At 54.3% G+C, this 131393-nt stretch overlaps 7 protein-coding genes, 1 long non-coding RNA gene and 1 other non-coding gene across 36 annotated transcripts in view; 2 read left to right on the top strand and 7 right to left on the bottom strand.

Annotated features, from left to right (window-relative positions):
* Positions 1-10247: 10247 nt before the first annotated feature.
* TRNAG-UCC (transfer RNA glycine (anticodon UCC)) lies at positions 10248-10320 on the top strand. The gene has a single exon. It is a non-coding gene; the product is annotated as a tRNA-Gly (tRNA).
* A 3663-nt stretch (positions 10321-13983) lies between these two features.
* Positions 13984-55554, bottom strand: LOC145545463 (TRIO and F-actin-binding protein-like). Of its 4 annotated transcripts, XM_081590004.1 has the most exons (18): positions 55050-55553; positions 50552-50666; positions 48729-49838; positions 45628-45696; positions 43134-43271; positions 33672-33728; positions 30947-31015; positions 30733-30822; positions 30232-30341; positions 27906-28431; positions 27146-27256; positions 21392-21539; positions 19560-19662; positions 18603-18762; positions 18406-18519; positions 17321-17407; positions 16318-16481; positions 13984-14672 (listed from the first exon to the last, which is right to left on the bottom strand). In XM_081590004.1, exons 1-17 carry the CDS (start codon positions 55538-55540, stop codon positions 16320-16322), a joined length of 3660 nt encoding a protein of 1219 aa, XP_081446130.1. In that variant the 5' UTR covers positions 55541-55553; the 3' UTR covers positions 13984-14672; positions 16318-16319. The 4 variants fall into 4 exon arrangements, with proteins under 4 accessions (XP_081446130.1, XP_081446133.1, XP_081446132.1 ...); XM_081590007.1 differs by lacking the exons at positions 43134-43271; positions 45628-45696; positions 48729-49838; positions 50552-50666; positions 55050-55553 and adding an exon at positions 38677-38844; XM_081590006.1 differs by lacking the exons at positions 43134-43271; positions 45628-45696; positions 48729-49838; positions 50552-50666; positions 55050-55553 and adding an exon at positions 34327-36995.
* On the top strand, positions 39015-42159 carry LOC145545467 (uncharacterized). Its single transcript, XR_014082100.1, has 4 exons — positions 39015-39111; positions 39359-39472; positions 40207-40568; positions 41449-42159. It is a non-coding gene; the product is annotated as an uncharacterized LOC145545467 (long non-coding RNA).
* Positions 55555-56777: 1223 nt separating the features above from the next.
* On the bottom strand, positions 56778-72832 carry LOC145545732 (TRIO and F-actin-binding protein-like). The gene is made up of 7 exons (XM_081590530.1): positions 72783-72832; positions 71069-71229; positions 65745-65884; positions 64271-64460; positions 63015-63186; positions 57187-57321; positions 56778-57040 (listed from the first exon to the last, which is right to left on the bottom strand). The coding sequence occupies exons 2-7, from the start codon at positions 71180-71182 to the stop codon at positions 56778-56780; spliced, it is 1014 nt and encodes a 337-aa protein (XP_081446656.1). The 5' UTR covers positions 71183-71229; positions 72783-72832.
* Positions 72833-80921: 8089 nt separating this feature from the next.
* Positions 80922-85601, bottom strand: NOL12 (nucleolar protein 12). Of its 5 annotated transcripts, none has more exons than XM_081590002.1 (7): positions 85336-85367; positions 84239-84503; positions 84039-84144; positions 83717-83765; positions 83062-83204; positions 81669-81766; positions 80922-81351 (listed from the first exon to the last, which is right to left on the bottom strand). In XM_081590002.1, the coding sequence occupies exons 2-7, from the start codon at positions 84253-84255 to the stop codon at positions 81186-81188; spliced, it is 579 nt and encodes a 192-aa protein (XP_081446128.1). In that variant the 5' UTR covers positions 84256-84503; positions 85336-85367; the 3' UTR covers positions 80922-81185. The 5 variants fall into 5 exon arrangements, with proteins under 5 accessions (XP_081446128.1, XP_081446126.1, XP_081446125.1 ...); XM_081590000.1 differs by having other exon boundaries at positions 84284-84503; XM_081589999.1 differs by having other exon boundaries at positions 84284-85601.
* A 3469-nt stretch (positions 85602-89070) lies between these two features.
* Positions 89071-92882, bottom strand: LGALS1 (galectin 1). Its single transcript, XM_081589996.1, has 4 exons — positions 92351-92882; positions 90930-91009; positions 89618-89789; positions 89071-89275 (listed from the first exon to the last, which is right to left on the bottom strand). The coding sequence occupies exons 1-4, from the start codon at positions 92357-92359 to the stop codon at positions 89129-89131; spliced, it is 408 nt and encodes a 135-aa protein (XP_081446122.1). The 5' UTR covers positions 92360-92882; the 3' UTR covers positions 89071-89128.
* A 7566-nt stretch (positions 92883-100448) lies between these two features.
* PDXP (pyridoxal phosphatase) lies at positions 100449-106200 on the bottom strand. The gene is made up of 2 exons (XM_081589995.1): positions 105563-106200; positions 100449-101773 (listed from the first exon to the last, which is right to left on the bottom strand). The coding sequence occupies exons 1-2, from the start codon at positions 106134-106136 to the stop codon at positions 101457-101459; spliced, it is 891 nt and encodes a 296-aa protein (XP_081446121.1). The 5' UTR covers positions 106137-106200; the 3' UTR covers positions 100449-101456.
* Positions 106201-108126: 1926 nt separating this feature from the next.
* On the bottom strand, positions 108127-121074 carry SH3BP1 (SH3 domain binding protein 1). Of its 2 annotated transcripts, none has more exons than XM_081589994.1 (18): positions 120664-121074; positions 119545-119587; positions 119208-119312; positions 117969-118045; positions 117416-117527; positions 117244-117320; positions 116618-116756; positions 116018-116086; positions 115770-115860; positions 115243-115388; positions 114327-114438; positions 113612-113693; positions 113445-113525; positions 112774-112890; positions 112136-112233; positions 111659-111824; positions 110365-110467; positions 108127-108322 (listed from the first exon to the last, which is right to left on the bottom strand). In XM_081589994.1, the coding sequence occupies exons 1-18, from the start codon at positions 120720-120722 to the stop codon at positions 108233-108235; spliced, it is 1767 nt and encodes a 588-aa protein (XP_081446120.1). In that variant the 5' UTR covers positions 120723-121074; the 3' UTR covers positions 108127-108232. The 2 variants fall into 2 exon arrangements, with proteins under 2 accessions (XP_081446120.1, XP_081446119.1); XM_081589993.1 differs by having other exon boundaries at positions 108127-108978; positions 110373-110467.
* Positions 121075-126688: 5614 nt separating this feature from the next.
* Positions 126689-131393, bottom strand: part of GGA1 (golgi associated, gamma adaptin ear containing, ARF binding protein 1) — a 19274-nt gene continuing 14569 nt past the window's right edge. For 19 of the 20 annotated variants that reach the window (XM_081589975.1, XM_081589971.1, XM_081589973.1 and 16 more), the window contains 6 exons: positions 130618-130676; positions 129982-130148; positions 129346-129539; positions 128121-128290; positions 127770-127880; positions 126689-127677 (listed from right to left, as the gene is read on the bottom strand). In XM_081589975.1, the coding sequence (XP_081446101.1) occupies positions 127567-127677; positions 127770-127880; positions 128121-128290; positions 129346-129539; positions 129982-130148; positions 130618-130676 (812 nt within the window). In that variant the 3' untranslated portion in view covers positions 126689-127566. The remainder of the gene's footprint in view (positions 127678-127769; positions 127881-128120; positions 128291-129345; positions 129540-129981; positions 130149-130617; positions 130677-131393) is intronic. The other variant, XM_081589981.1, reaches the window with a different exon arrangement.

Raw genomic sequence — 131393 nt, 5'->3', positions numbered from 1 at the left:
GAGATCCCTTATTTCTGAATGTAGGTTGTTTGAGAGACCAGAATTTTTAAAACATGAAAGAGAGCCACTTAGAGGAATCCAACCTAATGAAATGACCCTTAAATTCACACAAATATTTCTGCATGAGAATGTTCACTGAAGCATTATTTTTAACCCTAGAAAAATGGAAAGCACTCCTATGTGAAACAGAATAATTATGGAGTAAATCTTGGTCTTATCTTATGCCAGTAAGAATGATGGTGGAGCTCTCCAGCTTGTTGTCATGAAAAGATGCTGACGTCAAGAGGTTAAAAGATTTCAACAGAGCATTTTTAGCATTTTGTGGTTTTCGAGTAGCCTATGTGTGGTGTGATTCCATGAAAAGCATATACATTTTATGTTAAAAGAAGTATATAAATGTGCGTGGTCATGTGTATATATAGGGTTACAAAACAGTCTGACAGGATATTCAACAACTTCATAAAGTTTTGCTTCTAAGTGGTAGGTTTACTGCTAATTCTTCTTTTAGCTCATCTGCTTTTGCTCACTTTCAAAAATTAACATACTTCACTTGTATAGTAAATGTTTTACACTTATAGGGGACAAAATAAAAGTGACAAAAAATCTGGTTCCTGCTGTACCTGAAGAACTCCAGGTCCCTTGGTGGCTGAGCCCCAGTCCAATCCCAATTCCCCTAGACCTTTGCCGGATCAGGTGATCTCATTCCTTTCCTCTCAGGGGTGGTTTTCTGAGGATCTCCTCAGGGTACTGTGCTGAGCGTCTTGTGTTCATGATACCTTTGTATCTTCAAGATCTTCCTTTGAGGCAGGAATGATTTTTCCCACTTTATAGATGAGGAAGCTGAGATTCAGAGAAGTTAAGGAACGTGCCCATGGTCACACAGCTGAAAGGCACTGGAGCCCAAACCAAACGTGCTGGACTCTAAAGCGCTTGCCTGTGACCATCGCGTGGTCCTCTCTCCCTCCTCTGAGCTCTGGCTGGAAGTCACTGCCAGCCCTTCTCTGCACAGGCAGTACCGGCTGGGGAACACCTAGAGTCCTTTTTTTTTTAGAGTCTTTTTTTTTTAACTACAGTTTATGTGCTCCCAGCCTGGCAAAAAATTCCCAACATACTGTCTGAATTTTAAGCAGTTAAGTTGTAAATACTGATGATGGTGGAGTCAATATCCATGTCCCCCTTGGAGCACAGTGACATAGTCTCCAATGTTTGGCTTGGGCATGTGACCACCCAAAGTAGAGGCTGCTTTTTCCACCCTCTTTTACAATTAAAAATGGCTATGTGACCAAGTTCTGGCCAAAGGAATATAAATAGAAGTGTTGTGCTAGGGCTTCCTTAAGAGAAAGCTGGCGTAGGCCCTTTGCCCCTTCTTCTTCACTTCACTTCTCCTACCTCCTGGCTGGGATACAGATGTGTTGATTGGAACTAGTGCAGCCATATTGGACCATGAGGTGCATTTGCAAATGGACCCGCTGTTTAAGATGGGATGTAGGTCCTAGATATAAGTATATAAGGAAACTGGATCCCAGACACTGTGACTCAGCTCAGCTTGGGATCCCTTCCTTCAGACTTTTCCAGATAAGGCAAATAAATATCTTTCTTGTTTAAGCTACTGTTTGGTCACTCACAGCTGAATATATCTTAACTAATTCACTCACTGATGACTCTCTTTACCAGAATTTGGGCTGGGTTTTGGGAACAAAGACAAATCAGACATGAGCTTTATCTTCTTGACACAGTCTGGGGGGGAGACGAAGATGAAATAGATAATCCCAGGACAACTCTAGTCTCAGTTTCATACAATAGGCAGCCATTTGTTCATACAGTCAACTCTCGCCAAGGGATGGGCCTTCTGCTCAACACCAGGCACTGTACTGGGTACAAGAACATAGATGCAGCCAGCCCTCAAGGGGGCCCAGGCTGAGAACACACACCACGACCCTGGAGCCTTCTTTGCATTCAGAGTAGTAGCCTCTGACTCAGTGCCTCTGGAATGTGGTTCCTGGCCTCCTATCAGTCTGGGTCTGCTATTGGTGAGTCTGAGAAGGAGGCTGGGGCCTCCGGAACTGGCCTGGTTCAGGCTGGGGCAGCCTCTCAGACCACCTGGCTCACTGCCCTGTGTGCATATTTTGTTTTGGAAGAGAGGACAGAGGTGAAGTGGGTACCTATAGAGGATCCTTGTGTGCAGACACGTGTGTGTTTGAGGGTGTGTGTATACACACATATGCACGTTTGTAGGCGTACATGAGTTGTGCAGTGTGTCCTTACAGGCTTTTGTGTATGTATACATAAAATACATATTAATATAAATCCTCTAGGCATGCATTTAGTAAAACATTAACAGAATCTATGAAATATGAACACGTAATGTAATGATATTAATGTATCATTGAGTGTGTTAGGATTCATATTAACATGCCTATTAGAAATCATAACAGTGAATATCTGTTGAACAGTGTTCTCATTACTCTACAGGAACTACCTCATTTAATCCTTACCACAATCCTACAAGGTCAGCACTGTTATTATCCCCAGGTGAGAGGTGAGGAAAACAGGCCCAGAGAGGTTAAGTGATTTGCCTGCAGTCACACAGGTATTCAGCAGTCTGTCCCCAGCCTGCACCCCAAGCTGCCTACCTGCAAGCCCCTGGAGCACATGCGGACACCTGTGCAGGCTGGATGTTTGAGTGGGGGAGCATGTGTGTGAATGAAGAGGATGGGGTGACCGTGGGCACAGGTGTTCTCGACAGTATGCGTCTACAGCTCTGTTTACTCGGTGTGGCTCCAGGTGTTCCCGCCCACTCCCTCAGCCTGGAGCGCCCTTCTTCGCCTTGGTCTCCTGATGACGCCCAAGTCTCTGGAGACTCAGGGTGGGCGTCACCTCTCCCTACAGGCGGCCCTGACTCCTCTGGCTGGGGCAATTGCAACCTCCACCCTCCCTGGTGTTGTCTTCATTGGGAGTGAGGGTGTGTCCTTCACCTCTGGGCCACCCAAGTGCCTGGGACAGGCCTGACCAGGACATTAATGGCAGTGATAACAGCTGCCACTTGGTGGGCACGGGCCCTGTGGCCAGCGTGCTCGGGGCCGGTGCCCCCATGACCTCACTGAATCCCGTTTATCAATCCATTCCAGGTGAGAAGGAAGTAAGTACTTGGCTGGACCAGAAATTGAACCCCAGGCTTGGCTTCAGCTCTGTGGTTCCTGTAGGGTGCTCCTTTGGGGCTCTTTTATTATTTTTTTTAAATATATACCAGGTCTTAGTTGCGACACATGGGATCTTTAGTTGTGGCATGTGGGATCTAGTTCCCTGACCAGGGATCAAACCCAGGCCCCCTGCTTTGGAAGTGCAGAGTCTTAGCCGCTGGACCACCACAGAAGTCCCCTATTTTATTACTTAAGCTTTTATTTATTTGGGAATAGCTATCATATGCACCTGGGAAAACTCAAGAAAGCCTACAACTTCAAAATAAGAATCCCTTCCCCTTGTCACCCACCCTTCCAGACCCCTCCCAAGGCAACTGCAGTTCCAGGCTTTTGCCAGGGCCAGGGCCATATTCCCCCTGGGTTTTCTCTCTCCACGTGCGGGCACACGAGTGTGCATGAGCAGGTGCACGTGTGTGACTCCTTCCAGAGAGGTTCTAAGCATTTCTAAGCACATATGCCAACCACACCTGTTGTATTTTCCTTCTTTTACATAAACAGTGGCACACCCCACACCTGGATTTGCCTGTTGCTTTCTTTACTTCACATCTTGGAGATCTCGCCACATCAGCATATAAGAACTTCCTCACCACTTTTAAAAAATTAATTAATTAATTTGGGGACTTGCCTGGTGCTCCAGACTTCCTACTCTAAATGCCAGGGGCCTGAGTTCAATCCCTGGTGGGGGAACTAAGATCCCACATGCTGCACAGTGCCACCAAATAAATAAAAAAATTTTTTTAAATTAATTAATTAATTTGGCTGCACTAGATCTTTGTTGCTGTGTGGGCTTTCTCTAGTTGCAGCAAGTGGGGGCTACTCTCTAGTTGTGGTGCTTGAGCTTCTCATCGAGGTGGCTGCTCTTTTTGCAGAGCAGAGGTTCAAGAGCACGTGGGCTTCAGCAGTTTCGGCTCGCGGGTTCCAGAGCCCAGGCTCAGTAGTTGTGGCTCATGGGCTTAGGTGACCCACAGCATGTGGAATCTTCCCAGACTGGGGATTGAACCTGTGTCCCCTGCATTTGCAAGCTGATTCTTTACCACTGGATCACCAAGGAAGTCCCCTCACTGCTTTTTATAACTGCTTGACACACGTGGTGGGGAATTTATTAACCACTTCCTATTCCCAGCGTGGCAATGAATGTCTTTGTACAGGCACAGACTTTGACTTAATAAATGGATCAGTGAAGGGGTGAGAGGATGCCTGAGGTTGGGGCTTGGGTTATGAGGGGGACCCTGAGTGTGGAGTCAGAGGTACCTCCAATCTGTCTTCCTAAGGAAATGGGAGAACATGAGCATCTCCTGGAGTTCTGAGGGTCCCGGCCAGCTGGGTCCCAGGTGAAGGTCTCCCAGCAGGATCCCCTTGGCTCCTCCTCAACAATGCAGCAACGTCACACTGCCGGTGAGGTGTGTCCACCATGAGTCATTTTCACGCCCGCTTGGCCAGTTGGCCCCATCTTTTGAAGCTAGAGATGCCTCCCTGAGGTGGCAGGACCCATGGGTGGCCACACCACGTGAGCATCTCTGGGACGCAGGCTCCATGCCTTGCCCTGATGGCGGAGATGGAGACACAGAGATGGCCACTGACCTCGGTGAACCATGATCTCAAGGGAATGCAAGGGCGCTTGGAGAGAGCGGCCAGCTGGGTCCAGGGTGGCCAGAGCCAGGAAGGGTCTGGTGTGGGGGTTCAGAGTGGGATTGGAGGTCCAGGCAGGGAGCCACACTGCAAGAACTCAGGAGCTTTGAGAAGAACGTGTGTTTGGCAGCCCCTCACCCAGACCTCTTTCCTGGGGTCTCAGATGGTAAAGAATCTGCCTGCAAGGCAGGAGACTCAGGTTCAATCCCTGGGTTGAGAAGATCCCCTGGAGAAGGGAATGGCTATCCACTCCAGTATTCTTGCCTGGAGAATCCCATGGACAGAGGAGCCTGGCGGGCTACAGTCCATGGGGTCACAAAGAGTCGGACACGACTGAGCAGCTAACACTTTCACTTTCACTAGCATGGGGTGAGGCTGGAGCTTCGGGATGGTGAAGGGGCAACAATGCAGGCCCCTTCCTGTCCTTTCCAGGGGCCCTAGCCTTCCTAGCCCGCTTGGGAGGAAGCTGTCTTGATCTGCTTAACTAGGGAAACTGAGGCAGGAGTGTGGAGGTGGCTCATCAAGTCAGCCCAACAGAGGTGAACCCCGATCTTCCTGCAAACCTATGTCCCATGCAAGAGACCCAAGGCACGTGGTCTATGGGTAGTTTCCAGTAAGAAGAGCTGGGTCAGCCTGGGAAGCCCCCTGTGCTATGAGACCCACTGACCTGGACTCAAGCTCTCTGATTCCTGCGCTGCTGGGTCCCTGCCCCTGCCTCACCTATAAAATGGAGGTAACAACAACAAAAAAAAAAAAGAAAGAAAAAAAATTTTGAAAAGAAACAAAAAAACCCAAAACAAACAAAAACATAGAATGGAGGTGACTATGCACCTCCCTCACTGGCTGTTCTGGGGATTAAAGGAGACGATGAATGCAAATGCTTATTCTAGGACCTGGCACATGGTTAGCGCTCCACAGAAGGTAGATATTTTTCTCTTCGGCAGGTAGCCTGAGTAAGAAGATTTGGGCTCTAGAACCAGACGCGCTGTGACGTGACACACTAAGTTATTGGCCTTGGTGAGTCCTGTCCCCTCTCTGAGCCTCAGTTTCCTGCTCTGCAAACGAGGACAACACCTCTTTGATGTGCTCCCTCAATGTGAGCTCCTCCTTCCCTGGGCCTCAGAGCCCAGGGGGCCCTCATAAAATCCAGAAGGGGAAGCTGGGATGACAGGATGACTCACGGTTAGAGCCTGGGCCCTTTCATGTAAAGGAAACTGCCATTAGCTCCCAGCGCCTCTGGCTGGTTGCTGAGCTTCCCAGCTGGTTTATGGGGAGACCTCACCCTTTGCCGTCTGGCGTGGGAGTGAGGCTGAGACTGTGGCTGTGCCCTGTCTGGAGGGTGCCTGACTGGGTAGTCATTCATTTCCAGTCAGTCAGTCAGGGTGTCAATCAACAAACAAGAATCCAGCTGAGATTCCAAGTGTTCTATGCTGGGCACTGGGGGAAACAGAAGTGAGCGAGAGCTAGTCCCTGGCTTCAGGGGGCTCCCAGACTGAGTGAGCCAGGTGGGGAGAACATGTCTTGTGGAAGGGCTGTGGAAGCCAGAGCAGGCATCTAGCCCCATCTGGGGGAATCTGGGTGGGCTTCTTGGAGGTGGCAAGTGATGACTAATCTGCGTCCTGACTCTGCTGAGGGCCTACCAAGGGAGGGGCAGGGAGTGGCAGGTGCAAATGGAGGAGCAGAGTGAGGACAGACAAGTGCCTGGGTGGGCACATTTGAGAACTGCAGATGCCTTTGTGGAGTAGAAACCCAGAGCCCAGGGGTCCTGAAGGGGCGAGGAGAGGAGGCCGAGGTAGGGGCTCATGTGCCAAGACTCAATCCTAAGGACAGCAGGGGCTCAGGGCAGGGTTTCACAAAGGGAGAACTCTGTTTTAGAAAACCCATGCTGGTGGTGTGTGTTGGATGGGAAGGGAAAAACCAGAGGCTGGGGACCAGGGAAGAGGGTGACTCAGGTCCCAGTCGCTGGGATGGGGGAGGACGCAGAATGAACCATGGGCTTGGAGACAAAGATAAGCAGCAGCATTCAAGGGCGGTAACAAGGTTGTCAGCTACCCCAGGGCTTCGCAAGGAAGAAGGAGCAGGCCAGGAGCAGCCCACGGCCGGGCGGGCTCCTCCCAGACTGCCAGGTGCACCTACTTGTTAGGATCAAGAGGGCGCAGGAACGAGATGGTGAGAGCTCACTAACAGGACTCTTTTCCAGAGGATTTATCATAGAGCCCCTGAAGGGCATGGCTGACACGGCAACAGATCCTCGCCACCTCCACCAAGAGAAGTCTCAAGATGCCCTGAAAAGTGATAAGTGGGAATCTGCCAGATGTGATAAAGAGGCTTGGATTCTCACAGGCCATGGAATTGGGGTTTGGGCCAAGTTCAACCAGATCTCCTGGAAATGGCAGGGGGCAGGGGCAGTTAGCTGACCTCTGACTAAAAACAAAAAAATAATAGCTCCTGTTTTTGAAATACTGTATTGTGGGCCCCATGCCATGCATTTTACTTCCATCATTTCATTTAATCCTTATAACCACCCCATAACAACAACAATGATGGCAATGATAACATTTTTTATTGCATTTTGCTAGATCCCAGGCACTTTTCTCACCATTTTACATGTATTGGCTCATTTTTTGAGCTTCACGACATTCCTGAGAGGGATGTACTACTATTCCCATTTTACATATGAGGAAACTGAGGCACGGAAAATTTATATAACTTGCCCAAGGTTGCCTAGGAGCTAGGATATGGTTGAAGGACTCTCTGGGCCCCTTACTCCCCTGCCCCCGCCACTGACCTGAGCTCTTTCTCCTTCCTCATCCTGCCTCCCACAGACACCATAGGAGGGGGAAGGGAGGGGCTGCGTCACTGGTGCGTCTGAGGTGACATTGCCCCCCTCTTCCCAGAGGAGCTTTGGGTCCCTGGAGCTGAGGGTGGGTGGGTGGTCCTAGAGCCTCTGGATGGGGTGGGCCAGGGTTGACTGAAGCTCTAGCCTTAGGAAAAGGGGGGAGAATAAAGTCTGACAAGGTGTAAAGAGTGAAGGTGGTAAGGAAGTGACAAAACTTTGTCCTCTCCCCATAGCCCCCGTCCCCCACACAGCTCCCCACCCTCCGTGGCCTGAGGAACTCCAACGGGCCCTTGATGGGCCTTTTCTCCCAGCCCGTCAGCTGGCCCCTTCTCAAAGCATGTGCTCCCTACGGCTGTTGGGAACCTACCTACTGCCCTTCCTTACAGTCCTGTCCTCCTCTCCAACCTCCACTACATGCCACCCCTAAGGCCAACTCAGAGCCTTCACCAACCCCATGTGCTGAAGGGGTTGTGCACACTCCCATCTTTGCCCAGACCTTCATCCTGAACGAGGGCAGTGCCCACCTAAAACTCCCCGACAGCTCCCCACTGGGTTAGGAGTGAAGCTAGAGCTTGGACCCATGGAACCCATCCATGGTACCCACCCTCCTTGCAGTTTGAATTCCAGGTCTGGCTTGTTCCTCCAGCCTCATTTTGGATCCCTCTGTATATGCCAACCTCAATCCAAATACAGCTGCTCTGTCCCTGAATGGACTTTTCTTTCCACCTAGTATCTTTTTTTTTTTGACCATGCCATGCAGCATATCGGATCTTAGTTCCCCAACCAGAGATTGAAACCATGTTCCCTGCACTGGAAGGTAGACTCTCAACTACTGGACCACCAGGGAAGTCCCATCAAGTGCCTTTAGAATTTTTATTTATTTATTTTTACTGAAGTATAGTTGATTTACAATGTTGTGCCAATCTCTGTTGTATAGCAAAGTGACCCATATATATATATATATAGACCTTCTTCTCCCATCTAGTGCCTTTGAACATGATGTTCATTCGACCTGGAATACTTTCTCTTAACTAGTTCTGGCTCAGCTCCAGGGCCGCCGCCTCCAGGAAGCCTCCCTTGACCTCCCAGGCTAGATTTGCTGCATCTTCTGTGGCTTCCCTGGTGGCTCAGAGGTTAAAGCATCTGCCTGCAATGCAGTAGACCCGGGTTCGATCCCTGGGTTGGGAAGATGCCCTGGAGAAGGAAATGGCAACCCACTCCAGTATTCTTGCCTGGAGAATCCCATGGACAGAGGGGCCTGGTAGGATGACGGAGGAGCCTGGTAGGCTACTGTCCACGGGGTCGCAAAGAGTCAGACACGACTTAGTGACTTCAGTTTACTTCTGTGCTGACTGCACGTTCTTGTAATTAACTGAAGAGGAGTGGGTTGGAGGGAAGACAGGACTTTGATAGCAGCTCTGAGATTGAGGCTGCCCAGGTCTGGAGTTTGTGAGAAAGGTCTGGACTGGAGACAGACAAAAGCCAAGGACTAGAGATCAAAGACAGAGAGCAAGCTTGTCACAGGAGAGCATGTAGAAGATAGGAGAGCTGAGGTCAGACACTGGGGAACCCCAGCATTAGAGGGCTGATAGCAGAAGAGAGGGCAATGGCACCCTACTCCAGTACTCTTGCCTGGAAAATCCCATGGACGGAGGAGCCTGGTAGGCTGCAGTCCATGGGGTCGCTAAGAATTGGACACACTGAGCGACTTCACTTTCACTTTTCCCTTTCATGCACTGGAGAAGGAAATGGCAACCCACTCCAGTATTCTTGCCTGGAGAATCCTGGGGATGGCGGAGCCTGGTGGGCTGCTGTCTATGGGGTCGCACAGAGTCAGACACGACTGAAGCGACTTAGCAGCAGCAGCAGCAGAAGAGAATTCCACAAAGGAGACTGAGAAAGAGGAGCTGGAGGGTTTGGTAGAGAAGCAGGAATACAGAGGAGAAAGCTGGCTCCCCGTGAACCACCCCCCAGCACTCATGCCCTTGTGTTGTCCCCTTCCCTTGAATCTGGACTGGTCCTCTGACTTGTTTTTGACTAATGTGATGGAGGCAGTGTCACAGCACTTCCAAGCCCAAGTCCTAAGAGGCATGTAGATGCTTCCAGCATCATTTGAAACTCTCTAGGGATGTGAACCACCATGTAAGAAGTCAGACTACAGGCTGCCTGGAGACTGCTGTGTTGTGAGGAAGCCCAAGCTAGCCATATGAAGTGACCACACAGAGAAAGAAAGAGAGATGTCCAGTGGCCCCTGCTGTCACCACCATCCCAGCTGAAGCCCAGATATGAGTGAACAAGCCATCTACGATGGCCAACCCAGGTGACCCTTCAGGTAACTCCAGCCCTGCCACACCGCAGCAACTGCAAAACAGACAGCAAGAGAACTCCCCAGCTGAGCCCAGTCTATCCACAGGACCAAGTGTGGTAATAATGAAAAAAAAAAACTTTCTAAACCATTAAGTTTATAGTAGTTGATTACATAGCAATAGATCATTGAAACAGTTGGTAATTCAATACCTGAATAACTCTCTGTGGCAGGCATTATCATCTACGCTTAAGAGGATGGGGAAATAGGGACTTCCCTGGTGGTCCAGTGGTTAGGACTCCTCGCTTCCACTGCTGGGGGCCCAGGTTCGATCCCTGGTCAGGGAACTAGGATCCCACATGCTGCGAGGCTCTGCCTAAGTAAATAGATAAAAACACTGGGCTTGCATGCCCTAGGGCAGGGGTCCTCAAGTTTTTTGGCAACAGGGATCAGTTTTGTAGGAAGACAATTTTTCCAAGGACGTGGGAGTTGATTCAAGTGCATTCCACTGACTGAGTTTGTTGAGCAGGAGGAGGAGTTCAGGTGGTAATGCAAGCGATGGTGAGTGGCTGTAAACACAGATGGAAGCTTCGATGGCTTTCCTGCCGCTCACCTCCTGGTGTACAGCCACGTTCCTAAAACGTCCACGGCCTAGGAGGTGGGGACCCCTGTTCTAAGGGGAAAAAGAGAGAGATGGGGAAATAAACGCAGAAAGGGACGTGACTTCATGAGGTTCATGTAGCCTGCTGGAGGCAGCAGCTGGGGTTTGAACCCAGGCAGGTGTGTCTGATACCCTGCCCTGTGCTCTTTCCACAGCACATGCTTGGCTGCCTGAGGAGACCAGACCTAGCAGCCAAACCATGTGGCTTTGGCCAAATTCCTGGTGTGACAGGTTATTGCAGTTTTCCTAGGAGCTTCACCTGGGCACCTGCTAGAAACTTGGATTTCTTAAAAAATTAGATACGATTCATGTAGTCAGATGCACAAATCATTGTGTGCAATGTGGTAGGTTTTTACATGTGACCTCCCTGGTCAAGATACAGAACATTTTTGGCACCCCAGAAATTTCCCTTGTGTCTACCACTAGTCCATGTGCTCTACCATACCCGGAATCCAGAGGTACCCACTGTTCTGATGACTATCTCCATAGTGACAGTTTTGTCAGTTCTTGAACTTCTATAAATGGACTTGTACAACATGGACCTTCTTTGAAAAAACGTATTTGCATCAAGTCTTAGTGTAGCACGCAGGATCTTCTATCTTCATTGCAGCATGTGAGATCTTTTTTTTTTTTTTAGTTGTAGTTGCAATATGTGGGATCTAGTTCCCTCATCAGGGGTCAAACCTGGGCCCCCTGCATTGGGAGCTTGAAGTCTTAGCCCCTGGACCACCAGGGAAGTTCCAACGTGGGCCTTTTTATGGCTGGTTTCTTTCACTTAACATTATGTCTGGAAGACTCATTGGGCAGTTCCATGTAGCAGTAATTCTTTCTTATTTCCCTATTGTATTCTAATGTATGAATATGCCACCATTTATTCATTCTACTGTTGACAGATATGAGTACTGTTTTCAGATTTGGGCTACTATGAGTAAGGTTGACATGAATATTATTGTACTAGTTATTTTATAGACCTCAGCACTCATTTCTCTTGGGTGTACATGCAGAGGTGGAAATGCGAGGTCACAGGTAGGTGTGTGTTTAACTTTATGAGAAACTGCCAACCGTTCCTCATAGTGCTGGTACCTAGAATACTCCTACCAGCCCTGCGTGAGAATTCCGGTTTTTCAGATCCTCAGACACTTGGTATCATTAGTTCTGTTGATTTGAGCTATTCTAGTGGCGTGGGGTGGGGAGGGATAGCTCATTGTTTTTCAACGGCTGAGGTGGGGCACCTGTTCACAGGTTGGCCTGAGTTTTTAGTTTGCCCTGCCTGCAGAGAGGGTGGGGTGGGAGGGAGCTGGTGGGGAGGGTGTTGCCACAGCCCAGGCGCCACATGGGCAGCCCGAGTTGGGCTGAGAGAGTCACGGAGGCAGGGGATGGACTAGAATGATGTCCAGGAGGGGCTGGTCTGGGGCAACAGGGTCTGGTGAGGATGGGCAGGGCCCTGGACTCAACTGTCTGGTTACTGGGGCTGCCCATGGCATGCTCCTTACCCCATGAGCCAGGAAGTCCTGAATTAGGGCAGCACCAAGCCTGGGTGATTTGATGGCTCAGGGATCCTGGTTCTTCTTTCTGCTCCACCATCTTTAGCATATTAATGAGGCAAAATGGTGGCAACATGGGGACTTCACCCAGCACTGTCCAAAGGTCAGGAGAGAGAGGCCTCCCTTCCTTGTGTCCCTTTCTAAGAGTAAGGAAGATCTCTGATGATGACCTGCTCTAGCCCTCCACCCCAATCAAGACTTTCCTGGGCCATCTCATTGGCTGGAGCTGTATCCCATGCCCATTCCTAAATCCATCACTGCAAGGGAATGGGCACATTTCCCCCACTCCCCACAAGCTTGCTCCCCTGCGGTTCCCTGCACACACTGGGGAGATTCACAGGGCATTTGCTCATGCTTTTCCCTTGGAATTGGAAAGCCTTCCTGATTTTTTCATCTTGTTGTTTTTCAGTCGCTCTGTTGAGTCCAACTCTTGTGACTCCATGGACCCCTTTTTCCATCTAGAAAAGTCATATTCCAAAGCCACCCCCCAAAACCCTCTTCCACCTGTGGGCTGGGAGTCTCCCCTGGGTTCCCACAGCCTTCTGGGACCCAACCCTATGTGACCTGTTTTTGTGGCCTCAGTTGGGGGCAGGGCCAGTTCTTGTTCAACTCTACAAACCTGGTGCTCAGCACAGAGGTGCCCCAAGGGTTGATGGGAACAGCTGTGGGGGGTGAGGCCGGCTTGTCTTCATCACCTTCGCCACAGCCCTGCAAATCGGACAGCCCAGGCTGGACTGGTGGCATCTCAGAAAGGGGGCCTCTTCCCAGCCCCATGTGGGGCCATCCATGACAACACAACAGCCAACAGAGATGAGGCCCTTGACGTGGTGGCCTGGGGTGACTGCTTCTACTTCCCCGCCCCTAACCCTGCCAGGCTGGACAAAACCTCTGGGCACAGCGTCAACATGGGACTGGGGTTGAAAGATACCCATTTGATGGAGAAGCAAATTAAGGGTCTTAGAGAGGGGCGTGGCTTGACCAAGGTCAGTCATGGGCAAAGCCTCAGGTCTGGTCCTTCCTCCAAGGCTGGCCCATCGCCCACTCAGGGCTTAAACTGAGATGCCCCTGATCCCTTTCAGAGGGGGGGCATGTTAAAGTGCAGATTCTGACTCAGGAGGTCAGGGTGGGGCCTGGACTTGGGGTTTCTCACAATCTCCCAGGTATCACAGCTGCTCCTGCTGGCCTGCAAACCCCACGTGGAGCTGCAAAGCCTGGTGGAGAAACCAGATTCTCAACCTCACCCTCAGAAGCCCATATGCTGCTCCTTCAGGAAGAGTGGAGTGCTGGACGGTGTGGGTGGTGAAGCCACTTTAAGAAACCCCGACCATAGACAGTCTTCTGTATGAGGCAGGGAACCCAAAGCTGGTGCTCTGGGACAACCTAGAGGGGTGGGATGGGGAGGAAGGTGGGAGGGGGGTTCAAGAGGGAGGGGATATATGGGATGCCTATATATATATATACACCTACATGGGCTTCCCAGGTAGTGCTAGTAGTAAAGAACCCGCCTGCCAACGCAGGAGATGTAAGAGACAAGGGATCAATCTCTGGATCAAGAAGATCCCCCGGAGGAGGGCATGACAACCCACTCCAGTATTCTTGCCTAGAGAATCCCATGGACGGAGGAGTCTGGAAACTACATATAGGATAGATATATCTATATATCCCCATGTACCTATGGCTGATTCATGATGATATATGGCAGAAACCATCACAATATTGTAAAGTAATTATCCTCTAATTAAAAAAGAAAAGAACCCCCCAACCTCCACCACCCACCCTGCGTAGGCCATCCAGGACACCAGAGCTGCCAGAACATTTTATTAAGTTAAGAAGGCTCATGGAGCAGGAGAGAAATGCCTGCACGGGGCGGCTCCCACAGATCCATGCCCAGCGCCCCCTCAGAGGAGGGGGCGGGGCTGTGGGGACAGCTGCCGGCTCCCTCTGTCCATCTGTCCCTCTGTCCAGAGTCCCAGGGAGTGGGTCCCCCCAGGGCAGGAAGTAGTTAGTGGGAGGTAGGGTAGGAAGAGGGTGGCCGGCTCCCTGCCTCTCCCACTGAGTCCACCCTGCCACAGCTACTGCCGGGCCTCCGCTAGACCCCGGGGACAGGGAGACGGGCCCAGAAGCCCAAGCGGGTGGCTGGAGACAGAGTGAGGGCTGGTGCTGGAGGCATGTGCCACCAGGAATTGCTTTTTAAAAAGTATAAAGTGTTTTTTGGGAAAAAAAAAATCTATATAAAAATCTCTTCACATATAAAATCCTGAAGAAGGTGCAAGGTAAGACCCAGTGCTAGGGGCGCGCTCAGATACGCAGAGAGTGTACATGTGTATGTGTGTGTGTTGCTCTGTGTGTGTATGTGTGTGTGTGCATGTGTGTGGTGGGTGTGAGCCCACAGAGGGTGGGGAGAAAGCTTGGCTTCTGACGTCCGTCCAGCAGGGAAGGAAGGCGATTGGTCCCCTTGGACTGGGGGGTCTGCAGCGGGCTGGACCACGAGGACCTAGAAGACAAGAGTGGGGGGAGTCGGCTAATTAGAAAAAAAACATGCACCCCAATGTTCTCAGCAGCACTATTTACAATAGCCAAGACATGGAAGCAACCTAAGTGTCCAACGACAGGTGAATGGATAAAGTATGCATATATTAATACAATGAAGTATTACTCAGCCATAAAAAAGAATGAAATAATACCATTTGCAGCAACATGGATGTGCCTAGAGATTATCATACTAAGTGGAATAAGTCAGATAGAGAAAGACAAATATCATATGATATCACTTGTATGTGGAATCTAAAACAGATACAAATGAATTTATTTACAAAACAGAAACAGACTCAGACACAGAAAACAAACTTATGGTTACCAAAGTGGAAAGTAGGGGTGAGAGAGGAATAAATTAGGAGTTTGGGATTAGCAAATATAAACTACTATATGTAAAATAGATAAATATAAAGTCCTACTGTATAGCACAGGAAACTATATTCAATATCTTATAATAAAATATAATGAAAAAAATTCTGAAAAAGAACATATCTGTATTTCTATTGGGTTAGCCAAAAAGTTCATTCCATAACACCTTATGGAAAAATGCAAACTTTTTGGCCAACCCAGTATATATAACTGCATCACTCTGCTATACACCAGAAACTAAAACAACATAAATTGTAACACTGTAAACACTGTAAATCAACTACAGTTCAATTTAAAAAATAGAGCAAGGGAGTCTGGCTAAGGCCAGGGAAGTGTGACCAGCAGGTTCTTCTAAAGCCTCTCAACCCCAAAGGCTGGGCCAGACCTGCTCTTCTGGGCTTCTCCCCATGCCTGGCCCGCAGGGTGGCCTCTCCCGAGTGCCTTAGGAAGTCCCCAAGGACGTGTTAGAAAGAAGCTCCAGGTAGATAGGGCAGGAGGAAAGGCATCATAAAAATATCTCAGAGGGATTTCCCAGGTGGTCCAGTGGCTAAGACTCTGTGCTCCCAATGGAGGGAGCCTACGTTCAATCCCTGCTCAGGGAACTAGATCCAACATGCTGTAACTAAGACCCAATGCAACCAAATAAAATAAATAAAATATTTTTTAAAAAAGTCTCAGACCCTGCTAAGTCAGGGATGACTGTGAGACTGAGTGGGACAGAACACGGCCTCCAGTGATGTCTGGGGTGTGAAGCTCAGAGGAAGGAATATGTGGGCGATTAGCACACACACTAGCAAGCTGTGCTGCTGGGTCTGATGAGGAGGTAGGCACACCCACACTGGATCTGCCACCCAAGCCCAGGCCAATCAGTTAGGGCACTGCCAGCCCTGAGGAGGGGTGTGGACAGTGCAGGGCTGCAGCTGCGGCTCTGTGTTAAGAAGCTCCCACTGTCATGTGGCGGGGACAAGGCCAATAATCAGACTTGAACTGGCTGGCCCACCTCTGAAGGAAACACGCTCCAGCTCACAGAGCAGCCTCTGGGCGAGTCTGATGGATCCCTGGGACGGCCCTGAGTTGCCGGTGTCACTGTGCCCAGACAGGGAAACGGAGGCTGGGAGGAGGAAGTGCCCTGGCCCAGGGGGCGGTGCGGGTTTTCAGGTGCAGGTGAGCCTTGACTTCACACCACCAGGCCCGGCGCCGTGATGGCCTTCCCCCCCGGACCCTGTGGCGCCCACCTCTACTCGGCCAGGCTGTTGCGCACGGCTTCCTTCTCCTGCAGGGCAGCCATGGCGAGGCGCAGGTGCTCTTTCAGCTGCTCAATCTCCCGCTCTGACCGCGTCTTGATGTGGTTCAGCTCCACATACACGTCCTGGTACTTTCCCGAGGTGAAGCGCTTGTCCTGGGGGCCAGGGAGGGGCTGTGAGGCCCTCCCTCCTGGCCCCGCCCACCTGCTGGCACAAACAGCCAGACCCCTCCAAGCCCCCCGGTTGGTTTTCTCCTGGTTGGTGGCCTCCCCAAACGGCTCCCCATCCCCACCCGGTGACACAGGTTTCGACATCATTTCCATCCCATTCAAGATGAGAGCAGAGGCTCAGGGCAGTGAAGCTTCTATCTGAGGCCACACACACAAGTGAGTGGCTGGGAGGGCAGGTCAGCCTGGCCCAGGGCTTGGGCCCCTTCCAGGAGTCTCCCAGAACCACCAACACACAGAGGGTTGTCAAAGACACACAGATGCAGCACCAAGGGTGGGTCAGACTGGGCCCCAAATCTCAGCCCCCCAGCTCCCAGAAACACAGGTTTCTGGGAACACATAGTCCACACTGGAATGCATACTCCACAAGGACAGGGATTTTGGTCTTGTCCACAGTGAGTCACCCAGCACCCAGTATAGTGCTGAGTACACAGTAGGTACTCAATAAATATTTTCTGATTAAATACTGGGTTGATCAAAAAGTTCATTTGGGTCCCTTCCATAAGATGCTATAGAAAAACCCATAAGAACTTTCAGGCCAACCCAATAAAAACAAGGGTGGCCTGGAGCAAATCACTTACCCTTTCTTAGCCTCAGTTTCTTTGTCTGTAAATGGGAATACTGACACCTACATGGGGGAGGCACGGGGAGGGCCTGATGAGGCCACAAGTGGCTGGCACAGAACAGGTGCTCACAGGATGGGAGCACAGCTGGATCCAGGGGCTCCCCACCCCTCTGGCACCCCACCTCAGCTGGCTGGGACTCACCTTCTGCATCATCTGGAGCTCATCTCGGAGGCACTGCACCTCCTTCTTCAGATACTGCAGCTCGTTCTCCTTCACTCGCAGCAGCACCTGAGGTCACAAGTTCCAGACTGACCTGGGGCCAGAGTCCAGAGCTACCCTGGCCCACCGCACCCCAAAGCCTGGCTTCTCTCTGCTTTGGGCCCCTAGAAGGCAGCTCCTAACCTGCACCAGGGTCCCTGGGGGAAGACTCCTCCAGGAAGCCCTCTCTGATTTCTCCTTGCTCTCAACCCGTCTGTACCATGTGAGTGGATATCTTATGGTCAACCCTGCTGTGGTCACAACACAGCACCAGGCCCTCAACTTGAGAGCATAGATCATGAAAAGAAGCCCTACTGTGTGTGGCCCTACTGTCAGCCAGAGAGGGCTGGGCTTCCTCATTAACCCCTCCCCAAACCCTGATGAGCAGGTACTGCTATTTTGACCTGACCAAGAAGTAGACAGGTTCAGCCAGGGTGAGGAAGACTTAAAAGCTTAAGACTCTGGAGCCAGGCTGCCTGGTTCAAATCCCAGCTCCCACACTGACAAGCCATGTGACGCTGGGCAAGATACTTGACCTTCCTGTGTCTCAGTTTCCTCAACTGTAAAATGGGGACAGCAACAGCATCTTTCTCATAAAACTGCTAGAAGTTTCAATGATTTAGCAGATATAAGGGCTTATAGAAATCCCAGACAAAGAGTAAAGCTGTGTACAAATTTTTGTTAAATACAACCAAAGACGAGAGTGATCCTGGGATCACATATAAATTTTCTCATTCCAGCTTCTCTCAGTAAGGGAGGGGCTAGCTCCCATTTTACAGATGAGCCACTAGGGCTCAGAAAGGTGAGGTGACTTGCCACAGTCACACAGCAGGTATGTGGTAGGACTCAGGTGGAGAGCTTTCACCCAGCTGGCCCAGGAGTGCTGGGTGCACAACAGGCCTCCTTCTGAGCTGCCCTGTCCTCTCCCCACTGCAGGGCAGACCCAGCCTGTCTGGGTACCCTCCCCAGGCCCAGGCCCCACTCCCCAGCTAGGAGGCCTGGCACGGGGTGGAGGGGTGTGGGCGCACCTCCAGCTCACAGGAGCTCCGCTCACTGCTGCGACCGCAGCCGTTGCCTGTCCCCTGAGAGGCGATGAAACTGCGCAGCCGGTCAATCTCCTCGGACAGGCGGGTGTGTAGCTCCTGGGAGGGGTGAGGGATGATCAGCGCGGGGGTGCCGGGATGCCCACACCCCGCCCCCACCCCCGGGGGGGGCCGAGGCCCACCTGGTTGTGGCGCAGCAGCTCCTGGCCCTCCTGCTGGCAGCGCCGCAGCGTGTGCTCGCGCTCCTCGGCCTGCCGCGTCAGGGCCCCAATCTCCAGGCACTTCTGCGAGTACTGCTCTGATAGCACCTGCAGCTCCCGCTTCAGCGCCTCCACGTCTGACCTGCCAGGGTACAGTCGGGGAGGATGGCCCAGGTTCTCTGGCCCTCGGCCAAGGCGGGTCAGGTCATGCAGACTTGAAGCAGCTCAGGACTCCTGATTCTTGCCCTAGTTTTGTCTTCGGCCCACTGTGGGGCTGTGAACTGGTGTCAGCCTCTTTGGGTTGCAAGTGCCTCCTCTGGGAGGGGGGTGGGTTGGAGGAGCCCATCTCTTAACGTCTCCACAGCCCCAGCATTCCAGAGCTGTGTCCTGACAGGGAGGGATGCCTACCGGCTGCTACTGTAGCCCCGCTCTTTGTGTGTCTGCTAGTCGCTCAGGTGTGTGCGACTCTTGGTGATCCCATAGACTGTAGCTTGCCAGGCTCCTCTGTCCATGGGATTCTCCAGGCAAGAATACTGGAGTGGGTTGCCATGCCCTCCCCCAGGGGATCTTCCTGACCCAAGAACTGAACATGGGTCTCCAGCATTGCAGGCAGATTCTTTACTATCTGAGCCACCAGGGAAGACCCTAAGCCCAGCTCTAGGGGACACTAAAGAGGGGAAGAGAGGGTGGACACTGAGACTGGATAGACAAGAAGGGGCCTGAGAACAGTTGTGTGCACTGGTGTGGGGGTCCTACCGCTTCTGTTCCCTTTGCCACATGACTGGAACAGGAATCTCAGCTGGGGGCAAACTGACATGGTCCCCTGCCCAGGGGTCTCAGCACAGGTCCCTCACTCATAACCAGCAGAGTAGACAGCTGGGCCCCCTGGCTCGGAGGGAGGCCCTGCCCCCAGACTGCAGGGCCCCATCGCCCTCTTACTGGTGCTGCTTCCGGAAGCCGTCTGGACCCTGCTGGAGAGTCCGTGTCTTGTTCAGCTCCCGGCTCAGCTCCTCCTGGTAGGCTTTCTTCATGGCTTCGATGGCTGGAAGCAGGGCAGAGAGGTAGAAGGGAGATTGTGGAGAGGTCAGGAGCAACGAGTTCCACTTCCTCTGGGACTCCACATGGAGACAGGAGCAGAGAGTGGTAAGCAAAGAGCGCTGGGCTGGGCTGTGTCATGGACTGAGTGGCTTTGGGTAAGCTGCTTAACCTCTCTGAGCCTGTCTACCATGGGAGGATGACAGAACCTGCCTGAAGGACTCTGCTGGGGAAACATCTCAGTGTCTGACCATCAGTACCTCTTGTTATTCATGATTTCTGGAAAAGACTACACACAGTCCTCCCTGCAGAGCCTGGAAGGTTCTTTAACAAGGTCTATCTGCCTGGCCCAGCCAAGTAGTCAAGAACACTGGCTCTGTGGCCGGTATAAATCTGTATGACTTTGTGCAAGGGACCTAACCCCTCTGTGCCTTGAATCCTTATCTGGAAAACAAGGATAACAAAAAACGCCTTTCCTCATGGGTTACTGGGAGATGTGCATAGAGCATGCAGAACAGAACAATGCCTGGCTCAGAGGCAGTACTCAGACACTGGCCCTCACTGGTTTATTTTCAATCTGCAAGCCTCCAAGGACTGAGTCTCTTTCCACACTCACACAGTATTGTTGTAAGGATTAAACAATTCCTCATTCATAGTTTTATCCATAATTCCAAAATCCAAAAGCTCTGAACACTAAAAGTGTTTCATAACTCTTTTGGTACAATCCCCAACCTGAACAGACCCAAGGGTATTTCTGGTCATTATTATCCCACTTAAGAGCAACACAGAAACTTCACTGCAAAATCTTAGTGCTAGATTTCAAGGTGAAACCCAGACCCTGCTGGGGGAGGATATCCTGCATTATCTTCCCAAAATGCAAAACACACTGACCCCAAGGTCTGGGAAGAGGGGCCCTCAGTTTGAGTGCTTGAGCACTGGCAGGTGCAAAGTTCCAAATCACGTGACCTCTTTCATCATTTCTATTATTCTGCAAACCCCATGGAAGTGTCTAGGATGTGCCACACACACACAGCAGGTCTGCAGGGGACAGAGAGGGAGAGCTGGCCAGAATCTTGGATATACCTGTTCCTGACTTGGAAGAGCAGAGGGAAGGGTTTAGAGCATGGCTTTGTAGTCAGAGTGCTCTGTGCTCCAGCTCCATCTTCTGATACCTCCAAGCTATGTCACCTGGGATAAGTTGCTAACTTCTGAGCCCCAGTTTCCTCAGCTGTGAAATGGGTTCACTCCCTGGGATACTGCAAGGACTAAGGTTGCTCATGTGTGTAACAGGGTTTGGTTAAATGCCGACACCTTTTGTTGCTCTCCCCTGGGTCCAGCCCACTGGCCCAGTGAGACGGTACTCATACGAGAGCAGGGTCTGCAGCTGACCAGTCTCTCCCCGGCACATGGTATGGATTTTTGGCTGTGGAACTGCAGCTCAGTGCGTGTGTGTGTATGTGGCTTGAGGTGGGCCTCCTAGTAGCCACAGGCCCCTATGGGAGAAGACTCTAACCCTAACCCATGGTCTGTGTGTAGGGGGAAATCAATTATTGCCTTGGTTTCCCCTTTGCAAGTAGGGTTAGAGGCCATATATAGGGGGTCCTGACTCCTCACCCCAAGTTTGGCACCAGACCCTTATTTCTTATTTATTTAAAGACCTCCAGTCAGGAGGAGCCGCAGCTTGGGAGGCTCATGGGGCCAGGCCCTGCTGTGCCGTTCTTGCCCGGGGTCCTCACCCGAGGCCGTGGCTGCAGTCTCCTCAGCCAGGAGCCACTCCTTCTCCTGCTGCAGCCGCTGCAGCTCCCGCTCATGGTGCCGCTGTAGCTCCTGCATCACCTGCTGGTGCGAAGACTCCATCTCTGCCAGGCTGCGCTCACATGCCTCCTGCAGGTGGGAGGCCAGGCCGTCACAGGGCTGCCCTCATGGCCTGGGTGGTGCCTCTTTCCCAGCCTGAGGCAAGAAGCCTTGGGGGCAGGCCTGCCCTGGTCCAGGCTTCATCGCCTCCCCCCAAGATCCTGGCATCATCAGCCTGTATCTGCCCCTGCTCCCCGCCACCCACAACCCCCAGCCTGTCATTCTGCTTCAAACTCTTCTAGGCCTCCCATCCCGCAAAGCAAGTCCCTGCTCCAGTGTCTGCCTACCCGTACGGTCTCAACCTAGGTCCTCCCCAACCAAGGAATATATCATAGTTATTTAAAAAAGAAACAAAACAAAACAGCTCATGGCATGTTCACACCTCTGAACTTTAGCTCATGCTATTCCCACTGCCTGGAACATTCTTTTACAACTTTGTCTTCCTGGGTAATCCACTTGGCCTGCAGCTGGGCTTAAATATCCTCCAAGCTCTGACTGGTCAGCTTCTCCCATGCTTTTGAAGGCTCTGCTTCTGCCAGATTATAAATTTCCCCCCCAAACAAGGAAGATCTGATACAGCTCAGAGTCCCTGGGGTCTAGGCCAGGCCTGACTTGTGGAGGTGCTGAGTAAGCAAACTGAAATCGATGACTTAGCACAAAATGGGGCTGTGTAGACAAGACCGGCAAGTTTTTAAATGACTGATAATACCCACTGCTGGGAGAGTCAGCTGCAACCGGGTGTATGGAGGGCAGTTTGGTGGCATCATCAAATTTTAATGACCCTTTAACCTGACAGGTCCACTCCTAGGAATGACCCCACAGAAAGTCACGCATGTACAAAGACTCTTAGACAAGGGTACTGCCTGCGGCCAGGTTGGTAACAGATGAAGACTGGAAACAAGCTAAGTACCTAACAGGGAAGCCCTTAAATAAGTTATGGGATCGCACTTGACAAAGGATCCGGGCAGCTGTTAAAAGACAGAGCTGCCCACGCAGACTGCTGTGGAAACATGTCTCGAAAGTTAGGTCATGAAAGCTGGTATCTGATGATACACGTGGTGTGACCCCATTCGCAGACCAAAAACACTTAAGAGATGCAGGTCTGAGTACGTGTGCATAACGACACAGAAGAAGGTGTAGAAGGCTACCCTGGAAAGTAGAGTGGATGACCCTCCAAAGATGTCCATGCCCTACTCCGAGAACCAGCGAATGTGTTACCTTACACGGCCCAGGGGACTAGAGATTGCTAATCAGCTGACCTTAAAATAGGGAGATTATCCTAGATTATCCTCTGGGCCCAAAGTAATCACAGGGTCCTTGGATGTGGAAGAGGAGGCAGGAGAGCAGGGAGAGGAAGAGGGGACTAAGGCAGGAGCCCAGTGGGAGTGAGAAGGACCGGACTCTCCTGCATGAGTTCTGAAAATGATGGAAGGGGCCATGAGCCAAGGAATGCAGGCGACTGCTGGACACTAGAAAAGGTGAAGAGATGGAGCCTCCTCAGAGCCTACGGAAAGGAATGAGATCCCGTGGATACCTGGATTTTATTAATAGCCTGGTGAGACCCACGTTAGACTTCTACTCTACAGAACTGTGAAATGATCAACGTGTGTTACTTATGTTTCTGGCAACTCCTTACAGCTGCAACAGGAAACTATACAGATATGCTTAGAAGGTAACCAAGGTGACCCCTGGGGCTAGAAGCAGGCAGGGGAAGGAGAGTTCACACATTTGTTTCTAACCTTTTGATTTGTTTGAAATTATTTTTGAAAATGTAAACAAATTTCTGACATGATTAAAATATGTTTAAGATCATTCAAAAGGGAAGGGGAAGAGCCAAGGGAGAAATGGAGGCACGGATAAGAGACCCAATGCAGATAAGAGGCCGAGTCCTCCCCCAAGGCTTAGGGCACCTCGTGGCTGGGGAGAGAGGATGACCCCCACCTCACCAGCAGCCACATCTGGGGGGCTGCACGGGCCAGTCTGGGGAAAGGACAAGGGCCAGGTCCCCTGGATCTAGGTGTTCTAAGCAGTGGGCAGGGGACACCTGTCTCACTGAGCCTCTGTGCCTGCCCCTCAGGTGGGGCAATAGAACATGGCCTTGGGAGTTCCACAGCCTGGGTCCTAGTCCTGGCTATACCGCGGAGTGAACCTGAACAAGCCCGTTCCCCTCTCTCAGCCTCAATCTCCTCATCTGTAATACAGACCCCATAAGACCAACTCGCAAGGCTCCCTGAGCTAAGTCAGCGTCCACTCTAGAGATCACCCACCTGTAGAGACAGGAGCCTACAGGAGATGGGACTGCTGTTCTTAAAGAGCCCCATCAGGCCGGCAGACCCGGCAGCCAATAGGGCGTCCAGAGGCTGATGTCAGGAGGTGGGCACTAGCCCACGAGGAGGGGCTCATTAAAGGCCAGGCGCTGCTCCCTCTGACCTGCCTTTCTGAGGGCCCAGTGTGTCGGCTGCCACCACTGACACGGATCAAAGTAGGTAAAGAAGTGCCTGTGGCCCCTACTGCAGTAGGCACTGAAGCCCCGGGCCCCCTGGCTGCTGTCCTGTGGTGGCAAACCCCACAAGCTGGAAGGGGGGCACCCCCAGGCCTGAGATATCAGGCTTGGGGATCCCTGCCCCGCTGTCACCTCACCAGGGTCCACTGACTCTCCAGCTGCCTCCCCCGGGGCCTGAGGGGACACAGACGGTTCAGCTCCTATACTCGGGTACCCTCCCCCACCCCGTCTTGGGCTGTTTCCCCATTATGCCCTTCTCACTCCCCATTCCACCTGCTACCCCTGCCCATCCCGATCTAACAGGATGAAACGCTGACAGCCTTGGGGAGCCCAGCGGGCGCCTGGGGACCAGGGAGCCAGGACTGCAGACACAGCTTGGAGGACTGGCCTCCTCTCTGGGTCTCCGTTTCCCCATCTGTACACTGAGAAGTCAGAGCAGTGCTTTTCCAACTTCATTTTAGAGATAGAAACCTTCCTGCAAAGGGAACCTAATGCAAGTTCTAAGAGTAAAATGGTCAAAGACAGTGCTGCTTTAAGACCGACGACTGTGGATGGACCCACCCAAAAAAGGCAGCTCTGGGGTGTCCAAGGGCTCCACCAAGCTCAGTTTGAAGCCCTCTGGGGTGGCTAGGGGGGGCATCTCTGAGGTCCCTGGAGGCCTCAGGTGGTGGTGCTGGCCCCCACCCTGTCTAGAGATGCCCTACCTTCCCCTGGCCTCAAGGGAGCCCTGACAATAACTGGGCCCTCCCTTTCCCCTTCCCCATGTCAGGTGATCCCAAGCTCACCCTCCACAATACACCCCCAACTCCTCCCAGCCCTGGTCTCCCTTCAGCTGAGTGTTCCAGAACCACTCAGCCCCAGATGGCCCCTGGCCTTGCAGGGTGGCCCCAGCTCCTGGCCGGCTCCCCTCTGCCTTCCTCGGGGCAGTGGGCCAGCCCGAAGCTCCCCTGCCCCCGACACACCCTCTTCCCTCCCCCCTCCCTCCCTGGTGCTAGTGCTGGCTTCGCCCCCTCCCAGACTCCCTGCAGGCCAACCCCACTTCCTGATGTCGCGTCCCAGACCCCAAACCTCCTCAGGTGTGTGGGTCGCGATCCCAGCTCCTCAGCTTGGCAGTGGGAGTCTCCTTGATAAACACCCAGCGGCCCTCCCCCTCCTGCCTCAGCCCCCGCTCCCACCCCCAGCTCCAGGAACACTTCCTAAGAGCCCCACGCTCCCTTGGAACTTCTAGAAGGCCTCCTTGCCCAGAGCCTGGGACCCCAGCCTTCTTTTTTTTGCTTCAGGCAAGGGCGTGCTAGCTGGGGAACAGCAACTGTCAAATTTTTAGGAATTCTGTGGTGCAGTTATTTAGCATAGCCATTATTCGAAATTACATAAACTTATAACTAATCACATTAAAAACAAGGCTGAGGGACTTCCCTGGCAGTCCAGGGAATCTGCCTTCCAATGTAGGGAACACGAGTTTGATCCCTGGTAGGCGAACTAAGATCCTACATGCTGAGGGACAGCTAAGCTGTGCGTTGCAACAAGAGAGAAGCTGGCACACAGCAATGAGGAGACTGAAAGCAGCAACTGACACCCAACGCAGCCAGAAACAAATAAGTGTTAAAAAAACAAAGCTGATACTCAAGATTCATGACCTCCTAATTATTTCACTGTATTTTATTATTAGCTATGCTCTGAGGTTATTTACATGTCCTGTATCTGCAGGGTGGAAATGCCACATGATGGTCGGTGCATAGCTTCCCAACTCTGTTCAGGGACATCAGCCATAGCAGGAATATTTACACCATGGAAACTGGTAAACATTACAAATCAGAGCTTGATTTACTGTTTTGTTAACTGTCCAGACTTAACCAAATGATGAGAAAAAGCTATTAACGCTCACAGTACAGATTAGACTTCAAAGTGTGTGCTAGCTCTGACTGTCACATTGTACACAGAACAAAAACCCAAGAAATGTCCTTAAAAGAATATTTTCAAATAGTCTCAACAGTAAAGTATCCTCCAGTTCAGCAAAGAAGTTGTTCATGACATTGACCAAGTAAAGTTTCTGCGTATCTCTGGCTGTCTTACTCATTCACACAAAGAAAAATGCCAACCAACATTCATGTTAGAACGACACTCGTTTGTCAGTTTGCTGTGGATATGAGCATTTGGAGAAATCAAAGTACTCTGAGAAAAATCAATTTGCAATATGGAATTCACAATAGAAGCATGATGTATTTTTTTATTTGTAAGTTTCACACTAAACATGCTCTATATCAGTAAAATTTACAATAAACATATATAAGTGTGTCAGTGTGTACATGCACACGTATTTTTTCTGGAGAACTAATTGTCCCAGCCACGACAATCAAAAGTGTCTCTGGACACGGCCAAAATGTCCCCAGGGGAACAAAATCAACCCTTGTTGAGACTCGCTGTCCTAGGCAGGCTGTGCGTCCCCCGAGGGCCACTGGAGGCACCCATGTCCTGCAGACCACCTTGCGCAGGGCCTCTGCCTGGCAGGATTTCCCAGTGTTTAGGGAGCGACTCCCAGGGGCCTAGGCTTCCCTGGTGGCTCAGCTGGTAAAGAATCCGCCTGCAATGTGGAAGACCTGGGTTTGATCCCTGGGTTGGGAAGATCCCCTGGAGAAGGGATTCTCCACTCCAGTATTCTGGCCTGGAGAATTCCATGGACTGTATAGTCCATGGGGTCGCAAAAAGTCGGCCACAACTGAGCGACTTTCACTTTCCCAGGGGCCTGCCCACTGGGTGTCCCATGCTTCATGAGGCCCCTCTCCCCCAGAGCAGTACAGGGGAAGGGGGTCTAAGTACAGAAGGTCACATGAGGGCTCACGCATGGGCTCTGCAGTCAGCTGGACCCGAGTTCAAATCCCACCTCTGACATCTGCAGGCCAGTTGACCTCAGGCAAGTCACATATCCTCTCACAGCTCAGTGGCCTTATCTGCAAAATGGGCACAGTCCTCACGTCCACCCTCTGGGGAGATTAAGTGAGATGGTGCACATCAAAGGCCTCACCCAGATTCCGCTCCAGTACAGGAAGGGCTCCCAGAATATCAGCTGTTTTCTCAAAACACGGCAACCAGAAACCTGTCCCCACCCCCCAACACAACAGCTCCACGGCCTTACCTGTGAGATGTAGCCAGGGGGTATGTGGCCGTCCTCCTGGGACTTGGGTGCACCCTGAGGAGCCTCCCCTTGGAGACGCCATGCCTCCAGCTGGGCACGAAGGGACTGGACCTACGGGGATGGGGAGAGGCAAGGTCAGTGAGGGTCTTGAAGGGGGAATGGAGCTGGCGGGATGAAATGTCCCTGGTGTGGAGACGCGGGCAAGGGGGACATTCCAGATGCTTCCTGGATGGCCAGGTCAGGGAACCAGGAGAGTGCTGGCCCAGAGAAGAAGGCTCAACAGGGTTGGGAGCAGGACACCACGGTCACAGATATTTACCTATTATATAGGTGGGAGGAAACTTCTTGGAGCCTCAGATTCCCATGAGAAAAACAGTGAGGCGGTCTACCCCATGGGACCATGAAACTGCCATGTGACCAGGTGAGGACTGCGTGAGCCTGCATATAAGTAAGGAGGGCCTAGCACAAGGCTTGGTATGCAGCAGGTGCTCAATAAATGGTCTCTCCCTTCTCTTCCCCCTTCCCTTCTCTGGGACTGCTGAGGACAGAACAAAGATGGGGAAAAACAAACAATAATAAAAGATCCCCAAGGCCCAGGAAAGCAGTCTCCAGTTCACAAGGCATCTGAAGTGTCAGTGGCTCAGGGGTGAGTTCCCCATCACTGTAGGTATGCAAGAACTAATGCTATAGCATGAGTGCAGGGATGTTAAGGGCGCTGGTGGGGTGAGGAGGCTCCCAGAGGCCAGCCGTGCCCACCTACCTCCTTCTCCAGTGCCTCGTGGCTGTCGCTTGGGGCCCCCCGGCGCTCTCCACGGCCTTGATTGAGCAGGGCGGTGAGAGGCACCCGCTTGTTCTCCCGAAGGGGCAGCTTCTCTAGCTCCTGCCACTTCTTCTCTATCTCCTCGCTGAGCCTGCTCTGCTGGTCCTCGGTCAGGGGGGCGCCCAGGACCCGGCGCGGACCCTCGCCTGTCGGTGTCTCTGCGGCCCGGCTGTCTGTGGCCTCGAACCACTTGCGTCGCTCCTCAGAGCGTTGGGCCAGGTCCCGCTCCAGCTCCTCCTGCTTGGCCGGGCGGTCAAGGGTGCGGGCGGGGGTGCGGGCCCGCTGTGGGGAGCCCTGCGTCAGCGGGGAGAGCTCCACGTAGTCCAGCGACTGCCGCTGCCCGTCTGCCTTCCGGGGGCCACCCCGGCTGATGACCTCAGAGCCCACCCGCTGCTCCCCCGCCTTCAGGGAGCCCTTCGGGGTGCCATAGCCGTGCAGTGTGTTCTCCTTGTTGCAGTCAGAGAGCCTAGGGGAACAGCAGAGCCACGTCAGGTGGGACCTGGCCTGCTCGGTCCCCAAACAAGCACTTCTGGAGTGTGACCCGTGTGCTGGGGCCTGGGGACACACCCCAGTGGAGGAAGCAGGTTAGAACTACAGCTCCATCATTAACAGATCCTGGGAACCATCCCTGCTCCACCGCTTCCAGGGAACCTGGCCACCCTCTCTAAGCCTCAGTTGTCTCATCTGTAATATGGGACAACAATGCCTCTTACAGGAGGGACATGAGGACTAGATGAGTGGATGTGTGCAAAGCAACCAGGAAGGACTTTGCGAATGGTGATGGCAGCATTAGTGTCAAGGGTGTGGTGGGAGACAAGGCCCTGGGTTCAAGAGGCTCATAGTGGAATAGGGGAGATGCCCAGGGTCACTGTAGGTGAGGTGAACAGTGGCTTCTGGCTGCACAGGCTTCTGGTTGTGGAGACTCATAACAACTGTCAGCTCCCCTCTTCTTCCACAGCAACACTGGGTATGTGGTCACCTGGCCAGAGACTAAAGTGTCTCTTGCCTCTACAAGTGGCCATGTGACTCCTCTGCCCCATCCAAGTGAGAGGTGGCACCCTTCAAAGGACCAGGTGTGCCCTGGCCTGGCTCCTGGCTTGGACCCGTGAGAATGTGAGCAGTGCTCTGGCCCAGAGGCAAAGCTGGGGGCTAGGAGCCACACAGTGGCCCCACCAGGTCTGGGCTGGAGTGAGAAATAAACCTCTGCCTTGTATGAACCCATGTTTGGGGTTTCTTTGCTATAGCAGCAAAGCCTATACAGTAAATCATAGTCCAGCTGCACAGTAGGCAAGAGGTTATAAAGTGCCTCTGTGCATATCCTCACACGACACCTGGCGTGACAGGTGAGGAATCTGAAACTCAGTCCAGACAGCAACTGGCCTAAGGTTGACCAGCCAGGGTGTGGCCGGGCAGGCGGACACACACTCCGTGCCCCTTAATACCACGCTTCAGTTTCTGCTGCTCAACAGCCAGAGTTCCGGCTCTCACGGGCATCTGGATTTTTTTTTTTTTTAATAAATTTATTTATTTTAGTTGGGGGCTAATTACTTTACAATATTGTAGTAGTTTTTGCCATACATTGACATGAATCAGCCATGGGTTTACATGTGTTCCCCTTCCTGGACCCCCCTCCCACCTCCTTCCCCATCCCATCCCTCCTGATTTTTTTTTTGCTTGTTTTTTTATAAAGAAGCTTACTTAATTTTTATTTATTTTTTGGCCATGTTGCGTGGCATGGGAGATTTTAGCTCCCTCACCAGGGATCAAACCTGTGCCCCCCCGGCAGTGGAAGCACAGAGTCCTGACCACTGGACTGCCAGGCAAGTCCCACATCTGGGGTTTATACTGTGTGGGGGCTCTACCACCAGGTCACTCGACCCTCCTGCCCCTCTCCCCACAGCGACCTCCACAGGGAGTGAGTCCCCCACCCAGACTAAGTAACCATCCCCTCTCCCTGTGTCTCCCAGGCTCAGACACAGCCCCCTTGGCACATAGTCAATCAGCCACCTCATGGGCCCTTCGATTCAGCGTCACTTCTCCAAAGAGCCGAGGCCTCTCCCTGCCCTTTCAGGATGGGACGAGAGTCAACCTCCAAACCTCAAGGTATTCTGGGTGAGTGACACAGATACCCACGTCCCCCTCCCTCTCCCTGTTTTGTTGGTAGAGAAACTGAGGGCCAGGGCCCTCAGGCGAGCACGAGAAACCCATTCAGTATGCAGGGGGGGTAAGCGCCTCCCCGAAGGCCCCGGTCCAGCCCAGCACATACTTGGTGACATCTGGGGCTGAGGTGGGACGCACGGTCTTCCTCAGAGCCTCAATCCAGTTCCTCCGGATGCCCGAGGTCATGGCCGACAAGGTATAGACAGCGTCTTTGGTCTGCAAGTCCACCCCACAGTTAGATTGCCACCTGGCCAGCTCCCTTGCTCCCTCCCCACTCTGGGCCCCAGGGAGGTGCCCTTCCCTCCCAGGGGGTGGTATCTCAGGTCCTGAGCCTGGAGGCGAACAGAGGATGCACACCCTCCCCTCCAGTAGCCTTGGAAGAGCCCCGTTGCCTCCACAGTTTCTCTAACATTCGAATCAGCTTGCCAGTGATACCCGGGATCGCCCCAGACAAGCTCAGTGTTGGCACCAGAGCTTCTCACTGGCTCTGAGGACAAGGTCTCTGGGGAAATGAGTGATGGGAGCCAGTCTGGTGAGCCACGCTCCACCCCTACACCTCCTCTGGGGGGCCCTCCAGGGACACCGCCCCAGCTGCCCGCAGGCTCACGTGGATCTGGAAGCCATAGTTGCGCTGCACCGCATACTCAGTGACGTCCGTGCAGGAGCGCAGGTCGATCTCGCCGTCTAGCTCATCCGCCTGCAGCAGGAGGGCTCATGATGGTCCATGGACTCAAGTGATCCCTCCCTGAACCCCTTGACCCCCTACCAGGAGTCCCCTGGAACCTGATGGGGGAAGGAGCCCTCCCACTTCATCGTCTCACCTCCTCAGCGGTGGAATCCCGGTAGTACTTGAGGCTTGAGTCAGTCAGTACAAACCAGTGCTTCTTCCACTGCGAAGGAGAGAAGGCGGTGAGTAGGGGTCAAGAGCATGGAATGAGAGTGTGTGTGTGTGTGTGTGTGCATCATTCCACAGGCATCCTGGGTACTGCCAGGTCAACTGTTCTGCTTGCAGCAGGCGCCTGGCACCCTCATCAGCTTTGCTGAGGGGCGGGGGGCAGGGGACAGTGCAGAGTCACAAAATCCACATTTGCAGTTAGCCCCTCCATTACCTCTCCGAGCCTCAGGAGCAGCATCTGTGAAATGAGTCGGCTTCTCCTCACTAACCACACCCTCCCTTTCTTTCTGAGAGCCCTTCCCTGATTTGTTGACAATTCCATAGGCCTCCTGATCTTTTCCACCAAGATCATCGAGGCTCCTGTATGCAAATCCTGCCCAGTGCAGTCCAGGAAGGGGTTGTGACCTGTGTAAGGGCATTTGCCTAGCAAGCCAGGGCCAAGACTTCAAAAGTCTTCTTCCATATGCTACTCCCGGATTGATCACCCCAATAGCCGAGGACAAGTCTCCCAGAGAGCAAGACCGGAAGAGGGTGCAGGGAAAAGTGTCTGAGAGCTGATTGTATTCTGTTTCTTGATCTGGGTGCTGGTTACATACGTGTGCAGCTATGAGAATGCATTATCTGTACATTTACGATGTGGGCACCTTTCTGCAATGCTTCTCTCTGCTGCAGATGGGGTTAGGTTGGCAGGACACATAGGAGAGGGATGGGGGCATCAGAACAGCCTGATATGAAAGTGCCAAGCTCAGCTCACGTCCGGGCTTCTGGCCACTCACTGGAATGCCAGTCAAGATCCATCCACTGCCAGGGTCAGCCCATGTCCTCCGCAGCTCCCCCGCATCACCAAGCTCTGGTTGTTAATACTTCAAGTACTTGGTTTTCTTTCCTCAAGAAAATAGTAAGTTTTCAAGGATATGCCAGGATGATACTATTTCTTTCCACACTGCCTCCCATGAGAAATAGGACTTTAGCATCCAAGAGACCAGGGTAACAACTATTTAATCCTTTGCTAGCTGTGTGTCTTTAGTCATGTGTCTCAACCTCTCTGAGCTTCAGTTTTCTGACTTGTAAAGTAGGGCTAAGTAGTCCCTAAGCCTCCTAGTGAGGTCAGAAATTCCTAACTCTCCCCAGGATGTCTCTCATGGCACTTGGCGCACAGTCAGGTACCAGGACATTGGGGACTGTCCTGAGTGACTGGCCCTCTTAGAACCACGCTGCTCTTCTGAGTGACCCGAGCTGCTGGACAGGACAACTGTCCCTCTGTAAAGTAGGGCAGAGGTTCAGGGCCAAAAGATCTCTTAGGCCTTTCCAGGCCTGGTCTACGACTGCCTGCAATGGCAGCTGGCTGGAACTCTGTGGGCCTCAGGTGCCCCAAGTTCTAGGCCTGGGTTTGCCCAAGGTGCTTCTGGGCCTGGAAGAGATCAAAGCCCTTGTGGGCCTGTCTCCTGTCTGTGCACCAAGGGGTTGGGCTGGCTGAACTCCCAGGGCCCTTCCAGCTCGGACATTCCAAAACCCTGTGAAAGAGAATGAGTAATGGCCAGTTCTGGGTGGGGCTCATAATCTCTGCCCTCCAGAGACCCTGGGTGGGGAGGCTGGGAAGGGTCACTGGCGGGATGCCCGGCCTTGTGTGAGCCTGGAGCCCAGCCACCAGGGGGCTGGCAAGCAGGCAGTGGGTTCAGAAGGTTGTGGGCTAGAGGGAATAAAGCATGTGGGTAGGGAACACAATGAGATTCCCTTTGGCTCCAAGCCCTCCGTGGCATGAGGGCTGCACGCAGACCCAAGCTGCAGGCGTATGCAGGACCCGGGCAGGGAGACGTCCCCTCCCAGGCTGGGTGGGCAGGAGGCCAGCTCCACCTCCAGCCTGGCAGCCAGAAGGGTAGAATGGTGAAAAGCTACTGTCCCTTCTGGCTCTAAAGATGCACACAGTAGAGAAAGGGAAGGGTTATTAGTTGAGGCCCAAGCAGGCACTGAGGGTTCTGTGAGACCTTTTATGTGCTTGACCACTGTGACTCTGTTATCCAGCCTGGAAAGAATTCTCACTACCCAGCATGCCCATTTCACAGATGAGGCCACTGAGGCCAAAGGAAGCTGTGACTCGCTCAATGGGGCCCCAGGTTGGTGAGACTTCAAGGAATGCGCTCTGAGCCTCCACCCCAAGGTTGGGGGGAGCTGCTGCATGGCTGAGCCTTTGGGAATCTGTATACATCTCAGGCCGGATGATCTCTGTGAACCCCTCCATCCCAGACCCTCAGATACCCAGCCAGGGTCGTCAAGAGGTGGGATGGCTGAGGGGCTCTTGGTGAGAAGAGAGGACGGGGTGCAGGGCGTGAAGGGTCAGGAGGCCGCCATCCTAGTGACCTTTACATAATGCAGGCTGCTTCACAAAGCTGAGATGACTAGCAGCCTCTGCCCTCCCATCCCGCAGCCCAAGGCCTTCTTTCCAACAGGACAAGAAGCATCCTGCCCTCAGGGTTCCCACTCTGGCCCTCACCCTCTAACCCCTCCACCCAGAAACCAGGGTCTCTAGATAGCTGGACAGGCCAGGGAAGCTGCTCAGCCACCTGGGCGGCCCCCCAGGAGCCTACAGGGCCCTGCAACAACCCCACTTCCCACCCCCTACCCCTCACCTCACCCCACCACAGCCCTCCTACCTCTCCAGGCTCGTCCAAGATAGACATCCATCCCTTCTTGAAGTTTAGCAGATCGGGCTATGGGGAGAGGGGGTGGCAGATGAGTCAGATCCAGCGAGAACCAAAGGGGCTCATCCTACCTGCTCTAAGTCCTGTAAGAATCCTGGGAAGCCAGGAGGGAGGGTTGAGGACCCAGATAACCCCCCAAATCCAGGCAGCCTCCCAGCCACTGAAGCAGCTTTGGTCCCTTTTCCTGAACATCCGGCAACCTCTGAGAGGTGGGCCAAGTGACTGGCCGTCCACCACAGACCACCGAGCTCCCCTCCCGCCAGCCTACTTCCTCACCTGAGTGTGGAGGAGAGGGAGAGAGAGAGGGGAGAGAACTCTGCCTGGAACAAGGAACCCTTATAGAGCTCAGAGGACAGGCAAAGCCAGCAGGGCTGAGCGAACTGTCCAGCTCCTCTCACTGATGTGGCCCAGGCAGATAATGCTCCAATGATCTTACCCACCCCTAATCCACTAACCCTCCTGTGGTCCAACCAGCCCTGCCCTTCCTCGTCTCCTGGAGACCCTGAAAGATGGAGCCAGGCCCAGAGTGTGGTCTCAGAACCCCTGGGGCCCCCCCTAGCTCTTTGGAAGGGCCAGGAGATGGTACCTCAGTTCTGGCAAGTCCTACCTGCCGAGTGCTGCCCAGGGGGGCACGGCCCTGGGGTCTGGGGGCTCCCAGCTGTAGCATGTTCCACAGGGACCTGGAGCTAGGTTCCCCCCGCCTAGCCCCTAGAGGACAAAACTGCTCATCTAGGCATTTTCTCTGGCCAGGCCGATCCACAGACCCTCCCAGCCTGCTGGGGAGACCTCTCTCTCTCGTCTAAGTCCCGGTCCCCCTGCAGAGTCTCAGCTCCAGCTCGCTGGTGGGCCAAACTGGCTGGCAGGGAGGAGGCTGCCACCTGTTGCCATGGCTCTGAGCCCACCTATCAGCACCTGCATCACAGCTCCACCAGGCCAAGGTGTCTGGTTGCGTGGAGGGAGCGGGTGGCATGGCTCAGTGGGGTGGGCGGCGACAATGGTTGGAAACCTGGAAACTGGAGCTATCTGACCTGGCCACCTGCCTTGACCTGCCTTCTTCCAAGGAAGCCCCATTCTCCTCTTCCGGAGGAAGAGGCCTAAGAGGGGCTTGGGCCAGCAGCCTGGACATCCTGAGCCATCCCCAGCCATGGCCTTGGGACCAGGGCCTCTGGATCTCGGCATGCCGGTGGCCCAACCCCTACATCAAGCCCCTCCCCGCAGACCTGTCCGACGGAAGGGACACAGGCTCTGCTCAGACCCGGGAAACCCCAGGCTGTGTAAGCCCTGTCTACTTTCTCTTCTTCCCCGCTCTGTTCCCCACGTGGGCCGGAAGTTGCCCAGGGTGGTTCCAAGCTCAGACTGAAGACCAATAGCCATGCTCAAGCCACCAAGTCACCTGGGTCCACATGCAGACAGGGGCCTCCCGTGGCCTCAGGGCCTGGGATGCTGTGACCCCAGGGGAAACCTGCTGATTAAATATCCACCCTCCTCTACCTCCCTGATCTAAATTCCTGTGCTTTGGGGGCCATTCCCACCCCACCTCCTGGCAGCTGAGGAGCCAGGCTTTCTGGGATGGACCACAGAGCTGGCATCACTGTGCAGACCTGGGGAGAGTCCCCCGGGAAGGACCAGCTGACCACCCAGCCAATCAAGACTGAGCCAAGCCGGGGCTGGGAGAGCCATGGGCTTCCAGAGGCTGAGGAAGGGCAAGAATGACAGGCTGGGACCCCAAGGGCTGCCTGGGAAGTGGAGTGACCTTCCTAAGTCACATCTCCTCCCTGAACCCAGATGTTTGATGCGGCAAATGATGGGGGGGGGGGGTCCTGCCCTCCCCCAAGTTCCATGAGAGAACTGAATGGGCTACACACAGAGACACCAGTACCCACATACCACACACACGCCATCAGGCATGAGATGGCATGGTGACCTTGGGGAGAGAAGGCCACCAGTGTGAGTTTTTAAACCTGCTGGCAGGCGAGGTCCTGCAGTTACCTGGGAAGCCCCCAAGGGTCAAAAGGTCAGAGAACCTAACTCTCAGCCCCCTGCACCTTCACACGTGGCTCCTCAGCCCCAGATCCTTCCCTCCACCTACAGGAAACTCCCTTTCTCCTTTTTTTCCTTCCAGAGCACTGATAGGACCTCACAGCAGCCCTCCCTCCCTTGACCACAGGTCAACTCTGCCTCATGCCAGCCTGGACCATGGACACCACCCCCTGTATGCACGCTCTGGCAGGCGACCCGCTCCAAAAGGCCTAGTGTCACAGACCCACTTTAAACCCTCAGGGATGGCTTCAGAACAAGGTCCGGCTGCCTCAGGACAGCACGGAAGCCTCAGCCTGGCCTCACCTCTGCTTAGGGGGCCCCATGTTTTATGTCATCACACTTCCTCCCTGATCCCCAACACACCAGGACTGGGGCCCTCCACAAACACCTATGTCCTCTGCTTGAAACACAAGGCCTCCTCCACCTCCTTCAACCAGGCAAATCCCTTCTCATGCCTTGAGACCTGCAATTGTCACCTCAGAGGTGCCTTTCCCAGTACACACCACACCAGATGACTTCCCAGGGTCTCTGTGGCATCTGTGATTGTCCTGAAGCCACTCACTTATCCCTCACAGGCTAGACCAGAAGCAACTCGGTCAGGGACACACGTTGTTCACTCCCCCGAGATCTTAGGACTCAGGGGACATTCATACAAATTTCTTTCTTCCCTTCTTTCTTTTCATCTCTCTCTCTTATTTTTTTTGAACCAGGCCCTGTTCTATACCAGGAAATCAGCGGCAAACAAGAGATGCGGCCCCTGCCCTGGTGGAACTCTGGAGAGAGACAGACAATAAACAAGTGAGCAGGTATATAATTTGATGCCAGGCAGCGGCTGGGGATGAAGCTCCAGGGGCAAGGCTGCACCCGGCTAAGGCAAAAGGAGGTGGAGCAGAGCCTGACTCCAGGCCCAGCTTCCTGAAGCCTCTAAGCATTTACATGTTCATAGCACCTTTGCCACTGGCTCGTTCAGATTTCTGAGATCGAAGTCAGGGAGATGGGGCCAGGAGAGAAGAAGAAGATGTGAAGAAGCAATGGACAGGACACCAGCCTGGAGTGGGCTCAGGTCTGAGAGCAGCCAGGATGAATCCGGTAAACACTGTCAAAGGTCATAACGAACCTCCTCTCTGCTCCTCTCTGTTCACGGCTCCCCAGTGTCCCTGAACAAGCCCAAGCTGCTCTTCCTGGCCTCTGAGGCCCTCCTTCCCAAGTCCTTTTTCTATGTTTTCACCATTTCATTCCCCAGATATGGCCACCAGCCTTGGTCCACACTGTACCTGACATTTGACAAAGTCCCATCCCTCTCCATTTGACAAAGTCCTACAGTCCCAGGAGGTCATTTCCCTCTGGGAGCCTCCTTCCACCAGCAGGGATGAGCCCCCACATGCTGCTTCTAGCAGCCTTACCCGAGTTCAGCATGTGCTTCCCCAAGAAAGGCAACTATGTACATTTATCTGATCCTGAGAGAAAACTGGGACAGACCGGGTTACAAATTCTGGCTCAGCCAGGGCCGGGCCGTGTCACCCAGGGCACATAAGTTCACCACCTACGGTGTGAACTCATCGGTGTCCTCATCGGTTAGACGAGGAGTTACCATCAACCTGCAGGGATCCAAGCTGGTAATGTGACAGCACCCAGTTTCAAGGCCTGGCAGGCACCCTGTAGGCAATGCAACCACCCTCCACTAGCCTAAGGCGGGGATGGGGGGGTGGGGTGGAAGACACTGACTCAGCTCCTCCCCCCACATCCCTCTCTACTCCCTGACAGGGGCGGGGAGGCTGCTGACAACAGGAAGGGCCAGCAGAGAGGTGGCAGGATGTGCAGAGGCTGAGGAAGTCCAGGCAGTGAGCAGGTCATCGCACTTAGGAGGCAGGGGCCCTGCACACACCCACGCTGCTCAACTCCCCCCAACCCTCCTCACCAGGCTGTCAGATCCTCCCTGAGGCGCCGGCCAGAAACCAAAAGCAGTCCTGCCCCTCCCTTCCAGAACATCACAGTCAAGGGGCCAGAGTGACCTGGAAAAGGGCTACTCCTTCCCTTAGACTCAGGGTAACCTCTGGCAACTCACCGACGCCCCTCCCCAAGCCTCAGTTTATTACACTGTGTAACGGGGCTATTGGTGAATTCAGCTATGAGAGGTAATATGATAATTAAGGCCCAAGTACTGATAGAGGTTGGATATGGCTCATCCTCAAGAGAAAGACAAATCCCTGCCACCGTGTTCCTCACTCCCAATCGCTGGCCTGCCCCACCCAAGGTCCCAGAGTCACTGCGAAGTGGCAAGCCCGGGAGAACACGGTATCCTGCTACTTCAGAAGTCCCAGGATGGGCTCCAGACAGGATGAGACGGGGCGGCCCCTTTTCACCCCAGCCAACCTGCGGCCAGCGCCCACACGGGCGGACTGCCTTCCCAGACCCGCACCAGAGAGACCCATTCCAACCAAGGGAGCGCCTCTCTCCAGCCCCTGGCGAGACCCAGACCCGGGCCAGGCCCATCTCCGCTCCTCCCGCGACCCAGAACCCTGGGAGACACTTACGGATCTGGCGCAACTTAGGTGAATCAGATCAGGTTTTCACTAAGGGGAGCTGCAGAAGAGAAGGGGAAAGGGCCACCCCTAATCTGTCCATGATTGGACCAGCAAAAGTTAGGGGGTGGTGCCTGAGAGCGAGAGTTCCCATCTTCTCGGGGTGGGGGTTGCCCGGGCTCCTGGCCCGGAAAGGTGAGGCCGGCGGAAGGTGAGGGCAAGACAGCCGGCCCGTGCCGCCAGGGTCGCCCTTCTTCCGGCCGAGACCTCTTCAAGCCTCCGGGAAGTGAGGAGGGGGTTGCCCAGAGGGGAGCGGCGCGGCTCTGGCTCCGGCTGTCGCTCTCATCCCGGCCTGGGGGTGCAGAGGGGCTACACCCCCGGGGGGGGGCACTCACCGTCATGTCGGCACCCCGGGGCGGAGAGAGCGAGAGGCAGAAAGGTGGAAAGGGCTCTCGGGCCGGGCTCAGCGGAGCGGGAATCCCGCCGCCGCCGCCGCCCCTCTCGGCCGCCAGCCGCAGCTCCTCCCGGCCCTTCCCTTCCCCGGCGCTGCCCCGGCCCCTTCCATCCGCCCATAAAACTTTTTTTTTTTTCAAACTTCCTGGGAGGATCCGGGGTGGCCAATGGGCGGCGGGGTAGCCGGGACAAACAGCGGCGGGGACCGCGGGCGGGCCAATGGGAGCGCGGGAGAGGCCCGGAGGCGGGGCCTCTTGCGACGGGACGGGTGAGCGGGGGCGGTCCCCGGCGCGGCGGATAGGGGCGGAGGGAGAGGAGGGCGGGCCGGGCTCTGGCCCCGGGGGCGCGCTGGGAGGAAGGAAGGGCCCAGCGTGCAGGTGACTCCGTCGGGCCGCTGCGCGGGAGTGCGGGGTGGGGGCAGCGGGGTGTGGCACCCTCGTCTCCCAGCAACGGTTCCCCCCGACCCAATCGCCAGCCGCCAGACGGGAGCGATGGGTCCATTAGGGCTCTGCCCCTCGATTTGATGACGACGCGGGCAAAGCACCCAATAGTACCAATTCTGCGTGTCCCACTCGCCCAGCCCGGCTTATTACTTGTGTAATGGGATTTCGTCCTTAACCACAGACCCGACAAGGGGGTGTCCTTGCCTCCATTTTACTAATGAGAAAATGAAGGCTCAGAGTGGTGAGCCAACTTGCCCAAGATCACACAGGAAGAAGAGACGGGGATTCGTAACAAGTAAGAGTGGGCGCTAGTGGTAAAGAACCCGCTTGCCAATGCAGGAGACACAAGAGACACGGGTTCCATCCCTGGGTCGGGAAGATCCCCTGGAGAAGGGCATGGCAACCCACTCCAGTATTCTTGCCTGGAGAATTCCATGAACAGAGGAGCCTGAAAGGTTACAGTCCATAGCGTCACAGAGTCAAGCAACTTAGCACAATCTAAGCGCAAAGTGAGTTCTGGAATGATAGGGCCTTCCCATTTAAATGCCCCCTCCTCACAGGGAGTCTTTCTCTGCTTAAGAACCTCATTTTGTGTTCTTGGGTGTGGGCTATACTGTTTCTCTTTACCAAAGCACTTGGTGGTTTTTAAGAGGTTCTTTGCCTGCAGGAGCTCCTCTAAGTCCACAGCTGAGGAGGGACTGTGATGGAATTTGTTGCTAAGTGCATGGAATGGCTTATGGAGCATTGTGACTCAAGCCCTGTGTTACCTTAAGCAAAGTACTTAACCTCTCTGTGCCTCAACTTCACCTTCTATAAAATGAGATGATGCTATGATCTCACAGGCTGCTGTAAGGATTAAGTGTTTACTTAAGTAAAGCACCTAGAGCACTCCCTTTATCCCTAGTTAGTTCTCCTTAGGTAGAGGCACAGGGGGATTAGAATGACTATCATCTCAGTGATTCTGCCATCTCACTTTGGGGTTCAGAAATTATTTCTGTCATGATTATAATTACTATCCCCATTTCACAGGTAGAGAAGCGGAGGCCCAGGGAGCTGAAGTTTTCCCAGCATTTCCCACTGGAATTCTCTCCACCTTGAGAAATGAGACCACGGATAAGTCCTCCTAGACACTGGCCTTCTGGCATTGCTGAGCAGTGTTCTCACCCTACCCCTGTACCTCACTCAGGCATTTATTTGGTCCTTGGGAGAGTGAATGAACAAACAGAAGATCTCAGCTACCACCCTATCACAGTGACATGGGCACTGGGCACCTGACAGTACCAGCCTCCTTGCTGGTTTCCTGGCCTCCTGGGACTCTTCCAGTACCCTCCACACAGGGATTAGAACACTCCCCTGCCCAAAGTTCTTCAACACTTCTCCACTGCTGAGAGGTACATTCTTGTGCCAGTAGTCGATGTTCATTATCATATGGCCCCTGCCTGCTGTCCTTCATCATTAGACACACACACATTTCACGTGCTAGGGCTGCACAAACACCAGGACGTCCCAGAATAAGCCAGGTCCCCTGTACCTCCCTAATGGCACATGTTGTTCTGTGCTGTGTCTGGAACACTTCCCTTCCTGTCCTCTTATGCCCCAACACACACACTCACTCTCTCCCTCCCCTCCCTCCAAATGTTTGTTTGCCTGGAAAATTCGTCCTCACCCTTCAAGTCTCAGTCCAAAGGAAGCCAGAGTGCCCCCAGCACAGACTTAGAATCTCCTTGTCCAGAGCTCCTTGCATCTGTACACTCTACAACTCAAGTGATCACCACACTGTGTCCTGACCAGTTCTATGTCAGTGTCCTTACAAACTGTGAGCTCCTTGTGGGCAGGAAGAGTGGTTTTTGTCTATATCATGTAAAGCCCAGGGCGTCAGCCCATATCAGGTTTTTCACAAATGTTGGTCCAGTGAGTGAATGCACGAGTGAAGCGATGACTCCCTTACTGTAACTTGCCTTGTAAGAGGGATGGTTCAGCCTTAGGGACCCAGGAGTGACTTCTTAAACAGAGCCACCAAACTTTGGGGTTATCCAGTTTCAGACCGTTCCTCTATTGAGGATAACAATGTGAGGCTCAGAGAAGGGAGACAGTGGCCCAAAGCCACACCAGTTAGGGGCAGACAGAGCTCAAGACTTAGGCTTCCTGGGTCTTGACATGGGACTAATTTCACTTTCCAGCCTGAGAAATGTTTAAAGCTGCTGTAAGTAACTGTCTGGGTGGTTCCACTAGCAGCTCTGTCTCTCAGCTCCTGATTTTCCTCATCCCCAGGTCAAGAAGAGGTGCCAGTTCGTTGAGCCTCTGTTGCCATATCTGTCCAATGGGGAAAATCTGTGGAGACTCTCGGGGCTGCAAGGAGGACTCCGCAAGGAGACACGGATGCACGGAGATGGTGGGGACAGGGTGGGTTCTGAGGTCAGCTAGAGCAGGCTTCAAATCCTAGCTCTCCCCCTTGTGTGACCTAGAACAAGTGAGTTTCATTCCTTCATCTATGAAATGGACAATGTGAACCATACCTGTTACACTCAATGGCGAGGATTCAATGCAATCAGGTGTGCCACTCACTGAACACAGCTGAGCACATAGTAGGTGCACAATAAATGCTGGTTTATCATCACCAGCAGCAGCATCCCAGAGTCCATTTCCCCATTTCTCTTCCCCTTCTCTCCCACCAAGGACTTACCTGCTCCCTCCTGCCAGAACTGCTGTGTGTTAGTGACCTTTAGTTAGGCTGATAAGGTAATTCCCGCCCCTGGCTTAAAGATGCCACCCTGCCTAGATAACCATGTTTGCTTGGTTATCCTTGTGCCTTAGCCCCCATAGAGCAGCAGAGAGGAAATTAAGAAGTGGATGGGGGACTTCCCCAGCGGTCCAGTAGTTATGACTCCACACTTCCCCTGCAGGGGCGGGGGTTTGATCCCTGGTTGGGGAACTAAGATCCCACATGCCACGTGGCCAAAAAATAAACAAAAATAAATAAACTGAGCCAAGATTTTTTTTTTTAAATACTAAAAAGAAGAAGCAGATGGGAAAGTTAGTGTTTGGATGCTGCCCCCCACCCCACCCTCTCACACCTCTGTACATCCTGATCTCTCTGAGCCAGTCCTCCCCACCGCCCTGATCATCGGCATATATATATATATTTTTCCCATTAGACAGATGTAGCAACTGAGGCTTGGTGAGTTTGACTGCAACCATGCTCTCATCAAATGAGGAAAATCAGCCAGTGGCTGGTTCCTCTAAACCCTAGCCATACACCCCTGGGCAAGTCCACCTCACCTCCCTGAGTGTACACTGTGTCTAGTTACAGTATCTAACGTGCCCAGCTTAGAGCTAGACCCCTAGCTTATCAGAGTATAAGAACCAGCCTGTCATGAGAAAAGAGAGCCCACGAGCCAGCCTGTGGCCCCTGGAGGTGGCCAAGCCTGCTCCCTCCACCGTGAAGTGGGGGCCAGAGACAGCAAGACTCAGCTGCCTCCCCTCCTCTCTCCCCGCTCTTGAGGAAACCCCGAACCAGAGGCCTGAGTGTTTACAGCCCTCTCTGGGTAGAGGATGGGTTACGTAATGCCAGATGTTTGTGCAACTGGCTCAGGCCCAGGTCTGAGACACACTTTGCAATCCCAGAGCCCCTCGCAGGCCCTCTCTCCCTCTCCCCCCACCCCACCCCCCAGCCTGGCTCCCTTCAGCCTATATGCTGATTGGGAGCTTTCAGCTGTGTGGATTATTCCATCACCCTTCAGCCTGCAGGCTGAAAGCAGCCCCAGCCCGGTCCTGCAGGTGGGACAGGCCCCTCACCGCAGAGACCAAGGGAGCTCAGCCCTCCTTTCTCATGTGCGGGTCCCACATCTCTCCCTCTCAACCCCTACTGGTTTTCCTCTGCCTAACACCAGCCTCCTCCCTCCCCTCCCCCTCTCTCTCCCATCCCCGCCCCTCCCACCCCACTGGAACCAGCCTACCCTTTGCCACCTGAGGACCCCCAGAGACAGCAGGAACGGATTGAACAGCGTGGGACGGTCCCCGGGCATCCGCCATGAGGTCACCAGTCGGCCCTTGAGTGGGCTCCCAGCCTTGCCCTCCGCTGGCCTCTTGTCTGCCTGTCAAACAGGGTCCAGTGTTGGCCCCCAGGTCCCTTTGGTGGGATGGGGGAGTCCCTGATGACAGCCTCCCCTGCCCATGCTGCCCACCTCAAAGGCCCATCTTCCTCCATCCCAGAACTGCTGAGAAAAGAGCTTGTGAACTCGCTCACACATGTGATGTTGGTTGGCAGGGCTCTAGGGGCTCAGTGCCTTTGGGAATGTGCACTTCTCCACCCTCAAGTCAGACCCCAGGGAGCCAGCGGGAGGGGAATGCAGACCACAGATGTGTGTTCAGCCCGCATAGGGTTTTCAGATTATTTTGCATTAGGTTCCAATGTTAAATAATCAAGAGGTTAACACATAACTACATATTTCCAGCTTCTCTTGAATTATCTAAAGATGGAGAAACTCTGGGTCCCTCTTCCCCATGGCAACAATCCTCTGGAGCCAAGGGGTCACCCAAGTGTCCCCTAATCCCAAGTCCCCCATCTGCCTACTCTCCTCACCTTTGTGAAAGGAATGAGTCCCAGACATCTACAGTCATACCAGACAGAGCCCCCAAGTGCACCCCCTTTGGAGTCATCCTTGTTTGGGGATTCCCTGGTGGCTCAGCTGATAAAGAATCCACTGGCAATGCAGGAGACCTGGGTTCGATCCCTGGGTTGGGAAGATCCCCTGGAGAAGGGAATGGCTACCCACTCCAGTATTCTGGCCTGGAGAATTCCATGGACTGTATAGTCCATGAGGATCTCAAAGAGTTGAACATGACTGAGTGAATTTCACCTTCACTTGTTGGGGAAACTGAGGCCCCCGTGATGCAGAGGCATTTGCCCAAAGTCACAGAGGAGGTTACTGGCACAGGCAAGACAGAACCCAGGTGTCTCAAGTCCCCAGAACCCAGAGATTCTCTGGATGTGGGACATGAAGCATCAAAGCACAGGTCCAAAGGACTCTGAGGGGGAAGGATGGCCCCGACCCTGCACCACATCCCCATCACAGCCCTGACCACTAGACCATGGGCTCCGTGATGGCACTTCAGTTAGCCTCTGGCCCACACCCAGACATATAGAAGGCGCTCACTAAGGGAATGCAAGTGAATGAATGAATGACGCAGTTGTCATTCTGTCCAGTCTACGCTGCCTGGGGGTGGACTGAGGCTTTCTGGGTTGCTGGGGCAGGCCTATTTCATGGAGACTAGCGGGGGACCCCTGTATTGCTATTTCCTCTTTGTTCGCAAAACTCCGGCCCCAGGAAGTGTGAAGAAATAACACAGAAAGAGGAAGAGCAAAGCTGCCGGAGTCCCTGTAAGAACTGGAAGCACCTTTAGTGACCGGTCCCTGTCACCTCCCATTTCACAGATGGCCCACTCAGCAGTTAGTTATTCTGCTTCTACTCTGTGAGGCCATGAAGGCAATCAGGGCAAAGCCGAGAAGCTGTGTTGGGGGGAGCAGAGAGAGGGCTGGGTGGGGAGTTCTGAGTCCCGGATCCTAATTTGAGCCCCGGATCCTAATTTGAGCCCCGCCACTGACGGGCTATATGATCCAGGATGACTGCCCTGCCCCTCGTTTCCTCCTCTGCCCAACAGTCAGGGGTCGGGCAGAATCCCCCCAGCTCAGACTAGGGGCAAGGCCAGACAGACACCCCCTCACCCCGTCACACCTGGCTTTTCAGGAGCCAGCATGAGGAACTGCAGAACAACAGGATTAGAGAAGCACTGGCCTCAAGCAGCCTGGTCTCCCTCTTCCGCCTCCCGCTGCCCCAGGCCCTCGGCTCTGACCTCACCTCTCTGGAGGCTGAGGGTGATGAGAACAGTCTGTTTGGCAGGTCGTGGGGAGGGGCGGGGCAGAGCATGTGCTCCAGCTGCAGCCAGGCTTCCCAGCAGCCTTGGCGGGTCTCACCCCTTGCACACTCTCTCCCGCCCGGGACCCTGGAGATCCTCCAGGCCCAGCTGACTTCTGTACCTCCCTGGCCCTCTTCAGCGCCTCTCTGGCTCCAGCTCCTGGAAGCCTACCCTTTCTCCCAGCGTGGCCAGCCCTTCAGACCCATGAGGACCTTGCCTTCCAAGACTATCAAACTGCCATTTGCCCAGGGAAGGGCAGTGACCTTTTCAGGGAATCTTAGCAAGTTGAAAGCGGAGCCCTGGGCTTCTGAACCCAGGACTGTCCACCCACCCAGGTCTCCAAGCCAGAAGGTGGCCCTGCTGCCCAGATCCTCTAGAGCCCCTCTTCTCAGTGACCCCATGGCAGAGCCAGCCTTGGTCTGGATGACTCCAGAGCTCATCTCAGGACCTCAGCCCACCTCCTACCTAATTTCCCTTCCCTTCTCCTCCCTATGACCCACACCCATGACCCAATGACCCAACTACCGAGTCAACCTGCTTCTGGTCAGTCAGTGAGTCTTGGCCTCTGCTTTGTTCTGGTTCCTCAGGCTCCTTTGATTGGAACTGGAGATAAGAAAGAACACAGCTTAGATTAGGGTATTTCCCTTCCCAGGTTTTATCCATCTATCCAACTTCTTATCCATCCATTCATCATCCATCCATCTAATGTCCATCTAGAATCTAGCATCAATTGGTCCATATATCCATCCACCATCCAAAATCTATCCTACATCATCTACCTACTCATCTATCCAACATTATCCCAATATATCCATCCTCAATTAACTCATCATCTATCCATCCATCCTATATCCATGTATCCTTCCTTAATCCATCCAACATCCATCTACCCATCCTGCCAACATTCATTCACCATCATGCATATTCTACAACGTTTACCCATCTATGCAATATCTATCCAGCACCCATCATCTGTTCCATTTATCACCCGTCCATCCATCCATCCACCCATCTGTCATCCATCTGACATCTCTTTCTCATTTGTCCAATATATGTCATTTATCCATCACCCGTTCACACATCTGTCATCTATCACTCATTCATCATCTACCCACTGACCTACCCACCCTCCATCTGTTTCTTGTAGGCCCTCAAGCATCCATATTTTCACTGGTCAACCAGCCACTGAGCTGAGCTCCTCCTTTGTGTCAGGCCCTGGGCTAGGGGCTGGGGGGATGGAGATAAAGTAGGTGCAGCTCCTGCCCGCATGGAGCTCATGTTTTTTAAGGGAAAATGGCAACAACTGAGCATGACCCAGTGAAGAGAAGCAGAACTACCAAGCTCAGAAAGGAAACATCACCAACCCAGGGGTGGGGTGAGTATTCAGGGAAGGCGTCTCAGACAGAGCACCTGATCTGAGACTTGAACAAGGAACATACACATACATACACACAATGGAATATTACTCAGCCATTAAAAAAGAATGAAATAATGCCGCTTACAGCAACATGGATAGAACTAGTCGTTATCATACTAGGCAAAGTAGATCAGAAATAGAAGACAGATAATACATTATATCATTTATATGTGGAATCTAAAATATGACACAAATGAACATATCTGCAAAACAGAAACAGACTCACAGGCATGATTTGTGGTTGCCAAGGGGAGAGGGAGGTGGGGAGGGAAGGATTGGGAGTTTGGAATTAGCAGATGCAAATTATTATATATAGAATAGACAACCAACAAGGTCCTACTGTATAGCACAAAAAACTGTATTGAATATCTTTTGATAAGCCAGAATGGAAAAGAATATGAAAATATATATACAGGAAGGGCTTCCCTGGTGGCTCAATGTTAAAGAATCTGCTGCTGATACAGGAGACATGGATTCGATCCCTGATCTGGGAAGATCCCACATGTCGCAGAGCAACTAAGCCCGTGCACCACAACTATTGGGCTTGTGCTCTAGAGCCGGGGAGCCACAACTTCTGAACCCACTTGCTGAAACTACTGAAGCTCACGTGCCCTGGAGCCCATGTTCCACAACAAGAGCCACCACCGCGATGAGAAGCCTGCACACTGCAACTAGAGACTAGCCCCCACTCTCTGCCACTAGAGAAAAGTCCATGCAGCAACAAAGCCTCAGCACAGCCTAAATAAAAATTATTTTTTAAGGGAGTTGTTTGTTTTTTAAAAAGAGTATAACTATGTCACTTTGTTGTACGGTAGAAATTAACACAACACTATAAAACAACTATAAAAAAACAAACAAACAACCTCAGGCTTTGGAGTCAATACTTTGGTCTCATTTCTCTTGACTTATGCATGAGCTTCCCTGGTGGCTCAGGTGATAAAGAATCTGCCTGCAGTGCGAGAGACCTGGGTTCAATCCCTGAGTTGGGAAGATCCCCTGGAGGAGGGCATGGCAACCCGCTCCAGTATTCTTGCCTGGAGAATCCACATGGACAGAGGAGCCTGGCAGGCTACAGTCCATGGGCTCATAAAGAGTCAAACACAACTGAGCAACTAAGCACACATATGTGTGACCCACGGCAAACGCTGAATGTGTCTGGGCACTGTATCTAGCTGAGGTACATATGACAAAGTATGTAAAGCTCTCAGCCCAGGGCCCAACACACCCTCCCCTGTCATCTAAGGGGGAGGCAGCATGGGGCTGCGAGTCATGGAGACAAGGAGTGTTTGGATGAAGGAGCAGGAACCTCCACATAGCCCCAGTGGTGCCTGTCGGGGAAGCAGTTGGTCCCACTCTACAGAAGACCAGGACCAAGAGAAGCTGGGTGTCAAAATATGCTGTGTCCCTGGTGAGCTGAGGCCAGCTTGCAGGGTTCTGGTCTCTAGGACCCTTCCCATCTTCAGATAAATGCTCTGGGCAGCACTGACTCTGTGACCCTGCCCCTGGGCCAAAGAGACAGGGCAGGGACTTGGTGGGCACCTACTATGTGCCAGGCACTGGGCCTACTTTCCATTCAGACCCCCATTGAAGCAGCTGTCTCAGCAGTGAGCTCAGACCAATAAGCATTTATACAACTCCTTCCCTGTGCCTGAGAGGTGCTGCAGGGGCCAGAGAGGGGTAAGTGAAGCCGTCCTGGACTTTAAGGAACTTGGAATACTGCCATGGGGAGGGGACGTGACCACGTTGGCTGCAGTCCCAGACAGGGCCAGGTAGAGGCCACCAGAAAGCAACACAAACCAAGTACTGTAGGGCCAGAAGGGGAGAAGGCCCTGGTCAGTGCAGCTTGTGGGAGGCCTCAGGGTGATCTGCACAGAGCAGACCTGGGGTCCACCCCTACCCTAGCGCTTACTAGCTGTGTGATCTTGGGTGAGTGGCTTAACCTCTCTGTGTGTCAGACTCCCTATCTGTAAATATTGCCTTTCTCATCAGATTGCCGTGGAGAGTAAATGAGGAAAATACCATAAAACATCCAGATCAAGATTTAGCACGTAGTAAATGCTCAAAGAAAGGGCTGGGTATTATCACTGCAGTTTGGTGGTAGGGAAAGGTTTCGGTCAGGAGGGAGACGGTGTGCAGGAGCCGAGGGGCAGCCTTTCGGGATACTTGTGTGGGGTGAGGCTGACTTTCAGGCTGTCCCTTGGAAATGAGACTGACTTACCTCCTGCTGTGGCAAGCTGGGGCCCTCTGCAGGGCTCCTGCTACCCAACTGGCCTGTCTCCTCCAGACCAGTCGTAGTTGAGGACTCTGGTCCGCTTGTCACTTTGGTCTTTGGCCACTGGGTGGAGGTGCTGGCAGGGCTGGACGGCTGGGCGGAGCTCTGGGGCCACTGCCCGGGGTGGTATCCATTGTCTAGGGCAGCCCCTGCCCCTCCTTCAGGCTGGCTGTGCGGGTCTTGCTCCAGCTCCAGGGTACCGTTGGTGCCTGGGGAAGCATGGCCAGGGCCAGCCCAGTGTCCCGCTGGGTCCTTGTGGAGCAACTGGGCCTGCAGGAGCTCCAGGAGGCCCTCCCAATCCAGTCTCGGAAGACGGGAGGCCAGAGCCGGTTCCTCTGAGCGGGTCCACGGCCCCTCCCTTGGTACCCCGAGAAGGCTCATCAGGTCCCCCCAGTCAAGCTCGGGTCGCCTCTCGGGGCCGTGCAAGTGTGGGCAGGCTCCCTCAGTGCCCCTGCCCATGGCTGGCGGTGTCTCAGGCCTCTGGGATTTTGAGAACTCCCCTGTGCCTGCCCTGGAGTTCTCTGGGGGGCCCACAGGCTGGTGAGGACTGGACAGCTCCTGTAGGCTGCCCCAGCCCCGCTGAGCTGACCTGTCGAGGGGCCTCTCCCAGGTCTCTGACTGCCACCTGTGGCCAGAGAGGCCACCCAGCAGGCTCCAGCTTTTCTCAGACTCCCTGGGAGGGCCCCTCCACATTCCCTCTGGGGCTCTGGCAGCCCCCCGGCTGGACTCCCAGAGTCCTTGCCAGCCTCCCAGGCCTGGGCCCTCCTCCTGGCTGCGCCAGCCTCTCTCCAGGCATCTGTGTGGGGCCCGAGATCCTGGTGGCTCCTCCTGACTCCGCCACCCTCCGAGGGGCTGTCTTGGGCCCGCCCGGCCGCGTTCCAGAGGTCTCTGTATCCGCTGTTCCCTCTCAGGAGTTCTGGCTGACGTTCTCGGGGGCGGTGAGGACCCCTGGAGCCACCGGTCCCCCTCAGGCCGCCTCTCGGGGCTCCTGGGATGAGGGGCTTCTGTGCGGCTACGTCGAGCTGGTTCCACCTGCTTCGCGGGGGGCTTGGTTACCTGAGGATGAGGTGAGGGGCTGGATGAGGGTCCAGGCCCTGGCTGGACAGGGTCTGTCTAGGAGGACAGGCAGCTGGGGTCCTAGCCAGGCCTCAGGGGAGTTGCAGCAGGCAACTCTCTCCTCACAGCAGGCTGGATTAAAGCAAGTCAGAGAGTACCTAGGGCCCCTGAATTCCCTTCCTGGGAGTGTCAGCCCTTCCCTCTCACCCACCTTCCTCAGTTCCACAAAGAAGAGCTGCTCACTTTCCAGTTTCCCCCGCCACCACCACCCCCCAACCCCCTCCACCCAAGATACTGATTCCAAACTGGGCTCTCAGGGGCCAGAATTTCCACCACCAACACCTCATCCCCTGGGTGGGCCTTGCCGTCTAAGAGCTACTTTAAACGCACAAATCCCCACCCTGGAAGAGACAGTCTGTAGAGCTGGACTGACCCATGGGTGGTTTCCCTGAAAAGTTCCCAAGATGGTAGATGCCTAATGAAGGAAGAAGGCAGCGTGGAACGGCCATCTTCAAGATGGATGAACTGGGGTCTGCCTCATTTTTGCCGACTCTTTGGGAGAGAGAGGAGCTGGACACCTATGATTGGGACTTTGACCTTTTCATAAAGAACCTCCCTCCCAGGACCCCTGCCCAGCATCTGGGGGAGGGGAGAAGCAATGGCCCACCCCTTGCAGATAGAGGGGCCCCCCCCAGCAGGCTGGCCATGCTCACCTCCCTGCTGAGGGCAGGGCTGGACTGTCTTTGGAGAGGTTGGCTCTGACGTTGGCTGGGCCGCTGTGACCGCCCCTCGTCCCGGGCGTGGAAAGCCCCTGGTGCCTCGGACTTCCTATGAGCAAATGCAGCCACCCCTCTGAGGGCCCTTGGGTCTGTCCCACTCCCGGTACCCCAGCTCCTCTACTCCCACCCCCAGTGGCAGATCCAGGAACCCACCGCAAGCTAGATAAAGGACCCCAAGTGAGGGAGGAGTCTCTCAGGGCCTCAGTTTCCCCTTCTGCAAAATGGGGATAGTAGCTGACACCACCCTATTCTACCTGCCTCATGGAGCTGTTGTGAAAATGAAGTGAGAAAAGGGGTGAGCAAAAGTGGGGGGCTACACCTTGGCCTTGACCGCCTCCTGTCTCACTCGGTGCTTCCTTTCTGGCCACTACCCCATGAGTGGCCCACAACTCATCCACAGACAGTCTCAACTGGTCCTTGTGGGAATTGAGATTTATTCAGCACCTACTGTGTACCAGGCACTGGGCACACATGATCTTAATGCCAAACATTTACAGAGCACTTCCTGGGTCTCAGGCACTTGTACTATCTCACCTCATCTCCTACAAGCCATAAGGTGGCGATCAGAGATGCATAATGTCATATGCTGCCATATCCCATCCTTTTTTGCCCTCTTTCTGCCCATATGGTAAATTTTGGACTTCCAAGGCCCACCTGTTTTCCCCCTCACTACTAACAGGATTGCAGCCATCCTAGCTGTCAGTAAAAGTGCTCTTAGCAAGATCAGAAGAAAGAAATATCCGCTCTTCCCCACAACTCCAGAAAGGCCAACATAAAACCACTCATGCAAATGTCATTTCTAAGACATCCAAACTTTAGGCATTGTCGCCACATCTAACAAAGATAACCCCTAAGTCCCTAGTTTCAGCTAGTTGTCTTGCTTAATAATTGGTAGCCATGGCTATTAATATTTAACATGACATCTCTGTCGAAATGTAGGAACACTGAACAAATCTGGGCACATCTCTCCCCTCCCATATGTAAGACCTAACCACTCCACTGGACATTTAGGATATTTATTGCAAGAGGGTTTGAGAGTCAGACTTCATTTAAATTGACAAATGAAACTGTGTCTCTGGTAGCTAAACCACACCAGGAGGAGCCTTGGAAAGATGACCAGGTGCTGACCTTAACCAAGCCAGCAAAACAGGAAGAGGAATCTCTGCTCAGGTCTGAGCAAGGAGCTGTGCTCTGCAGTCTGCCTCTAGCTTGGAGACTAGGCTGAAACTCTATAGAGGTTTGGAGAATAAAACAATTATGGGCTTGGGCTTTGTTCTGTCTTATGGCTTTTGTCAATGTCGTTAGAATCAGATCCATAAACTAATTTGCTGTTTTAGCACTTCTTAGCATGTGACTCACAGGGAACTGAAGTTCCCTACTCTGGAGTGTTTCTGAGTTTGAAGGCTGCCTAATCAGGTTTGATTTTTAATCCGGTTTGAAGCAAGAAAGGTTCCTTTCTCTATGAGATCTGAACCTTTCTTAGAACTAGGAAGTAAAAACCCCAATGCTGACTAGTGGGGAGAATGGCAGAAAACACCTTGTGCGGCTGGCGAGGCAAATGTGTGTTCTCTCCCGAGTGAGGGCATTTTCCATATAAACTTCAGCGTGTTAAATAAGCATTCCTTCTGAGATGTTCCCCCATATGGGATGGAGAGAGGAGTGAAGGATCAAGGAGATTCTGAACCTTCGACTGAGACCCAGGCTTTCTGACGCTGAAGCAAGTGTCTCCACGGGCCACCTGTTCCTGAGGGTGGGTGTGGCTGCACCAAGGGCTACAAAGGAAATGCGTTTCCTTTGAAAGCTTGGATGTGCTCTTCCACTTGCAGAGTGTATTAAAGGACAAGAGCCATCAAGTCTAGCAAATTCTGTGAAGGCTCTGTTTTGAATTCAAGAGACTAGGAAATGCTTATATGATTCTAAGACAAGAGACCCCACATTGTAAAGTAACTATACTTCAATTAAAAAAAAAAATTCCAAAGGCATTAAAAGGGTAGAAAATGAAGATGTCAAGTCAAAATTCCTAATGCTTTAATGTAATAGCCCTTTAAGGAAAATTTTCCAGGCTCAGTGAGAAGGATACTTAGAGTAGAAGCTCAATAAATACGTTGAATGAATAAATGGGAGAAAAGAAAAGTACCACTTTATAGCCACCCATTCATGAATTTCAGCCTGTCCCTTACAGATACTTAAATAGGTTTTCAAATTTTATCTTCAGAGGACAAATGGTTTCCTACTTGGAAAAAATACCATACAAGAGGGAAAATGTTAATTACTCGGTAGAGTTGTAAAAGCTTGGTTAAAAGGTAAATAATCTACTTCACCAAAACATACATGTTAAGTATACAACTTTTATATATCAATCACACCTCAATAAAGCTTTTAAAAAAGATAAATAATCTACATCAAAGGGAGCAAAATAAAATGAAGTATCTGTGTAAAAACAATTAAGTGGTTAATCAAAGAATAAACATATTTCAGACTTCTACAATAAATCCTTTATCTCTCTAAAAGTTACCATAGTAAGAAAAAAAAAAGGAAAGAAAATTTAACTTTGGTTTAAAGATCCTGCCCAGTTACCAGATAAAGTCAAAAGTATGCAAATTGACATTAGACTGAAAAGAGTTATGGAACTTTGCTGGTGGTCCAGTGGTTAGGACTCTACCCTTCCAATGCAGGGAGCTGGGTTCGATCCCTGGTGGGAGAACTAAGATCCCATACGTCATAAGGCATGGCCAAATGATTAAAAAAATAAATAATCTTAAAAAAAAAAGGGTCATAATAAAAGGTCAAAGACAAAGGGGGTTTGCAGGGCAGTGAGACTACTCTGTGATACTCTGATGGTAGACACATATTATTAAACGTTTGTCTGAACTCAGAATGTGCATCGCCAGAGTAAACCCTGCTGTGAACTATGGACTCTGGGTGATAATGTGTCAGTGTAAGCCTATGGATGGTAACAAGTGGACCACGCTGGTGGGGGATGTTAGGAGTGGAGGCAGCTGTGCACCTGTGGGAACAGGGTCTACACAGGAAATCTCTGTACTTTCCCCTCAGTTTTGTTGTGACCCTTAAAACTTCCCTAGAAAAAAACTAACAAAAAGTGTATTTTACACTGATGCTGGAGCCCACAAAGGTTGTCACCTGGGTAGTAAATGGATAAAACTTTTTGGGAAAGGAAATCTGAAGAATAAGAGATAAGATTTTTCATGCAGATTCAAATCTAAGAGAAAATGTTGTCTAAGGGACAACAAAGAGAGGAATTGTGGATGCAAAATATTACCAGCTCCTTACAGTGGTAGAAATGTTCTAAAATTAGGTTGTGCTGATGGTTGTACAACTTGGTCTCAGTAAATATGCTGTAATTTACTGACTTCTACACAGAAAGTTTCGAGAGTTTCAGACCTATATATTTTTGGTTCTCTTGACCCTAACTGGGGTTGGGTCCCTAACTAATTAATTCCAGCCCTGACCCTTAAAGACTGAGGCTGGAACTGCTAATGAAAATCTCAGCTGGATCTGGAGGAAATGTTTCTCCTCCCTGAGGTCGTGGAAAAGCAGATGCTCTGCTGGGTCTTAAACGCCCGTGTGAATGGAGCTGATGACCAAGGAGATTCGTGTGATGCCTGGACTTCAGATACTGTCACCGTGTCCCAGAAAAGGGACATTGAACTTCCAGAAAGTCTGCCATCCTGTGGGTTCTCTTATTTAAGATATATGGCTATGGCTATATTTTTTTAATAAATTTATTTTTACTTATTTCTTTGGCCATGCCAAGTCTCGGTTGTGGCATGTGAACTCTTAGTTGCAGCATGTGGAATCTAGTTCCCTGACCAGGGATCGAACCCAGGCCCCCTGCATTGGGAGCACAGAGTCTTAGCCACTGGACCACTAAGGAAGTCCCCTGGCCATACTTTTAAATTGACATCTCCGTTTTCTGAAATGTGTGGGACCCGTGAGTTTTGTTTGTCAAGGCGGAAAGAAAAACATGGACTCTTTCTTCTTCCCTCACATAAGGTGGGAAAAACAAAATAAACCTGTGACTCTCCAACGAAGAATTTGACCTCATTTAAATTAATGTATTAAAGTTCCAGTTTTACAGATGAGGAAACTGAGGCTCAAGTAGGTTAAATCACTTTGCCGCATCACATAGGTTGGGGAATGGCTTTGACCCAGGATTTGAACCCAGCCTGCCTGACCCTGGTCTTTGCTCTTAACTACTAGGCTATGCGCATTATCATTTAATTGTTAAAAACAACTCTAACATGTGGAAACTAAGAAGTGGTGTGACTTGCCCAAGGTCACACAGCCAGTAAGTGGCAAGAGGAGGGTCTAAACCCTTTCCTCATCTGGAACCTAAGCCTGTGGACTTTCCACCTGGCCTGCTGCTGAGCCTCCTCTCCAGCCCACCTGGCCACCCCCGCCCTAGGCTCACCTGCGCTCTTGCCCGAAGAGGCGCTCCACCTCTGTGCGGCCAGGGCTGCGGGTGCGGCCCCCGTTGCTGCCCCCGGGCCCCGGCTCCCTCTGCGCCAGCCTCCTCGTCGGGGGCAGATCGGCCAGCACGGTGTACTCCTCCCTCTCCAAGTTGTGCCTGATCTCCCCTGGGGGTGCCGAGCCCCAGGAGCCCCCCGAGCTGCCCGGCGGAGGTGAGGGTGCCAGGAGTGCTAGGTCACTGGGCGGGTGGCGGGGTGGGGAGGAGGCTCGAGGGGCATCCCGGTGCCCGATGCACACCTGAGGGGGCAGCATTGGGGAACCACGCAGAGAGTCGGTGGAGGGGGCCAGGCTCTCCATACTCGTCCCAGGGGGATCCTGGAAGAAGAGGGAGGGCTCGGGGGGCTGGCGTGGAGGGGACGAGAAGGAAGGTGCGTCGCGGTGCCCAATGCATACCGGTGTGGGGATGGGAGGAGGCTCGTGCAAAGAGTCCATGGAAGGGACCAGGCTCTCTGTGCTGGCTCTGGGGACATCTGGGAACAAGAGGGAGGGCTCGGGAGCTTGGCGGGGTGGGGAGGAGGCCCGGGGTGCATCGCGGTACCCAATGCACACAGATGGGGGGAACTGAGGAGGGTTGTGCTGGGGGGACTGGTTCTCATCATCTGATGTGCCGGGGAGGAAGGGGAAGGGGTCAACATGGGTGTGGCGGGGGGGTGAGGAAGCCCGGGGGGCATCCCGGTGTCCAATGCATACGGCTGGTGGCATATAAGGGGGGTCATGGTGGGGCAATTCACTCTCAGATGCGTGGGGGTCTGGGAAGAAGGGGAAGGGGTCATGCTGTAAATAGCGAGGAGGCGAGGAGGCTCTAGGGGCGTCCCGGTGCCCAATGCACACAGCACAAGGAGGCTGGGGGGGCTCAGAAGAGGTCTGGGGCGCACCATGGGGAGCTGGGTGCAGAGGTGAGGAGGTCCTGGATGCACCGTGGTGGCCTGGGTTATGGGAGGTGGCAGTGGCCCAGAATGGTGAGTTGCGCTGGGTGGGTCCAGAGGAGGACTGGGGTGAGTCCCGCTGAGCTGGTCTAGCAGGAGATGAGGTCTGAGGCCGGTCGCTCTGGGTTGGCCGGAGGGCAATGGATGCCCAGGGAACCTCACTTTGCTTGGAGCGAGATGGGGAAGAGGTTCGGGGGCCATCGCTCTGCGTTGGCCTGAGGGGAAAGGAAGCCCAGGGGATGTCTTTGTTAGTACGGTGGGGAGAGGCATTCCGGGGATTGTTCTGCTGAGAGGAGCGATGGGGAGAGGATACTCTAGGATTGTCTTGTCGGGTGCAGCCCTGACAGGAGGTGCTTCCAGGGTTTTCCTGCCGTGAGGAAGAGGATTTGGGATTGTCCCGTTGGGTACTAGAGGTTTTAGAGTTGTCCCTTTGGGCAGAAGAGCTTCTAGGTGTGTTCTGTTGAATACAAGGTCTGGGGTTGCCCCGCTGGGGAGTACAAGTCGGAACAGAAACTTGAGGGTTATCCTGTTGGGTGTAAGAGGCTCTGGAGGTGTCTTGTTGGGTGGCTCTCGGGGGAGAGGAAACCCGAGGATTATTTCGTTGGGTGGATGAGGTTGTGGGGCTGTCTCGTGAGACAACTCTTGGAGGAGAGGTTGCTCTGGGGGTGTCCCGCTGTGTGGAAGAGGTTTTGGGGGCGTCCTGTTGAGCAGACGAGGTTCTGAGGTTGTCTCGTGGGACAGCTCTAGAGGGGGAGGTTGCTCTGGGGGTGTCCCGCTGTGTGGAAGAGGTCTTGGGGGTGTTCTGTTGGGTGGATGAGATTCTGAGGTTGTCTTGTGCAGCAGCTCTTGAGGGGGAGGTTGCTCTGGGGGTGTTCCTCTGTGTGGAAGAGGTCTTGGGGGCATCCTGTTGGGCGGACGCGGTTCTGAGATTGTCTCGTGGGGCAGCTCTTGAGGGGGAGGTTGCTCTGGGGGTGTCCCGCTGTGTGGAAGAGGTCTTGGGGGTGTCCTGTTGAGTAGGTGAGGTTCCAGCGTTGTCCCGTTGGGTGATTTGGTGGGGAGAGGTGGCTCGGGAGGTCCTGCGTTGTGGGGAAGCAGCCTGGACAGCGTTCCTTGGGGCAGAGCGATGGAGAGAGGAAGCCTGGGAGGTGGCACTTCGAGGACCGCTCTGTGGCGTCGTGGGGGAGGCCAAGGTCGGTGCCAACCGGGGCCGCTCCAAGGAGAAGTATCCGCTTTCTCCCCGGAGCTTGGTCCAGTGCTGTCTGGCGCTTCGGTTCCCACCTCCAGAGCCTAGAGAGAGGAGGCAGGTTCAAGGCAAGGGGAGAGGTCCAGGTGGCTCCCACAGCCTACCTTTCCTGGTCCCCTGGGACAGATGACTGGGGCAGACCCCACACCATCTCCTTGGAGGTCCTCACACACCTCTGTCCCTCGGAGCAAGTCAGACTGCAGGAGGGCTTAGGTGCCCCTCTCAGGCTGAAGTCAGGAATTTGAAATTGAAAACAAGGCGAACTCGGTCAAAGTGGGGTGGGTGCTAGAGCCAAAGGTCACATAGTGACCTTCAGAAAAGAAGCAAACTCTTCAAGACCAGTTTTGAAAACCGCCTCTGTGAGACTAGAGAGGAAGAGCTGGGTCTCATAGCAGCTACCAATAACTTTCCATTTCTGTTCTACTTCCTGCAACTGGATTCCCAGAACTCCCTCCCTCCCTTCCAGTGAGACTCCTGTGTGATAGGTCCAGAAATTTCCTTTTGTAAACTGGCAGCAACAGCCTCACCTGTGGGGGTTGTTAGAGATGCAACTCTCAGCTCCTCCCCCCACCCCGACCAGGCACACTGCATCAGAATTCACATTTTAATAAGATTCCCAGGCCATCTGCACCCACGCCACAGCTGAAGAAGCTTTGATCTAAGGGATTCTCATAACTTCCCTATTCAGTGAGGGATGCCCTCACAAACCCCATCCCAAGGAAGGGGCAGCATGATAGTGGTGTCACCCTCCACCCCCTCAGTCCCTAGGTCCCCAAAATGTGGTAGCCGCCAGCCCTGTGCACGTACGTCCCTGGGTTGGTGCTTCAGAAGAGAAGTAAAGGCTATTGGGGCCTCATCTTGACGGGGCCATGACTGCCTTCATTAAAGGCCATGCTTAAGAGTCCCTCTTTTCTGGGAAGTTCCCTGGTGGCCCAGTGGTTGGGATTTACTGCCTTGGCTCAGGGTTCAGTCTCTGGTGGGGGAACTGAGATCCCACAAGCTGCATGGCTTGGCCAAAAAGAAAAAGGAGTCCCTCTTCTCCTACTTTGAAACTTCTACCTCCTCCACACTCTCTGAGCTGGTATCATTGAACCCTGAGTCTCTAGTACCCTTCAGGGGACTGGAACCATGCACAGAGCGGCACTTGAAGTTTTCATCGTTGGGAATTCCCTGGGGGCTCAGCACTTTCACTGCCAGGGCCCAGGTTCCACCCCTGATGGGGGAACTAGGATCCCAGAAACCAGCAGAGCACTGCCTCCGGGGAGAAAATTTTTTTGCCTGCTGTTGCCTGATGGACTGATGTCCCATGACAGTCCAAATCTGTCAGCTTCTCTCATCTACCTCTTCCCACCTCCCCGCTCTCAGCCTCCCTCCTTTCTCACCTGGATGGTTACAATAGCCCTCCAACATGTACACTCTGGGCACAAGGTCATCATCTACCCAGGGAGATCTTTTCGAAAAGCAAACCTAGCTAGACCACCCTGGCTTACAAGGAGACTGAGAGCTATCTCAGATGGGAGAAAGTTCACATGACATGATGATTAAATGCAATGTGGGATTCTGGATTGGGTCCTGCAACAGAAAAGAGACATTTGTGGGGAAAAAGGTGAATCCAAAGAAAGTCTGTAGTGGGAATTCCCTGGCAGTCCAGTGGCTAAGACGCTACACTCCCAATGCAGAAGGCCCGGGTTCGATCCCTGGTCAGGGAACTAGAGCCACGTGCTGTAGCTAAGAGTTCACATGCCTCAACTAAAAGATTTCGCATGCGGCAACTAAGACCCAGCACAGCCAAATAAACACATAAACATTAAAAACAACAAAGACAGTCTGTAGTTTAGTTAACAGTATTGTTACCAGAGTTAATTTCTTAATTTTGATAATTGGGCTATAATTATGTAAGATGTCAACATTGCAGGAACCCAAGTGAAGGGTATAATCGAAACTCTCTGTACAATCTTTGCAACTATTCTAAAAGTTTTAAAAACAAGCACACAAACCACTTTCAGGGCTCCCAACTGCACTTGGAATAAAACCCAGGCATTTCCCATGGCCTGCAAGGCTCTGCCCACCCCTGCTGGCCTCCGAGGTCCCTGTGGGCAGGGGCCACGCCTTCTCACTTACAGCTATGTCTCCGGTGCCTAGCACACCGTAAGTGAGCAGTAATGTTGCACCACCACCTTCCAGCTCTGAGCTCTGTCTCGTCCTGGAGTCTTCCCGCCCGGTGAGCCTGGGTGCTAGCTGAGATGGCATCTCCCGCCCCTCCCAGAGGCTCACAGGTGATTCAGCACCCCAGCCCCGGTTCCTTCCTTTTCCCCTAATCAGCACATCCTTTGAGCCTGGCCCAACCAAGATCTGACTTCATTCTTGCAGCCCCTTTATTGAGCACACACGGCAGACTATGCAGATGTTCAGGGCATCTGTGTTTTGTCCCTCAGCCAGCCGGGACTTGGCACAGCCTGCTCCATCCAGTGTGTTTGCAAACTGGGAGGAGCCCTAGAGGGATGTCAAAGTGTTCCCAGCATCTCGCACCTGGCTTATTCCTCCCAGGCTGTGGCCTCCTGCTGCAGTTTGGGAGCTTGCCACCAGGTGGACGGTGGTGACTGCCTTTGATCAAGCGGGTCGCATAGTGAGGGTTTCCCCCCACCCCACTACCCTGTGTTTAAGAGCAAGAAAGCAGATGTCTAGTAGAAAATCCCACCACAATCAGGCCGTTCACACTGGGGAGGCACTTCTTCCCACACGCCCTCTCCCCAGGGCCTGAGAGGGCAGGGCAGTGGGGGTGGGGTGCTGACAAGATCTGATGAATGTTTTTAAAAGATGGCTCAGCTGCTGGAGGGAGAATGGACTGTAGGGGCCTGGCAAAACCCGAGACTGAAGGAGGCTCTGGCAACAACCACTAGTTTGATCGGGGAGCAGTGGCAGAGATGGCAAAAAGGAAACATATTTTGGGGTGTATTTTGGAGGTGCTGACCAGAACTGCTGCTGATTGGATATAAAGGGTAAGGAGGGACTTCCGTGGTGGTCCAGTGGCTCAGACTCTGAGCTCCCAATGCAGGGGGCCCGGGTTTAATCCCTGGTCAGGGAACTAAATCCCACATGCCGCAGCTGAAGGATCCTGCATGCTGCAGTGAAGACTGAAGATCCTCTGTGCCGCAAGACCCATGTAGCCAAATAAATAAATAATTTTTTAAAAGAGACCTCATGACAATTCACCTCTAAGCCTTCCATTAAAAGTGTTAGTCACTCAGTCACGTCCAACTCTTTGTGACCCCATGGATTTTTAGCCCACCAGGCTTCTCTGTTCATGGAATTCTCCAGGCAAGAATACTGGAGTGGGTAGCCATTCCCTTCTCCAGGGGATCTTCCCGACCCAGGGATCGAATCTGGGTCCCCTGCATTGCAGGCAAGTTCTTTACTGTCTGAGCCACCAAGGAACCCCTCCATGTGCACCTCCTAAGAGTGAGGATGGTCTGCTTCTGTCATCACACTCAGGAAGTACAGCAAGGATACAATACATACAGTCCACATTCCAACTGCCCTGCTATCCCAATAATGTCTTTCATGCCTCTTTATTTTCCTATCCTGGACCCAAGCCCGGACACACATGGCATTTCGCTTCCCTGACTCTGTAGCCTCTTTTATTCAAGAACAGCTCCCCAGTCCTTTTTGGTCTTTCATGAAGAGTCCTGTCAGTTAGTTTGCAGAATATCCCTCAGTTTGGGTTTGTCTGATATTCTGTCGGGATTAGAGGCAGGCAATGGATTTTTTTTTTTAGCAGCCAAACTGGGAAAAGATGCTGTGTCCTCCCTAGTGCACCATGCGGGGGCACCCAGCCAGTTTGCCCCATGCCAGGATGCTGAGTGGCCACTTGGTTAAGCTGGTGTCTGCCAGATCTCCTCATCCTAAGGGTGCCTTTTCCTTCCGTAATTGATGTGTAATCTGAGGGGTGACACTTTGAGGCCCTGTGAATATCCTGTTCCCCGACAACCCTTCATGCAGGAATTTAGCATCAGCTGGTGATTTGTGCCTGAACCAGTTATTACTACCGTGGCTGCGATAGTCTCTTTAACTGGTTTCTCATCCTGCAGCCTCACCCTGCATTCTTTGCATCCTTGCCCTAGTGAAACTCTTTCGAGGCTCAGGATCAATGACATCACTCCCCTTCTCAAAAACCTTCCGTGGCTCCCTACTACTTAAAGGAGAAAGTCCAGGGACTTTTCTGGTGGTCCAGTGATTAAGAATCTGCCTTGCAACGCAGGGGATATGGGATCAATCCCTGGTCCAGCAACTGATATCCCACATGCCTTGGAGTAACTAAGCTTGCATGCCGCAACTCCTGAAGCTGCTTGCCACAACTAGAGAGTCCGTGCACCACAACGAAAGATCCTGCATGACAACGCAATGAAGAACCCACGTGCTGCAACTAAGACCCAACACAATCAGATAAATAAAAAAGAAAGAAAAAATAAAGAAAGACATAGAGACACTTTAAAAAAAAGAGAGAAGAGAAAGTCCAAACCCCTTGGCTCGACTCGAGGCCCTGCATGGTTTGGCCCAACTATACACCCCCCTCTTTGCTGAAGCTGTACATACCAGGATACTCCCTCGTCACACTCCTAGCCTGTACTCAGCAGTTTTCTCAACTAGACCATCACGTCCAGAACGCGTTCCTCTGAGTCCTTCCCTGGCTGGAATGAAGCTCTTTCTGCTCTGCCTCTGTCCCTGTAGCTGTTTCTGCTCTTCCTGTGTCCTGGGTTTCTGTTCGTCATCTCCTGTCTGTTTGCTTTACTGAATGATGAGCTTTCTGGGACAGAGACCATGTCTATTTCCCCTTGAACACCCAAGGTGTCTAGCATAAGGTCTTACACACAGTTAGTGCTCACGTGTTTGATGTCTGACTGCTACAGGAGCCGTGGGAAGCCCAGACTGCCCCGTGGGGTTAGAACATGGATGCCCCATCTCACTTTTCCAAATCCTCGTGATGCTGAAGACACAGGCCCGGAGGCAACACAGTGCAGTAATGATGGAGGGCCCAGCATCTTGGGTTCACATACCAGTGAGATGCTGACCAATGTCACAGGCATCAGTGGGCTTGGCCTGACCAGCGTCTTTTGTTTTTCTATGGAAATATCACCTTAACTGCCTCCAGGCCATCTCCTCTCCCTGACTCTCAGACCATGAGGTTTGCACAGGGGGCTGATCCCATCCCTGGTCACCAGTTTGGGCACAAGAACCATGCTGGGTCCCAGGGAGAACCCTTCCTGGGACCGCAGCTACATCTATAGGGAAGATTGTACCTTTTTACTGTAGGAGCTGAAAATGAGGTAGGATACAACCTGCCACTGCTGCTGCTCAGCATGTCATCATCAGGGGAGGATCTGGCTGAAAATGAAGCCAACACAGAAGAAAACAGAGCAGAGACCAGATTTCTGATGCTGTCTGAACACCTGGATCCAGCCAAACCTGAAGTCATTCCCTTAGACTTTCACTCAGTCAGTTTCTGTCACTTGCAACCTGACCCACCAGTTGTGAGATGATGTATTTAAAGCAAGTTGCATGGCACATTATGTTTGCTTCATAATTATACGGGAACTGTTACTGTTATTGACAAGCTGTCAAAATAAGGTGTATCCAGGGGCCCATGTGGCCAGAGACCTGGCCATCTGATTCCCAGTTCCTAGGCCATCACCACACCTGCGGTCACAGGGACCAACCTGGCTTGGAAGAAGGTACTTACCCTCCTTTTTCTGGCCTGCAGTGTCTCCTCCTCCCACACGGGACCGGGTGAGAAGAGGAGGAGCCTTGCGGGCACTGTCAGCCCTTGGCCCCTCCTGCAACTTCCGTGGGATCATCACGGTGAAGTTGTCCCCACTGGGGGCCTCCTCCCGTCTCTCAACAGTGTCCCAGTCCTGCCAGAGAAGGGGAGGAGAAAGTCTGTTTGGAGAGCAAAAAGAGAGAGAGCCCAGGGCCTGCACTCACCATGTGAGATGGGTAGATGGAAGGGAAAGGAACTGACATTGAAAGAGCGGCTGCTGTATACTCAGGACTGTGCTAGGATCTTCAATCAACCCGGTGTGGTAGGTACGTCTGTTGAGGCTAAGACCTTGCCCAAAGTCACACAGCTGGGAAATGGTTTATATGGGGGGAGACTTGTACCCAGGGGAGTCAGACCCCATGTGGTAGGAGGGCCTTGGTATAGGGGCCCCACCTCAGAGACATTCCAGAGTCCCCAGAGAAGTAGGTGTGTTCAAACTCTAGCCCCACCACTTCCCAGATGTGTGGCCTCAAGTAATGAGATCTCTTCTCTGAAACTCAGATTTCCTGCCCCAAGTTAGGGCCATGAAAGTCTCTACCCCAGAGTGGGATGGTAAGACTTCCCAAGACACTGCCCATGGGCTGGGATGTTTTATTCTGAATCTTATCACTTTCCCTTAGGTTCTCATGGATAGCTTGCCTCTTGTGGCCCAGGACAGACCTTTGAGGGTTGAATGTCCCAGGAAGTTCCCCTGAGTCTCCTCTTTTCCTGGCTAAATGGCCCCCCACCCTGCCCTTGCCAGGCCCCCCAGCCTGCTCCCTTTCCTCTGATCCCCGGAGATCTATGCCAGGGCTGGTTATGGGGTTGAGCAGTGTGTGACCAGGGCAGGGCCCAGGGCCAGTCTCACTCTTGCTCTGGGTACCACACCCAACATCCCAGCCTCTGTGAACTGAGAGATTTTGGCAGCCGGAGCCCATTGGTGATTCACCGGGAGCTCCCCCCGTCAGCTGAAATGCCTGCTTCCATCTTGTCATAGCCAGACCTTCGGCCCCCTGGGCTGGCCCTGCAGAGTCCCCGCCTCTCCATGGTCAGCCCAATATGCTGCCTAAGTCTGCAGAGGACCTGGGCTCTCTTCCCTGGTGTGAGAGGCTCAGCCCTGTCTGGAGGTTTGGGTGGGGTCCCAGGGCTGGTCCAGGGATGACACCTGCTCTTGCCCTGGCCTCCCGCCCCCATCTCACCACCAACGACGAGTCGCTGGTATCATCAGGGGCTTCACAGTCAGGACTGGCGCTGGTGCCAGAGTCGGGGCTCTCGTTGAAGCTGCCACACGGGGAGGAGGCCAGGCCCTCCAGGTAGGGAGCTGCCTCAGGTTCCCGGCTCCTGGAGGCAGCTGTGAAGCCCTCTGCCAGGAGCCCTGTTGGTGGGCCTCTGGGAGAGGAGACAGACTCATGACTTTTTCCCTCAAAGTAATAGGAATTAAGGAGTAACACCCCACCACCGCTCAGGTACACACACAGCCCATGTTTGGGTGGAGGAGGGAGCTAACACCAAGGGCTGTCTATGCTCCGCCCTTCACAGGGCCTATCTTGTTTAGCTCCAAAAGCCTCCATTTTAAGTGAATGCAATGATTCCCATTTTACAGATGAAGAAACTGAGGCTCACAGAAGTCAAGGGACTGGACAAGGTCACAGAGCTAGGAAAAGGCAGAAAAGCATTGTGACTCAGGGCTGTGGCCCCAGCCCCAACCATGTCCCTGGAGCAGAAGAGAGAACCCCAAGCTTGGTAAGACTAAGAAGAGAGAATAGTGCTGAGCTAATGGGGGACTCTGAGGGGCAGTGACAGGGCCACCAGTCTGGATACCAGGGAGGGGGCTGTAGTAAAGAAGCCAGTAGGTTAGAGCTGGCTTTATCCCCAAAGAGTGACCCACAGATGGGCCTGTGAGATAGAAAAGGGTGATGACCCTTAAAAGAAGCCTGTGATCAAATAAGTTTGAAATATATTATATACTTCTCCTACCTTCCCCACCCAAAAGCACAACGCATGCTAGCATACTAAAACCTCTAAATCCTGCAAAAAAAAAGATATTCAAATTCGTTTATCCCAGACTTTCTGAAACATTTGAATTCAGAGCTGCTTGTTTTTAAATAATGCCTACCCAAGAGGAACACATGGTCCCAAAACAATGCTTATGTGATTCAATAACTCTTTAAAAAAAAACAAAAACAGGGAAACTGAGGTACAAAAAGAGGCCAAAACTTGCTTTTAAGTTCCCACAGCCCATCGGGGAGGGAACTGAAGCTAGAACTCAGGTTTCTAGACTCTCAGCCATGCCCTCCAAGGCACCATGGCCCCAAAGAGGGACTTCAGTCCAACTGAGGCCCCGGAGTGGAGACAGCCTGGAGCAGTGCATGGTCAGGTAGGTGCGTGATAACAAGTGCCCCTGGGTGCGAGACTGTTTAATCTTTTAAAGCAAAAGGAACCAGGAAATGTGAGCAGGCTCTGGGCCATGCCCACACAGGGCGGGTACACAGCTGCTCCATCCCCCAAAGGAATGTGCCCACTGCTCCTGTGCCCAGGCCAAGTGGACGGACCATGTGACCCACGCCAGCAGCCATCACAGGCAGAGGCTGCCATCATGAAGGGGTGTGGGGTGGAATGGGTGAGGGCATCCTACCCCGGGAACCCCTCCTCAGGCCCCAGGGTCCTACCCACCTCTCGGGCTCTGGCCCACGGCCCGGACCCACCACAGACTGGCAGCTGGAGTTCAGGGTGCTGAGCGGGTCCTCAGGGGCAGGCCGGCGGTGGGGCAGGTCGCAGTAGGGCACCTCAGCACTCACAGGCCTCCCAGGCTCCTAAAACGAAATTGGAGAGGAGGCAGCTCACAGCCCACGTGGGGGCTCCCCTCCCCCTGTGCAGCCCCTCCCCCCACCAGGCAGTGTGGAAGTCTCCAGACAGCTCCTCGGGGATCTCTGCTTCTCAAGGAAAGCTGTCCATCAGACTGGAAGTGCCCCTGGGGACCCAAGCTAGGGACTGGAGAGGTACAGGGTGTGTGCATGCGCACATGTGTATAGGTATGTGTTCGTGTAAATTCCTGTGATGTGTGCAAGGATTCACATGTGCACATATGTGTCCATGACCAGTGGGTACGCTGGTGCATCTGTTTGCAGAGTGCATATACATTTGTTTATATGTGTTTATAAACACACGCATCAACATACCCACTCGACTTGTGTACACAAGCAACCCTGTGTGTGTTGGCACACATGTGTGAGTGTGTGCCTGAGGATGTGAAGCACACAAAAGGATCCCAAAGGGTCTCTGTCACCGAGAGACATGGATGAGGACCGAGGGGGAGGGGGAGGATCAAGTTGGCCCGGAGAATGTAGGAAAATGTCTAAGGGAGGAAGAGATAGGAAAGGAGACCTTGGAGAAAAGGAGAGATACGCCCTCCAAAAGGAGAGTCTAGGGCTCCAGGGCTGGAAAGTCAAGGTCCCAGGAGTGGGGGTAGGGCCCCTGAGCTGACTGCCAGCTCCTTGCTGCCTCCAGCCTTGAGCAGGGCCACACCTGCGAAGGCAGGTGCTGGGCTCACCCGGGGGGAACGGCTGCTCACCTCTGGGATGGCCCCCCCATTTTTCCCCACCTCCTGGGGTGGCAGGGCCCTCCCTCGGTAGGGGGGACAGCGGCTGTGGCACTCTGCACCCCGCCTCCTCTCGGGTTACCTGGGCAGCGGGCTCCGGCGGTGGCGGCTGTCGGCTCTCAGCACCTTCGTCCCCGGGGGGCTCCGGCTCAGGCCCCCGCGCTGCCGCCCTCCCAGGCCCCGACTCTGGGCCATGGTGGCGGCGGCCGAGGCAGCGGAAACCTTAGAGGGCCCGGCTGCGGGAGCAGGGGCCCCTCATTACTGTTTCATAAGCCGGGGCCCAGCCAAGAACAATGCAGGACATGAAACCGCAGGAACCCGATCCTCGCGGCTCACCTGAGAGCAGGGGCCAGGCAGGGGGGCCTGGGCACGGGCTCCCTGGGGACCCTGGAGCCCAGAACCAGGGTGGAGGCCACAGCTGGGCTGTAGCCCCAGGGTGGGCACAGAGTCTCCGGGTTCCAGGGAGGCCACCCCTTGGGGACCTGGGCAGTGTCAAGGAGTGGGCTGGAGTGTCTGCCGAGCCAAGCGGAGCCAGAGAATGCCCAGCTAAGTTCAGTTTCACCCCCTGCCCCAGAGCCAGATTCTGATCAGCGCCCGGTGGCAGGAGGTGTCAGAACTGCAGCCCAGCCTGGCGCCTTGGCTGCCCTGGGGACCTTGCCACGTGAATGAAGAAGGAGCAGCTCTCTGAGAAACATCAAAGGGTCCCAGCTGGGGCCACCAGGACCCCCAGTTTGTCATGGTACCTGCTCCCTGCTTTTACCTCCAGCCCCATCACTACCCCTCACCAGCACGAGTAGGCCCAGAAGCTAGTCTCGAGCTCTGATTTTTTCCTGTCTGGCGGGTCAGCACGGGCTCTGGCCTCAGACAGACATCAGGCCCAATCCTGGTGCCTCCGCTTCCCGGCTGAGTGACCTCGGCCTAGTGACTTCCCTCTCTGAGCCCAGTTTGCTCATCTATAAAGTGGAGATAATTAATGGACCCACCTCCTAGGGGTGTTATGAGAATTAAATCAGTTAATATATGTGTAAAAGGCTTATAACACTGCCTGGTCTGTACATATTAAATATCATAAACAATGTTAAAACATTCAATGGAATTTTATTAGCATTAAATCAATGATATGTTAAATACACTTAAGAATAGATGCATTGAAAAGGAATGTGTGGAGTCTGACATACAGCAAGACCCTCCCACTTAGCCCCTCACCCCTCCATCCAGAACCTGGCCATGACCTAGTCAAGACTGTGTGATTTCCAGGGATAAGCCCTCCAGCACCTCTCAGCCTGGGAGACTCAGCTGAGAGCAGAGCAGAGATGCACCCAGAACCCAGGAGCCTAGGGGAGCTAAAGCAAGATTCTGGGAAAGGGTTGCTCTGAGGCCGTTTCTGCATTTCCTTTAAAAAAAAAAAAATTTCTCTATTTTATTTTAATGTATCTATTTTTGGTTGTGCCCCGTGGCATATGGGATCTTTAGTTCTCCACCACGGATCAGACGCCATGCCTCCTGTTTTGGAAGCTTGGTGTCTTAACCATTGGACTTCCAGGGGAGTCCCTGCATTTTCTAACATAGGTGAAGACGTCAGAACTGGCTCTAACCCCAGGTGATACATTCATCAGGCCCCTCAGGGATGAGTTTGCTCCACAGTGTAATTAAGGATCCAGCTGGGAAATGCACAGCTCCATCCAGGCCGGGGGGTGCTTTTTTAACACAAAGATTTTGTGACTCCACATGTTTGAACCTGTTCATCTGTGAATAGGGCTTTCATCAGTGCTAGATCCTGATGACTTGAAAGCTTCTCTCCTCCACTGAGTCTGGCTCCTGAACTGGTTATAGTAAGCAAACGCCCCTCATCCTCACTGTGTCCCCCAGGCACCTCGCACTCACCACACTAAACAACTCCAAACAAACCTCTTATCCCAGGAACCCTGCCTCAGGAAATAACTTAGCAGTCAGCCATGTTCTGGCCCTTCACGTTACTCAGTGACCAAATCCTTTACATTCTCCTATTCAGTTAGTTTTGAAATGTGTCCATTTGTCTACATCCCCAAATACCCATCATCTCTGATATGAGTAATTGCACCTTTTCCTCTTTGGTCACCTGGTTCACTCACACTCTCTGCTGTCCATTCACTGTCCTGCAGTCAGAGTGACTTTTGAAAATGCAAATCTAATCACATCACTCCCGTGTTTAAAATCTTTAGTGGTTCCCCATGCCCCTCAGGGAAAAGTCTAACGTCCTCACAAAGCTGGTGAGACCTCGCCCCCCACCCCATTCTCCATCCTTGGCTTCTCTCCTTCTCAAGTGTGCCTCCTACTTTCTGCCTCAGGGCCTTTGCACATACTGTTCCCTCCTCTTCCCCCAACTTCACTGGCCTCATAGTCCTCACCAAGCAGCTAAAATATAATTTCTTTGGAGTAACATTCCCCAATACCCTACCATTTACCCTCATGCCACTTGCTGTTCCTTTACAACATTTATCACAGCCATGATCAACTACCTGCATGATTCCTTTGTCTACATTTCTCTTGCTGGACTACAAACCTCATGACCAGAAACTCTGTTCTATTTAGCATTGTTTCCCCCAAATAAAGCATAATGCCCGGCATATTTTAAGCACCTCTTCAGCACTTTCTTGGCAGTACAGTACTTAAGACTCTGTGCTTCCACTGCAAGGGGAGAGGGTTTGATTCCTGGTCAGGAAACTAAGATCCCACATGCCACGTGGTACATCCATAAAATTAAAAAAGAAGAAGAAGAAGAAAAGCACCTCTTCAATACATGTGAACACACAAGGTGGCCCAAGGTCTCATCTGGGAAAGGGTGGGGCTGAGACTAGCACTCAGATGTGTCTGAACCCAGGTTCCTTCTCCTGTTCCAAGTTTGCCATCCCCCCACCCACTGGGAGAAGGTCGTCTGCAGGGGAGACGGACTCACAGATGCTTTCAGGCATCTGCTTCCTGAACTTGGGGGTGAGGGTTGGGGAGCTATTTTTGGCAGTGTCAGGACAGGTAGAAAAGAATCTCCCAGGTTTATTTTTCTAGTTGGGAAGGTGGAAGAAAGGAAACGAGTGTGTACTGAATTAGCCACATGTGACTTGGGCTATGCAGGGCCGGATGCCCTGAGGGAAAGGATTTGTTGCCCCATTTTACCCATCAGGAGAGGGAAACCAGAGAGGTCAATGACTCATGGTCACACAGCAGGTGAATGGCAAACTAGGACTGGAACTCTGGTCTGCCTGGCTCCAAAGCTGAATAGCAACTCCCTTATAATGACCACTTCTCAGAGCCTAACCCTTGCATGGAGACGGCCACCAGGCTCAAGAGGGGCACTGGGAATGGCGGGGTCATTAGGAGGTCAACGTCAAGCACTCTTGAAGAGTCACAGTCCCATGCTTCTCATAGTCCCAGGTTTACACGGACCAGGGCTGAGCCTAAAACGTCATCCATCATGAAGTGAGAAAATGCCTCCCCTTTCACTCCTCCAGTACCTTGAAGGAGAAAGTCTCCAGTGGGTATGGGGTATCTATAATGCCTAACACCTACCAATCTCCCTTTTTAACAGAGAGACAGCAGGACCCAGGCTCGGAACCCCTTTTTAAAAAAAATTTTTGGTCACCCTACTTGGCATGTGGGATCTTAGTTCCCCGACCAGAGATCAAACCATCACCCTTTGCAGAGGAAGCACAGAGTCTTAACCACAAGACTGCTGGGGAAGTCCCAAGCTCAGAGCCTTTAGCCTATGACAATACTTCCTGGTTAGAATTTAATGACATTTCTGACTTTCTTTTTCCTTTTCCTTTCTTTCCTTTTAACCTTCTATATGAAAGACATGATCCTAGTTTTCTATTTGTGGTGGTGATGTAAACTTTTGTTTAAGTATAAGTTTAAAAAAGGGCATGGATTTAAAGAATAATACAGCAAGTAATGGGCTTCCCAGGTAGCGTTAGTGGTAAAGAACACGCCTGCCAATGCAGGAGACATAAAAGACGCAGACTCAATTCCTGGGTCTTCTAGGGGAAGATCCCCTAGAGGAGAGCACGACAACCCAGTCCAGTATTCTTGCCTGGAAAATCCCCATGGACAGAGGAGCCTGGTGAGCTACAGTCCACAGAGTCGCTAAGAGTCGGACACAACTGAAGCGACTTAACATACATGCACAGCAAGAAATAGGTTATATGAGGCTTGGCGAAAAATGATAAGAGCAGGAGGAGAATGACTGGCATTTGGGAAACATTAATGTGGTCCCACCGCCTCATTGTACAGATTGGGAAAACTGAGGTTCTGCCCACAGTGAAGGTCAGTGTCTGGGTTCAGCTGCAAGTTAGTGGCCCGGCCAAGCACCCACATCATAGACGCCCTTGTCCCAAACCACCCCAACCACTCCGGGAAGCCTACCCACCTGGTGCCTTGCTCTGTGGCCCTCCTCAGGGTGGCAGCAGTCCTGACAGCAGCTCTGGGCCAGCACATCAGCTTCAAAGTGTTCGAAGGGGGCATTTCCAGCCACCCCCTCCATATCAGTTGAGTCAGGCCAAGGCAGCTCCTTCAGTCCGATGGTGGGGCCTGGGAAGAATGGCAGCAGGAGGCAAAGACCAGCTGACCTGAACTCCAGCCCCAGTTTAATCCCAGACAGCCAAGGACCAAGGAAATGAGGTTATCCATCAATTCTTTCATCTGTTCATTTATTCACTCAACAAACATTCACTAAGCACCTCCTAAGCACCAGGCACTCTGCCAAGCATTTGACATGTGATTTCTACTCATTACTGCAGTGTTGCTCGAAGTGTATTTTGAGGACCCTGCGTTAGACTCAGCTGAGCTGCTCATAAAATGCATATTCCCAGTTCCTTCCCTGATCCACCCATTCAGAATCTCTGGAGATAAGGCACTTACACAAGGCATTTATACAGTGCATTTTATACAAGTCTCCTAGATGATTCCAATGCACCCCAACGCTTCAGTGCCCTTGCCTTACAGTTAAAACACATTGTAGATAAAATGAATGCCAATTTCAGATGAGGCAGCTAAGTCTCACAGAGATCCCATAACTCGCTTAAAGTCCCAGTGGCTGAACTGGATTCAAACCCAGGCTGTGTGTCTCCCCGAACTCTCAGAGGTGGGCATGAGGGACACTGGATCACACTGTCCACTCACACAGATCCCTTAGGAAACCCCGGGAAGAGAGGCAAGTGGCTAGCCAGGTATTTTCAGAGTTGAGGACAAAATCATGGATGAAAGCAAACAACATAAGGTCACACAGCAAGTCTGGCAGAGCTCAGCCGAAGAGAAACCCTGATGTTGTGAGGAGCACCCGGCTTTCCCCATTGGGCTCCACTGAGGGCTCCAACCCCCTGCCCTGGGGGGTCCTAGGGAGCCTCGCTAGAAGAGTGTGACTTGAAGATGCTCTTCTCCCATCAAGGGGGGTGGAGTGTGAGCAATCCATATCCCCAAGCACACATGCACCTTACCGTGCCCCTAGTTCAGCAGCTCATACCTGTCAAGTTTCCTCCAAAGTGTCCCAGGGGATCTGGCCTTAGTTGCCAATCTCAACGGAGAGATGGGGGATTTCACATCCTCCCCTGGGGCAACCAGGGAGAAGATTCCTGGCTCCTTGACCATCAGACCTGGGGAAGTAGATGGGCACTGAGGGGGCTAGGGAGCACCCACTGGCCCTCCGGTAGCCCCGGGGTCTCTAATCCACCCAGGGCCGTTATCTCTCCTTTCCTTCCCTGCTCCCAGTGGTGGCGGGTGGGGGGGACGCATCGGTCTTGCCTAGTCTGGGCGGTTCCTTCTTGATCCCACCACATAAAGGAGCCTCAGACGAGAACGCTGCTTATTTCCCTGCGGGCGAGTGTGGGGTGCTCAACTACACGTGCCCTTCACCGATACCGCTTCCTGCTCCTACCCCCAACCAATTAAGAACCCTTCTCTAAAATGCACTTTAGGTGTGGATACAATGAGAAACCTTCAGCGGACATACATGCCCCACCCGGAGAATGGATCCCTGGACCTCTCTCCATCCAGCTAGTCAGACAGTTCCTCCCCGTGTCCCTCACTCCTCTACCCTTCCTCACTACCCTCCCCTCCCTTCCCACCTTTCCGCTCGCGGTACTAACCTCGGCTCGGGTTTCCACACACAGTGGGTGCCGGGGTGGGGTGCCAAGGGTCACAGCCTCTCTATTTTAACAATGAATCAGAACGTTGCCCGGGCGGCGGGCGAAGACCACGCCCCTGCCTCTCTCTCATAGGTTCTCCCTAAGTGCTTCATTTACATGAAGGGCCTGGGATTGGACAACCCGAGGGAAAGGGGCGGGGCGGAGGCGGGCGGAGGCGGGCGGAGGCGGGCGGAGCCCAGATGCCTCCGAGTGCGGGACCCGCCGCACGTTTAGCCTGAGCCGCCGCGTCAGGGTTCCCAGGGGGCTCTCGGGACGGCTGGCACTGGCGAGTCTGGATCTTTCTAATCTCTTTTCCCTTCGGTTCATTCCCGCCGCAGTTCCCTAGTCTGGCTTTAGCCCATAGCTTGGGCTAGAGACTTAATCTCTCAGTGCCTCAATTTTCTAATCTATAAAATGGAAGTATTAGTAGTAGTAACTGTTGAGGATGAAATGAAAAGCTCAGTTTTCAACTATTTGCACATCCATTCGCACACTTCCATTGATGGGGAGCTCACTCACAAAATGCCCAGCTCCTCCTTTTTAAAAAAATATGCCTTCTTTTTTAAGCTGACACTCTGCACTGTGTGCCAGCTCCTATTCCAAAATCTTTACATCTGTGAGGATGTAGTAACCTGAAGGATTCAGTACCAAGACCCTCATTTCACAGTAACTAGGATCAGAGAAATTAACTAACTCATCAGCGTCACCCAGCTAGTAAGTGGCAGAGCCAAGACTAAAACCCTGGTGTGTCTGGACTCTGCTGGTCACTACAGAGCATCTTCAGTCACTAATTCTTTCAGACACTTACAGGTACCTGGTACATGCCAGGCTTGCCCGTGCTGGGCACCAGGGAAATGGTAATGTGAACAAAGTATGGCTCCTTCTGAAAGGGCACACCCACTGATTAGTGGGAGAGACGGACCTCTGAACAGGTCATCCTGGCTCAGGATGGAGTGGGTGAAAGCACATCTCATAACAAGGATAATGATCTTTCTGCTCAGCCCCAATTACTGTAAGCAAAACAGGGAGTAGTGGGTCTTTAGCAGGTCTTGGCTGTGTGACCTTGAGACAGTTACTTGACCTCTCTGAGCTGGGGGTGAGGTGGGTGCTTGGTTCGAGTTTGAAGCTCAGATATGGCCCTCTAGCCACCATCAAGCAGTAAAATCAGGAGCCAGCTTAGGATGGCACTACTGCCACGTCAATTCATTCAATACTTACAGAGCCCCTGTGTTGTCAGTTGTATATGCTGAGGACTCATCGGTGCACAAAAGAGCAAATCTCCTGTGTTCATGGTGCTTACATTCTAGTGGAGACAAACAGATCTCAAACAAGATAAGTAAGCAATATATGAAGTGTACTGGCTGATGGTAGTGCTAAGGAGAGAAATGAAGCCGGGGTGGGGGTGGGGGTGGAAGTGGCTGTTGTGGGGAGGGAGTCACTTCTTTTCTGGGGGAGGGACTTTTATTTTTATCTTTTTTTTTTTTTTAACTGGAGGATAATTGCTTTATAGTGTTGTATTGGTTTCTGCCATACATCGACATGAATCAGCCATAGGTATACACATGTCCTCCCTCTTGAACTTCCCTCCCACTCAGGGCATCACTTCTTAGATAAGGTAGCCATGGAAGGCCTCTCTGAGACAGTGACCTTTCAGCTAAGACCTGGAGAAGACAAGGCAGAGTGAACCTGCAGGTCCCAGGGAAGAATGTTTCAGGCTGAGGGGACAGAAGCAGCGAGGCTGGAGTGGAAAGAACAAGGGGGTGAGGGGGAAAATCAGTGGGCAGGGTTGGTGGGCTGTTCTGAGTGTTCTCTGTAGCTCTGGAGCCTGCCTGGTTGTACTTCTCCAAGGCAGGGGAAACCATGGGGGGTTGGGCAGCAGTCTGGGTCCTGAAGGAGAGATGGTTGGAAGAAGGCAGGAGGAAGGGGCTGGGGAGCCAAGGGTGTGTTGGGAGGAGTGAAGGGGGCTGTTGGAAGAAGCCCCCGCCTGTAGGGGACAATCTGGGGGAACAGAACAATAAGTGACAGTTCTAATCCCACTCTATCCCTCTGAGCCTCAGTTTCCTCACTGGTCAAGCAGGAATGGTCATCCCAGGCCTCCCGGCTCACCAGCCTGTTGGAGAATCACATGGTCTGGGCAGGGAAGATAGAGATGAAGGGGCTGTGACCAAACTGAGCAGGGGCAGGAAGGCACGAATCTCTGAAGGGGTCAGCAGGGCAGACTCCAGCCCAAGGCTACCCTGTGAAGTAAGTGGTGATCCAAAGCCACCAGGCTTGTTTTTACTGGAGAAGCTGAAAATCTGAACATTTAGATGAAACCTCAAATTTTTAAAATATGGCTAAGTCAAATTGCTTTTAAACACTGTGTGAGTCACCAAACAAATCCTCAGGACTTCTCTTTCATGCAGTGTCTCTGGAATGGTAAATCACAGATTGTCATCCATTAGCGATGACTTAGGGCTTCCCGGTGTCTCAGCGGTGAAGATCCCCTGAACAGGTCATCCTGGCTCAGGATGGAGTGGGCAATGCAGGAGACATGGGTTCAATTCCTGGGTTGGGAAGATCCCCTGGAGAAGAAATGGCAACCCACTCCAATATTCTTGCCTGGGAAATCTCATGGACAGAGGAGCCTGGTGGGTTACAGTCCATGGGGTCTCAAACGAGCCGGACACGACCTAACGACTAAACAACAACAAGAAGTGATGATTTAAATGTCACCCCCTTCAGGAAGCCCTACCTGGTTACCCCAGACTTGAGGGAGGGCTCCCTCTGCCAGGATCTTGAGCACGACTCCCATTGTTCCTAGATGTCTTTCACATTATCAACCTCATGAGTGGCGCCCCCTAGAGATCCTGGATCTCCACTTCCCATTTCTCAGGCCTTCTTCAGCTTCTCTGGCAGTGTTAGTGTATGTATCTGCTGCTGCTGCTGCGTCGCTTCAGTGGTGTCCGACTCTGTGCGACCCCATAGACGGAAGCCCACCAGGCTCCGCTGTCCCTGGGATTCTCCAGGCAAGAACACTGGAGTGGGTTGCCATTTCCTTCTCCAATGCATGAAAGGGAAAAGTGAAAGTGAAGTCGCTCAGTCGTGTCCGACTCTTAGCGACCCCACGGACTGCAGCCTACCAGGCTCTTCTGTCCATGGGATTTTCCAGGCAAGAGTACTGGAGTGGGGTGCCATTGCCTTCTAGGGTGTGACTTATGTGAGGAAGGACCCACAGCTTGGGCATACTTATGTTCTGGGGCTTTCCCTGGAGATGTACATATGTCCAGCCAGAGACCACCTACAGCTTAAATCCCAGCTCCAACAGAGAGACAGCGAACAGTTAGAATTCAGCTAAAGCCATGTCCTGTCATACATCAGGGCGGGGTGGGGGGGTCACCTCAGTGTGCCTCACCTGCAAAATGGGATCAATGGAATTGCCTACCCTGTGGGGTTACCCTGAGAACTCAGTGAGTTAAATAGGTAAAGAAGGACTGGCAAATAGTGAGTACTCAATAAATGTTATTAATATTCTCTCTTCTTCAGTCTCTTCCTCTCCATTCCCATATATAGAGTTCAGGGAATGTAAGTCCCTGGAGGGCAGGGACCACTCTGTTTTGCTCAGTACTAAGCACCTAATACTGCTTTACTAAGCACTTCCCTACTGGTGCTTAGTAAAGACTTGGTTTGAGAGTGAGTGGTAAATGAGAGGAGGGTCTGCCCACCTTTCCCTTATTTTTTATTTTTTTTTTTTGCCACACTGCACAGCTTGTGGGATCCTAGTTCCCCGACCAGAATTGAACCCTTCAGGGAAATGCATAGCCGTAAGCACTGGACCACCAGGGAATTTCCTCTCCCCTGGATTATTGCTGGAAGGTCTTGGAGCTTCCAGTCTCCCTCCACCCCCGGTGTTCCCTGACCCTGCCATCAGGGAGATTTCTCTCAAATGAATCCCTGACTTTGACTCTCCCCAGGCTAAACTCCCTCCCCCACTCACAGGCTCCCACGGGCCACAGGATAAGGGTCCAGATCCCTAGCTGAGCATCTGAGACCCTTAAGGGTCTGGTCCCTTCAGGCCTCTGCAGATTTCTCCTCTCCTCTGACCACCCCTCCCCAACCTCTGCTCTCCAAGGGCTCTCTGCCTGCCCGCCCATCCCCTCTCCCATCTGCCTTGCCAAGCCATCTTTCAAGACTCATGTCAAAGTCACCTCTTCACTGTTCTGTGCCCCACCCCGGGACCTATACATTGAACCCTGACCTCCAGGGTCAATTCCATGTGTCTGTCTCCCCCATAAGATGTGAGGGTCATGTCTTATTAGTTGTAACCAGGGTAACTAACTTTTGATGTAACTTAATCTGAGACTCGGTTTTCTCATCTGTCAAATGGAGCTAGTACCCGTTTCACAGTACTGTTGTGAGTTGATAATGTCACTAGCACATTGGAGGCGCTTGATAAATTTGTTTCCTATCCTCCTTCTTTTGATTATTTGCCAGTTGTGGTGACTAAGAGGGAAGGGAGAGAGCAAAGTTCACTGGACAGGGAAGGTTTCAACAAAGGCCTGAGGGAGATGATTGTGGTGAGGAGAAAAAAACTAGATTTAGAAACTTGCAGACAGGCAAGTATGGCACTAGGGCCAAGAAAATTCTCAAAAAGATTATTTCAAGGATTATATGAGAACGCTGGTGGGGAGGGGCACTGAGTTCAGTGTAATCCAGCCAGGACTGGCTGAAAACCTAGGGGTTCCGGTCCTGTGCCGGGGGTAGACACACAGAAATGACCAACGCAAACTTCCCACTCTGCTCAGGGCCTGGCTAGGGGAGAGAGGGAACCCAGTTAGAGCACGCTCCGTGTTTAAAAGGAAGAAACCCAAAGTATACCTGGAGCCCAGGTGGAGAAATGACTAATTCCCGGGGGTCAGGGAAGGCTTCCCAGAGGAGGCAACTAGAGCCGAGGAGAGCAGGACAGGCAGAGGGCAGCCTGTGAACACCTAGAGAAAGGGCTTCTACAGTGTCTGGAGGAGGCGGATGCTTGTTCCGAACAGGATGACTGTGCTAAGATGGACCTGCTCACAAAGAGCAGGGAGTGAGCACCCCACACTAGGATGAACTGGGAACCCCTCCCCAGAACCACCCACATAGCCAAAGGGAGGGCAACAGCTCCAGTCTAGGAAACATCAAGGTCAAGGGGATTTTTTTTTCATATTTATTTAGTGAGCTGCACGGGGTCTTGGTTGCAGCCCGCAGCATCTAGTTCCCTGACCAGGGATTGAACCTGGGCCCCCTGAATTGGGGTCATGGAGCCTGAGCCACTGGCCCTCCAGAGAAGTCCCAGGATCCAGAGGATTTTGGAACAGGAAGCTAAGGCTTCCCTGACATCCAATCCCTCTCCTCCTCAGTTCCAGACCCCACAAGGCAGCTCCACCTGGCCTCCTCACCTTAAGCCCCCAGGGAAAATCAGGCCACCCCAAAACCAGATCCTACTACTGAGCTGAGACCTGTTCCCGGTAACTATGGCCATGGATCTTTGTTTTACTAGCACAGGCCTGACCCATCAGGAAACTTCAGTGTAGTAACAGGAACAGATAAGCCTCTGCTATGGCTTTAGTTCCACGGTCGGATCCCCTCCAGATAGCCCTTTACATATCTGGCTCCTGTGCGAGAATCTGCTGCTTGCACCCCAAAACTGATTCTCCCTTCAGCAACACAGTCCCCAATTCTTAGGTTGGGTACATGGTTCTCCAGAACAAGACATGTTCCTAGCAGCTAGAAGTTTCCTCTTCCTTCTGCCCTAAAGCCTTTGCTGCTTGCCTAATAGTACAAGCATCATCTGTTTCTAAAAGGAGGGACTTGACTTTCATTCCCTCTTCCTTCATGTAGCTGAGGCAGGTATGGCTGAAGCTCAGGCAGCCATCTTGGACCACGAGGTAGAACCCGTGTGTTGAAAACAGCACAAAACAAAAGCTAAAAGCCTACCCTCTCAGCTTCAGGCTCGCCACCTTCCATTTCTGTTAACCTGAGAACTCTAGTTTTACATAAACCAGTTATTTTTAAATCTTGTTTCATATTATATGTAGCTAAATCTAATCTTTCCTGATTAAGCTCCTAAAGGCCCCAAACCGCACAGCCTGACGGACGGACAGCGACAGGAATTCAGGTAGAACATGGAAAGGAAAGTTCTCCAGAGGGTTCTCACTCCACCACTTTCGATCTTAGGATTGGCAAAGATCACCATGATTCAACTTCCTTGGTCTGCTGGATGAAACGGGCACAGGTGGGAGAGAACGGATGAGAATTTAATACAGGTCAACGTTACAAATGTAGATTGTACGTTGTGAAAAGACCCTATGGCACTGGGGATGGAGAGCAGGATCAGGTGTCTGAGGAACAGCTGGGCACACGGATGCACCCAGGAACGTCAGGAGCCGTGGGAAGTGGTTCATGCATGTGGTCTCACTTCAGCCTCTGGGCAGGCCTGTGAGGTAGGTGTCTCATGACACCTTACATGCAGGGCAACAGTTCCAGGGAGGTCAGCAGCAGGGAGCTCACACAGTGGGCCAGCAGTAGAGCCAGGACTCAAACCCCAGCTCGGCCATGTGTGCAAATCCCCTGGTTTCATCCCTACTCCTGCTCACGAGGGCCTGTGAGGAGGAGACTCACTGCCCTGGGAGAAGTACCAGAACCATCCAGATGGCCCAGTAACAGGCCCCGCCCTCTGCCCTGGATGGAAGCAGCCAAGTGAGGCAAGTGGCCACACCCTAAGTCACATGGGGAGAACAGGAAGGCAGCAGGGAGATCAGGTGGAAGGAGCCAGAGAAGCCAGGTCATGGGGCCTCCCAGCCATAAACCCTGAGCTTCATGTTCCCACGGCCAGGTGTGGCCTTCAGACATGCACAGCCAGCACCAGATGGTGGGGTTTTTTTTTTGGCTCTACTGGGTCTTCACTGCTGCGCGAGCTTTTTAGTTGCAGCAAGCAAGCTCTAGAGCAGGGGCTCAGTAGTTCTGGCACACAGGCTTAGTTGCTCTGTGGCATGTGTGATCTTCCTGGACCAGGAATCGAACATATATCCCCAGCACTGGCAGGTAGATTCTTTACCCCTGAGCCACCAGGGAAGCCCCAGATGGTGGGTTTTGATGGTGATGGGAGAGCGCCTGCCCAATGCAGGGCCAGGGCTGTGCCTGGCAGGCCCTCCATGGTGAGTGAAGGGGAAGCCCTGCCCTGCAGACCCTAGATCCCTGTCCGCTTTCCTCCAGGAGGCCCCTTGAGTGCAGGGGCAGAACTTGCATTCCCTTCACACACACTCAATAGCCCACCAGCTTCACAGGGGCCAAGAGCGCATCCTTCTCCCATCTGCAGTCTTAGTGTCAGGGCCAGACACAGTTCCCCTAACCAGGGCGGGACCCAAAATTCCTGGGCCCTGGTCCACAACCACAGGAACCAGTCAGCGCAAGCAGGGTCTGAATCTCTAGAACAGGTGCTCTGGCTGCCCACCCTCACACCACACCCTGCCACCAGCTCAGCTCCGTCAGAAGAGCGGGGGGTGTGAGTGACACAGGTCACTCACCTGCTGCAACAAGGAAGGAACGATGCTGGTTTCCATCGGCTCTGAAGCCGCACCTGGAAGAAGTGTGAAGAATCGGCAGCCCTCACCAAGCACCCGCCAGCCACGCTTACAGTGAGGAAGAGAGATATTTTCTTTACAAATGACTAATCACTCTATCTTTGTTGGGCTGTCTGGGAGCTGCTGGAAGCCTACGGAAGCTGCTCAAGTTTGGGGGTGAGAATACTCCAGGACTCCCCATCTCCACTCCTTCGATGTCAGCTGAGGAGACCAGCAAGGCCAAGGGGAGGGACAGGCCCAATGTCCCAGCTAGGAGAAGGGAGAGCCCATCCCTGCTCACCCACCGGCTGGCGTTCCAGAGCAGCAGGGAGACTCTGGATCTGCCAGGGGTGGCGCTGGTCTTCGCCCCATCAGGGGGCCCAGGCCTAGCACCACTTTTACATACCCAGAGGGAGAACTGTTGGACAGCGAGGGTGACCCATGCCCAACAGTTTCCACCACCCCAAATGCCTGCCCTTGGTGTGTGGCATCAGGGTCAGGGACAAACCAACCATACATGTGCTTAGTTTCACAAATCTGATGAAGGTCCAGGGAGGTACACATTTGGACAGACGCCCCAAACTTGGCCCCCAGAGGCTCTTCCTGCAGGAGGCCAGCTCTCAGCTGTCCGCACCTTCTGGAGGCTAAACCCCAGGCCGGAGGGGTGCTGGCCTCCCAAGCTTGGGCTGTAGTCATTGCCTGGGTGCAGGGTGGGTTATGAGACAGCCCAGCTGAGACAGGACAGGTCCTTGCTGACAAGGCTGGTGCCTGGCCGGGGTCTCAGAGCTCATTCCCCGCTGTGCCGGGCTTTGCCTGTCAGCCGGCGACGCTGGGTCTTGCTTGTACGAGTGGTGCTCGGGGGCTTCTTGGTGGCGTCCTGGGCCCGGTGGGGATGTTTCCTCTTGACCTTTTTGCGACTGTGTGCATGCAGTGAGGCCGTGAGAGAGGAGATCCTATGGGAGGGAGGGAGGCTGGTGAGGCTTGGGCCTCGGTTTACCCAGGGGAATAAGGTATGGGCAGAAGGCTGGGTCTAGGGGAGGGGTGCCTGACAGGCCAGCTCACGCAGGGGTGCTCAGGACAGGCTCCAAATGCCATTCCAAAGGTAGCATGCTCTGTCCCAGAGGGCCTGCCAGCTCCTCGGGTCACAGCGACAAAGGCCCTTTACCCCAGGCACTCTGCCCCACACCACCCACCATGGGCCAGGGGGAGGTGACTGCTCCAACACCAGCCATAGGAGCTGGCTCACAGGGGAGGACAGGCCAGGGCTCACCGCTGGGAGAGCAGAGGGTCTCTGGACTTCCTGGGTAAGGCTCTGGTCGGCTTCTCCATGGATGATGCCTCCTCCTCAGGCCCAGACCTGGCCCCTTGCTAAAGAAGCACAGAACAGGAGCGGTGGGTCAACAGGCCTGGGCCTCCTGAGCAGTCACTACTCTGCTGCCTCCCACACCTGCTCGTGGCTCAGAAGGCGGCCCTAGGTGGGGAAAGGCCACATGTGCCCTGAAGCAGGAATGACATGGGGCAGAGGTGGGTTCTGATGTCCTCCACTGCAATGGCCCACAGTGGGCACACTCCAACACTCACAAATGAAAGAATTCTAAAATGGGGACAAGACTGGTCTTTGCATCAGACCAGAGAGAAGAAAGGGCTTCCCTGGTGGCTCAGACAGTAAAGAATCTGCCTGTGATGTGGGAGACCTGGGTTCGATTCCTGGGTTGGGAAGATCCCCTGGAGAAGGGAATGGCTACCCACTCCAGGATTCTTGCCTGGGGAATCCCATGGACAGAGGAGCCTGGCAGACTATAGTCCATGGGGTCTCAAAGAGTTGGACATTCCTGAGCGACTTTCACACACACATAACGAACAGAAGAATAAGCAAACACAAGGCAAGTGTGAGCTCAGAAAGGATATGATTAAAGCAGTGACTCTAGAACTTAAGGACACTGTAACCCACACGAGGGGATATGGTTTACCTGGAACTAACTATACGTGTGTGTGTGTTAGTTGCTCAGTAGTGTCTGACTGTTTGCGAATCCATGGGGTGTAGCCCGCCAGGCTCCTCCATCCATGTGATTTTCCAGGCAAGAATACTGGAATGGGTTGCCATTTCCTTCTCCAAACTATACACATACATGTGCATAAATACCTACACAACCCAGACACAAGCTTAACTAAAACAAATATTTCGTAAGACAACATTTGATGGGATGCTTTCTGATACTTTTGATAGTTTCCCCCCCCTTTTTTTTTTTAATGCTGGTTGGAACTTGCTATGACTCGCACCCCACAGGTCAGAGGAGAGAGACATATCTTGCAAGGGTAGCGAGCGCAATCAGCCGCTCTCAAGTGCTTCTAGTGGACTGAACACCTTTATCCTCACAGCGACGCAGCGAGGCAGCTGCTATCATCGGTGACCCCCAATGTAGTGGTGAAGGGAAGCAGCAGCGAGGCAGAGAAACCTCCCCAAGCTGTCACAGCTGCTTGTGGTGGAGCTAGCCTCTGAAAATCCAGGGCTCAGGGCTTTGGTCCAGGCCCTGGAGGGTGATCCATAGGACAGAGCCCCTTGTACTGGAATCCTCATGACATGGACCAGCACTTACTGATCCCCCTGACAAGCCAGGCTGACCCTGTGTCCCTTTATCCCCCAGGCTGGGAAGGAGACCCACCTCAGGCACGGACAGGCCGAGCAGTCGGGCCCCTGAGAGGTCCAGGTCGCTGATGGTGGTCACGGTGACTGTGTGGTTGGGGTGGTCGTACTGCACCGACTCTGTCTTTGCTGTCACCAGCCGGTCTAGCTCGTCGGCCTCCTCTGTGCAGGGTGGGTACAGGACCAGGCCTCAGCCCCAGGGCACAAGTAAGCAGGCTCCAGCACACACTCCACCCCTGACTCCAGCCCTGGAATGTAATGGCCCCCTCTACTCTATAGAGTGGCACCCAGGAAGTCACTGGGTCCAGAGCCTGGCCTGCAGACAAGTGCTGGAAATGACCCAACTCCTCCCTTCATGCTCTGGGGACACCTCAGACCACCTGGTCCCCACCTGGACCCCAGGAGCTGCTGCCACCCCCAGTCCCTCCAGGCCTCAGAAACTGGGCTTTCTGCTCAGGATCCATTTGCCAAGAGGTCTGGGTCTCCTCCTGGTCTCTGATCCACTGATATTTAGAGGTACCTGAGGATACCCCTGGCTCCAAGGGCACCACTAATACCCCTACAGCTAGGGACGTCAGCTTCTCTGCAGCCCTCATACCCCTCCCCTCCCACCCATCGAGGGATAAACTCAACCGATTGGCTATTCTCCAGGTCAGGTCAAGGATTGGACTTACCCAGAGCCTCCTCTCTCTCTGCCAGCATCTTCAAGTATTCCTGGTGGCGCTGAAACCGAAGGGAAGGCAACATGGTGAGTACGGCCTCTCAGCCCAGGCACTGCTCACCTCCAGGATGAGTAAGACCACAGCTTGGAGGGAAAGATCAAGAGATCTTACCCTAAACCTTCCCCAGACCTGGACCAGGGCATCTCTATCTACATAAACTGCACTCCAGGCCTGTCCACCCCTCCCCTCAGCCCTGCAGGTGCCCCTATTTGGGCCAGTGAGGCTGCAGGTCTCCTGGGCGTCAGAGACACTCTCCTGCCCTCTCCCTCTGCACCTCTTCCCGGAGCTTCTTCTGCTCCTCCTTCAGCCGCTGCTTGATCTCCTCAATGGCTGCCTTCTTCCGCTCCACTTTCCTCTTGTGGAAGCCTGTCAGGTACTCCCTACAGCAAAGAGGCAAGAGAGACAATCAGGACACAAGGAAAGAAGGGCCCACTCCAGCAAGAGGAGGGAAAAAAAAGCTAATACTGCACTCACCATGTGCAAAGTACCATTCCAAAAATGTAAACGTTATTAACTCACATAATCTTAACAGCATGCATATTCGGTGGGTGTTGTTGTTCAGTTGCTCAGTCACGTCTGACTCTTTGCGACCCCATGGACTGCAGCACGCCAGGCTTGCCTGTCCTTCACTATCTCCCGTAGTTTACTCAGACTCAGATCCATTGAGTCGATGATGTCATCCAACCATCTCATCCTCTGTCACTCCCTTTTCCTCCTGCCCTCAATCAGGTACCCATTCCTGATTTACAGATGGGAGACATTGAGGCAGAGAAAGGTAAGGTTACTTGCCCAAGGTCAAAGAGAGTGTAAAGTTAGGGAAAGAGAGGGAGGTGCTGCCTCTCTACCCACTCACTACCCTCCTGGGCTCTTAGCTGCCAGCAACAGGGCCAGGTGGTGGGCATAGGCTGAGAGCCTTTGAACCTAGAACAGGTGAGGGTCCCTTCTTCACTGGCAAACTCTACTCCTCAGTGAATTAGGCCGCTTCAAGTGGGACTTTCAAGGCCGCCCTCACCCAGACCTCCACAAACTCTCCATTGGACCAACGCCCATTTCCCCAGGACTCTGCCCCTGGACTCCTCTGCAGGTCCTGTTGATGCCTCCTCCCTGAGTTTCCTGACGATGCCCCAGGACTTCTTTCCTTCCTCCATCTTATCTCAGCCCCTCTCATCTCCCTAGGTCTGGCCTCATCATTCCTATCTGTTCTGGGGCCCAACACCAGGCTTTTCGCTGACCCACTACCATAGGTCCAGGTGGCACTCTGAGTGGTGCTAGACCAGACGTTAAGGCTTAGAGGACCGACTCAAAGTTCCGGAGACCTTTGTTTCATTCACTAATCACTCATCAAAAACAGCTGAGTCTACTGTGAGTCCACGGGATCGCAGAGAGTCCAACACGACTGAGAGACTGAACAACTGAGAGCGAGACCGCCAGGCTGGGGAGGGTGAAGCCCGCTCTCGGGCCGCGCACACAGCATCTCAAGGCGGCTTGGGGAGCAGAGAAGCGACGCGAGGGCGGGGCGGGCGATTCCATTCCCCCGGGCTCGGGGGACCAGAGCCGAGGCTTCCACCCACCAGGACGCCGCACCACGCCGAGAGGGCGGGGCCGGAAGGGCTCTCCGCGCGAGCGTGTGCGGACAGACCCGGCCTCGGCCTTGCCCGGCGGCCCGAACGGGATCCGCTCAGCCTTGGCACTCACCGCCGCTTCTCCTCGTCGAAGCTCAGGATGAGTCGCTGCCGCCGGTCGTCGCCATCTCGCTTCTTCTTCTTGTTGCGGCCCATAGCAGGAACGCTTCGGCGGCGCGGATTCCGTGCACCAAAGACACTTCCGGTTGTAGTACGAACAGCCTCCCGGAAGTGCTCCGCGGGCACGCTCGGCCGTTCCGCTCTCCGGACCCCGCCTTTTAAAGGGGCCGCCCTGCGTTTCTCCCGTCCCTCTCGACTTCATGTGTAACAGGCGGGATCTCTGCCCCCGCCCCCGCGCCCCCCATTTCCCGCAGCTGAACAGCAGGGTGATGAACAACTGGGTGATGAACAACTGTCTCTCTGGCCCTGCACTGCCCCTAGTGGCCATGCCCCTTGCCATCCTTGGCACCCTCCTGGGTAGAAGCATTGCCTTGGCTGCAGTGGTGCGCCCCGCCTTACCCCCAGCAAGAAGCCCAGCGAGCCGCCTTCCGTGGAGGCTCAGAGAAGGGGAAATAACTTAAACAAAATCAGTTCATTCTTAAGTGGTGTGCAGCTTCCCCCGATTGCTGCCCTGTGTATGGAGTAGTTCTGCCCTCCTGAAACATCTGGTCAGGTGCAGAGACTGGAACCAAATAAGAAGACAGCCGCTCTGTGGGGATCTCTGTGCAGTCGGCCCTCGCAGCCCACCCAGTCCGAGCTGCCAGCCCACAAGGGGCTCAGGCCACATCTAGGAAAGTTCCCAGCGCAGAGTGAGGTCTGCCACCTCGGGCAGGTGCTGTTGTTCAAACTCTTCCCTGGGAGTTCCAGGTCCCCTTTACTCCAGGAAAATAAATGTGAGACTGGCAACCCCACCCAGACTCCAAAAGCTTGAGAGCCCTTTGCTGCAGTTAGCTCACAGTCTAACACACTTCCCTTTTGGATCACTTTCTCCTTGAAATTATTTTTATGTTCATTGAGCATATTTTTATGTTCAGGCACAGCAAGAGATGGCACATTTTCTTAATAGAAATGATGATGAAGGTGATGAGCCAAAGAATAACCGCAGTGGCCATTTAGTTCTTTGCACGATTATCTTTTTTTTGGCTGTGCCATGCAGCATGTGGGATCTTTAGTCCCCCAACCCGAGATGGAACCCATGTCCCCTAGAGTGAAAGTGTGGAGTCTTAAGCACTGGACCTCCATGGTCCCTAAATGATTATCTTTTTTGAGATATGAATCCCATTTTAATGAGGCTCAGAGAGGTGTGGTCACTTACCCAAGGTCACACAGACAAGAAGAGCAGGTGCTGAGGGTAGAGCCCTGTCATCTAAACTCGAACTCTAGTTATTGTTTCTCTGGACCCAGTTTCATAGGCTCTTGGAACACATGGGGTCTGAAAAGAGGTGAAGGGAACCAATGCTTACAGAGCCCCTACTATGTGCTAGGCACAATGCACTTCTCCACATTATCTCAGCTAATCCTTGCAACAGTCACACAAGGTGGATACTAGTATTAATGCAATTTGATGGGTGAGGAAACAGGTTCAGAGGGGTTACGTAACTAGTCCAAGGGAACACAGTGATGGAACTGGGGTTTGAACACGGGTCTGTCTGACTCCAAGCCCAGTTTCTTTCCTACACAGTCAGTGATCTCTCTCCTAATCTGCCCCAGAGGCTTTCCTCTGCCTGGTTGTAGTCCCAGTCCTGGTGTATTGTGTGTTCAGCCAGTGTAGGGAGAGGAAGTAGGACTAGAAAAAGGAACTCAAGAAGACACTTTCTCTAATGTCCTGCAGAGGGCGCCCCATCCACAGCCAGACTTCCAAAGCTGTCTCTCCCTCGGTGACCACTTGGGTGCCCCAGGAGACCCTGGAGATTGGGTGTGGCTCAAGGCCGTTCCCATCCTCTGTGGTCCACAAAGAGATGTGTCCAGCGGACCCACTGAGATGGGAATCATCCACCCAAAGGGGTCAGGTGAAATAATAGCCCCCATTTTACAGGTGAGAAAACTAAGGATGGGGGAAAGAGACCTATCCAGTGTTTCACAGCTGATGCTAGCTGTTCTGGAGACTGAAATTAGCCAAGCTCCCACCCCACACACACCTCAGGAGGCTGCCCTGGGGCTTGGGGGTTGCCCACTGAGGTTCTGATTCTAAGCCTTCTTGGAACACTGGCTCAGTTCCCAGGGGCTGTTTCCCAGGGAGGTAGGGGCCCTACAGCAGGGAGCAGAAAGGAAAAGGGGCAAAGGAGTGGTCGGTGTGCAGGGTTGCCCAGACATCAGCTCATGTCCCATCACTGGTGACAAATGAGCATGACGGAGCTGGGTGAAGCCTTGGCCTCCAAGGTAACACAACCTGGCTGGCCTTGGAAACCACATCCTCTGGAAACCAGCAGAGGAGGGGCTCATGGAGGCCTCATCACAAGCTGCGTGAGTCCCCTGCACTCCTCTGCTCTGCAGGGAAGAGGCTGTGTGCAGCAGGAGGCCCACCTGCCTCTATTTCTAGGCTCTCTGCAGGGGCTAGCATTCCTCCTCCCCCATTCCTCCTATCAGAAATGGGCCAGCAGGTGGTGCCAGGGCCATCGCCCAAGCCCATCTTCCCATTGTTGGGTTAAAGATCCTGAGTTTCCAGACTGGCACCCTGGTTGCCCTTACACTCCAGCATTCAGAGGTGTGGCCTGGCACCACAAAGCTGGGGTGCTTGGGGAGCCCCAGAAGGCTCATCTGGGCCTGGTACAGACCAGGGAGTCACCACCCAGAGCCTGTTTCCTCCCTTTCAAATTCAGGGGGTAAGATCTCAAGAGATAGTGGGGTAGGGATGGATATACTATCTAATGCGTGTTTGCCACGTGCCAGCCCTACGCTTGTCCTCCTTCACATACCTCATTTCATCCTCACAAAAATCCCATGAGAGACTCCATGCTATCCTCCCCATCATATAAATGAATAAACAGGCTCAGCGAGCTCAATTAAGGCCCAGAAGGGCACACAGCTGGTTTCCCTGCACTGTCTGAAATTGGACGGCTTCCTAGCTCGTGAAAACAAATGAGGGGGCCACAAGTATTCTTCCCTCTACCTCCCTCTGTGCTGCCCCAGATACCATGGCATGAATCAGCCTGTTCTTGCCTCTCTCCCTGTTTTCATTTATTCAACACCTTTCGAGCATCTACTGTGTGCTGGGGTCCACTGAGTTGGGAACTGTTTGAGGGAGGTGACTGGGGCTTATTTAGTATTGAGCTCCCTACTGGGTACTGAGCTTTCTGTTCAGCCCAGGGGACCCAGGGGAAGATGTCAGTGGCACACTTCAGTCGTGTTTGACTCTTTGCAACCCTATGGACTGTATTCTGCCAGGTTCCTCTGTCCACGGGATTTTCCAGGCAAGAATACTGGAGTGGGTTGGAAGCCCACTTAAGAGGTATAACGTTAAGGGAGTTCCCTGGCAGGTCCAATGGTTGGATGCTTTCACTGCCATGGGCCTGGGTTCCATCCCTGACCAAGGAACTCAGATTCCACAAGCCACATAGCTCAGCCCCACCCCCCAAAAAAGTATGCATCAAGGTAGTGAATGAAAGTGAAGGAAAGGGCAGAGACAGGGATTGGAGGAGTTGGTGGAACCCTCCTCTTCCACACCCACACACACAGGAGGCTGGATCAGGGGGAACAGAGGCAGCTGCCTTTATTGGGGGCCATGGGCTGGCTGGCCCATGTGTCACTCAAAGGCCACACACTTGATCTTGAAGTCACCACCTGCAGCCAGGTAGTTGATGGCCTCCAGGTTGAGGCGGTTGGGGAACTTGAATTCGTATCCATCGGGCAGCTTGATGGTTAGGTCTGTCTGGTCGAAGGAGACGCATACCTGGGGGTGCAGAAGGGCAGTGAGCACATGGACCCCACAGGGACCCTTGACTCCGCAGCCACAGCTGCAGCATGCAGGTCCTAGGCCCTCCCAGAGCCCTTTCCTCACCCAGCCCTGACAACAGCCCTGCTTCATGGGTGAGGCCCTGAGGTTGGGAGAAGGGGATATTGCTCACCGAGGATCACACAGCTGGTGAGGGAAGGGCAGGGATATGGGAAGGGGGGCAGGGATATGGGAAGGGGGACAGGGGTTGGGGGGGTGGGACCTAGGTCTCTAGCCACTCAACCCAGCTCTGCCCCAGCCCACCCAGTGCCCTGATCCCACCCCCAGGCCCCAGCCCACCTCCACGACACTTCCTGGCTGGAAGGGGAAGGCAGATTCCCGCTGCTCGGCCCCCCAGGCCCCGGCGTCCTTGCTGTTACACACGATGGTATTGATGTCCCCATGTGCGTCGAAACGAGGGTTGAAGTGCAGGCACAGATTGTTATCATCTTTGCCCAGGTTCAGCGAGAAGCTAGGGGGTAACAGGTGGGCTTGAGGCCGCCCCCTCAAGCTACAGCTACAGCTACTGGCTACAGCCCCCTCAGACCCTCTAGTCTGTGCCACCTAGTCCACGTGAAAGCACCTCGCTGGGGAAACTCACTGAGCCGAGAGGCAGGAAACCTGGATTCTAGCTGTGTCCCTGCCTCCTCCTTGCTGTGTGCCCCTGAGCAAGTCCCTGCCCCTCTCTGGATTTCAATGTCCATATCTACACAGTGGGGGCTGCACAAAGAGGACCTCTTAAGGGTCTTGCTGTGCCGACAGCCAGGACTCTTGCAGACATGAATTTGTGTCCCAGCCCCTTTGGTCAAGGTCAGAGATTCCCTCCAGATGGTGACCTCTGGGAGGGCAAGTGTCCAATCCGTCTTGTCTGTCTCGAGCCCTGGTGTCCAGCGCGATGCGTGACACGTAGCAGATAGGTGCTCAATAACTGCGGGGCTCATGAACGAATAACAATAATACCTTTGCTGAGTGGAGCTAACAGCAATACCTGCCTCTGAGGGTTTGGAAAGAATGGTAGAAGCGGTGCGCGTGAAACCTGCGGCTCTTTTCTATGGTCAGCTGGTCATCATCGCCACCGAGAGATCCAGCATTGCACCTTCACCCAGCAACCTCCTCCCTCCATGAACCGATTAACAAATAAGGCTCAAGGCGGTGGGTTGACTGATCCAAGGTCACAAGACTCCGGAGAATTTAGGCCAGCTGGCCGAATGAATGATGAGTTCAGGAAGGAGTGAAAGGTCGAGAAAAGCGAAGAGCGGAGGAAAAAAAACGGATCTCGGAAGGCGGGCAGCAAGAGTGACGCCCTTTCATCCCTTCTCCCCGCCCCCTCAGGCCCCGCCCATAGCAAGGGGCGAGGGGAAGGCCAGCGGAGGTAGATGACGAGGCCTCAGCTGGTTCAGTTTAAGGGGGCGACAGTGGTGGGGGCGTGCAGACCCCGCGGAGGAAGTGACTCATCCAGAAGACACGGCCTCAGCAGCCGCCGACCTGAAGCCCGCCCCGCCGGAGGGAGGGGCCGGGCCCGACCAGCCACGCCCCTGGCAGGGCCCGGCTCCTCCCTGGAGCTGAGCCCTCCTCCCTGCCGCCCACCGCCCCCGCCCTCGCCCCCCCTCACCTCTTGGCGTCTGCGGCCACCTCGCCCCGCACTCTGAGGGACTCCCCAGGTTTGAGATTCAGGTTGCTGGCGACCAGACCCTGCGTAGACGAGACCCCGCCCAGCCGGGTTAGAGGACGCAGTGGCGGGGGGGGGGCGGGGGCGGGGGCGGTCAGGAGGGGTGGGTGGGAATGAAGGGGTGGGGTCGTCCCCTTTTCAGGCTGCTCTGACCAGGCCGACCTGAAGCCTGAGGAACCCGGCTGCAAGATCTAGACTCTCTTTCTTTGAGTGGTCCTGGGCAAGTCCCTACTCCCAACTGGGTCAATTTCTTGTCTGTAACATGACTGAGGTTCTTAGAAGACAGGATCTAGAAGTTTCTGTGATTTAGCCTGGGGATTTTAAATGCAGTGTGTAGCCGGGGAGGTGGAGTGCTGTCTGTGCTCCATTGCCTGCCTCACTGAATAGATGGAGAGAGGCAGCCTCCACATGGGTCTCTGCGAGTTGGGGGCAAAGGAAGGTGAGTTGAGGCTGTCTGTCCATCTGCTGAAGAGGAAGAGGCCTGGGGCTGGGCGGTGTCCACCATCCCCTTCAAACCCCTCTGTGCAGAGAGGGACGGGCTGGAGAGGAGTCCCCTAAGGAGCACAGTTAGGCCCCTCTAAGAAGGGAGAATGGCCCCCAGGGCAGGAGCCTGCACCCTGGCTGGTCTAGGGTTAACAAATGCCAAGTTCAAAGCTTAGCTGGTGTGAGTGGTTCCTCCTGCCAGAAACTTGAATCCTGTCCCTCGGGGCCTGCAGAAGATTCTAGCTTCCTCCTTATATCCCTTATCACACATACATACACACCCCTCCTAGCTTGGAGGAATGGGTCGTCGGGCACTCCCCCCAACCCCCGCCTGACCAGCCTGGACCGGCCTGGACAGAATCACCCACTGCCGCAGGCTAACCTATACAGGCTCCCCCCAGGCAGCCTGTCTCAGATCCTGGCGACTTTTCAGAGCTCTCTGGAGCAAAGGGTGACTCTGCCCTGGCCCAGGGACTGGGGACAGCTGCAGGGGGGAGGGGACAGGAGTTTCTATGGGGTGGAGGAGGGGGAAGGGACAGTGGCCGGGGCACTATGAAAATGCGTCCCCCGCCCCATGTCCAGTCGGCCACACCCTTTCCACTCCCACTTCTCTAGAGAGCTGCAGAATGTCAGACCTTGGCAGAAATAACTGTGCTGTCAGACCCTGGAGGAATCCAGAAATTTCTTAAGCCAGAGAAGGCCTTGGGGGACCGTGGTGGCCCTACCCTCATTTTACAGACATGGCCACTGAGGCCCAGAAAAGACACTTGTTCAAGGCCACACCACGGGAACTAGAACCCAGATCCTGATCTATCCTCGCTCTCCCTGGCTGAGCCCCCAGACCATCTCTGGGCCTTAGGGTGGGGGGTCCCCATACTCACACAAGCCATGACTGAAGAGAGGAGGATGTTCCTGGAACTTCGGCACCAGTTGTCTGAAGATTCTGCAGGAGAAATGGGCTTCGGGCCGCTCCCACCCTTTTAACTGGACTGGACCCCGATGAGTCCCGCCCCCTGGATGCTGAGCCAATTGTAACTCAGGAAGGGGATGGGGGCCACAGGAGGCGGAGTTAAAGGAATTTTGAAGCCCGTTCTGGAGCAGAGATGACCAATCAGAGTAGAGACACCCCCCCATTTCTTCTTAGCCACTCCCTCAAGGTCCAGGCTGCACCTCCCAATTCTCCTACCCCTTCCCAAAATTGTGCTGTGGCAAGGATTGGGGGAAGCCAGTGGAAAATAGTTTGAGGATGAGTTAGGTCCAAGAATTAGCAGGAAGAGGGCCAGGGCTAGCTGGCTGAGCTGGGGGGATACCCAGAGAAGACAGCTGAAGGGGTGCAGGGTCCCTCGAGAATTAGATCTGGGGTTCGAGAGGCTCTGTTCCTTGGCAGGGGCCAGGGCGTGGCCCGTTCTGGGCGCCTCTGCAGAGGGCCCAGGACCCATTAACCACAAAGCCCTGCCTCCCCCGGAAACAGGGATTGCGGCTGCTGCTCTGCTCTTCACTAGCGCTAAAGAAAGGCTGGGCCGGTGCCAGGCTTGAGGCTGCCGCCCAGACTTGGGACTCAGGCCGCAGGCTTGGCCCTCCTGAGGGCCCTGCTGCGGATCCTCCAGGAGCCCCTGCCTAACAGCTGCTGGCCTGTCCAAGAGGGTCAGGCCTGGAAGGCGGCCCAGGGTGAGCCAGGCCATAAAGGGTTGGGGTCCCCGGTCTGTGCACCCACCTCCATTCTTTCTCCCTCTGATGCCAGGCACAACTTCTTTCCCCATCCGTTTAGCGGGTATTTTACCGAGCACCTATTGTGTGCCTGACCCTGAGCTGGCCTCAGAGGATTCCAAGATGAAGCCCTCAGTCCCTGCTCTCAAGTAGCTCTCTGCTGGGGGCAGAATTTGACTGTGAACCTAATTAGGAAGTAGCACGATGCTGGCTCTGAGAGAAGTCATGAGCAAGCACTGTGGTGGGGTGGTCCAGAATGGGAAGAATGTGGGTCTTTTCTTTTTTTGGCCACCCCACGTGGCATGCGGGATCTTAGTTCCCTGACCAAGGATTGAACCTGTGCCAACTGCAGTGGAAAGGCAGAGTCTTAACCACTGGACTGCCAAGGAAGTCCCAGAAGGTGGGTCTTCAAGGATGGGTGAAGAAGCAGGGACTGGCATTCCAGCATGGGCAAAGAAATGAGACAGCACACGCCTGGGGAACCGTAAGCATCTGGGCATGGCTGGAGTTTAGGGATTGCTGGGGAAAGATGGGGTTATGAGGCTGGAAGGCCAATGGTATCTGGATCATGAAGGGCCTCACTGAGGGGCTTGGGCATTGTTTTGTCTGAGGGTGCTGGGGAGGCCACAGAAAGTAATATGAAGATTGAGTTGTGAGGCCAGATTTAGACTGCAGGGAAAATCACTGTAGCAATAGACTTGAGGGTGGGGTCAAGGGCTGCTCACCTCACATTCAGAAACCAAGTAGAGAGAGGAGCATGGGGAGCCCTGGGTGGGTGGGGTGGGGGGCTTGCTAAGAGAGGTATCAACAGGACCTCCTTCACATCACTGTCCCCCTTCTGAAATCACCAGCACTGAAGAGCTAAGAAGATATGGACCAGGGGTGACTCACATCAGGAGGCGCTGCCCCGAGCTCGCTGCCTCCCCAGCCCCCATCATCCTCCAGAGACTGAGGCCCACGCTGGCACAGGAGGAGAGGGGAGGGCACGGGGCTGAGAGGCAGGCCTAGAGAGGTTGGGTGGCACCCCCTGTGAGCCCATCACCCCTCCTCCTAGACCAAGCCAGCTGCCTCAGAAACCAACCACCAAAAGTGCTTCACTTTTTCCTGCAGGGCCTCCCTCCAAACCTCAGCATTAGGGAGGGGTGGGTGGGTGGTGCCCAGCTCCACTGCCTTTCCTCTACGCTTCCCCTCTGAGGCCCACAGACACCCTCTCTGCCTGGACAAGGAATGAGGGCATTTCAGGAGGAACCCTGGACCAAAGCCAGAGATGCTTCAGATGCAGTCCCTGCTGTGACGGCCATCAGGTGGGCCTGGCTGGCTGCTCCCCAGTGGTGGGGCTTTTAGGGCCTCAGGAGCTGCTCCATTTCCCCCCCATCCTGGAAGATGGGGTTCGGCACCAGGAAGTGTTTGTTGTTGGATGAGGGCTGCTTTACTCCTCTGTGACATTTGGCCTGCCGAGGGCTGGTAGGAAGACAAAGTGGGATGGTGACATGGGGTGTAGGGCCCCGGAAAGGCCCCTCTGGGAGTCTGGAGACTCGGGTTCTGGTAGTAACCCTGTCATGCCCTCCCAGGGCATCTCGGCAAGTTGCTTCTCCCTGCTTGCCTCAGTCTGCCTGCCTGTGAATTGGGCATGAGCAGCCCTGCTCTCTTGCACAAGGTTAGTTCAAGGTAGAGTTCAGGTCTGTTGTATATCCTTAATAGATGATTCTTTTGTTCATAGAGTCTCAGAAGATTTTTGCCTTCTTCTTGTCTCTTCTCCCAGGCTGAGTTCACCTTCCTGGGTCAACACTTCTGGGAGGCTGCCCTCTCACCCCCATGTCGTCCCTAGGTAGACCCCCGACCCCAGGCTGTGGTGAGGAGTCTCTACAGAGTCCAGTGTCCCCTATAAATAAGAGGGATTGTGGTTTTCTGGGGGCAGGGGGCAGGGACAAGCTGCATTATACCCCCCACCCCTAGTCTCAGGGCCTCCTGCTGGTGGCGCCCATTTATCTGTCAGGCCCTGTGCCCGGCGCCTCGCTTTCATACATTATCTCATTTCATTCTCACCTCCCTCCTGAAACAGCCACCTGGGTCAAACTTCTGCACAGGGAAGCTGCCCTGGGGCCCTGAAACGAAGCTGACATCAGAATCGGAGAAGAGGGGCAAGTCCTGATTTGGGGGCTGCTGCTGCTAAGTTGCTTCAGTTGTGTCTGACTCTGTGCGACCCCATAGACGGCAGCCCACCAGGCTCCCCTGTCCCTGGGATTCTCCAGGCAAGGACACTGGAGTAGGTTGCCATTTCCTTCTCCAATGCATGAAAGTGAAAAGTGAAAGTGAAGTCACTCAGTCATGCCCGACTCTTAGCGACCCCATGGACTGTCAGTCATGCCCGACTCTTAGTGACCCCATGGACTGCAGCCTACCAGGCTCCTCCGTCCATGGGATTTTCCAGGCAAGAGTACTGGAGTGGGTTGCCATTGCCTTCTCCTGATTTGGGGGCTACCGGGCTCTAACTCCAGCCAAAGTCCTTGTCCTCCCTGAACCTGTATCCAGGCCTGGAAAGTGGGGATGTTACCCATCTGCCTGGAGGGTTATAGGGGTGATGTGAGAGGAGCTGAAAGTCAGCTGTCTCTCCTGCATTCCCCAAGGCCAAGCCCCTCCCACCCAGCGACTCTCCTCTGCCTCACTGCAGTGGAGGCAGCCAGCTCTCTGGAATTCCTCCATCCTGCAGGCTGGCCTTACTGGCTGGACCTTGGGTGCCGCTGTGAGAAATGAGCGGAGCTTGTCCAGACAGGAGATCCAGGCCAGAATGGCTCTTCCCAGCCTGTCGGCTCCCTCCCAGCTCCCAGGAAGGCTGTGGCTCCTCCAGCTGGCCGTGGTGTGGAGGGCTGCCAGACCCCCTGAGATACCCTCTGCACCCCCAGGCAGCCTGGCTGGCCCAGCTGGGGAAGGTGGGCGTGGCCAGAGCCAGCTCCAGAGCTCCTTCATTTAATGATGCAGAGACCACCCAGAGAGGGTGGCCACTTGGCCAGGGTCACACGGGGAGCTTGGGCTGCAGTGCTTTCATCTGCTGAGCCAAGGAAAGAACAGTGTGATGCTGGGATTCTTGGACCTCAAAAATGATCTTTTCCTCCTGTTCCATGAAGGGTCAGAAGGACTAGTAGGGGGATGCCCCCAACTTCAGGTACTTTTCCAAGCAGATTGTGCTGGAGCCCACCTCCTCACTTACCTGCTCATCCTTGCTCACCTCTCTGCCTTCGCTTGTGCTGCTCCATGGATGCTCAGACAGCCGTCTCCCCAAACGCAGGGGGCTCTATCACTTTGTTTTCCCAACTAGTGTTTGTCCCCCTCTGAACACAGGCCCCAGCTTGCCTTTGGAGAATCACCTCTCCTCTCATGGGGTCTAGGTGAGGTCCAGACCCTGTCCTTCATTATCCTCCAGGGCTCAGGCATGAGTCTTTTTTATTTTTTTTTAATGGTCCTTTGGTGTGTGTGTGTGTGGGTGGGTGACATAATTATAGACTCACAGGAAGCTAAGAGCTTTTTAAGAGCTTAGAAAATATTTGAGACTTGAAGAAAAAAAAAATGTGTTGGCCCCCAAATACTAAGACTGCAGAGCTGAAGTTAATAAATGTTTACTTTGGTCAAACCTAACCCTTACTAGTCATAAAAACTGTATTGCCTTTGAAAACAATTTTGTGGGTGGAATTTTCTTCTTCAAAAGCATGTCCAAGTCTTCCTAGAGATTGGTCACTCGTACATTAGATCCCCATAGCCAAATAATGTCTAAAATGAAAGTATAAAAATCCTTGGAGATATGTATAGTAACCCTCCCCCCATAAATATATTTAATGGGGGCTGTGGATGCATTTTAATGTTTTCTATAATGTGCTTGGGACCTGTGTATCAGGAGAGCTTGGGGCTGCAAGTAACAGAAAACTCAAGAAAAACTGCTTTAAAATTAAGAAAAATTCACATACCAAGGAGTCTGGAGCTAGGAGGTTTCCATGGCAGATTAATTCAGTGGCTCAATGAAATCACAAAAGATCTGGGTTCCTGTATGATCATGGATTAAGGCCATAAAGACAGTCCTCACTCTTCTGCACAACCACAATCCACAGTTAGCCCCTGCTTTTAGGACAGACAATATAAAAGATTTGAGATGAACTGTGTTCATACCTGTAACGTACTCTCGAACAAGCCAGTTTAAAAATGCCAATATATATACAGAGCTACTAAGCAAATTGGACCAATAGAAAACAACCGGGAATGTAGATGAAGGGCATGAGTGTTCACCCTGCCATTCTTACACCTTTTCTGCTGGTTTGAAACTTTTCTAAATTAGGGACTTTCCCGGTGGTCCAGTGGCTAAGACTCTGCACTCCCAATGCAGGGAGCCTGGGTTCTATCCGTGGTTAGGGAACTGGATCCCACATGCCACAACTAAGAGTTCGCATGCTGCAACTTAAGATCCTGCATGCTGCAAGTAAGACCTGTTGCAGTGGAAAAATAAATAAATAACTGAGGGAGTGTGACATAGTAAGAACTGTGTATTTGGTTTATGACCCTGGTCCTGACATAGAGCTCCTAAATTCTATGGAATTTCCTAGGTGATAGGAGTATTTTTTGTTCTGATAAAGTGACTATTGGTGGGCACCTGGATGGCTTCAAGGTGGGGGCTGGTCACCAGAAAGACCAAGTAGTGATCAGAAGCTTGGAACTTTCGGCTCTACCACCCATCTTCCAAGAAGGAGAGAGGAGCTAGAGACTAATGATCTATCATGCCAAAGTAATAAACCCCCTCATAGGAATCCCCAAGCTACAGAGTTTGGAGAGCTTCCGGGTTGGTGAACACGCCCACATGCTGGAGGGTGGCACATCCTAAGCCCACCAGGACAGCAACTCTTCTCTTGGTACCCTCCAGGACCTCGCCTTGTGTATGTCTTCATTTCACTGTTCACCAGCATGCTTTGTCATGTCCTCTATTATAGAATAAACCCGTAATCATAGTTTCCATGAGTTTTGTGAACCGTTGTAACAAATGATCAAACCTGAGAAGGGGGTTGTGGGAACCTCTGATTTATAGCCAGTTGATCAGAGTACAGGTAACAACCTGGCATTTGGCAGGTTGGCATTTGGCACTGAAGTAGGGGAAAGTCTAGGGGGGCTGAGCCCTTAACCTGTGGGGTCTACACTGACTCCAGGTAGTGTCGAAATTGAATTAGGTTGTAGGACACCCAGGTGGTGTTCGCAGAAAACTGGAGAATTGCCTGATGTAGAAACCTCGCACATTTTGGTGTCAGAAGTACCGTATCCTGTGGGTAAACAGTTTTCCCTTTCAGTTGGTGTCAGAGAAGTGGGAGTTGCTACAAAGGCCCTGGCTCATAGAAATGTGTGGATTGAAAGGAGAAAGTATGAAAAAGCAGGGGTGAGGAAACTTTGATTCCTAGGTGGTCACGTGGTCACCCATGGTCCGAGGAGCAGTGCTGCGTTGCCTCTAAAGGTAAACCTGGGAGAATTCTCTGCTGCTCCAGTGATTAGGACTCGCGATTTCACAGCCCAGGGCCTGGATTCAGTCCCTGACTGGGAAACTAAGGTCCTGCAAGCCACACAGCTTGGCAAAAAAAAAAAAAAAAATTATGTGCATTCTTAAAAAAAATTTTTTTTAATTAAATAAATAAAGGTAAATGTTACCAGTGGAATTTAGACATGGCTCCAAGTCCTGGGGAGTTGGCTAAATGGATGCATAAGGTATTGCGAAAAAAGTAAAATTTATAGACCTGTAGTTATGGTTATCTGTAATAGATAAAATGAAATCAAAAGGGAGTGCTGGGTGGGACTCTGATGCTAGACCAAGCTCAGATTTATTTCAGCGAGTCTGAGCTTCGGCCACTAACTCAAAGCCCCTCCCAGAGGGAAAAATTATGGCAGGAACAGAAAGTACCTCTCAGGCATCTGTTCACTAAGAAAGTAGTCAACAGGCAGGGGTGGGGGTGGGGTGAGGCAAAACTAGGAAACTATTGAAACCAGGAGGTATAATGTGAAGTTGTTTCATTTTGTCAATTGGTGCCATCGGTTTCCTGAAATATTAGCTAGGAATCCAGTGAAGACCATATGGTATTTATTGTGCTGTTCTTAGATTTTTTCTGATGGTTTGCAACTTTTAGAGGTCTAGGGAAAATACCCCCAAGTGCTTCCCATTTTTCTGAAGCAGAGTCACAGAGCAGAGAAATATACCGGGCCATGCCTTGTGATGACATAATGGCTGCAACCGCTTCCACACCCAAAGCCCCTAAGAGTGAGAGGATGAGAGGGATGCACCTGGAGGGTGTTGGACCACCTCATGGGTGGTCCAATAAACTCTTTTATGCCTTAGCCAGGTTGAGCCGAGTCTGTCACAACCAGAAGTCTCCACAAGAGCACATTTGCTCCCACCTCCTGATGCAGCCAGACTCAGTCAAGCACTCTGTCTTCCCAAGCAGAACCACACTGAAGAGAATTTTCCAGACTTTGAAGTCCCATCCCTCACTTTACAGATAAGGAAACAGGCTAAGCAGGAAGGGGCTTGTGGGCTCAAGTGACAAGTACATCAGTGACAGGCCTGCCTGTCAGCCAGCTTCCAGCTTGGCACCTGCTCTGCAGGAGGCCCTGGGGAAGCTCGAGGCCAATAGGGCAGACAGTCACAGCAGCAGCCCAAATGTGAAGGATGCCTGAAATCCCGTGGAGGGGTGTGCACTGCATCGCCCCTGAGCTCCTGGAGGAAGGCAGGGACCTGTCTCCCTCTTCAGTCTCTACAGAGCGGGGCTGCAGCCTCCCAGTCAGCCAACACAAGTTCCGGTCCCACTTTCTAGGTGTGTGCCCTTGTGTAAGCTAACATCACCTTTTTGACCCTCATTCCCCAAGGAGTTAAGTGGAATGAGTAATGCAAGCTTGCTGGATTTTCTGAAGGACTGAAACGTATTGTTATATAAAGACTCAGTGAGGGGGACCCTCCCTGGTGGTCCAATGGTTAAGACTGTGCACTTCCAGTGCAGGGGCGGAGGTTCAACCCCTGGTCGGGGAACTAGATTCCACATGCCATGTGGCATGGCCAAAAAATTAAAATAATAATAATAATAAAAGACTCAGTGAGGCATAAAGTGCTATTAAGCTAAGGTACGACTGCACAGAGAACACTCTGGAACTGGGGTGATCATTTTAGAGGGAATGGGCAAGTTCTGGGGAGAGCAGGTTCAAGCAGGGGCTCCTCCCCCCCTCCCCACCCCACCCTGGACACAGACTTGAACCCACACAGACACTCCTACTCGCACTTTATTAAGTACGGGAGGACTAGTTACAACAGGGGTGGAGGTGGCGGGGGAAGGCTCAGCCCCCACCCCCACCATCAGTGGCACACGATAATAAATTACTAGGGTGGGCATGGGAGAGAGGTGGCACAGCAAACACTGATAGCACAGCGGGCCACAAAAGCCCCACTCCCAAGCTGTGGCCACCATCAGCACTGGTCTGATACCATGATCAGGGAGGGGTGGGGCCCTCACTACAGAAGCCTCCAGAGCCACTAAGGGCCCCCTTTGTGGAGGAGAGGTGTCTTCAGCACTTGGACCCTTATTTATGAACAGAAATCTGGACCCTTGGCTGGTCCAGTCAGACCCAGATAGTCAAGAGGCCACTGTCTCTCAGACTTCTAGATTGTTCTATTCAGGATCCAAGAGACTGCTCATTACTACCTGGGGTCCTGATTGGTCTGCCCGGAACCTAGGTCCTGAGAGGGTCACTGTCTCTTAGGCTCCCAACTTGTCCATTCAGGAGCCAACAGCAATGCGTCACTATCACTTAGCCTTCTGATTGGTCCATTCAGGGCTCAGGGCGATGATGATTCCTGGTTATCTAGACCTCTGATTGGTCAACAGGTACCCCAGGCCAGGACCCAGGAAGAGCTCTAGAGGCCCCAGGGTGGAAGTGGGGAATTAGGTGCTCAGGGTTGGGGAGATCTTCACAAGGCAGCAGGGCCCAGATTGAAACAAGGGGAGGTCACAGGGCAGGATATAAGGCCACCTGGCTGGGTCAGGCCAGGGTGAACCAGTAAGAGGGGAGGGGGCAGCTTCTGGGATAGCAAAGAGTGCCCAGCCACTGCTGGGAGTGAGTGTGGGGGCCTTGACTCCTTTCCTGGGTTCCAGTCCCACCCGGGTAGAAACTGGGGTGTGGGAGCTGGTAGCCCTTAATGCAGCTCTTGGCCCATCACCTCCACCTACGGGAACAGGGTAAGGGAGGGTTGCGTCTGCGCTTGCGTCAGTGGGCTCAGTCCTCCAACCCCTCCATCAAGTCCGCGATGCTCTCCACATAATAATGGGGCACGAGGTCGTGCTGGCCGGCCGCCAGGTAGGCCTGGGCCTCCTCCAGGCGGGAGACGCCCGTGAGCGTGAGCACGGTGGTCATGCCACAGCGGTGGCCGAAGAGGATGTCGGTCTCCAGGCGGTCGCCCACCATCAGCGTGCGGCTGGGGTCCACGCTGAAGTGCTCTGTGATGCACTCAAACATGTAGGGGCTGGGCTTGCCCACCACCAGGGCCTGGCGGCCCGAGGCTGTCTCCACGGCGGCAGTCAAGCTCCCAGTGCCTGCAGGGACACAGACACTTGGTCAGTGCGGGCAGCAGCGGGGAAAGCATCCAGGCCTGGGAACTGGAATCCTCAGAGGCAGCTTGGTGCGGGGGTTAAATCAGGCTGAAATGAGTGAAAAGGCCGCCTGCTTCCCAGTCGTAGTGTGGGGGTTAAGGGCATAGATTCTGCAACCAGCTGCCTGCATTCACATCCCATCTCCACTTTTCTTGGGCAAGCTATTAACCTCCCTGTGCCTCAGTTTTCCCATCTCGAATATGGAGCCACTGCACATAACCAGGTCTGGCTCAGTCAGTCCTGCCTGTGGTTCACTATTTTACCCTGGCAGCCGTACATCTCTGGGCAAGCCAACCTCTCTGGGTTTCCTTGGACTCACTGCAAAGGGGGATCCAAGTGATGCCTGCCTTCAAAGAGGTGCTGTGGGCACCACAGGGGCAAGTGCTTTGGAAATGGAAAAGCACTTAACCAACAGCAGTTGTGGCTATTGCTACAAGAATGTGTTCTGGCATCGGCAATTGGCACCAGCTCTTTTGGAATACAGCAGGGCATAGAAATGTTTGCACCTCTGACCCAGTCTGCCTCCGCTGGGAGTGATCACAAGGCAAGAATTCAGACTGGAGACAAAAGCTACATGCTTGAAGATGTCCATGGCTGTAGTAACTATAATAAGCAGAATTGTGGAATGCACCCAAGTATTGAACAATAGGAGGGCTGTTGAGAAAAGGACAGTTCTGATTCTCAGCCCAGTACCATCCTGCCCCATACAATGAGTTCACTGTGCCCGTCCCAGCAGTACGTCTTTGTGCCAGAATGTTCTACCTTAACACTAATGTCCCTGAACAAATGATGATGATAATCACAATTTACTAAGCACATTCTAAAGTGCCAGGGGCTGTGCGGGAGCTTGTGATCACCCATTTTACAGATGAGAAAGCTGATGTTCAGTGTTGTTAAGTAACTTGTCCAGGGTTGCATAGCTTAGTAAGTGGCAGGTAAAGGACATGCATTCAGGTAAGTCTGACTCAGACACACAAGGGCCGGCCTATACTGGCTCCGGAGCGCTGAATGTTTCCTTTTCAGGAATTCTGTGACCTGGTAGTTAAACAAAGCCACTGTTTAAAGTCAACTCATATGAACTTAAATAAAATGTTTAAAACAAAGGTAATAAATTCCCAAAACTCATCACTACCTAATTATTTTACCATTATCTATGCTCTTGAGGTTATTTACATCCGTAATGATGGAAATATTACAGAATGGTGTGTACTTACCTTCCCAAGCCCACAAAGGGAAGTGACCTCACAGTGGTAAGCTGAAATCAGCCACCGGGGGCAGTACTAACACCACAGAAATTGGCAAAAGTGTAAATCAAGGCTCTTATCGGTACACTACTGGTCTGACCCCAAACACTCTGGACCTCCTGTCTCCCTTCTCACAATGAATGACTTTCAACGTGATTAAGCCAAAGGCACAGAAGGTGCACAAACAGCAAGTGTCTTTGGCCCTGCGGCCCCCAGATGAGGAGGAAGAACTTCCCTGGGATCAAGGAAGAGCTGTCCCAGAGTGACCCCGTGGGGCAGGTCTCCCTGACCTCTGACCTAGAACTTGCCCACTCTGTTTCCTAAGAACTGAGTCAGGAGGAAGAGCCAGTTGCCCTTTGGTTAGAAATTCCTTCCAGAATGGGAAGGGCTCAACTGAGTCATCCCAAAGCTCCAGGACCATTGCTCTGTTAGCGTCTTCCTTTCCTACCAGGTCTGAGCCTATCACTCTCGGCCCCTCGTGTCCCACCTCACTCAGCCAGTATTACTGAGGCCCAACTATGTGCCGGGCACCAGGGATAGAGCAGTGAAGGAAACTGAGATCCGTACTCTGAGGGAGCAAGCATCCCAGCAGGGGAGTCTGAACGCAACTCCACCCTCAGACCATCACATCCCAGTCTTCTCAACATCCTGTCATCCAGAAGTCCTGTATATTCTGCTGGTGACGTATTCCTAAGACAGTAGGCCTTTCTATTTGCCGGCTCAAGTGGCTGCCACGTGGTAACAAGGTAAACACACAATTAAGCAGACCCAAAGGGATGGGAGGGGGAACTGGGGTGAAATTCACATTATTTCAGATTTTATGCATATTGGGGTCTTTATTTAAAATGTTATTCCACTTACAAAGCTGCACGATTCAGTCGTGCTCAAACAGGACAGCAGTGGTGTATTTCCTGAGCTCTGTCTCCCCCTCTTGGCTGTGGGAATGACCAGCAGAGCTGGCGGGCACAGCCAGGTGGGTGCTGAGATTCAAGGGGCACACGTGGGCAGGGCCTGGTCTCTCCCTAGCATCTCACCATCCCTCCTGAGCCCTTGGGTGAGCTTCTGAACCCACTGCCTTCACCTGAGCTTTGAGGCCTCTGGAGAAACTCACTTTTCACAGCACAGCCTCACGCAGGCAGGAACCGCTGGCAGCTGGGAGCCCTGAGCAGCGCTCTCCCCTTGGATTTATGGGGACACTGAAGTGGTCATGCAGCAAGTAGGTCTGCGGCAAAGCCAAGATAGGCCTAGAACTATTGAGATTCCCAGCTTGGAACTGATTCTGCCATGGCCCAAGCCCTGTTCCATTCCTGAGAGCTCTTTTCTGCAAGATGCCTCCTCCAGGAAGCCTTCCCAGGTCTCCTCAGCTCTAGGTCCTCCCTGCCACCCATCATAATACTCTGTCTACTCCATCAATTTCACTCTGTCTTCCCAGGATCTGGAATCAATGGAGTCAGTGGCCAGCAGGGAGAAAGTGATGGAGATCTGTCCCTCCCTCAGCCGACTGACTGGTTGTCCCTGCTGTCAGTTAGCCTTTGCTACCCTCTGCTCTTGTCTAACGTGAACCCTCCAAGATGTAGGAGCCTCCTTTGCTCCTGCCTCCTCTGCAGATGTGAAATTCCCAGATGACAGCAGCAAAGAGTGCCCTGGATGGCGGGGGTGGGGCTTAGAAGCAGGGGATAAGGTGGCCTCAAGCGCCAAGTTCAGGTCCTCTTGCTTTTGGGTAGCTCTCAGCCCTTCTCTTAGCCTCAGTTTCTTTAACTGGGAAATGGAACAATAACTTCCATCTCCAGAGTAATTCTGAAACTATAACAGATACCAAGGTGCTTCATAAAGCTCTGTAACAGGAGAGGGCTCAGATACAATCTACATCATCTGAGCATCTATTACAGAGCAAGCACTTGCCCTGATCACTCTTTCCTCAGCGAAACTAAAACTGACATGGTTAGTATTCCCATTTCATCCCCAGGGAGGAGATGCTCCACGGTTATGTAATTTAACAAGATTACAGAGCCCTGCAGCTGGAACTCAGGTCAAACTCCATTCACCGCCCGTTCTCTCCGCACACCTGCCTTTAATCTGCCCCCAGAAAGGCCTGTTCCAACCCTCAGCGGGGGCAGGGTTTGTCCCCAACTCTCCCACCTAACTCCGATGGAGGGTGGGGAAAATGACAGGAGTCATGGAGGCTGGTTCAGGAAGGCTAGGGTTGGGATCTGGGGCCCTGGATTGCACCTGTGACTCCCCGAGCCACAGTGTCCCCATCTGTCCAACCGGACCCCACTTCTGCCCCTCACAGGGTGGCGGCTGCAAGAAAGTTGCAAGAAATACCAGATGTGGCCATGAAGACATGCTGGGCTGTTGCTGGGTGGGGACCGCCCGCATATCCCTCCAGTCCCCCTCCTATCGCCTGCAGACGCCCCTTCCCCAGCCCTCACCCTCAGGCATGGAGCTGAAAGCGCGGGCCGACCCCCAGCTGTTTCCCCGCGCTCACCGGGGGTCCGGCTGCCGTCGCTGAGCGGATGCCACGGGTCGCGGTCGGTGGCCACCAGCAGGCAGTCGGGGTCGCGCAAGTGCGCGCAGGCCTCGCTCAGCTTGGCAAAGGAGAAGTGCTCGTCGTAGCCCACAAGCACGGCGCGCACGCGCGGGGCCGCGCCCGGGTCCTCGCTGGGGTCCCCCGCCAGGCGCAGCCCGGCGGCGCGCAGCTCGGCCCGCAGCCCTTCACCGCCCAGCACGAACACCGCGCCCTGAGTGTCCGGGGGTCCGAGCAGGCGCTGGCGCAGCAAGCGAGCCGCGCACAGTGCGGAACTGAAGAGCTGCTTGGAGCGCAGCCCCCCGAAGCCGAGACGTGCGAAGCGGAGGGCCAGCTCGGGCCGCGCGCGCCGGCTGTTGTTGCTCACGAAGAGCGCCGCCTTGCCAGCCCGAGCCAGTCTCTCCAGCAGCTCGGGGGCGCCCGGCACTGCGCGCTCGCCGTTCCACAGCACCCCGTCGCAGTCGAACAGGACCCCCTGCGCCCGGCCCACCACGTCGCGCAGGGCCGCGCCGCGCAGACGTTCGCAGCGCGCCATGCAGCCGGCTGGCTGCCCGCACACCGGAGCCGCGCCGCTCTCTTCCCGCGGGCACAGCGCGCTCGCCCGCAGAAGGCCTGTCGCGGGCACCCGCCAATCGGTGCGCCGGAAGGGCCAGGGGGCGGGGCCACGGCCTGACCTGCAGCCAATGGGAGGGAGAGTCTCGGAGAGGAGCGGCGAGGGGCCTGCGAGCTACAGGAGCCTGGAGAAAGGGGCGGAATCTCGAGCTCCACCGAGGGAAGAGGGGCCAATGAAGACCTAGCCTGGTCCTTCGTCCCGCCTCTTAGCTCCTCTGGACCAGTAGCCGCAGAGCTTCAGTTCCGACTCACCGCTTGCCGGGAGAGGGACTGACCTGTTTGACCAATAAGGAGTTACAAATAGAAAAATAAGGCCCGCTCCTCGTTCCCCAGCCAATCACAAGCTTAAGACAGATGGTTGCTAGGAGGAAAACAAATGCTAAAGGAGATGTTATCTTTGGGTCAAATCTCACTGCCTTCCGAACCCTAGACGCTCCAGTTCTGAGCGGAGTCTTGGGAAGAAGTCCTGGGATGCAATGTGGTTGTGACTGAGGAGAGAGGCACATGGTGTCCCCTCAGACGCTGGAGCCCTTGGTCTAGACCAGTGGTTTTACACCCTGTCTGTGCAGTAGAGTTCCTAAGGAAACAGATATTTTTTAAATTATATAATTTACATACAGTAAGATTTGTGGATCTTAAGTGTATAGTTCGATGACTTTTGATAAACGTTTTTTAAAACGTGTGATAGGACCCCAGAAATTCTGATTTTAATTCCTTTGGGTGAGCCCTAGCCCTGGCTTTTTTTGCTTTGTGTTTTAATCACCCAGGGATTCTACTGTGAGGCCAGAATGGAGAGACACTGGGCTAGAGGCAGCTTGGTCCCTACTTGGTGAGGAACGTGTCACAATTCTAAGGTTGTCTGCCAACCTCTGAGAAGACTCTGAAGACGGTTCTGACCCCCAGGAGCAGCTGGAGCTTCAAAGACCCGAGAAAAGGCACACCCTGTCAGTCTCTGAGGCTTATATTTTCTGTTTCTCATTGCCCTGGGCTTTTGCTCCTGACCTTTCCATAGGTGGTCTCCTTCACTTGGAATGTTCTTCCTTCTTCCTCTACCTGGCCAGCTCCTGAAAGACTGCCCCCTCCAATACTGCCTTCTCCAGGAAGCCATCTTGACATCCACCCTACACACACACACACACAACCAGTGTGGGTTAAATGGCTCTCCCTAAGTGGGCTGTCATGGGCTCCTGGTGCCATGACACTTGATTTTTTCTTTTTGGCCCTGCCACACAGCTTGCAGGATCTTAGTTCCCCGACCAGGGATTGAACCTGCACCCTTGGCAGTGAAATTGGAGTCCTAACCACTGGACCAGGAAACTCCCATGATACGTGATTCTAATTGTCAGTTCTCCTGCCCTTCTGCAGGAGCTCCCTGGGCATAGGGCTGAGATGGGACCTAGCCCAGAGTCTGGCACCGAGCACGGTCAGGGAATGTTTGAAGACAGGTTCATCCTTGCTCCCTGGGGAACCTTCCCTGGGAGTAGAGAACACCACAGGTGGGAGAAAACAGCGACAGCAGCCATCACTTACAGGGCACTTCTGTGTGCAAGGGCAGTGCTTTGGTCTTTACAAGTGTCTCATTTAATCCTCACAACAACATTTCCATGGTGGAAGTTGTTAAAGCGATTTCACATATGAAGAAAAGGAAACTCCAATTGCTCAGGGTGTGAGGGACAGGCTCTGGAATCAAGCAGACCTGGGCCAGGTCCATGCCTTACTCGCCATGTGATTTTGGTCACTTTCTGAGTTTCAGTCTCCTCACCTATAAGAGGTAATGGGATTTACTTCCCTGAAAGAGGATTAAATGGAACTCATGCATAGAAAAGTACAATGTGTAGCAAAGAGTAAGCGCTAAAAATGTTGGCTGTTACTATTTCAGACAAGAAAAAAGAAAGGAGGCAAAGAATAAGTAATTTTTTCCCCTTTTATAAAAGTGGCTTCTTTATTTCAAGGACAGAAAATAAAACTATCATTTGGGCAGCTGCTCCAGTTTTGTTCAAAATAATTTATTTGCCAGCCTTACAAAAAAAAAAAATGTTGGCAAGAGAAAAAAAAAGTCCTGTAGGAGCAGGCAAGCCTCTGCTTCCTTCTGGCGGCTCCCCTGGGACCCTGCCAGAGAGCAGGGAGGTGGCTGAGGGGCCCTTGAGGCCCAGGGTGATCCAAGAGGAAAAGGTCTGGAAGTGGAGAACTGTCCTGAGTCCTCCTTGCCGTGGGGGCCGACCCAGCGGGCACCAAGGCACTTTAGGCAAAGGCTGGAGGCTCCCGCCCCCTTGGGAGGGGTGAGGGCTGTGTCCTAGGAGGACACAGTGGGAGGGAAGGGGTGCCGAGGGGTGTCGGGGAGGAGCTGTGGGCTCAGTCGGTCTCTGTGGTGAGGCTCCTGGGCCGGGCCTGAGGGGGGATGACTGGGGCAGTGGGGGCCCTGCCTGCAGCCTCAGGGGCCTCTCCCTCCTCAGTGGCCGCCCCCAGGTCCACATGTGCAGGCGAGCTCAGAGTGACTGGGCTGAGAGAGGCCGGACCTGGGGAGGCCGGGCTCCGGGAGGCTGGTGAGCGCCGGCTCTGACGCCGGGCAGGCTGGGGGGCAGTGGGGGGCAATGGAGGTGGCACCGTGGGGGCCCGGAGGCTGCTGCCAACAAGACGGCGGGGCAGAGCCCGAGGGGTCACAGGGCTGCCAGAGCCAGGGGGCGGCGGTGGCGCTGGAGGGGAACTGCGGGTGCCGGAGACCTGGGGGGGCGGCATGGTGGGCCTGGCGGGTGCTGGGCGCTTGGCTGTGAAGGAAGGAAAGTGGTGGTTAGGTGTCTACACTGCCTAGGGCAAACCCCCAAGCTCGATGCTACCGCAAGACCTTTTATCTGCTGTCCCCTCTGCCGGAAACAGGGTCCACGCTGGCTGCTCACCATTCAGGCCTCTGTCCACATCTGTCCTCAGCTCAAGGGCCCCTCCCTGACCCAGCCCCAGTTACTGTCATATCTTCCAGTCATATTTTCTTCGTGGGGGACTTCGTGCCCTCTGAAATGATCTTGTCGGTTTTAATTTTGCTCCATTACTTCTTGTCTCCCTGACTAGAACACAAACTAAGTGAGGCCATCTTCTGTCCAGCTGGCTAGCACAGCGCATGGGTGGCACAGAGTAGGTGCTCAGTACATATTTGTTGAATAAAGAAATGCCGCCTGTCCTACCAGCCAGCTGGGTCCTCCTCACCCCCGCTCAGAAGCCCACTAGGGCTGCCCCACCTCAGAGTCATCTGCATGGTCCAACCTCGCAAGGCAGCTGAGGGGCTGGGTGGGGCCAGGACAGCTGGGCTCTGCCTCTACCTACTGGGGGACTTGCCCCCTGGAGTCTTAGTTTCTTCATCGCTGAGATGGGGTGACAGCTTTGACTTCCCAGGGCTGCTGTGAGATGAGCCCAGGTGATGCTACGACAGTCCTTTATCTTGTCCTCTGGTGAGCTAACATCCCATCTGTCCCCACCCCTTCCAGGAAAAGTGGCTAGAAGCCCTCTCCTGTAAGAAGGTCCCTGTGTGACCTGCCAGCTCCGGCCAGTCCAGAGCTTCTTACTCCATCCACTGCCATCCAGATGGAAAACTCTAGAGCCTCCTGGGCTGAGCCTTTCACGTGTCCTAGTCACCCTGGCAGACTCTCCACTTGAACTCTTGACCTTCTCACCTGCCTGGCTTTAGGCCCCTTCAACATGTAATTGCACCAAAGAGGCACAGAAGGAGACCACCTAACCACCACCACTGCCACCCCTTCATTCACTGTGCTTTGAAGACCCCACCTCCCTCTGTACTCCGTGATCCCAGGGCTTCTTGAGGGACTGGACTCCACTGCCCTCAACACTCACAGTCACTGACTTTTATGGAGCATTTACTGGGTGCTGAGTATGGGCCAGGCAGCCCCATTTAATTATCTAAACAGCTTCAAGGTAGATGTGGTTATTGTCCCATTACACAGAGGAAGAAGCTGAGGCACAGACAGGTGAAGTCACCTGTCCAAGGTCACAGAGCTGGAATCTGATCCCAGAGTGTCAGGCAGCAAACCCAGGCCCTTAGCCCCCTGGATTCCATGCCTCCCCTGGCTGTCTGAAAACATGGGACAGTATGGGATTGTTGATCCCTCTCCCTGCCCACCCTCTGCCCCTTCTCCTCCCATGGCCAACTCACTCCTCCGAGCTGTCTCCTCTGCTGGGGCGGCCGCCTCTGCGGGGCTCCGACTAACCTTGGGGGAGGTTGGTCTGTGGGGTGCCTCGGACTCTGCCCTGCAAGGGAAGGAGAGGGTCAGGGTCAGCCATGGTATCTCCCAAAGGTCTTCTGGCATCTGGGGGAGACTCCCAGCTAACAGGCTGAGTCTGGGTCCTCCTGGAGCTGTTCCCCACCACCTTGTGGCCGGGCCTGGGGTCTGACAAGATCCTCTAGCATTGGCCAGAGTTTGCGTCCACTGAGCCCTGGCTGCTATGTGCTACTGTGACAGTGTCCACGGTCCCCCATGTGGCCAGGATGGGGGGCAGAAAGTCTCAGCTCTCAGCCTCCACGCGACCTGCTTTTAAAAGTAATTAATTTGGCCAGGTCGGATCTTAGCTGTGGCACTCGGGAACTTTCGTTGTGCTGCACGGACTCTCGAGTTGTGGCTTGCGAGCTCAGTCAACTCTGCCGCATGTGGGATCTTAGTTCCCCGACCAGGGACTGTCCCCTGCATTGCAAGGTGGATTCTTAACTACTGGACACTAGGGAAGTCCCAGGCTCCATGTGATCTTTATGGGATGTTTCGACCACTAGAAGCCACAGAGCGGATGAGAAGCAGAGGAGGAAGCCATGGCTCATTCCTGGCTCTGCTTTATTGGCTACTCCTTGGGGAGGCCCTTCCTGACCCCCGCTTTCTTGATCCCTGTTCCCTACTCGACCACCTGGCCCTGTTCTACTGTTCTTCGTAACCCGCATAACTGGCTGACATTATATTGGTGTTCTGGTTGATTCTGTCTCCCACCCCTTGGAATGCAAGCCCTAAGGGCAGCATGTGTCCGTCTTCTTCATCTAAGGAAATTCATGTTCTGGGCCCCAGCAGTCTGTGATAACTGAACACCACCCACTGGGTAAGGAGGCAGTATGGTACCATGCAGCCCTTCTTCCAGTTTAAAGGATCAAAGAGAAGACTGGAAAGTATAGTATTTACAAATGCCAAAATGCTCAGTTCCCTAAATCTCCAGGGCCTGAAACAGTGCCTGGCACAGAGTAGGTGCTCAGTAAAGAGCTATATAACACAGCAGGGAACACATCAGAGGCTGAGAAGAATATGCCTGAGTCCCAACCACTACAAACTGGGAAACCTGGTATTTTGGAGGAAAATATAATAATTATATTTCCTAAAATGCTCTTGGATGCCCTGAGAGATAGTGTCTCTGGCTGGGCATCTTGGGGCCAGGATGGGGCCCTTCATACCCATCAGTCCTTACCTTTCCTTGGTAGCCACTGAGGCCAGGGCAGGGGCCACAGCGAGAGCCGGGACAGCGGCCGGGGTGGGTGTGGGAATTGAAGGAAGCTCTTCAGAAGCCGGCCTGTCGCTGAGCTTGTCCTGGGGGGCAGGCACTGAGAACAGGCCCGACACGTTGAAGTTGATATCTGCAGACAGAGGGAGCAGGTCTGAACTTTCAGAGCTTTCACCAGCCTCCCCATCTTGGCAGATGTCAGGACCACTTTCCCTCTCTCCTGATGTTATCTAGACTGCGTTTCACCTTCCCACTCCCAGGTGGGCCTCACAGCAATCCCACAAAGCACGCACAATCATCCCCATTTTACAGATGAGAAACTGAGGCTCGGGGGAAGAAGCCATTTCCTCCAGGTCTCCTGGTGAATTTGCGGGGCTGCCAGGGACTGAAACAGTCTGGAGGGCGCAAAGTTAGGTGGATTGTTCACAAAGACAGGAGCTTTACCTCCAGGAAAGAGGGTGTCGGTGTTCTGTATCAGAGCCTCAACCACGCCTACCACCTGGATGGATGAGACCGAGGCTGCATCCAGCTGGGCCAGGTCCCTGGGAGAAAATGAGAGCCAAAGTGAGTCATCATTTAGCAAAGTCTAGTGACCCCAACTCTCTGGGCCTGTGCTGGGTGCTGGGGATACAAGGATCAATCCTTTTGCCATCCGTGGCCAGGTGAATTACAACCCCTCACATATCATCACACTTTACAGTTTATAATATATTTCTCTATTTATTATCTCATCAAATTCCCAAAGCAAAAATTCTCAATGTTTGTCTAGTTTCAACTTACAAATAAAGAAATGAAGATCCAGAGTAACTTTATAAGGTTCATCCCTGGAAGGTTGGAGGGGTGAGGCTAGAACCAGATCTCTGGCTCCTGCAACAGGCCACCAAACACCCCATTAAAGCTATTATCCAGAATGTCTATCTCTGAAGCCCTGTGGGGTCCATAATCCCATGATCCTCACAGCAGCCTTGACAATAGAAGCTGCTCAACTCCAAGGATGGAGAAACTGGGGCCCAGGCGGAAAATAAGCAGATGTTGAAACAGGGGGCAAGACTGCCACCTTCCCCCAACCCACAGCCCCTCACCCTTCTTTCTCAGGGGGCCACAGCAGGTTGGGCCCCAGGACAATGGCGATGTTGCTGGGTGTCATCTTGTTCACCTCCTGCTCCTCGGCCAGCTGCGCTAGGAACTTCATCAGATACCTGGGGGGTAGGAAGGAGGCTTGGACCAGGGGCCAGACCTCTTAGGCCATGAATACCCATGGATGCCCCCAAGACCTGAGACCTTCCCAGCCCAGGGTTTCCAAAGAGCAGAAAGACACCACATGGGACATTTAAAAATTTTTTTACTAGTTACATTAGCTGACCTACTGAACACCACCTCCAAGGCGGGCACTAAGTTGCGAACCCCACAGCCGCCCTACAGAGCTGGGACTGTTATGTTCCATGTCTTCCATGTGAGGGCGCCAAGGCACAGAGAGTTAAATTGCTAGCCCAGGACCACAGAGTGGCAGAGGAGCGATCTAAAGCCATTGGGTGGGGTGGCTTCACGGTTCAAGCTATATGTTCAGTTCAACGTCTAGTATTAAAAACACATGGCTAATACATCAAAGCGGTATTTTCAGAAATATGGCCTAGTACAAGGGGGGAGGACTCCAGCCCAGGGCCCTGAAGGGCCAGCTGGGCTTTGGCTGGGGAGGCCAGGGCAGAGGCGGGTGGGGGAGGTGTGGGGGTTGGGGGGTGGGCTGAGTATTTACCTGAGGTTGCTGAGGTTCTCATGGGGCAGACGGCTGCACACCTCCTGAAGGGCCTCCAGTCGGGCTCCTGGCTCCTTCAGGCTGGGGAGGAGGAAAGACCAGGTGAGCCTGTCTTGGACGGCCTATCTGCTGCCTAGTCCTCCCCCGCACACACCCCTCATCCTCACCTGGCTGCCCTCATCCAATCGTCATAGAGGTCAAAGGTCATCAGGGGCTCCGGCAGCTCCCGCAGGTAGGATTTAAGGGCACCTGGAGTGGTGGCAGGGACTCAGACTCAGCCCCCAAAGCCCCCACCTTTACCCCCAGTGCCTGGCTCTCTCCATGTTAGGAACTTGTAGCTCTTGTTCACACTAACATGTCTAGGTCTAACCCTGACGCTGAAGCTGAAACTCCAATACTTTGGCCACCTGATACGGAGAACTGACTCATTTAAAAAGACCCTGATGCTGGGAAAGATTGAAGGCAGGAGGAGAAGGGGACAACAGAGGATGAGATGGTTGTATGGCATCACCGACTCAATGGACATGAGTTTCAGTAAACTCCGGGAGTTGGCAATGGATAGGGAGGCCTGGCATGCTGCAGTCCACGGGGTCGCAAGAGTGGGACATGACTGAGCGACTGAACTGAACTGAACTGAATTGTTTCTTTGGGTCACAAGCGCTCTTGAGAAAACAATGAAGGCTAGTGATCTTGTCCCCAGAAAAACGTACACGTTTCAGGGGGCTGACAATGGACCCCATGTTAAGGACCCCTGTGCCTCCTCAGGTGTCTTCTTGGCAGAGCATCAGGCCTTAAGCTAAACTATCATGGGACTGTTTCAGGCAGCTTCAGGGGAGGGCCCTGGGGGAAGGCCCTCCACCCAGGGCTCCTTGCTGCAGGTACCTGCCACAGCGTGGGGGTCAGAGCAGAACTCCTGCAGGCTGCGGGGGTCCGAGGCCATGGTCTGCTTGAGGCGCTTCAGCACCGATGCTCCGGCAGCCAGACGGAAGAGGCCCTGAGGGGCGAGATGGGGCAAGTGGGGGTCACAGAGGAGCCGGGGTTGGGCAGGACCCCTTGGCTGGGAGGCCCTGGCCTACTCACAGCCCAGGGGAAGGCCTCGGGGGGCCCCCCGGGCTGGTGGGCAGAGCGAACACCACCATGTCCGTGGTTCCTCTCGACTCTCAAGGTCTAGGATTTTGAGCAAAAGGAGAAGCCTGGGAGGAGCTGGGAAAAGTCATGAGGAGACTGGAGTCTGGACAGGAGTGGAGAGAGACAAGAGGCCCCGCAGGACTGTCCCGAAGCCTAGGTCTGTCTTTGAAGTGTGATCCACCTCCTAAAGGTCTGTCCTCAGGAAAGCAGCCGATGTGCTAGCAGGACCGAGGTGCACAGGACGGATGAGGGCAGCATGGGGCCGTGACTCAAGTGGCTTCCCTGGCTTCTCCACCAACCTTCTCACCTGCCACTGGGCACACCTACCCATTGGCCTCTGTCTACCTCTTGCAAAATGGAGCCAATTTTGCAAGAGGTAGGGCTTGCAAAAATGGAGGGCTCCCTGCAAGGTTTACTGGAGTAATGCAACGGAGCAAGGAGGGCAAAGGGTTGATAGTACAGGGCCCAGTCCACGTGAGCCTCACTAAGGGGGAGGTGGCATCAGTTCAACCGCAAGAGGCCACGCCGTCTCTTGGCACCTGGGCGCTTATGGTGGGATTACACCCCACCACAGGCATGGGTGGGAGGTGTGGGGCCAGGCAGCATGTGGGAGGGGTAGGACCGGATGAGGGGCCCGTGCTCCTTCCCCACCCGCCTCAGCGAGCCCCACCTCCTCCTTCATGCCCTCAGAGAGCAGCATCATGACGCAGGCCTCGATGGGCAGGGCGATGTCCTGGCCCAGCTCTCGCAGATGTGTTCCCAGAGGCACCCCATACACCCTGGAGGAGGGGGCGGCCGTCATCGAGGGGGAGGGGTCTGCAGGGACGAGACAGATCAGCGGTCCAGGGCCCTCCCACCTCTGAGCAGCCAGGTCAGGGGGCTTCCACCTCCCTCCTGACCACCCACAGGACACATCCTGAAACCATCCCACACATCTCTCCAATCCGCCCACCTCCACTGCCTCCACCCTAGCCCGGGCCTCCATCACTTCCCTTCTGCCTCCTAACAGGTCTCCACCATGCCCCTTCACTCTATCCTGTACGCAGCCACCAAAGCAATCTCTCCATCACAAATCTCATCGAGCCCTCCCCTGGAGAGAACTCATCCCGGGCTCCCCAGTGCCTTTCGGGATGGAGTGCAAGCTTCTTAACAGGCCCTGAGCAGGGTAGGGGACAGGGGCGGGGGTCAGGTCCCCACCTGTTTGGCTGTGGTTCTCCCTCAGCTCAGCCAGAGCTGTGTCCAGTGAGCTCAGAGACTTGCGATGGTAATCAGCCTGAATCTCCATGAGCTGTGGGGACAAGGGGGCACCCCCTTGCGGGGGGGAAGTGAGGGAAGCTGAACCTCCCCCAGGGGCCACAAATGCAGACCCTTCCCTCCCACCACCTCGCGGGGGGATCTCAGTGGGCCCCGAGCTCCGGGTGGCTGGAGCCTCGTCTTGGACTCACGTGGATGAAGTAGTTGGCATAGGTGTCCTCCTTAGTGGCAAAATGGTACAGGTCGGCCAAGTACTCGTCCTTGGGGACAAAGAGGGCAGTGCTTGTACCAGGGAGGCTGGGGTCCAGTGGGGAAGCTTGGAGCAGGTAGAGATTTGCCCAAGTTGTACGGGAGGGTCGGAGTCCACTCTACTCTCGCTCTGCCAAGGTTTGCTTCTGGGCCAGCCCACGGGAACCTCTCCGAACTCTTGAGGGGCTCTTCTGTTTCTCTCCTCTGTGTCCACATATCCTCAACCCACTGCTCTGTATTACTCACCACTCTTTCATTCACTCACCCTTCATTCATTCACTCAGCCAACACACCAAGATTCTCCCCTTTCCCCCTCCTCCCCATTCCCTCCTGCCCAGGTGTTACGGGTATGATACAGACAGAAGCAGCTACCAGGTAATGGCTGAGACCCCGGAGCCTGGCAGCCTGGATTCAAATCCTGGCTCAGCTGCTTCCTAGCCATGTGGCCTGGGGAAAGTCGCGTCACCTCTCGTCATCTGTGAAGTGGGGACGGCGCCCACCCCCGCCACTCCCACATCCAGGAAGCCGCCAGTGCCCCTCACCTTGCACTGCTCCACCTTCCTCTTCAGCTCCTCCTCCTCCTCCTTCAGAGTCTCCACCTTGTTGGCTGTGGTGGTGTGGCTGCCCGGGCCGCCGCCCAGGCCCTGACCGCTGCCAGAGTTCTTAGCTGCCTGACTGAGCCTGAGGTTGATCCCAAGATGGGATGGTCACTGTCCCCATGTCATGTCCAGAGCCAAGTGCCCCTCCATCGGCCCGACCCCATAGGATTCTGGGGGCTGATAGACGTAAATCCCAGGGCGGCACAGGTCTGGGGTCTCGGCTCAGTGTGGGCAGTGCTTTGAGGCACCCCCCTGGTGGCTGGCTCGGTGATCCTAGCCATACACCTCCAGAGTGGAGGGTGGGGGCCCTCCAGGGTTTTTGGAGGGTTGTTGATGGCTCTCCCAGGTTTTGGGGTTACCGCCAGCTGGCACAAGCACGTGCAGAGGCCCCCTCGCATGCACCATCACCATACGTCTTCCTAAGCCCCAGGTGTGTGCACAAGGACACACACTGTACCCTCAAGGACCCTGCAGTGTCCTCCTAGTGGGGGAGGGGTCTCAAACCTCCGTGGCCACATCCGTGGGCTGACCTAGGCGTGAACCACCCCCCTAGAGGCTGTGGCTCCCACCTGCTCTTGAGCGTGTTCCAGTCAGACACCAGCTTCTGCAGGCTTTTCTTGTGCTTAAGGATGGCTGGCAGCTCCTCCTGGGGGCAGGCATGGGTAGGAGGTGGGGGTGGGGGTTCAGCGGGCTGCAGAGGTGGGGGCTGGGGGAGCTAGGGGCAGAAGGTGGAGGGGTCACCTCGCTCAGCCGGTTGAGTGGCTGCAGTACGTCCCTCTCCAGGGTCATCTCAAACTCAGCCAGGATGCGGGCCAGCTGGTTCTGAATGGCACAGCTCATCTCCAAGGCCTTCCTGTGGACACAGCACCCAGTGGGCCTGGGCTCCCACAGCCCCTCACCCCCTCTCTGGAGACACTGAGGGCCTCCTCCCTCCCTATCACCTCCTGTCTCTTCTTTTTTCAAAATTCCTTTGACCATGTGCATGGCACGTGGGATCTTAGTTCTCAGAACAGGGATGGAACCTGCGCCTCCTGCATGGGCAGCGTGGAGTCTCAACCACTGGACTGTCACGGAAGTCCTGACCTCCTGTCTGTCTCTCCTTCATCTTCACTGAGCCCAATGCCCTCCCAGGCCTCGCTGCCCTCACTGACCTGGACACTGTTCCCAGACCAGGCCCTCTCCCCAGCCTGGTCATCCTTCCACGGTGGGTGCCCTCTCTAACCGGGACCCTCTCTCAGCCCAGATCCCTCCTCGGCATCTCCAGGTGAGGGCTGAGGGCCCTGTCCATGCTCACCCCATGCTGGAATCGGGGTCCAACTCCTTGAAGCTCTCAGCCATCGTGGTGGACAGAGCCATGAGGGGAAGCTTCTTCTGCAGGGAGGGGCAGGGCTGGCTGTGAGCATGAGTGCGTGAGCTTGCCTGCTGGGCTTCCCTCAACCCTTCCCCACACCCCTACTCCCCTGGTCTGAGCACATGGTGAGTCTCTTGGTGGTAGAACCCCACCAAGGCCTTGGGCTTGGACACGAGTGGCAGGAACCTAGGAGGGCCACGGTCACAGGTGAGAGTAGAAGCAAGATAATGACAAGGCACAGTGGAGGTGACATCTCCCTGTAACAATGCACTGAGCCCCGACCCATCTGAGGCCCCTTTGCCCCCTCCCAGAAGCCACTTGAATGGGCAGGAAGGAAAGACTGAGTCCCATCACTGAATGGAACACTAAAAACAGGGCGCATGGAGCTTGCCTGAGGTCCATGCACAGTTAGAGGGAGAGTGGGGAGCCAGGAAGACAGCCTTGGAGTGGACCCTTTCCCCTGCCGCAGGGCCTCTGTAGCTGACCTAGCTTCTGAGGAGTTCAAAACCCTCCATGGCTCCCTACTGCTCTGGCTCTACTGAACGGTTGTCTGATTATAAAACATGCCTCCCACATCCCTAGCTAGTGTTATGGAGACCACCAGTTTAGGTCAGGGAGTCCAGAGTTCAAATCTCGGTTTTGCCACGTACTAGCTGTGTGATCTTGAACGAGTCACTCTACCTCTCCACCTCCATTTCCTCCTGCAGACACAGTGCTAATAAAGGCAGCTTCCTCCCACGGCTGTTGTCAGCATTCAGTGAGGCAAGGCATGGACATATCTTAGCAACAGACTAGTCGTAATCAGTCCATAAATACTGGCTGCTGATTAATACTAGTGAGTAACACAAAATCCAGTTAAAATGCCGCTTCCTTCAGGAAGCCCTCACAGGCTGCCCAGTTGAGGGCACCTGCTCTGGGTGCTGACTAGACAGAGAAGTTCAGGTGATCAGAGGCCTGGTTTTGGTGCAGAGGATTGGCGCTGAGGGGGCGGGGTCAAGAAGGGGTAGGGAAGAAATAGGACCTCATGAGTAAGGGGCCGGAGGGGCCTTGGGACAGAGCAACCTCCACCCCCTTGGTGCCAGAGACTCAGACTAGCAGGGAGACCCCAGCCCCGACCTCGCTGTCCCACTGGACTGAGGTGTCCTGCCTGCCCAGGCCCCTCCTCCCTGGGACCCCACTTACCACCCGCTTGTCCATGTCCGCCCCGCTCTGGCCCTGCAGACAGGCCTGCAGCCGTTTGTGGACATTGTGGGCTGCTCGCTTAGCTGGCTCCAGCCGCTGCTCCACCTGGGAGGAGGTCCGGGGGTTATAGATCATGGGGAGTTGTCATCCCCCATGCCCCACTGCCCTCTTCTCCCCCAGAGCAGAAACTATCTTTCTCTCGCTCCTCCTGGGGACCCCATAGCCAAGAGCGTGGGAATGACTCAACTCGGGGCCCCCACTGGCTTCCCCGCCCGGGGCCTCCGTGGATAGCTTGTATGGATCTGCCCTGCCACCCGCTGCCGGCCCAGGCACGTACCTGCTGCAGGTCCTCACCCAGGAACTCTGCAGTCTCTGGAGTGCTGTGGAGGGGAGAGAGCTTCTGCTGAGCGGGCTCAAGTTGGGAAACCCCCTGCCTCCTCCTGCCCCCCTCCCCAATCAGGGCACCTGAACCCCAGTTCCTCCCAGTGCCCCTCCCAGTCAGGCCGCCCTGGGTGGCCCGCCCACTCATCCCAGTCAGAACACATTCCGTGGGGGCGGGAATGGGATACTGGGCTTTTTCCTCCTCCACCCAGGGCTGTTCCTGAGACAGGGCGGACGAAACTGAAGCGGGGACTGGAGGAGTCTCTCTCTTCTGCTGACCCGGGGAAAGGAGGGTTGGGCTGGCCCCAAGAACGGGAAGTGTGCAAGCTCAGACTCCCAAGCTGCTGGTCACACAGGACTCTGGACTGTGGTGGCGGCAGGGGCCCAGGACATGTGCAGACACTGCGGCTCAGAGAAAGGTGGCCTGGCTGCCCACGCTTGCACAGGCATCTGTACAGGTCTGTGGACACCTGGTCCCCTCCCCTGGGCCCAGCGCAGGGGTAAGAGGAGAGAAGGCAGGCTCTGGGAGCTCCCCAGATTTCCGGCCTCCACCTCACCAGCCCAGGGGCTGTGGACTTGGGGATGTCTCCACCTGAGGCTGCGAAAAGCAGAAGCAAGACAGAAAAGCAGGAGGCCTCCGGGCTGGCGGTGGCAGGAAGAGGTTCAGGGCAGGACAGGGCCAAGCGCCTCCTTCCATCGCTGCCTGGACCCTGTGTCTTCTGCTCCCCCAAGGTCTGGGGCCCTAAGCATCCCTCGCATACCCCAGGCAACCAGAGATGGTTAACATCCCCATTGTACAGACGGGACAAGTGAGGTCGGAGAGGACCATCCACTTGGGGGCTCCTAGAGACAGAGAAGACCCAACATCCTTGATACTCCACCCACCCTCCAATGAGAGCTGGGGGTTCCCCTGCCCCAAAGGCCAGGGCCTGCTCATCCTGCTTTGGAGGTGGGGGTGGCTTTCGGGGGAAGAAGGAGAGGTGGCCGGTCAGAAGGTGGCTGTCCAGCTGTCCTCGGCCTCCCCGGGGTCCTGCCGGGGTGAGGATGGGGCTGGGAGGAAGGAGTTGACACTCACCGTCCCAGGCTGCCCGTGTGGGCCAGCTGCCGCATGCGATGCAGCTGCCTCTTCATCATCTTGGGGGCGAGCTGGAGGCCGCGGGGTCACGGTGGGGGTCGAGGGCCCGGCAGCCCCCGGCCCAGCCTGCCTCGGCCCGCGGCGCCTCTCTCGCCCCGGATGGGTGGGCGGCGCTCCTCGCTTCCTGGGCCAGCCGCGCTCTCGCTGCTGCTCGCTCTCTCCTCCCCCGCTGGCGACTCCGCCCCCGGCCCCCAGGTCACTCCTCTCTCCCAAGTTTGTTTTCTCGCTCTTTTCGCGTCTTCCGGGCCCCTCCAAGGCCCCCTCCGCGGGTCCTGGCGAGTGTGGGTCCGTCGGCCGTCCGGCGGGCGATCCACAGGTTGTGTGCGCGGCCCCTCCTCCCCGCTCCGCCCCGCCCAGCCCCGGTGGCGGGAAGCAGGTAAGCCCGTTCCTGCCACCGCGCCTGCCCAGCTAGGCTTCCTGGGTTCCTGCCCCACCCACTGGCCCGCGGGCCAAGGTATAAATAACCTCGGCACCCTCTTAAAGGAGACACAGGGTTCCATGCTTAGGAGTCAGAGGCCAAGAACAGGTCCATCCGGGCTTCCCAAAAGGATGCTGTCCCACCACTCATTTCCCAAAGGACCCCCTGGCCACCTGGAGCCAAAGGTCAGCCTCCTCTCCCCCACTGGAAGATGATTGGCTGGACGCTTTGGCGTCCTGGGGCCACCTAGCTGCGGTGTGCCTTCGAACAAATCCCTGGAACTCTGGCCTCACTGCCTCTAATGGCCTGTGAGTCAACTGTCCTGACCCTGCCCACCTGGAAAAGTGGACGAGATACTCCTGCCTGCTCCTGCAGCACCCATGTTTCTGCTCCCATTGCCCCTTTCCTGGGGGTACTCACCTTCCTTCAGCCATGGCAGACCCTCCCAAAGCAGGTCCCTACCATCCTGCTCTCTTCCGGCCTCAACGTGGAGTTTCCTCCATCTATGAAGTCCCTTCTCTGGGAGGACTTCGTCAGTCCCTGCCCTGACTTCTTGTGAGGCAGTGATTTGGTGATGCTCTGACCTCCTCAAACCCAGTAGTAGTTATTTCTTTGACCCACCACCCAAAACAGACTTGGACATACAGTAGATGCTCCATGCATGCGGGCTCAGTCGCTTTTCAGTCATGTCCAACTGTTTGCGACCCAATGGACTGTAGCCCACCAGGCTCCTCTGTCCATGGGATTCTCCAGGCAAGGATACTGGAGTGGGTTGCCATGTCCTTTTCCAGGGAGATGCTCCATAACTGCTAGTAAACTCAAGATGAGAGCCTTTGGAAACAGTAGGCTCTCCTTACTCTGAACCTCTGCACCTCCTGAGCATCAGGAGCTCTGAGGGTGGGAGGCGGGGGGCCTGAGGTCGAGTCCTGGTTCACTTACTGCTCTTTGCCTTGTTAGAGCTTCAGTTCACTTTGAGGGTTACTCGAGCACCTACTACTATCTGTGAGTGGGCAGACTGGGGACTTCTGAGAGTAGAGCCTCCAGTTTGGACATCTTGACACACTCCCAGTGCCCAGCATGGGCTCTGGCACACAGTGGGCATGCACTGGACACTGGCTGCCCCTCCACTCTCCAAAGGGAGAGCAGACAGGCCCTAGTGGGGTGGGGAGGGGCTGCGAAGGGAAGCTGAATGTGGAATCCTGGCCGGAAGTTGGGAGGTTGCTGGATCAAAGGCTCAGGCCAGGCTGAGGGGATCAATCCCAGGCTAGGTTTCCTTCCCCACTTCCCTTCTCTCAGCTGGAAGGTCCCCCCCAGGAGGGGATTCTCGAGGAAGGCAGGGCTTGACAAATGCCTTGATGGAAAGAGACATCAGAGTCCAATGTAGACTTGGCTTCTTAAGATGTGGGGCTGCTCTTTGCAATGTCTGGGTTCTAGTTCTAGCCTCACCACCTTCACCACTGGACTTCATGGTGACTCAGTTTCCCCTGTCTCTGCAGTGGTCGCAATCAGCTGTGTGCAGAATCAGGAAACAGAAGACTCCCGAGGCAGCCACTTGACACCAGGGGCCACTGTCCTGGCATCTGGGAAACTTCCAGGCTACGTGGGGTCCCCACCCTGTTCCAGCCTTGCCTTTGGCCCACACCATACTGGCCTGGACTTGATCACTTCCCCAGCTGTTCTGAAGGGCCTTGAGGGCAAGTCCTGGCTTGTACCTCTGTCCTTCCCTAGTTTTGTCTGAGCCTGAGCCCCCAGCTCCAGCTTAAGGAGGGTACAGTCCACACTGACTGTAGCAGCAGCTGCTATGGAAACAACTGAGCCGTATAATCAGGCCACCTGAACGCTGGGCCTCCCCTCTGGGCTTCAGACTCCCCTCCAACCAAACCCAAGAGCCTCTGCAGGAAGGGCACCTGGCTCCTCTGTGTCCAGCCTGGGTGGCACTGCCATACCTTTTAGCTGGGTAAGGGGTATATTTTAGGGTATATTTAAGCACGAGCACACTCAGATCATCAACAATCATATAAAGGTTTGAAGCCCTTGTAGTTGGAGCATAAGCTGTTCCTTTGAAGGATGTTCAAAGTCTCATCAGAGACTTTCAGACACAGGGGTTTCAATCAGTGAATGCTGAGATCATAGTTTTAGAACTGCACATGTGGGACCGCAGAGGTCACCAGCCAGTGACTTGCTGAATGTCCTCCTGACGAGGGCCTGCGTCTTGTCTGGCTCACACTGAATTCAGGGGCTGAGCAATGTGCCACAGTCACAGGCGCTCAACAAACAGCCAACTTGAATGGCAAGTGAAGACATTGCATCAATGGACATTTATTTACAGCCCAAAGAGATGGCAGGAACAGAGCTTACTGCTGTGGACAGAGCTGGCTAACTGGGCTCAGCCTCTCACTAGCAGGGTGACCTGAGCTGAGGCAGTTCACCTTCCTGAGCCTTTGCTCACTTGAGGATGATAATAACATCTACCTGATAGGTTGTTGTGTTAAATAAATTGATGCGTAAAATGCTTAAGACAGTGCCTGACCCTGTTTATTATTCAGCCTGCAAAGTCAGGAACAGAAAGATCCTTTAACCCTCATTCCTGCCTCAGTTGCCCCCTTGTCCTCTGTGTCCTGCTATGTGGGGACAATGACACTCTAGCACCTTCTCCAGTGAGGTTGGGATCATGGGGTTTTATAGGTGAGTAGACCCAGGCTTCTGGCCCATGTCCCTGGCCGGCTAAATGGTGGAAGCCAAGTTAGGAAGCAGATCCGACAGGCTCCAAAACAGCCACGTGCTCTCCTGCTGCGCCAGATGGCACTGCCTGGAGACTCCAGAAATGCTGGTCCCTGCCCACCCCCGCCTCCTGCCTTAATCCCTGTGGCTGCTTCAGGAGGCCCAGCGGCTTCAGTGCAGATTGTCTGCAAAAACCTGCGACAGCCTGGGACGCGCCTGCTGCTGAAAATCCAGCAGGATGTGGGCAGGGAGGCCAGCGGCTGGCGTCGAGGTGGTGGTAGCAGGGGTCAGCGGTGGGGCCGCAGAACTGAGCAAAAACATCCCCTTTTAGACATTTGATGAAGTGTTTGTGGCCGGATCGGTGCTGCCCTCCATGTGGAGGCTTCTGCCCAGAGCAGCTAGGTGGGTGGCGTCATTTCTGCAGCTCCAAAAACATCCTCAAGCCAAAAGGACTTCCCAGGAAATCCTGGGTGGAGCTGGGGCAGGGACACACCACAGTCCCGACAGCCCTGGAGAGCGTGTGCCCTCAACCCCGGCCCTGGCGGACAGCACCTGCTGGGGGTGAGGAGGGTGGTGATGTGCAGTCAGGGTGGTCACCTCCCAGGACTGCTGGTCACACTTGGGCCCTAAATGTGTCCTCAGGCACTGAGCCTCAAATTTCTTTCATGGGGCTGGAGGGAGAGGCTGCTTGCTCCAGGGCTAGCGCAGCACCAGGTTAGGCCGGCTCCTCTCTTATCTACCTTGCTGGCCTGGAACCCTGCCAGGGGGCCTGCGGAGGATGGGGGCAGGGGCATCAGGGAACAGCAGAGACAGGCTCTCTGGGCGAGCGGCGGCCTCTGTCTCTCTTGGCTGCTATGAAGGGATAAGCAGTGTCCTGTGCTTGCTCTTAGGAAAGCAGCTGTCTCCAGCCGCACAAACAGAAGTGGAAGTGTGGGTTCGAGGTCTGGGAAGTCCCACTGCTCCTGGGGTGGAGGTGGGGGTCACCCTTGGGGAGGCAGAGAACACTTCCTTTTGTCCCCCACTCCCAGCCCGAGGGCTCCGTCTGTATTGACACCCCATATTTGGGGATGATGCAACAGGTGGTGGAGGCAAAGAGTCCCCTCCTCTGATTAGAGCACCCCTGCCGGCCCCTCAGACAGATGCGGGCTCATGGGGCACCTCCCGTCCACCTCCAGCTCCGGCAGCCATGCTTCTGGCTCAAGAGTCTGAGGACGGGGCTGATCAGGAGGCACTTGGTGGGACAGACAGGTGGACAGATGGATGGGTAGACTAGAACAGGGAAGGGTGGTCCAAAAGACTGAACAGTTCTCCTGGTCCCTGTGGTCACTGCAAGTCTACATACAACCAGGGGACCTTTTGGCCCAAGGATTCTTCGGAGAGGACTTACAGCTCACTGGGTCCCTCCCACCTTTTCAAACAAGGAACCTAAAGGCCAGAGAAGGAAGCACCCTCTTCAAAGTCACACAGCCAGCCAGAGCTCCCAGGCTCCCAGCTGGCAGTCACGCAGGGGCCCAGGCCCACAACCCTTCCATGGCCTGTGGAACACATGCTCCTGAGGGAAGTTTCTGGGACCCTAGGGGCATGCTACAGGGAGCAGGGTTGTGTCTCATGTAAAAGAATAACATTCTTCTTGAAGAACATTCCAAGGAGAGATTATCTTTCTGAGGCATCGTTTAAGTGTTTAGGCAGACTCCTGCCGAGAGTAGGGAGGCGAACAGGAAGGAGCCCAGGAGCCTGAGAGGTCAGGGTGTCTGCAGGCTCAAATGTGGAATGGTGGTCACACTGGGCAGATCTGACAGGAGGCTCCAGATTGTGAGGAGCTGGAGATGCCGGCTCAGAGGCCTTGCTCCCTCTCCTGTGCCCTCGACAGCACACCCTTCCCGTGGAGAAGCAGCCCTTGCCCTGCATGTCCAGTGTCGGCTGGCACAGAGAAGAGCCCTCATTTGCTGAACGGAAAGGAGCACACAGGCTGGGCTGGCCTCCAGCCCTTCCCAACAGTATGTATGTGACGGGTGTTCAGCACCCAAATTCAGACTTGGGAAACACTGCGTTAGACAAAAGTGAAAACTTGTGTCTTCAAAGCAGAACTCCCACCATCTTCTAGGAAAGAGAAGTGGCGGGCAGGCTTCCTCAGATGTCTGTGAGCAGAGCGCAGAGGGCACGGGAGAGCAGGCTCCCGGCCACAGGGCAGGTCCCCGGCGGAACGCCTGTCAATGGCTCTGCTGCACGTTGGTTGGCTCCCTCAGCTGCCCGTCTCTAAGCCACGCCCCACGCCGGGACCCCAGCCTCCCAGTGAAGAGAAACACCCGAAAACCCAGGGGGAGTGTGCTGTCCCTGGGAACGGCAGGGGGCCCCCACGCGGGGGCCCTGGGCCTCTGCAGAAAGAGGCTGCGGCTGGTGGTGCCTGCGCCCTGGGAGCAGCCTCTGGAGAGAGGGAGAAGCTGAGGCAGGGGCCTCGGGTGGTGCTGCACTGCAGTTGTGTTTTCAGGGCTGAGCGCAGCAAGAGGAAGTAGTGAGTGGCCAGGGGCCTCCCCTTCAGTGTCTGCAGCAGCTGGGGCTCCTGGCAGGCCCAGGCAGCTACTAGCTTCCAGCTGAGATGGCCCTGGGCCCCCCACAGCCCCCCAGGTCCTCTCTGGTGACTCAGCAGTGGCCACAGTCCCCCGAGCAGGGCCTCTTCCGGTGCCGGGATCGGGAGCAGCGAGGAGGGGAACTGTGGCCTGATCTCCCAGGAGAGGCAGAGGAGTCTGCAGGGCAGCCCCCGGGGACCTCGCACACCTGGATCCTTCCTGACTCCCTCTCTCTCAGAAGGGTCACAAGAGCAGCTGGTCCAGGAAAAAGGACGTTTTATTTCCATAAATACTCCAGCTCTCATTCACGCACCGACCCCACTTCTGCCCATGGATAGATGGGTGAACAAAGCCCAATGAATGAAAGAGACACGCAAGAACTCCAGTGTAGGACCTCCCTTGGCCAGGAGCCCGGGAGCCCCCAGCTGGGGCCACCGCCTGGGGCATTACCTTTGGGCCAGCAGTCACATGACCCACATAGTCCCCCACCCAGAGACCTGACAGCAAAGGGGCCAGGGGGGTAGAATGAGATCCCCAGGAGGAGTGGGGGACCTGTTGGGGGGCTCCCTGCACTGGGCCCCCTGAGACGGTGACCACAGGGCCACTCAGAGAGAAAAGCTAAGAGAATCAAACCACAAACCCGAGAGTGCAAAGGGCTGGGGGTGCAGGCGTCACCCCTACAGTCACCCGGTTCCTATGGAGGAGGCCTGAGCTGGTCCCGGCTCCAGCACGGCCCCGAGTTATGGCTGGGCCTTCCCATAAGGCATAAGAGACAGGCAGGGAGGACCCGTCCCCAGGCTGGGGTCGGGGCTAGGCCTGAGGCCTTGGCCCTTGCCCGACAGCCATGCTCCTCCCCCACGACCCCAAGTCCTTCCGGGGCGTGCAGCCCCTCTCTGCTCCAGGCTCCCACCTGTGATGATGGTCCCCACCAGTGCAAACCCAGGCCCAGCCTCCTGCTGGGTTTGGCTCCGTAGGGGAGGGGTCAAGGATGGCGGGGGCTGCAGGGGTGAGGGGAGAAGCACCAGACCCAGGGGAATATGGCAGTGGGAACACAGGGTGTCCCAGGCCACCACAGCCTCCACCCAGGCTTGGCAGCAGCCAGTCCTGTGGCCCCTCCTCTCTCCAGCCCTCTCTGTTCTATAGGCTCCCCCAGGTCTCTGGTGGGGGGAACTGGTCCACGTCCCCCATCTCATTGTAGGTCTGGTCGCCCATGGTGAAGAGGAGCTTGTAGCGGAGGCGAACCTTCTCCTGAAGCAGAGATGGTGAAGGCAGAGGGTCAGAGCGGGAGAAGAGGCTGCCCCCACCCCACAGCCGCGCCCTGTCACAGCCGGGCCCCTCACCTTCTGGGGGTTGGCAAGGAGCAGGACCTGTGTGATGGCTGAGGGGTGGACGATGGGGTTAAACGCTGGCAGCTCCGTGCCTGAGGGTGGCTGAAGCTTCACCTTCATGACCTGTGGAGGGTCAGAGGGCAGATTGGGCACAGCCGGCCCTGGCTTCTTGTCCCTAGTCCCTCAGGAACAAGGCCAGCCTCCTGTCAGCTCCACCCTGGGGGCCCTAGGGCCCTGCCCTTGGGTTCCCTTCTACTCCGACTCCCTGAGAGAGGCAGAGGCCCTACCCCCTGCCCTGGAGAGCCGACTCCGCATCCAGCCCCAAATCACCCTGCTTTGAGGAGGGAGGCACACCCATGTCACCTTGGGGACAGCTGACTGGAAAACAATGTTGCGGATGGGCTGAGGGGCAGTGCTCAGCATGGAAACCACCACCACCAGCACGTCAGAGCGCCCAGGCAGCGGGTCTCGCGCGAAGTGGAAGAGGACCCGGAAGCCATGCTGGTCATACACGGTCACCGGCAAGATGCTGCCTGGCAGGGGGGACGGGAAGAGGTTGATGGGGGCCGGGGGCAGAGGCGGGGTGCCAAGCCTGAGCCCAAGCACATCCGATCAGCCCCTCACAGCTGGCTGACCCCAGGTGCTCGCTGCTCTGCTGGGAATGAATGAAAAGACCCAGACCCAGCGTGCTGCCTTGACCCTGGGCAGCAGGGCAGTCAGGGGTATAGTCTGGGGCCAAGATGGGCAGGTGGACTTCTAGCATGATGGTGCAGGCAGGACGCCCACCCTGGAACTGAGTCCTAGTCGGGCTCACGCAGTGCCGTGTGGCTGCTCCTGGCATGCTGGAGTAGAAGGGCTGTGCATGAGCTGTGGGCACGCTCTTGCTGTGTGACCCAGGTACAGTCACTCTGTTTCTCTGAGTTCAGGGTCCTCCAGGCTGCTAAGACAGTGGCACCACTAACCAGCTGCCAAAGACTGCCCTTGTCATTGCGAGCTTACAAGATGGACAGCGCTGAGAAGACTGGCCAGTCTTCCTCTGTCTGGTCATGGTCTAGTGCTGTAAGAGGCCCCCCTCTTTTGCTCCTGGGCAGAAGCACAGGCTCGGACCTGGGTCTTTATCCCTATGGTCTTGGAGAGGACCCCCCCAGACCTCCCTGTGTCCTGGCCCTGCCCTTCCAGGGGAGTGATGCAGGGGCCACCCATAGCAATTCCCCTTGCCTGGGTCACCCTGGAGTTTATTTATTCTTTTGGCTATGCTGCATGGCTAGTAGGATCTTAGATCAAACCTGGGCCCTTGGCAGTCAAAGTGCCAAGCCCTAACCTCTGGACTGCCAAGGAATTCCCCATCCTGGAATTTCGAATGCAGTTCTGCGACGCTCCACGACCGGTGAGGACACTGAGTCCTAGGAAGGGGAAGGGTCTTACCCAGAGCCCCCCACCGAGTTGGGCAGGGCTGGGAGGGGAGCCCATCTTCCCACCTGCTGCCCCCGATCTAGCTCCCGACAGCACAAGCTGGGGGGAGGAGGGGAGCGCAGGCAGGGAGCTGCCCCAGCTGGGCTGGCCCCTGCCACGCTGCTGCCCTACTCACTGGGTTTGATGGACTCCAGAGGCACAGTGATGTTGGCCAGCGAGAGCTCGGTGGGCGTGGGCTGCTGCGGAGGCCCGGGGGGCTCAGGGGACACGGTGTGGAGCAAGCCGGTGGCACTGGAGCTGGGCAAGCTGCAGCTGCTTTTATTCTGCAGGTCCCGGAGTGTGAGCCGGGGAGCTGGCTGCTGCTTCTCCCTTATTGGGGGGACAGTGCATTGAGAGGTGAGTCTTCAGTAGCCAGAAGATGAGGGGCACGGAACGGCTGGGGTCCCTGACGGCTGGCTCAGACACCCCGTCTCTCTGGCCTTGGTCTCCTCACCTTGGAGCAGGCAGCTCCTGCTCCCTCCACCCACTTGCGGGTTCAGCGCCCTCCTTCCTGGCAGCCCTCTGGGTCTTTCTCAGGGGCCGGCAGGCCTGGGGGAGGGCGTGTGAGTGGGCCACGGACTCGTCTCTCATACGCTCCATGCCCTGTTGGACGGGCCCTGCGCCTGCCCTGGTCATGCTGTGTCCCTCGAGCCCCAGGCAGCACTTGGCGCACGGTGGTGCTATGGCCGTGCCGTTCACTGAGCAAACCAGCACCGGGCCTCTTTCTGCTGGGCCTGGGGCAGGTGAGGGTCTGGGCAGGGCGGGCCCTCACCACCGCACTTGCTGGGACTCCGGGGGCAGCGACTGCTGCAGGAGAGTCTTCCCCAGGAGGTCGAGGTCATCCAGACCACTGCTCACAGGCAGGGCTGTCTGCGCTGGGGGCCGACTGTCCACACTGGGGGCCGGAGTCGGGGCTGGGGCTTCCGTGCCATCGGACGACTGTCGGGTGTACAAAGGATGTAGGGGGGGTGAGGCTGCGCTGAAAAGGTGTCGGGTCACCTGGCGCTGCCCTGAGGCACCCCCCACGCCTCCTGGCAGGTGACATCTGGGGAAGCCGCAGCAGGGGTGCAGACGACGTTCCCGCGGGCCTGAGCCCCCAACTCCAGAGCCACTGGTGGCCAAGTCTGATCTGGGGTTCTACTCGAGAAACCATCCCATTTCAAGGACCTCAGAGTCACAAGAAAGGAACAGGGAGCCCCCAGCTCAACCCAATGGAACCCAAGGCTGAGACCTCAGAGAAAAGCCCTGGAAGTGAGGAGAGGCCCGCCCACCTCCCTCCATCCGGGGATGGGTGCCCCCCGCCCCCGCCGCCCCTGCCCTGGGCCCTCCTGCCCACCTCTCCCATCCCTGCCCCCTCAGGCTGCCTGTCCCAGCTGCCCTGCCCCCCCCCAGGAAGGGCCCCTCCTACCTGGAAGCTGTTCCACCCAGCACCATCCAAGCCAGAGAGGGGTGTGGGGTCGCTGAGGCCTACAGGGAAGTGAGACAGAGGTAAAGGAGCTGGATTCATAAGCAGAGGCAAGAGAGCTGGGGGGGACTGTGTGTCAGGTCGGGGTTTCCTGGCTTCCACCCTCCCCCTGCGTCCCCTCTTCTGGGAGGTTCAGCTCAAAGGGGACAAGCCCCATCCCTGTCTCAGAGGGAACCAGCAGACAGAAGTAGAAACCAAAGATCCCAAGGCCCATTCTCTGGCCCAAACACGCTTCCACTGAGGTCAGGGTTGAGGTCGCCTTCATTCAACAGCGGGCAGCTGGGAGCTGGAGCGGGGGGTGGGAGACACTATGTGAGGTCCATACACTCACAGATCCAGGCGGCAGGAGTCAGCATCCTGTGCCTGCCCAATGACTGACTTGAGGGATACCCTCCGAGTGTCAGAAGGGCACTGCGGTGCTGTGAACAGGGCGCTGGGCCCAGGGGCCCTGAGCACACCACACAGATGATGGCTGGCGCATACATAAAAGGCCTTGTCTGCCCTGGCATGTGCCAAAAGGTTGGCTGACAGGGGCAAAGAGGGCAAGGGCCCCTCTGGAAGGGCCTGCTCATTGCCTGCTGGTGAGTAGAGGGGGGTAGGTCACCAGCTAGTCTGACCTCTGTCTTGTTTGTAGCAAAGCCTGAATAAGACAGTGAGGGGCAGGAAGGCTTGGCGTGCTGCAGTCCATGGGCGGTCACAGAGTTGGACATGACTCAGTG

Source organism: Giraffa tippelskirchi, chromosome 4 (genome assembly GCF_054371585.1).
Source record: "Giraffa tippelskirchi isolate mGirTip1 chromosome 4, T2T-mGirTip1v1.2.pri, whole genome shotgun sequence".
Lineage (NCBI taxonomy): Eukaryota > Metazoa > Chordata > Mammalia > Artiodactyla > Giraffidae > Giraffa > Giraffa tippelskirchi.
Note: the sequence above shows the minus strand (reverse complement) of the source record. Positions and strands in the feature narration are given on the sequence as shown.

Excerpts from the sequence above, each read along its gene's own strand:
- LOC145545732 (XM_081590530.1), bottom strand. The coding sequence starts at position 71,182 with ATGGAGGGGGTGGCTGGAAATGCCCCCTTCGAACACTTTGAAGCTGAT. Across the intron at positions 57,322-63,014 it reads TGCAGGCCAGAAAAAGGAGG|GCTCTGGAGGTGGGAACCGA; the intron begins GTAAGTACCTTC and ends TCCTCTCTCTAG. Across the intron at positions 57,041-57,186 it reads GCCACAGAGCGGTCCTCGAA|GACACCCCCAAGACCTCTTC; the intron begins GTGCCACCTCCC and ends CCTACTCAACAG.
- LGALS1 (XM_081589996.1), bottom strand. Across the intron at positions 89,790-90,929 it reads GTGGCCGCAGACGCCAAGAG|CTTCTCGCTGAACCTGGGCA; the intron begins GTGAGGGGGGGC and ends GTTACCCCCTAG. Across the intron at positions 89,276-89,617 it reads AGCCAGGAAGTGTCGTGGAG|GTATGCGTCTCCTTCGACCA; the intron begins GTGGGCTGGGGC and ends CTGCACCCCCAG.
- SH3BP1 (XM_081589993.1), bottom strand. The coding sequence starts at position 120,722 with ATGATGAAGAGGCAGCTGCATCGCATGCGGCAGCTGGCCCACACGGGC. Across the intron at positions 118,046-119,207 it reads CGGACATGGACAAGCGGGTG|AAGAAGCTTCCCCTCATGGC; the intron begins GTAAGTGGGGTC and ends CCCTCCCTGCAG. Across the intron at positions 117,321-117,415 it reads CACTCAACCGGCTGAGCGAG|GAGGAGCTGCCAGCCATCCT; the intron begins GTGACCCCTCCA and ends GCCTGCCCCCAG.
- NOL12 (XM_081589997.1), bottom strand. The coding sequence starts at position 85,542 with ATGGGCCGCAACAAGAAGAAGAAGCGAGATGGCGACGACCGGCGGCAG. Across the intron at positions 81,767-83,061 it reads TCGGCCTGTCCGTGCCTGAG|CAAGGGGCCAGGTCTGGGCC; the intron begins GTGGGTCTCCTT and ends GTGCTTCTTTAG. Across the intron at positions 81,352-81,668 it reads GACCCTCTGCTCTCCCAGCG|GATCTCCTCTCTCACGGCCT; the intron begins GTGAGCCCTGGC and ends TCCCTCCCATAG.
- LOC145545463 (XM_081590004.1), bottom strand. The coding sequence starts at position 55,540 with ATGGACTCTTTGCACGAGCCTCCTCCCATCCCCACACCGGTATGCATT. Across the intron at positions 30,342-30,732 it reads ACTATGGCTTCCAGATCCAC|ACCAAAGACGCTGTCTATAC; the intron begins GTGAGCCTGCGG and ends GTGGACTTGCAG. Across the intron at positions 27,257-27,905 it reads ACGAGGCACTGGAGAAGGAG|GTCCAGTCCCTTCGTGCCCA; the intron begins GTAGGTGGGCAC and ends CCATCCCCGTAG.
- PDXP (XM_081589995.1), bottom strand. The coding sequence starts at position 106,136 with ATGGCGCGCTGCGAACGTCTGCGCGGCGCGGCCCTGCGCGACGTGGTG. Across the intron at positions 101,774-105,562 it reads CGACGGCAGCCGGACCCCCG|GCACTGGGAGCTTGACTGCC; the intron begins GTGAGCGCGGGG and ends GTGTCCCTGCAG.